This window comes from Amphiura filiformis, chromosome 18, assembly GCF_039555335.1.
Source record: "Amphiura filiformis chromosome 18, Afil_fr2py, whole genome shotgun sequence".
Lineage (NCBI taxonomy): Eukaryota > Metazoa > Echinodermata > Ophiuroidea > Amphilepidida > Amphiuridae > Amphiura > Amphiura filiformis.
This window is the reverse complement of record NC_092645.1, coordinates 35160904-35265960: the sequence shown is the minus strand read 5'-3', so window position 1 is coordinate 35265960 and position 105057 is coordinate 35160904. Positions and strand designations below refer to the sequence as shown.

Here is a 105057-nt window from a genome sequence, read left to right as displayed (position 1 = left end):
GCAGGAAAACCCTCCTATGTGTCATTGGCCCCTGAACATGTGTAAAGCAAAATCACCTATGTAACCCGTTGGCAGTTTTGTTTTAAACATGTTCAGGGGCAAGAAGTTTTTCCTGCCCAACGACGATTAATAATAGTCTTGCAGAGTATATCGACACCCTTGTACAATAATTGCCTAAGTCATTTTTTTGTAATTTTGAGAACAAGTACAAAAAATGGTTAGAGCATGCATTTAAACATATTTGCACAAGAATGATAATGACACATTAAAAGGAATAATGCATTGAACCATATTTTGTACTTGTTCTCAAAATTACAAAAAAAATGACATAGGCAATTAACGTAGCAAGGTGACAATATGTGTATTGCATATTCAGGTAATGTACATTCTAATTATTCACTTTGAATGTAAAACAAAATTAACTAAGCTTCTTGGATGAGAAGATGATAGAGGGCGGGTATTGAACTGAAGGCCTATAGATAATAACATCACTGCTCTTCTCCATCTGACTTATTAGCTCAGTTGGTTGGTGATCCGAAGGTCCCAGGTTCAAATCCTGGATAGTCAGTGAAATTTTTTCACTGGCTGTCATTTATGTATGTGTTGACTTGTGTTAAAAACCTTTCTCATACAAAATTAACTAAGGTTTCAGTGTAATCTGTATTACTTTATTTAGAATGTTGTGTCACCATTATCTTTCCTTCAACAAAACCTTCATTTACCTGTTTTGGATCACATATGATACAGAATGCATTTCTTATGAAAATTGAGAAGACACGACTATACTGTGGATACCAATTAGTTCAAATATCCATGGCACCAAATTAAAAGGAAGACCAATTGTACATAAATAATCATGATTTATAGTACAAAAATGAGGTAGTGTTTCTTGAGATTGCAACTCAGTATGTTGTTTACAAATGACCAACACAGCTATAAAAACATCCATTGAATTTGTGGATGCTGTATCACAAATGCATTTTCACCCCACAAGGCAACTTACCCACTGCGCATAACACAACTTGTCCACAATGATACCTTTACATTACATTCTTATTCAGTGGGTGCGGCTTGTAAAGAATACACATAATTTGATTGGTTTTCGGGTGTGTATATGAGACAATATTAGACACTGATATTTGACAGCATGCAAATTATCACCGAAATGCTTGTTGAGATCAAGTTATTACCGGTACTAAGGGACTACTCCATTTCTACAAAAAAAGTTTCTCTTATTCGGTGTTATGAAAAAATCATAACGATATGAAAAGAAGGGTTGCCCAACTAAGTTGCCAATAGTTGGATTGGATGCCAGAAAAACATAACATCATTTTAGATTGATTGTAACTTACAAGTTAGACCTTTGCAATATTCAATTTCTATTGTGTCCATGGCAATAGCCACCAATAAAGTTGGTTTACAGCACACATGAATTGGTGCCAAGAGTCCTTGATACATTTTTGCTTACAGCATACAATGATATACAGTTGATTGGGAAATCTTCATCATAAACCAAATAATTGCTGATCCACCTGTCTTCTCCTCTCATCACTAGCCTTGAGTTTATTGTGAAGATCTGCCATGCTACAGTGGAGAAAAAACATGAGAACATATATAAGTGATTAAAACTACATCTATAATATTCACATATGATTGTGATGTCAGATTGCAAGCTGATATGAGGATAACTGTGCATCCATTGTTTGAAGATATTGTGACAAATCTCAACATTTTGCCTTGGGAACTGAGGAATATCCCAAGTGACAAAACCCAACTGGCTCACATTACCTTTGTGTAGAAGATAGTCAGAATGCCTGGTCTGTTGTCAATTTAAACCACTATAACTATTACACCAAACCTTGCACAATGGAGAACAGCAATTACATCATACTGAAATGAATTTTGTGTTATTCAGGTAAACAAATTACATTATTCAAGAGCAAATATTGAAATATATGGATTGACACACACCTGATCCTCATTATTCTAACTGAGATAGTATTAATTCCACGCAAATGTGTTGACCCACCTTTGCACACTATTTTTTGTGGATCCAGAGCACATCAAACACACTAAATTGCATTCTGGATACAAGGAATGTCCTTCTGATATCAAATGATTTAGATTTTTTTGAAATTCACAATATAATACAAATTTTATGGCTAATAATTAAAAATGGGCATTGTTGACTTTATACATCTATTGATCTGTACATAAAGTGTATGTAGCTGGGAGGAAAAGCTGACCATCATATGAATATTTTGACCTCTCCTATTGAAGATATATAATACATGAAGTTTAATTCCCAGAAGACCTAAATTTTGATATCATCAGGACATTTCTCGTATTCAAAATGCAATTTGGTGTGTCTGACACGCTCACAGGTCCCACAAAAATACTGTACAAATGTGGATGACCGAACCCTTAAAGATTTTCAATGGCATAGTTTCATTGTGTGTACGCTACAGGTATCAAAATGATTGGACACATACGTTTCCAGCGATTATGGACAAGACTACCTGCATCAATATGCAAGATATTTGTATGTTCTCATTATAAAAAGTCATAAATGATATATTCTGACCATTTCAAGACAACCTAAAACTGCATTTGAAAGAAGCAGGCTTCTCATAAAATATAAAAACTGACTGGTACCAATCAATCTGATATAACCTGTATTTCAATACTAGCTAGTGCCGGGTTTCCCAATTATATTTGCTTGCAGGCCACAGAGTGGCGAATTCATTTCAAAGATTAGTGTTTGAGGGCCAATAAACCTTGCTTTGCTCTGTGTACTGTTTATTTCAGAGCTGATCAATGGCCAACCACACTTGGTCAGCGGGCCAGATTTGGTCCTCGGGCAGCCTAATGAAAACCCCTGATCTAGTGCATGGCTTACCAGTCCAAAGGTTTCAGGTTTTGCTGAGCAGATGCAGCCATCTTGGATCTTTGCTTAGCTAGCTTCTGCTTCAAAGGTGTGGTGTCTTGTGAGGATCCATCACTACCTGCAAGTCAAATAAACAATACGAAAAAATGATGTTTTTTTCTGAGCATTTTAATATGTTGTGCACTCTATGTCAAAAATATATAATTTTAATATTTCTATAGAATTTCCACATTGTACAAACTAATTAAGGGATGAAAACAAGCACTGACATATTTTTCTGAAACTACTTTAACATTTCCTGAAAATGTGTATTTCCCTTTACTTTGTACAGGGAAGTTACAAGCAAAATTTCCTGAAGATTTACATCCCTAACTTAAGACTTGGGCAAGCCTGCTCAATACAGCATGCCCTGGGGTTTAAGTAAAAGGTCAGGGTTAACGGGCACCAGGATTAGGGTTGTGTACGCTGTATCCAGCAGTTGCCTTGAAAATGGAATCAGTAGTTTTGAAGATGAGAACTGTCACAGTAGTCCTTAACAAATTTAAATAAAATATCTGCACACTTGTTTTGGATGTACACCAAAAGATAATTTTCACCAACATCAAGCATGCTTGATTGCATCACTGGTTCTTCTAATACACACAATTTACAAGGTTTAGTTAAAAGGTATTATGTTGTCATAGGCAGACTGTGACAGCTGAAAATTGAATAGACATTGGGAATCATATGCACGGGCTGCAATATGGTAAACACGCTCTTTGCATGACAAACACTCTACGCGCACCCACTTCTAAACTAAACCTTGTAATTGATAAATTAACCTTTGCAATGAATTCTTGGCAGAAATGTTACATCCAACTGTGATCTGAGCAGAGAAACTTTGGCACTAGCCAGTTGTGCAGCTCTTAAAAGGTACCAGTCTGAGAGGAACTTTTTAAACTTTTTAAAAGCTGCCAGGTATACGGGAGTCTTATATTGAACAGGGTAATTTACTACTATAATACTAGCCAGCCGGGTATATAATTTTGCACTTCTACCAGCTTGACAGCACAAAATTTAACAGTCAACTACCTACCTTGTGTAGCCTTCTTCCCAGGTGACACTCTCAGTATCTTAGGCTTCACTGGCGATGATACCAACTCTTGCTTTCTACTTGAAGAACTTCTAGAAACACCCCAGCCAGAAACACTAGAAACACTTTTACTACCCTGAGATCTGCTTGTTGCTAAACTTCCTTTCTTCTTTGGTGATGTCCTCACATTCTTCTTCTGAGGTGGAGTCCTTGCATTCTTTTGTTGCACTTTCACAGGTGTACCTGAAGATGAAGATTTTTGAGGCGTTTGTGGAAGAGGAGCAAAACTTGGACTATCGGGCAGTTGTGAAGTTGGATCTTTGTGACGCTCCTCTTCAGCTATTTTTCTATTCACGTAACTCAGCATATTTTGTAATGAATTCAGATTCTCTCCATCTGTGCTTTCTACTTCATCCATAAATTGGTCTTGTTTTAATCTCTGATGATATAAATTTGACGGGTAATAATCACCTGAAGTTCTCTGTTCACTTTCAACAGTTCTTTGGTTACTATCTTCCAGAGTTCTCAACTCATTAGCATTTGAATCTTGTCGGTGAGAATTCATCCGATTTTGTCCTTTGCTATCTCTATGCCCATTAGTTCTATATGAATCTGGATATATCTGTGCTAGATCACCAGCAGCACTTTCATGACGAGGCACAAATTGGTGGTGATTATTTTCATTTTGATGTATTGACTGACTGAAATACCCTGTATGATGTGCATTATCTGTGTTTGTACGTAACCTTGTATCAGGAGGAAAATCTGGTACCCGGAAAATCCGATCGAATGACTCTCTGTGAGCAAAACTTTCTCCGCTCGTATGTCCATATCCATCTGTGATACTATACCCGAGTAAGGAATCTCTTGAAGCACCTGCTCTTGGTGAGCGAGCATTTGCTCTTGCAAGATGAGCATCAGAGATGCTTCTTCTCATGGAAGTTCTTGGGGTTGTTTCATCAAGGGACGAGTTTCTGAAGGCTGCAGGTGAGTAGTCTGCATCAGAGGGATGTGTCTGATGGGATGGATTGGTTGAATGGGACGGAGTTCCAAAGTTAGCACCAAAAGTGGCTCTTTCGTAACCGGATATTCTTGCGTTGAGACGGGCAACTTCCGCTTCCTGTTGATGGGAAATAAAGACAGAACGAGAGATCAAGAAGGTCCTTATATAAATCTCAAATGCTAAGAAGAGATGTCAACAACTTCCAAAATTGGAAAATAAAAAATAGTCACAAAAGTGGAGGTAAGTTAGATCCAATTGGCTTATCCTCATGTTATATCTTGGAATATGTGCGTACTTAGTATACTGCACCAATAAAGTATCCTTACACTTGAAAAAATAATCACAATTTCAAAACTTAACCATATTGGGGTAATTTTTTTTTTTTAATAGATGCACTATCTAATCCTGCACATTACGACACCACATTGAATCCAATGTTACCTCAAGAAGTAAAGTTACAAGCAACTGAATAGACGAAGGTCCTGTTTTAAAAGTGACAAACTGGCCTATACAAGGCGCAAAAAGATCCAACAAGCGCAACAAAGAGACAACACAGTTTCTTCAATGAAGCTTTACAGCGCTTTGAACACTCCGTGATCTGTGGTAAGGCGCTATATAAATACCGAAATTCATTTATTTAAAACAGTTTTTATTTCAGTTTTTATTTCTCTGTACTTTTCATAACTCTCATTTTATTTGTCAGTTCTTTTGTTTCATTTTTCTTTTGTTCCTTTTGTTTTAAATGAAAGGCACGCATAAATTAGCCATTCACCACTCTCAAACCAGATGTCTAGTCCGGTGGAGTTTTGTATAGATATTTTAGTGCGTATTTTGTATTTTTATGTGAATTGTGGAAATGAATAAATGAATGAATAAATTAGCCATTCACCACTCTCAAACCAGATGTCTTGTCCGGTGGAGTTGTGAATAGTCGCGCAGCAGTGATCATGCAATATAGAATCTCTTACAGGGACATATCTGGAGGAAGTTACCAAAAATTACAAAGCCAAATTAAGAAAAAAAAAAATAGCACTTTTCATGCATGATATGAACATTTAGCATCAACATTTACTTTTAGAATCAATCATCAGTCCTGGTTCATTTTAGGGAACCCTGTTTGTATGATAAATACCTTGATAACGATAGCTTGATTGGCAGCCTCTACGACTTCTTTCCGAGCCAATAGCTCATGCTCCATGTCTGTTATCTTATCTCTCAGCTTCTCAATCTGCTGCTTTAGATTAGATTCACATTCCCTCAGTCTCTTAATCTCCAGTCTGCTGGAAGCTTCCGTTTGATTCACTGATGCCATGAATTCTGCTCGGCTATTCTGCAGTTGAGATATCTATGAGTAAAGGTGGAAAAAAGGAATTTATGGTAAATTTTATTGATGAAGTCAGAGACATATCTAACAAAAACTAAACTGCTCACACATGGACCGGCTATAACGGTACAGTGATAACCGACAACATACTCATAGGAATACCATCACTTGATTTGTTACATCCAATGAAAATTACAAAATTAATGTCTACACCAGTCATTGTGAATACAGACTTCCAATTTGCAAACTAAATTACATTAATTTTCTAGCTAGATAGTTTGCCCCCAAGGTCAAAGAGTGTCAACTAGTACTTCGTTGACAGGAAAATTATACAGCGAGATACAGGGCTTGATGTAAGGTCAATCACACAGGTCCACATGTTTCATCTTAGCCAACACATGAATTTCACAGAAACTTCCCTGATTTTTGCACATGGTCCCTCCTGGTTTCAAAAAAATATTTCCCAGTTTTATCAAAATCATAGCACCATGAGCAATTTTATGAATACTGGTTTGCGTTCACATACCTCTTTCTCTTTTTTCGCCAATTCCTTTTGTTGTGTCTGCTTGATATGAAGTAACTTGTTACTAAATTGTGCTTCATTATCCGCCTCTTGAGCCCTCAGTTGACCAATTTGCTCAACAAGTCTTGCTTTCTCGCCATCTTTTTTATGCAGGAGTTCCATAGCATCTTCCAACTCTCTTGATATTTGATCCTGGAGAAGAAAGCAATAAGACATTATGTACATTACTAAACTGTGCTTCAATATCAGCCTGTTACACCCTTAGTTGACAAGTGTGTTTTCTAAGCATGCGTTCTATGGCATCTTCTTAATCTTTTATTATTTGATCCTGGAGCAATAGAACATAACACAAAACTGCAGCAATATAACATAACATAACATAACATAACATAACATAACATAACATAACATAACAACAAGTATTTATATGCGCCTTTGCCTACGGATTCAAGGCGCAAGAGAAAAGAACACCAACTCAGCATTGTTTAAATTTCCACCTTTTGTTTACTTTGGTGTATAACAGAATTTGAAATCACTTGTTTAATTTCCGTCTGAATCAGTTTGAGTTCTATGCAAAGAAATTAGACCCAACACTTGGCACTTCTCAGTTGGTTCTAGAACCAACTGAGAAGTGCCATGTACTTAAAATGCTATGGCGAATGCACCATATTGGGTTGTCACTCATGGACACCAAAATAGTGTACTGCCAAGTGCCAACATTTATCGGCAATAGCTCTATATCGTACAATAATTTGTGTCTTTATGAGTGTTACAAAAGTCTGCGTGCATAGAATATGTGTTATCAGCAAAAAACAAATAAGCATACACTTCAAATCAAAGTTCATCAACGTATGGTGAAATAATCTGGATGGAGGTATACTATTTTGTCCTCCATGAGTGACACACAAACATGGTTCTATCACAAAGAGATGTAAGTTGTTAGCAAATACATATTGACTTTTCATATATGTGACCGTTCACGGCGAATGAGCCGTAAATTCCTCCCCGGTCAATTTTGTTTTATTTCGTGTTGAGAAAATATACATCATAAGCTTTAAAATGGTGTATCATTTGACTTCAAAAGATATCCAGAAGCGGGGTTATGGTTTGTTAAACTTACTCCTTCAACAAAATTATGGCTTTTTTCGTTTCTACATGTGTCACTTTTTCCACATCGTTGGCAATAAATATTAAACAGTCATAATTGGCGGTCATTTCAAATCATCCCCAAGTCAACGAGGTTTAAGGAAGTTCTCTCATTGTTAATTGTTGGTTATACATACCTATACAAAATACAATGCCTGGAAACCCACCACTTGAACAGGATTTAGCCAAACAAAGCAAACAAAGACCAGAGCTATTAAAATTTCTATAGCCATCTAAGGTAGAAGCATATTATCCACTTCAACAATAGGATTATTGATTGGTGTTTGACTATCAAAATGAGATAGATGTCGCGCCAGCTTAAGTTACTGATGAATACGACCTTCGTACACATTTTACACTGTAACTCAGAATACAATTTAGGGAATTTACGACTCATTTGTGCTGTACGGTCACATATCGGAACTCATTTAATACTCACCCGCTCAGTTTCCATCTGCGTCAATTTGAGTTTTGTTTCTCTCAACTCAGCATGTTGATTCTGCATCTGTTCACATGTTAATCTCAGTGATTGACCCTGCTCTAGCTCCTCTGATTTCTGCTCTTTTACCTGCTGTTGTAAAGTGCTGATTTTCTATATCAATGAAAAGAAAAATATATTGCTGTGTATACATTAGAAAAAATACATTTTATATCAATCAAAATATACCAGGGTAGTCTTTGCAACCCCATGATATGAACTTGTTGTAACCCCAGTGATTCATCCTCGGAGAAAGATTCAACCTCAATCTTCCACTGAGGGAGGGTGAGTTTCAAATGGAGCTGCTAATGTGCTCATTCCATTTGAAATTCATACTCCCCCTGTGAAAGATATTTCCAAAATCTTCAACAGGGGTAGGGTAGTATGGATTTTAAATAGAATAGCCCATTGTTTTAATCTCTTTGTATTCTACAACCTTTTTCCATATCCGAGTCAAATAGAAAAATTCATCTCAACCAGGACAAAAGGAAACAAATTATTTTATATAAAAAGAAGAACCTTTTACCACATTAGGGTTGCACAGCGCATACCATGTCCAAGTCCATGACAATGAGGTGGACCAAATCCATACACCCTCTAAGAGAACATATCCAAGTCTTCCTCTCAGTCCTTGATATATACAAGTCTTAAACAAACACAATTTTTCACCAGGTTTGCCGTCGCAAATAATATAGGAGACAAACAGATAAAGTGATCCCGCCCGGGAATTGAACCCAGGACCTCAGGTTTGTAAACCATTCCCATCAATCATGCCACTGTTTTTCCATGTTATACAAGTCTTACCTCTTCCATCTCATCTATATCTCTTGATTTATTTCTCAGTTCATTGGTTTGTGTCTGTTGTATCTGTTCCAATTGTTGAATCTCTAGTTTCTTTTCCTTCAATAAATCTTGTTGCTGTTGACATTTGTCATCTAGATCACCCATCTGTAAACAACCAAACAAGATTCAAGCGGAAACATATATAAAAGCTCCTGGTATCTGGTTATCTTATATTCATTATCTGGAATAATCTACCACTAACAGTAGTAGAATCACCCTCTGTGGTACAGACAGTTTTCACTTCTTTTACTTTAATTATATTAGACTATTTTAATTATATTAACATTGTCACCACAAGCACAATGATATCAGATCAGGAATTGAGAGAAAGGAGCAGATCATGGTCTGATTTAGACATGGCAGTTACATGTTCTCCATCTTTACTCACTTATTTCCTTAATTTTTGCTGCCATTTTTTTTTGTATTTTTTTGTTTTCCTTTCTCTTGCACCTCGAATCCATAGGTTAAAAAGGCGCATATAAATACTTGTTGTCATGTTATGTTATCCTTGCTCGTCTTTCCTTGACAACTGAGTCTAGCTGGCTCACCTGGGCAGAATGGTTCCCCAGCTTGTTACGACTGGCTAGTAATGACTTGTTAAACTGGGTGAAGTGACTCATGTGTACTCACCTCGCTTGAGCACTGTTGCAGTTCATCCTGACCCTCCCTCAACTCTTCAGTTTGAGAACCATTTTGTTCCTAATAACTCATCAAATTAGGAACTACTTGACTCAAGCTGACTCACCTCTCTTGAGCACTGTTGGAGTTCATACTGACTCTGACTCAATCTCTTCTCCAACTCCTGTATCTGTTTCTCCATCCTTGCTTGTCTTTCCTTCACAGCTGAGTCAGCTGGCTCACCTGGGCAGAACAGTTCTCTAGGTCATTGTGACTTGCTCATAAGAACTCATCAAACTGGGTACTAATTGACTCAAGTTGACTCACCTCTCTTGAGCACTGTTGGAGTTCATACTGATTCTGACTCAATCTCTTCTCCAACTCCTGTATCTGTTTCTCCATCCTTCACAGCCAAATCAAGCTGGCTTACCTGGGCAGAACGGTTCTCCAGCTCATTATGACTTGCTCATAAGAACTCATCAAACTGGGTACTAATTGACTCAAGTTGACTCACCTCTCTTGAGACTGTTGGAGTTCATACTGTCTCTGACTCAATCTCTTCTCCAACTCCTGTATCTGTTTCTCCATCCTTGCTTGTCTTTCCTTTGCAGCCAAATCAAGCTGGCTTACCTGGGCAGAACAGTTCTCTAGCTCATTGTGACTTGCTCATAATAACTCATCAAACTGGGTACTAATTGACTCATGTTGACTCACCTCTCTTGAGCACTGTTGGAGTTCATACTGAATCCAACTCAATCTCTTCTCCAACTCCTGTATCTGTTTCTCCATCCTTCACAGCCAAATCAAGCTGGCTTACCTGGGCAGAACGATTCTCCAGCTCATTATGACTTGCTCATAAGAACTCATCAAACTGGGTACTAATTGACTCAAGTTGACTCACCTCTCTTGAGCACTGTTGGAGTTCATACTGATTCTGACTCAATCTCTTCTCCAACTCCTGTATCTGTTTCTCCATCCTTCACAGCCAAATCAAGCTGGCTTACCTGGGCAGAACGGTTCTCCAGCTCATTGTGACTTGCTCATAAGAACTCATCAAACTGGGTACTAATTGACTCAAGTTGACTCACCTCTCTTGAGCACTGTTGGAGTTCATACTGACTCTGACTCAATCTCTTCTCCAACTCCTGTATCTGTTTCTCCATCCTTGCTTGTCTTTCCTTTGCAGCCAAATCAAGCTGGCTTACCTGGGCAGAACGGTTCTCCAGCTCATTATGACTTGCTCATAATAACTCATCAAACTGGGTACTAATTGACTCATGTTGACTCACCTCTCTTGAGCACTGTTGGAGTTCATACTGAATCCAACTCAATCTCTTCTCCAACTCCTGTATCTGTTTCTCCATCCTTCACAGCCAAATCAAGCTGGCTTACCTGGGCAGAACGGTTCTCCAGCTCATTGTGACTTGCTCATAATAACTCATCAAACTGGGTACTAATTGACTCAGGTTGGCTCACCTCTCTTGAGCACTGTTGGAGTTCATACTGACTCTGACTCAATCTCTTCTCCAACTCCTGTATCTGTTTCTCCATCCTTCCTTGTCTTTCCTTTGCAGCCAAATCAAGCTGGCTTACCTGGGCAGAACGGTTCTCCAGCTCATTATGACTTGCTCATAATAACTCATCAAACTGGGTACTAATTGACTCAAGTTGACTCACCTCTCTTGAGCACTGTTGGAGTTCATACTGACTCTGACTCAATCTCTTCTCCAACTCCTGTATCTGTTTCTCCATCCTTCACAGCCAAATCAAGCTGGCTTACCTGGGCAGAACGGTTCTCCCGCTCATTATGACTTGCTCATAATAACTCATCAAACTACTGGGTACTAATTGACTCAGGTTGGCTCACCTCTCTTGAGCACTGTTGGAGTTCATACTGACTCTGACTCAATCTCTTCTCCAACTCCTGTACCTGTTTCTCCATCCTTGCTTGTCTTTCCTTCACAGCTGAGTCAGCTGGCTTACCTGGGCAGAACGGTTCTCCAGCTCATTATGACTTGCTCATAATAACTCATCAAACTGGGTACTAATTGACTCAGGTTGGCTCACCTCTCTTGAGCACTGTTGGAGTTCATACTGACTCTGACTCAATCTCTTCTCCAACTCCTGTATCTGTTTCTCCATCCTTCCTTGTCTTTCCTTCACAGCCAAATCAAGCTGGCTCACCTGGGCAGAACGGTTCTCCAGCTCATTATGACTTGCTCATAAGAACTCATCAAACTGGGTACTAATTGACTCAGGTTGACTCACCTCTCTTGAGCACTGTTGGAGTTCATACTGACTCTGACTCAATCTCTTCTCCAACTCCTGTATCTGTTTCTCCATCCTTCCTTGTCTTTCCTTCACAGCCAAATCAAGCTGGCTCACCTGGGCAGAACAGTTCTCGTGCTCATAGTAACTTGGTCATAATAACTCATCAAACTGGGTACTAATTGACTCAAATTACTCAACTCTCTTGAGCACTGTTCATTCTGACCTTCCCTAAATTTCCCTCCTAACTCATCAAATTAGGAACTACTGGCTTGACTCAAGTTGACTCACCACTCTTGAGCACTGTTGGAGTTCATACTGACTCTGACTCAATCTCTTCTCCAACTCCTGTATCTGTTTCTCCATCCTTGCTTGTCTTTCCTTCACAGCTGAGTCTAGCTGGCTCACCTGGGCAGAACGGTTCTCCAGCTCATTGTGACTTGCACGTAATGCAGAATCCATTTCGGAGATTTCTTGGTCTCGATTATTGAGTTCCTCTTGGACACCACTGAAGAGAAGAGATATGTTTGAAAAGCAGCATCAGTAAGTCAGAATATAAGGCAAGTTATTTGCACAAAATAAAGGAGAAGAGTCTGCTTTTTTGCCAAGAAACATGATATGGTTACTCAATCAAAAACCAGGTTTCTCCAAAATATGAAAATATATACAATTGCCAGGTTTTTTAAAACTGAGAGACCAGTTTATAAATCAAGAAATTAGGTTTCTAATTGAAATTTGAAAGGTGAACTTTTAGAAAAACAACAGCATCTAAAACATAGATTTACAATTCAAAAACAAGGTTTCTTGTTAGGGAACCTGGTTTATCAAAGATGAATAACTAGGTTTAAAAAAAACACGTTTCATTGAATTTGAAATAGAAAAATTAAATGAAGCTGAATCCTTTTTGGGAAAAACATTAGGTTTTTAGAAATTGGTTTCAAATCATTTTCCCTCCAAAACTGGTTTTAAAATCAAGAACAAGCTGTAAATATGCAGATACCTTAAAAAATGTATGCAAAGCTTTCTTTGTAGTATTGAACAAAGCAAACTCTGGTTAATTCAGGGTTCGTGCACCTTGAAGCCTTTAAAATTCAAGGACATTCAAGGTCCAAAAGCATGATTTTCAAGGACTTACCACAACACGAAAATCATGATGCGGCTCTCCATGCGGCACATATTAACGAAAGTGACAGCTCCTCTCCACTCCTCAAATTTTGTCAAAATTATACTTGAATTTTTTCAAGGACCGTGTGCCAATTTTCAAGGACTTTCAAGGCCTTGAAAAGATGTTTTCAAACTCAAGTACTTTCAAGGACCACAGGAACCCTGTTAATTTCAAAAACTCTACATCATGACTTCATTGTCAAATTTTTATAAATTACCACCTACCTGAGTTTGTCAGTGAGTTCTTGTATTCTTTTATGTCTCTCAGATGACTCAGCTCTGCTTCTTTGTAATAATCTTTGTAACTCTGTCATCTGTGTGGCTGCTGCTCTCAAATCTTCCTGAGCTCTTGTTAGCTCTACATCTTGTGCTGTCATCTGGTCTCTTCCTTCCTCTAACTCTTTATTTGCCTTGGTGAGTTTTTGTTCCAAATCTTTGGCTGGTATAATACAAATGAAAAGTTTATCCAAGAAATGTTATAAAACAATTCCCATTTTTAAGATCTATGTTTGCAAACCTAAGATTCAGGGAATGGTCTAATAAGAGGTATCTAAAGTTTCTGGGACATGCCATCAGAAAGGCCTAGAAGAGCTGTTACTGATGGGATGCATTGAAGGGAAGAGGATCAGAGGCATGCAAAGACAAATAAATACCTTACAGCACTCAGGATGTGTATGTGGATTTTGAACAAATTTAAAGTAACTCCTATTATTAACTTTTGAATTTGATTCATAGCCTGTCCCAAATACGAACCAAATTGCCATTGTGGAACACACACATAATAAATCTAAAAAAAAATCTTTTTAATGAGCTGATCGAGTTACCAAATATTTGAACCAGGGGGCTGTTGTAACAGTAAAAGGACTATGTTTCATTTTGTCTTTCGGATGATTCACATCTACTTAAATTGAGTAGATCAATGACACCTTTCAAAAGATTGGGGTTGAAAATGATTTAGAGAGCAGACAGCATAAACTGGGATTGGTAAAAAATGAAGAGGGTTTTTCCCAAAATTTGGAAAAAAAAATTAAGAGTGCTTTTCAACGGTTTCAAGTTTTAATTCCTATACCGCTCCATCGCTCACCTTTCTCTGTTTTGTTTTGTAATTGTACCCTTGTTTGCATAAGATCCAAATCAAGCTGAGTGATTTTGGCATTATGATCATCAGTAATCTCCTTGGTTTGTCCCAGTTGTCTCTTCACATTTGTTAGCTCACTGTTGGTTTTGGACAGCTCTGTCTTGCATTCACTGAAAAGAGAGATTCAAAAATACATATATAAAAATCAAGACTAAACTCACTCACTCGTATGACATTAAGTCTTCCAAACTACAAACATCTTTTTTCAAGTTTTGTTAAAATTTGATACATCATCAAATTATTATTTATTGGTTCTTCCACCTTACATCAAGTGCTTAGCAATCTAAAGATTCAGCCTTTAAAAAAATACACTACATAAGTCAGGAAAATTTGTGGCTTACAGTCTCTGGCAGAGATGAATGGCACTTCTTCACATTTTGAGAGCATGCACAGCGTAAATTGTGGTAAGTGGGATTCTGATTGGCTGATTCAATCATCTGACAATCACAACAACAAACCGATAACCTGATTAACCCTCAAAGCGTTAGTCGGCGCAGAGCGGGGCTCTTGAAGGGAACACAACCTCCGCGTATGTCGTTCATTAACAGGGCACTCATGTCAATCAGAACAAAACACTGCCATACTGAAAGTTAGTGTAATCATACTCAAATTCAAACCAGAAATATTGCTGATTATATACAGTAAAAAGCAAAACACCCAAATAGATACTGAATCTGATTCAGAGATGCTTACACCAATAGCATTGACATTGTTTTAAATAATTTGTGATGTGTGTGATCAAGTGAAGTCCATTTTTCATTAATTATACGCTTGCCCAATTGATGCAACAATATTATTAGTATATATATATCATTATGAATTTGGCAGACGGCCGAATCCGGATTCGGCTTTTGCTAAATTCATGTTATGCATGCATTATTTTTTAATTAGAGAACAAGGGATCAATGCTTTACCTATAGAGGGCAGTATATAAATGTTTTTAAAGGTTATCATCGTAGACCAAAATCCGATGCACCGTTAGCTAACCCTGCATGCCACCTTCTTTTGATTACTTATTATGCTGTTATTACCTGATCTCTGTTAAAAATTGCTATGCTGCCCTCTATTAGGTAAAGCTTCGATTCCTTGTTCTTTAATTAAAAAATAATGCATGCGTAAGACAAATTTACCAAAAGCGAATCCGGATTCGGCTGTCTGTCAATTCATAATGATGTGCTCAAAGTGCAATCAAAATTGGATCTCTGATTTCCGGTTATGATTATTCTCACATTGTTGCAAACAACAAAATACAGACTAATTAAATATACCTTTTCGTTTTATCCATACCTAAAATCCACAAACAAAATCCCATTTCTTGACATAGACATCATAGGTGTAAATACAGGGGGTGGGGTGGGGATCCATACAATCATTCCCCCAATGTTGATGCCTTTATGTTGGTTTCTGACCAAATTAACTCCCTATTTTAGCTAAAAAGTACTAACTTGTTTTAATTTGTTCCACTTCGGCATCATATTTCACCAGTTTAGCTTCAATATTGCAAATTATTTGCGGGCGAACATACACTTATCTAGTTGCCAAAAGGTGTTGGATTTATTATACTTCAAGAAATAAACTTTTCCAAGCCCATCCCCCCATGTCAAAAAGAAATCTACGCCACTGATAGACATGTATAGAAACCATGGCACAAGTTACTCACTTGAACTTTTTGGCAGCATCTGTTAATTTTGTAGTCCTGTCCTCCAGATCTAAACAAGCTTGATGTAATTTCTTCTCCATGGCTCTTGCATCTTCTTCCGATGACGTCTGGATTTCACTAAGTTGTCTCTCCAATTGGGATACCTTGATACGGGAATCAAATAGGATGTAAAAGTCTTGATTATTCAAACTTTTCATGGTTTACATTTTTTTACATTTTGAGATGTTTACTTTGCCAATTACTAAATTTATCATTTAATTATGTGTTGTGCCCCCATTTTACACTTTACATTACCAAAAACACCTGCTATACAAGCATACAAGATCGAACAAGCTTAAATGTGATAAATATGTAGAAATATCATAAGAACCTAACATCAAAACTTTACATCAACCAAAAACAAAGGCTTCAAACAGAAAGTAACCGATTAAAGAAAGACAAGAATATACATACAAGCAAAAGTAGAAGCAAGACAGCTAGTACAAGATGGTGATCTGCTTTCCAGCGCTATTTCAGTACTGAAGTACTAAATTAATACTGAAGTGTCTGCATGTTATGTTATCAATGTTCTGAGCCATCCAGTAGAAGAAAATGGAAAATCAAATTCTGGACTCACCAGACTTGACTGATGGTTTGGTCATGTGATATTGCTTAAATATATTTCAATTATTATTACCTGTTCTGATAAATGACCTTCCCTATCTTCAAGCTCTGTAATCCTGGTAGTACTCTGTTGTAGCATCTGTTGTCTCTCATGTAATGCTTGTTCTAACTCAAAGATTTCCACCTGTTTCTCTTCACCATCATGATGCACCTGTTGAAACTCTCGCTCTAGTTTAATGATCTAAATCAGATCAAAATTAACAGGAGAATATGTTGGTGAGTAAATGAGCAGGTAATTTGACAGTGTCTATATGCGTCAACAATAAAGTAAATTTCCTAATTGTTCAGAATTCTGGGTATGCGATATTGATCATCAAGAATGTAGAAGAGAGACAAAGTCTCTACCCCTTCTACGTGACGATGACTAATGGGTCAATAGGTCAATGGTCTTGTTGTCATGATTGTTGATCAGCCAATCAGCATAAATGTCAATAATTGGAGCCAGGTATAAAGATACGGTACAATTACCGAATAGGGTGCAATTTGCTAGACTTGTGTCCAGTCCTCGTTTACAGAGTTTAGGGTTAGGGTTTAGGGTTGGGACTGGGCAGTCTTGTAATAAGACTAGTAGAGTTGCACTATAAACACTTATCATAACAATAACATATTCCTAGCCCTAACACTAACCCTAACCTTATCCATACCACTAATCCTAACCTAAAATGCCCTAAACTCTAAATTTAATCCTTTTTGGACTAAACACCATTCAGATTAATGGGCTGTTCCCCAAAAGTCAACAAAGATTGCCAAAGTGGCGAATACATGGCGAGTTCTGCTTTGCATAACATCAATTGACGATGAAATCAACCCCTACCTCTTTATTTTTCCTGTCCATTTCATATTCATGACTGTCCTTTGTCTCTTCCAGCTGTTCTATATACATGGTAAGTTCTTCTTTGCATACCATTAATGCAGCTTCCAGATTGGCTACACGATTGCTTCCTTCTTCAGCTTTCTGCTGCAGACTTCGTAGATGATTAGTGTGGTGTGCAACTTTAGAAACCACTTCCTGAATATAGAAGATATCATTAAGAAATTAAAACAAACAATACATTCAATTAGACATCATATTTCTGGAATGATTCAAAATCATTCTGTTGGTCATGAAATTGTAGCCTATAATCAAATTAAGTAATACTTGGTCAAACTGGAACATGCGCGTTGCGTCCATGTAGTGTACTAAGCGTGTACCTGTACGCAGTGTAAAGCGCATGTATACTTTCTTCTGTACCGCGCTATATTCGTGTGTGTTTATCGCGGAGCCACTAGCGTTCACAGTGTTCCAGTTTGGCCAAGAATTACTTAATTTGATTATAGTCTTTTCACTCTCAAGCTGAATTTATACTCCCTCACTTAGCGACGAGTGATTGGTTTTTAGCCAATGAGGTAGCATGCCTTTTGTTGCATTGGGAAAAGCGCCATCATTGGTCAAAAACCAACTGCTCTTCGCTCAGCGATAGAGTATAAATTCAGCTTCACTTCTCATAACATTTTATAATGTTTAATTGATGTCATGCAAAAATGACATTTCCCTGTAACATCTGTTCTTTTGGCTCTTATGCATGGATATTTGCAGTTTTAATGCTAAAATGGGTCAAAATTAAGATAACTGGCCTAAAACCTGTCCAAAGGAAGATGCACATGACAAGTTTTGGTCAATTTTGTCCAGGTATTTTGAGTCAGGGGGGAAACTTGCTGCCCGCAGGTCATCAGGTACCCTTCTACTCTTCAATTGTATTTGACTACTAACATGTTGTTTTTCTTGCAATGCCTTCTCCATATCAGCAATCTGAGTGTCTTTGACATCTAAGTCTCTTTGTAGCCTCTTCCTTTCCTCTACCACCTGTCCCAACTCTGTCTTTGTCTTGGCATTCTTCTCCTGGAGAAGGTCTATCTGTTGTTGCAGTTCTTGACACTGATTGCTGTGGATGGCTTTCACTTGGCTGAGTTTCTCTGTTACTTCTGCACAAGCTCTATTTTTGTCTTGAAATTCTCCCTGCATACAGAAAATATAGAGATTTGATAATCCAAATACAAGCAAGTGGTATAGTGCTCAACCATAAGGAGTTGATAAAATAAAACAACATTTTAAATAAGCACAGTAAAATAAATAATAATAAGCAGAGTGATTTATAGTGCACTATGCACAGGCACAACACCTAGACGTTGATCCACAAGCCTCAGCACACTTTACAGGTTGTCGCTAACCACTACGGCCCACATCATTTTAAACTGACATGTTGTCTTACAGTACTGTTTCTTTAGGCCTATAGGACCTCACTCATCAGAAACTCAATACAGGATGTCAGTTACTGTCAGACAATGTGTAACATGTAACATCAGCCAAGCTTAAAATATTGTTTTATCTTATAATAATTGGTATCCCAACATTTCAGAGTATGATTGAAGATCCAGATCCAAGGTGCAATGTAGGCTTACTGGTACATGTGATTAGACTACCACTCAAGCATGCCACAAAGAATCATAATTTAATTGAATATAAGGTTTACATTTTGTTTACCTCAATTTGACTGAGTTTTTCCTCTTTACTTAGTAACTCTTCCTTGAGACCAGTCAGGTTGCTGATCAGTTCTGAATGTGTAGCTGATTTCTCCTCTAACTCCTCCTCCAGAGTGGTTATTTGGTTGGTTTTATACTCAAGCTGATGAACAAAAAGATAAAAAGACATCAGGGTTACCAGATACAGCTGTATTTAGAGACATGTCTGTGAAATATTCTAGCAAGATTATGTGATGCATCTGTGTGTGTGTGTGTGTGTGTGTGGGGGGGGTGAGATCAGACTTAAGAGTCCAGACATAGAATAGTTCATGCATAAAGCTATAGTAAACCTGCTATACTGGATTGTGACAATGGTGAATAAAATTGTGGCAAGTACGGTTATCCGTTCTGCTTGAATAATACATTCATCATACCCTAGTACATGATTGATGTAGGTTGAAGCCCAAAGCCCAAAATCAAACAATAATTGGCATCTTTACGCTCAAGTGTTACAAAGGTTTGCTTATATGTTGTGCTTTCCATACATTTTTTGGCAGAATGCAAATATCCATACATTTTAATCAAAATTTGCCGGGTGCACGTCAAAATAATCTTTAGGCACGCTAATTAAATTTTGCACGAGCAAACACACATACATGGCAGAGTCTGAACTCTTTGAAGTCTTATCTTGAGATTTCTCAACTTGAGTGTTTCTATATATTGCCTTACCTGTGTTTCTAGATCTTCCACAGCTCTAGATTTCCCTAATATTTCAGTTTGTAAATCCCTAATCTGCAAGCTACAGTGCCCTACTTGTGATTGTAGCTTAGCACTATGACTCTGCTCGTCTGTCATTTGTTGCTGTGCCTCCATGAGGTGGTACACCTGTTTGCTACGTTCTTCCTCCAGCTGACCGATGATGTTTTCTAGTTCTTGAGCCTTTCTGTCACCTGTGTACAAATGTTATAGGATTGATAATTGCACCAGTGAGCTAAAAATGAAAGCACCTGATACTTTATACTTGATAGTGACTTCCATAAAAGCATTAGCTGTTGTTCCGGAACCATTGTTCATACAAGAAAAGAAAAAAGGAAAAGGCATACGAGAAGGAAATTATTTGTTCGATGTATCCATAAACTGAAGATACAGACTAAGCACAAACAGCCAAAGTCCCAGCATCACCCGATAATGAGGGCCTTTAGTTCCATGAAGTGCAACAGACGACAACTGCTATACACATACCACATATTTTTACGGTCTTTCGCGTATACATGCAATGCTCTATCGTGTATACATGAAGGCACGCAATGCTGGCGTAATTGTTAGACATGCACGATCGGCCCTCATGAATATGCAAGAATTCACGGCATACAAAGCACAGGAACTTTTATTGTTGGTGAATAGTTTGTTATCTCTGGCTGTAGTGTAACACACTCACAAAACAAGATGAAAAGAATGTGCTTGTTTACATTTTTTATTGATGAAAAAAGGAGCAAAGGAGAAAAGGAAGGAGAGAAGAAAGAAAGAATGCCACTTTTGTGGGAAATATGGCATAGCTTTTATGCCTGTCTTTCAGTACATTGTTATCAGCCTTGCTTGTATCTCTCGAGCTAACAATTTCATGACAGGAGGAAAAACAAACAATTTGAAGAATATTTCTTTACCTATCTTATTTTTCTCTACAATGGCTGTGAGTTCTGATCTGAGTCCTTTCAGTACACTATTTCCCTCATCAACCTTGGCTGTATCCCTCTGTCTAGCAGCGTCCATCTTATGTATCTCGGCTTCCTTTAGAGCAAGCTTCATTCTAAAGAGAAGTATTAAATAAGCATATATTATAACCAAATGTAATCAGAATATTGGTGATGTAATTTCTTTATTAACCCCATAACACGCCTGAATACTACTTGATATATGCGCTGTTCGTGCGTGCGTCATCACACCATGTGGGCGCCCTAAGTGATATATAGGCACGGTTTAGCTGGCAAACGAAGCCCAAGACACGTGGCAAAGTGTCGCCGACCCAGTGCTTGGCTTGCGAGGGGTCTCGGTTCGAATCCCACCCAGAGCAAACAACCTCTTTCTTTGTTTTTTCTCTTTATTCCTTTCTTCTTTCCCTTCCCGTCGTCAAAAAGCTCCTGGCGGGTTAGGGTTAATGAGGAAATGACATGCTCTTGCATCATTTTAACTTCTAAGAATCACTATCATATTACACTGGGCATATAAACGTGTTTTTAAAGAAAGGTCATACTTTTCAATTAATGATGGCTAATAGTTTCATGAAGTGCAAGAGACTAAAATGCTGCGCCAAAGTTGCGCTCATTATGGTATTTGGTAAGCGCAGTCTTGATATCTTTTGTATAAATGCAAAGGCATGCAATGCCATGCATGATTGGTTGGAATTAAGGTGATAGAACGATCAAATCTCAAGAATATGTGAGAATTTTTATTGCAACCGAAGCACATGGATTTTGCCTGTTGGGGTGTCTCTGACTCTGTTTCTCTCTCATCTACATGTATGTACAATCTAAGCAAGATGCACTGTATATGGGCTACTGTGACACACATTCTGGGTGTACCCTTTGCAGAATAAAGCTGTACAATCCTTCAATAAAGATTTCTGTGCTTGACTAATTCCGTCAAGTTTTACATGAAGGTTAATCCCATTTTTCCTTCTAATATCCAAACAGCTGGGAATTCCCCTTGGCTACAAGTTGGTGATTTTGTCCGGGGCAATCAAGGGGTCTAATGTTCGAATCCCGGGGGTGCCAAGTAACTTCTTTGTTCATCTTCTCTCCTTTATCGTTCCTTCTTTTCTTTCCAACAGCCAAAAACTATGTTTAGGGTTAGGGTTAATAACACTGTATTCATCTTGTTATGTCATATATCTCACAATTTAGCCTGCCAACATTTTACTAGTTATGTCACAAGTGCTCATTTTGAAGTTTGGGCAAGCATGATAAATTGCATCACATACCTCAATTCTGCAATAACAGCCCTACTGTTACTATTATCACTCCCAGTACAGTAGTCAGAATCTTCAGACCAACTCCTAGTATTACCATTCACAGCTCCATTGTTATGGGGACTACTTGCATGTAGAGGCTTTCCTATACCATGCTGATGAGATTGAGGACTTCTGGTGCTTTGGCTAGTACTGGAGTAAGATTTCTACACACATAAAAAGGGTGGGTTTAAATCAAGATAAAAGGTTATATATTGGCAAGGGCTTAGGCAGCCAGCCATGTAGGGAGTGTTTTACACACCCAAATGTGTAAGTTACACACCCACTTTTTACCAACATGGCCTATACTTTGTACACAAATCATTAAATTTACACACCCAGGTTTTTGAATTTACACACCCAAACTTTCAAATCCTGCCTAAGACCTTGTATAATGGGGATGAAATTTTTCAAATTTAACTTGTCAAGACAACATGAATTTATATACATTTTTATTTTCCACATCTTGAGCATATGACTTAATATATCAATGCAGCAAAAGCCAACAGAGCTGCATACTTGTATCATGCACTTCAAAAACTCTTGGATAGTACAGGAGCCATCATATGAGTCTATCTGCAACTAAAAGAAATTCTCTGCTAGGTCCATTCTTACTTGCTAAAAAAATACATAAACATCCTGTTTATCACATAAAATCATGTATAGCAGGCCACACAATGCTACGTAGCGTGTTCAATGGCCTGTGGAAGATTTCTGAAATATCTTCCACAGTGGGAGTATTAATTTCAAAAAGAATAAGCACATTAACTAATTCTAATTGAATTCAAAACTTTTTCCACATCTGAAATCGCTCATAATAACACACTCTGGAGCGTAGCCATGGGGATAAATAAATAAAGCATATAAATTTAGGTCCACTTTTTGGAAATTCCACACCCCCGAAACTAAATCCTGTGTACGCCCCTGAACATAAAATATTGTGAATACTGACCAATTTAGCTTGTAATTTTTCTGCCAATTCTTCCAGTCTTCTCAGCTCATTCTGATTCTTCTCCATATCACCTTGACACTCCCCTAATCTCTCATTCTGTATCTCCGTCAATTCACTCAGTTCCCTATTCTCTCTCGTCTTACTTTCCAACTCGTCCCTCAATCTCTCCGCCTGTTGTTTCTGCGCATCAAGCGCCCTCTTAAGTCCATCAATTTCACTCGTCTTTGACTCGAATTCCTGCTCGAGTTGGATAAGTTGATGCTGATATTCAGACATTGACGCACTCAGTTCTTCATTTTCTCTAGTTTTGGTGCGGATTTCATCTTGAAGTCCTTCATTTTCTTTAGTTTTGTTACGGATTTGGTCTTCAAGTTGTCTCAAGTCTTGCTGGTGTTTCTTTAAGGAGGATTGGAGTGTATGTGTTGTTGCTTGCAAGGTGGAGTTGGTATACGATAATTCTTCAAGCTTCCTGAATACAATGAGTAGACAATGTGATATATAATATAGCAGAGGTGTGATTAAAAGCTTGTGAAATATCCTAAAAGTAGTACAAAATCCTGAAAAACAGTGTGAAATTGGGCTAAAATACCCACAAACGGGCTGAAAATCAATCAAATTGAGTAAATTTTGGCCACAAAAAATCCTACAGGAAAAATCCTGAAGAATCACACACATGTTTATAGGGGGTACTGTGCTGGTCATTATTTTACATTCTTATAATTTCAGTGTGTATGGTGTAGTCTGTAAACAAAAAATCTGACTTGACAATTGCATAATTTCGAATGTCGTCTATCAGGCCATAGACAAACCTACATCATCATAAGTAATTTGACCAAAACATAGGGCCTACTAGAGAGTGATTTGAAAGCTCGCCTGGCATCATGCAAGCAAGTGATTGACCACTTGCCTATCGAGGCGCGCGCACTGTACAGAGCATTAGGCAACCACAATCGCAGTATGCACAACTGACGTTGTAAACAAGTTCCGTTCGTTTTAGAAAAAAAAGTTGTTAGTTTTCATCATCCAACCACCATAATTTAACTACTTACTAAAGTCTGTGTACCTTTCTCAAAAACTGTTAATTTTGCAGTAATCAGTTATGCTAGTTGGATTCCTTCCTTGGATTTCCTTTCTGAAAATATATACTTTTATATACTTCTCATCATTACATTATGACATTTAGAGGTATAGTACGAAACAATATCTAAATTACTGACTCGAGAAAGGTATACAGACTATAAATCATCTGACCAACAAACCTTTAAAAGGAGTAGGCACTCCAGTGTGAGAGAAAAGCTTAAAGGGGAATTGACACATCTGTCAACAGGAGTAACATTTTACTGCCTGTTAATAGATGTACTTAATTATGGTATGTATTGAGGTCATGCAGTCATGTTTTCATCTTCTAGAAATGCTTCAAACTTTTGTCCTTCAGTTGTCAATTCCTGTTGGCATTGTTTATATTTTGTAATAGGTGGTATAATGATATGACACATTAACATGCATGACCCTGGTGGATTTAATTCTTCAGCCTGTCTAACTTATTTTCCCCTTTAAGGCCAGAGTAAGGGGAGACACATTCGTCCACATCCGAATTTGAGATTTCTTGATATTTATCAACACTAAGATGTATTCTTTCACTTGAAACTGATAAAATACAACTTCCTAATATTTACTTGTATTTTTGCTTGATTTATTTCACTCTTTTCAACTCTAAAAAGTCACATGGCTCAAGACAGCTTAGTAAATTGGCGGAAATAATGAGTCGGCAATGCGAATGCGAAATATTGTGATTACGTGCGTGATTCGCGTCGCGTGACGTGGCGCAACTCTGCGCGTATGTCCAACGCAGTCAAGGCGCATTCGGTATGTTGTTAACGCCAGCAAATGTGATGTAAACAAAACAAAAATTTGCAGTGAAAAAGTCACTTAGATTTTTTAATTATTTTGGATTTAGGCGCACAAAAAACAGACATTTATAGATTCATTGGTGCAAAAAGATGCATATTTAGACCATGCACCAGATACAGCTTTTACAAGCGTGAAAGTCTTGCCGTTTTAAAATATAAGGACGTTTTGTGCATAATTTTGACATTTTTTTACTAAAACACTGATTTCTCAGAGTTCACTTTTGACAATATTGTACGATTTTTGTGACAAGATAACTCGAAAAATATGCAAGCAAAAGGTAAACCTTTTCACTATCGTTTAGAGCACATCAAAGTCTAGGGAAGGTTTTCTCATTTTTTCAAAATATTTGTTTTGAACAAAAATATACACCATTATGTGCAATTTTTAGCTTAATACGCTGGCGAAGTTACGTAATAAATCGGATTAACTACCATAGCAATAGGTGAAAACAATTTTGGATATACCGCGCCGCACTACAAGCAGGTTGCACTCATCACCTGTGTATGTCTGCAATCATAGATTGAATACGATACCGGTCTTTTCGAAGATACTAATCTTACAGGTGCAAGTGATCATCATGATATGGTTCAATGCAGAGGTATCGCGCAACGTATCAGTGCAGCGCGGTATATTCAAAAATTGTTTTCACCTATTGCTATGGTAGTTAATCCGATTATTACGTAACTTCGCCAGCGTATAGAGTGACAAAATTGCTTTTTTCACATGTTTTTTTGCAATTTTTATAAAAATAAGACGAATTTCAAAAAAATAAAAAAACCTTCCCTAAGTTCATGTCTCTTCTCCATGAAAAACTAACTATTTTTTTTTACTCGAACTGATTTTTTTAAAAGTTGCCACAAAAAAATTGGGGTAAAAAAGTGCATTTTTGTGATTTTTTCAAAAACTCGAGATTTTTGAACAAATCTGACATCACCATGGGATTCCTTGACTCATTTCCTTTCCAAAAATGTATAGTTTTATATACTTTGGACATATAATTCAAAAATAATGATGCTCGGAAAGGTCCATGTTCTCTCCCATTACTATGGCAAGCTGCTCTTACCTGACATGTTGTTTTGTGTCCTGTAGTTCCCCTTCTAATGATGTGTTTTTCTCCAATAATTCCTCCCTTTCTTTATCACAATGAAGTAAACTGTCTCTGAGATGGTCTTCTACATCTTGATGCTGAAAAAATATAATTGTGCATTAAACAGTCGTCTTAGGGTATTTAAATAAAGGCAGTTAATTCAATGCCCACGTGACCAGATGGGCGCTGACATTGTAGTCTCTAGACGGAATATCTGGAAAAGTGACCTTTGGCACAGCGGGTGGTCTTCCTATGTATTTCAATTGGAAATGCGGGATGCGTGTCCAAATTTTCTAGCAAATTTGTCATTTTCTTGCAACTTTGTAGTATTATTGTAAGAGTTTCCGTCAATAACTTTTTTTTTTCCGTTGGTAAAAACTTCCAAAATTGAGTTCTTGAAAACATACTAAAAAGTATAATCCCCAATGTGTAATTAAGTTGCCTTATATATTTTCAGCAATTTTGATGATATTTGTCTGAAAAAATTCCTATCTTTTAGCATTGTAGCACATCTATTGATCACTAGGTGGTTTTGGTATGGCGGCGCCCATGGGTCACGTGGGCATTAAATTTAGTGCCTTTTATTAAATGGCCTATGGTGACTGTTAAATAATTGCAATCATGTTAGTTGTTTGTTTGTTTTTAAATATTGTCTGGCAAGATATTTTCACAGGGTTTACATTTGTGACACGATTTTTTGAAAACTGAGTTACTATAATTATTACCTCGTACAAACATTAGATTCTTTTACCTTTTTCAATCTGTCCTTTGTTTTTGATCTGAACTCCGTCAAGTGGTCATTCAAGTCTTCAAGATTTCTAAGTGCCTTGTCTCTCTGACTTTCCATTCTATAAAAACAAATAAATAAACAAATCAAACAAAAAAATAATCAGAACATTGTTATGTTAGTACAGTGGAAACTCATCATAACGAAGTTGTCAGGGACAGAGAAATTAGTTCTTTATATCCAAATTTTGTTATATCAGAGTTGTAAAAACAATATAGGCTATAACAAAAGAATTTTGTATCTCGGTTCTGGAAAAATACTTCTTTATAACAGGGTTTTTCTTGTATCAGATTTCGTTATAATGAGGTTTTACTGTACAAGAAAGTTGGTCATGTTTGTGAAATCCCAGAGAATGACCCAAAAGAATGAATCAAAGACATTCAAAATAAACCATTCACATCCAATAACATGAAATAACCTAGAATAGACCCTATCAAATAAACCAACCGGAACGGTATAACAGTTGAAATGACAGCCATGTTGGTGAACAGTGTGTCAGAGGGACAGGTTTCTAGCTCAATTCATACCTATCACCTGTTTTATTGGATTTTCATGTGAATTGCCCCATGGAGGCCTCTTAGTGGACAGTATTTAATGAGGATAAGTGAGGTAGTATTCGATAGGCTCTATAAAGTACGAATCTGTCACAAAAAATGGACCAGTTTGACACAGTATGAAAGCTAAAAATTTGTCATCTTATTTCATATGAATTTCAATGCCAGGGACAGTTGAGCATCAACTTTGGCATACACTCAAAATTCTTATTTCCAAAAGGACTACAGTTTGGTGTATGACTCTGCACAGACTTCCGCCTTTGAATGGCGAAACTATTAGCAAAATATAGCTGATAGATTGTGTACTGGAACAAATTCCCAAATGTCCAATCTCCACTGCATGTAATTCTGAACTTCCAACAGAGAACCATTATGCCTACATGTTAGAATGAATATTTTAAACAGTCTCTCAACAAAATAGTGACTTACTTTAATATTTCATCACCACATCCGTGGGACTTCATCAGAATTGTGACAGGAGTGGTAAAGCTAATCATGTGACTCACAGGAAAACCAGAGTCACACGACTTGATGACCGACAGTTTGCTATTATTCCTACAGTTTGCTAATCAACTATACTCAATGGCTGTGAAGCATCCAAATTCAGTAAATCAAATTCAAATGAACATCATTTTAAATACTTTACCTTTGTCTACATTGAATCTCATGCATAAGATCAGCTTTACAATTCCTGAGTTCTTCTCTGCGTTTCTTCACCTGTGAGTCTTTCTTTGTGACTTGTACCTGACATTCTTCTAGTCTGTCTTCTGCAGCTCTGCAATAAATAGTGTAGACAAAAGATTCTATTACCCAGGGTACATATTCAAATGTGCATTGTGGATTGGTCTAGGTGGCAGCAGCCCAGCTAAATAGGGAAAGAAGCTAACTAACCATCATCGCCGACACGTACAAGGACAGAAAAACAAACAAATGGATCAGGGAGCAGACCCAAGCTCAAGACATCCTGGCCACCATTAAAAGCAGGCAAGGCGCAAGTCTCGTCGGCTTATGCACCGCCGGCTTTCGCATTGACTCCAGGTACTTTTGGTAAAAGAAAAACAAATTGGGATGGCGGTCCCAAATAAGTCTTCCGAAGATCATATGGGTAGTGAACATACACCATGCACAGACCTGCCAACCTAAGACTACCGAAATCAGAATGAGGGACATTGAGACCAAAACCTTGTACATGTACACAAACCAGATACCGACAAATTCAAAGACTTGAGGTGTGCAATACTTTCAGAATAATACATAGAAGGTTTTGCAGGTCTGAATTAATCACAATAGACTAAAGAGAATGCTATAGCAAATTTCAAAGTGATATTTTCATCATTTTCTGCTGTTCTTACATTTAAATTTGCCATCACTGAAATTTTCAGAAAACAGGACTGTCCCTCATTTTCACTTTGGTAAACCCCAAATGAGGGACAGTTGGTAGGTCTGCATGCATAGTAAAACAAAAATGGACCTGGGCTGGTTACATCAGCCGCAGACAAAACAATTGTTGCAGTTGCAGCTCAATGCTCATGAGGAAATGAAACACGAGAACGCCAACGGAAGGGATGGAGGGACGAGCTGCAACATTACTGGGGAGAAGTGAACTGGCACCAACAAGCACAAAACATCATCCTGCAGAGGATCTACAATGGCTCAAAAACTGAAACTGATACTAGGTGGTGCATTATTTACAATACAATTAAGCCCTTATAGGGTCCATACCTTAGATTTTCATCCTGGGCGGATACTTCTGATTCAAGGTTAGCTAATTTCTCTCTCAGTACTAGTGGGCTCCTTTGACCAGATTCTAATTCATGACTTAAAGAATGGATCTGCGAAGGGGAAAAAAGAAAAAACAACAACATAAGAACATCAACAATTAATCGAGCCATAAGCTACCGATGTATGAACAATTCTGAATGTATTGCATCAAGATCACAGTATTGCTATTCACTTCCTCAATCTGGGAACACCCTACTCTCTAGACCTAGACATGGGACAGATGGTTTAACTCTTCCAAGTTTTCACTATTCAAAATATGCAAACTCTAAGTTTTCACTATTAAGGTTATACGAAGAAACGTATAAAAAACGTATAAAAGACGTATAAAGTTGTTCTTTAAAACCGCGTTTTCTCAGCAATCAAATATCGCAGTGAGTCAAATGTTGGTGCATGGATGTATCTTAACATTATTTTTGTGTGTTTATACAATTTTTTAGAATCCGTTTGAAAACCCTTCGTTTAAATCATTTTTACGCACCATGTTCACAAGATCAAAAACACGTTCCATGCAGTTTTTTTCAAATATTCGCTCCGTATAAAACCACGCAGAGTGATTGTTTTCTCCTTTTTGTATTGTCCTACAAATCGACCAAAGAAATAATGTTGCCATGGGGAAGAACCAAATACAGTACCGATTAAATTTTATTAGCCCGTTTTTGGGAACAATTTTCGATAATCTTGTACCACAAAACACTGTTATGTTACATTATCGATATCTGGATTGTGGAACGTTAATTTTGATTTCTAACTGCCTACATTATTTCTCAAAAGTATGTCGATTCCTTTACCATTTGAATTTCACTCCAAATTTAAGCTACTTTTGCAAAAATCGAGGTTTTTCGCCATCGATACCTCCGACATTTACAGCGGTGATGAGATTGTTTATCATAAGAGCCTGGTATGCACTATTCCATAATAGTCAGTTTGAGATCAATCGATTTCACAGGTCACTCAGTAGCTCAATCGGTTAGCGCGCCGATAATACTATAGTTTTGAGCTGGAAAACTTTGGTACGTGTTCGAGTCCCTATGTGGTCCATTCCATCTATTTTATTTTATTTTTCTCTCACTTTTTTCTTTTTTTTTCTTGTTCGTTTCTTTAAGTTTCTGACTGCAGCGATTGATTGTTTGTTCCGGGTTTTTTTTCAGTCGGGGCTATATTATTCAGGAATTTTTAGGCTAGACTAGTCTGATAGGCGCCGCCTATGAATATATTTTTACAAATTAGATTAACAAAATATTGGTTATTGGCTTTGTTACTGTTGTTGTAGTTATTGTTGTAGGCCTATATATTGCATAATCAGGGTATAAATAAGCATACTAGGCCTATTATAGCCTATAGAAGCATTGATTTATTTCACGACAGATATCATCCAGGAAAATTTTAAAAATTGAAAATTTAGAAAATCCAAAGGAAAATTGCCAAAACGGCTGCCCACAATCACCCCCATCAACCCATATGGTCCTATCATATGGTCTCCCCTTCCCTATCCCTGCAACATATAGGATGACTCACGAGCCGCGGTTTGTCCGTGGCCCCAGTTCAGATTGATACATTGTACGCGTGAGTTCATTCTTTTCTGCATGGCTGTTTCCATTATTAACTTACGCCCCTCTGGAATCAAGCCTTGAAAATCAATTGTATTTAACCTTAAAGTGTGGACTGACTGTCAACCTCCCTAACTGCAGTCGTTATTTACAATGCATTTTTATGCTGATTTCAATCTACTACCCTATCCAGAACCAGGGGCATCCGTTTCCTGTGTATCCGCTCTTGCACACATATTTCATGTCTTTGTTTGCAGTTGTCTACAAAAGCCCACCCTCCCCACACACCTGCGACCATGGGCCCTTGGATACTACACCCGAGGCCTGACATTTTACACCCAAATGTGCACCATGTACATGGCATCAGGCCTTCATTTTTGCCAATTACAGGAGCTCTGTTCTATCACTCTCCTGAGTTTACTAAGGTGCTCAACAAGGAGCTCAATCTTATAATATCAGTATTAAAACATAGGGATTCAAGAAGTGAGGAGCTCAGTAAATCATACTCCTGGAAGGAGCTCTGGTGCAATCGAGCTCCTCAAAAATGAAGGTCTGTGGCATATATCTCGAGAGGTGTGCAGTGTAGATTAATTTCATACAAGAGTCTACGGTTGTGGGTGAAAACAGATGCACACCCCCACCCCACACACACACATTTTTTACCTGTTTTTTAGCTGCTTTCAGTTGGTACTCGGTGCTTTCCATCTTACTTTGCAGTCTATGTTTATCATTCCTGAGTGAAGCATTGTCATCTTGTACAGCTTGCAGCTTCTTTCTCATTGATTCAAGGCCACCTTCTGATTTGGAACTTCTCTGGAAATAGTGAAATCAGGTTTATTATGGTAAAATATGATGATTTTTTTCTCTCAAAAATTATAGCGCATTCGTGACAGGTAAGATATGTATATTATTGGGGCAAAGACTACAACTACTGCACTGAAAATTCAGCAACTCAAGGCAAGTAGTTATTGATTTATTGATCAAATATTGGGTTTCCCTCATTTTTGACTGTAACTCCACAATTGTTGTCTGTGCTGAAATAAAATTTCCAGTGCAGTAGTTGCAGTCCTTGCCCCTATATATATTACTTGCCACCAATGCGCTATAATTTTTGAGAAAAATGCAAAAATAGGCACAAAATTAGGCAGGGTTGTAGTACCCCCTTAATGTTACATCACTTTATTATCGAAATATATAAAAAATGGACTATGGGTACTTGACCTTCGAAATCAAAAAGTCCCATATGAAAAGTGGGTCCTACTTTCAAAACATCGTACACTGTAAGTGCAACACTGAATTTTACTACTATCAAAACTGTCTGCAACTAAATATCTCAATGTATGGTCAATATTCTGATGCAAATTTTGACATCAGCAAAGTGTCTTATATTAAGTTCATGTCTTGAATTGCTAATACATGAACATATAGGCTGTTTAGTCGTTGGACCATATTTTGCTAATACATGCAGGACGTTTTGAAACTGGAACCCACTTTAACTTTTCACAGGTTTGATTTCAAAGGTCAACAGGGTTGTAACCAGATAGCACGGTGGCCGAGCGGAACGGGCCCGGACTCATAATCGGAAGGTTGCGGGTTCAAGCCCCGGTGACGCCATCGTGTTGTGCCCTTGAGTAAGGCACTTTATCTCGATTACAAATGTACTCCTCTCCACCCAGGTGTATAAATGGGTACCGGCATTCTTAAATGCTGGGAAGGTAACAGACTCGCTGTAGAGTCTGGTCCAATCGCCAATGAAAGAGAGATGGGCACTACGATCACTGTTTATGCAGGGTCGTCTACTTTACCTTTTTTTAACCAGAGGTTTCCAAAACCAAAGGTAATAAATTAATGTTCAATGACCATTCAGTGGTCGAACTATTGAACTTATGAAAATTTATAACTGTAAATTACAATTTTTGTTGAAATGTATTGCTTAAAAACCTGTTTCTGGCATGAAACCTGTAAAATTTTAGTGATATACACATGTTTTAGGAATATGTTAAGTGGTGGGTGCCAACGCTATAATCTAGAGTGGCAAGTTTTCCGTGTCACAGAAAAACAAACAAACTCACGGAATTTAAGAAAAAAAGGAAAACACAAAAATTCGCGGAAAACACATTTTTTTTCCCTGAGAAAAATAAAAATGAAGAAAAAATAATGAGATGTGAGGTAGAAATATGAAAATGAAGTCCATTTTCAAAGATATCAGGCTTAAAACAACTAAAAAGATAATGCAAGTAACTACTTTTTACCTCGAATGTGAACACGGAATTGAAATTAAATCACGGAATTTAGTATCTAAAACCACGCACGGAAAATCGTGGAATTCGGTGTTTTAAATCACGGAAAACTTGCCACTCTCCTATAATCACTGTGGAGTGGTGGTGGCATTAGTGAGTGCCATGCTGAATCTTCAACTGCTCCCATTACAGCCACAGCCCTGTATATTAATTTTATACTTCACAGTGATGAAAATAATGTGTCACTTACAGATGCACTGCATGAAGGTTTAGAATAGCTTTGATATCCTCTAGAACTGGGAAGTGTTCCTTGATGGCTTCTCTCAGGTCCATTAGAATCTGTGGAAACATCGTCGGTAGGGTCAAGGGTCAACTCATCCAAGGTCAAAGGTTGTATGGAATCATTTATTTCATCGGGATCAACATCTGGATTTGTGTAATACCTGTGTTAAATGTAAACAGTTTAAGAATGTGTAAGTGGCAAATTATTTCTTTAAAATGATTGAACAAATTTCCAAATTGTTCACAAATGTGACCGTACACCACGAATGAGCGTAAATGTCCTCAATTGTATTCTGAGTTACAGTGTAAAATGGGCATGAAGGTCGTATTCATAGGTACCTCAATTTGGTGCTACGTGTACCTCATTTAATGAGATACACGTAGCACCAAATTGAAATACCTATGAATATGACCTTCATGCCCATTTTACACTGTAACTCAGAATACAATTGAGGACATTTACGGCTCATTCGTGGTGTACGGTCACAAATAATAATACTGTCAAAGTAGAAATTTTTGAGGTTTTGATTTTCTTGAGTGAACATAAAATCGCTGAAAATAAAAACTCGCTAAAATAACCTATTTTCTAGTTTCTATTGTATCAATATCAAAACCACGAAATTTAATTCTCGCGCAATTGACAAAATGTTCAAATCGCTAAAATATCTTCTCGTGAAAATATTGACTTTTACAGTAGGCCTACGGTATTGTGACATAAATAACAAAACTGCCCAGCCAATATGCAACAGTTGAGAAAATTGGGCTAATTGCAGTTGAAATCCATACACACTCTATGGAAGACTTGCCCTTAAACTCCCACACAGGGAGTGTGAATTCCATTTGGAACCACCGACTCATTCAGGTGACTCCATCTGAAATTCACACTCCTTGTGTGGAAGATAAAGGCCATATATTCCATAGAGGGTGTATGGATTTCAACTGGAATAGCCCAATGTCAAACAGGGTTGCTAAAATGCATCTACAGCAAAGCTTATACAGGAAGCCACATCTGGCCAGTTCTCCACAGAAGAACTGACAATACACCCGTGTTACTTTGATGACAGATGGAACAAAATTTACATGGATACATTTTAACCTTGATTAATTCCCCAAGGAACTTGAACCAAAAGTGGGGCTTTCACTTTAAACAAGAGCAGGTTGCCTAAAACAAATAGGCTACATTGTACTTTCAATAGTGGTGGATCAGGGGAAGGGGTGTGCCATTAGCATTGTCCTCAAATAAATCTTGACATTTCGGATAATTATAGCCTGTCAGACCCCCCCCCCTCCAAATTTTTAAATCCTGGACCCACCCAAGCTTGCCGCAATGGCCTTACTCCACAGAAAAGAATAATTGTGCATTTCTTTTTTAAAAATACTGTATACAAATGGCAAGTATCAACATCCAGTTGGCTTTTTAGTACCGGTATATAATTTCCCTATTTTGTAAAATTTCAAAAGCTTGTAATCTCCAAATGCGTTTAATAAGCACCACCCTAACCACCAACCACCATGACATAGTATGTGCTTGCACTGACTTCTATTATACGGTCCTTGCACCGACTTTTAAAGTTCAAAGAATTGTGGCTAAAAAAATCTTCTAAATTCAAGAATTATTGTCAAGGAGTCACACACATTTTGATTTACATCACCTCACCTTGAGTAAGCAGATTTCCCTCTGTTCACATGGCTACCAGATGAGGATTTAGGTTTTGGTGACTGTAGAAGTTGTAGACTTCTCTCAGTCTGTAGTAGTCTCCTCTTTAGATCGTTCACATTCCTCAGTAATAGCTCATCCTCTGATGATTCAGCCGACATCTTGAATCAAATACTGAAAATGAAGAGAAGAGATTAATTTATTATCTCATTCCTGAAGTCAAATCTCATCATCATCCAATTCAAACGGAATATATAAGATTTAAATCCTGAAACATACTCAGCAATCCACGCTTTTTAATGCATGCCGGTTCGAAATTCTAAAAATTGGTAAATGCGTGGGGGTTTAACAGGGTCTTAGGCAGGATTTGAAGGTTTGAGTGTGTAAATTCAAAAAACTGGGTGTGTAAATTTAAGATTTAAGTACAAAGTATACAAAGTATTACAAAAACACTCCCTACACGGCTGACTGCCTAAGCCCTTGGGGTTTAAACTTATTGGGTAAAAAGCGTGGAATGGTATAAAGCGTGGTATTAAAATAAAAAGCGTGGGGCTTATTTCAACTTAAGGGATGGGTTTATATGTGTGTAAATGGAGGAGAAATGGGAGGATTTTGGCATGTTTGCTGTGATTGTTTGCCTAGCAATATTGATCACAAGTACACAATTGATGGTGCATATCAAGGACCAAACTCTATAGTTTTATATTTGAGCACGATCACTTCTGTAAGGTCATGTGAAATTATGTAAATCGGCTTTTATATTTGATGTTGCATATCGGCTCACACACTTTTTTTTTTGTACCCAGTATTTCACAAAGTCCCTGTACTCTGATGACCCTATGACTTTTTGCTGGTATGTTGAGCACTTTAAACAAGTAATTATAGTACTTACCTCCTACTTTAGGAACATGCATATGCCTTAATGTATGTCGACCATGTCAACAACCCAGTGTAGTTTTACATGGTTGGAAAAGTCTATTTTCTTTCGCTATTTTGCCAATCATAATTCATAAATTGTCCAACTTTTTTGACAAAAAAGAGTTTTGCAACTATTCCGCCAGCAAGGAAACACAAATTTATGTGTATCCAGTGCGCCCTTTACGCTTAAATAGTTCAGTTTATTGTCAAGTTGTGCCTCTATACGCCATATTTACGGAATTGATGATACGAGCTGATACGGAATTTTGAACCCAAATTTCTTGAAATATACATTACCTTTTTAACTTCTCGCCACGAAATTGGATTCATAAGAAGGTCAAATACAAGCCTTCCATTATGGCTGGTATCATCATCTCGATTGGTGTCTTGTGTTAGTACTATTCCATATTTTGCTGGTAGAAGTTCAATGAAACCCTCCATAATTCACGACTTCTGTCACTTGTGTTATAAACTCGATGTGTTTACTATATTGTCGCTCGGGTCCGCGACTAATCGCAGGGACCGGTCTATCATTAGCTATTCTATACACTTTTCAATAGCCTTATTGTGATGTGTGGGAGTTTTAAAAGCCGAGCCATGAACAAAATATAATGCGAGCACCCGGGGGGGGTGGGCATCAACTTTAGAGGTGACGGTATGTGCCTGTCAATATATGCCCCTCTTTTCAAGCCGACTATACCCGATGACCAGGCACCTTCAGTTTTCAAAATATTATACCCAATGACCCCTTTTTCATTTTGATTGTACATAATGACCTTTTTTTTAAATAAAAACCCCCAACGTTTTGTATTGATATGCGCCTACTTCAGCGACGCTTGTAGGCACATATATACCCATCAATTCTAAAGTTGAGTGCCCGGGGCGATGATACTGCGGGCCAATGAACAATGAGATAGTGGCTTTTCTGATATAGCTTTGAGGAACTGTTGAAGTATAAATCAGCCAACGAGTAGGTGTGTCCAAATTGCACATCTTGAATTGAGACCAAGACATGCTGTTATTTCAATTGTTATAGCGTTCCGGTTGGTTTATTACCTACCATTGCCTACGAGATGCAGTTCTAAGGTGACAGAGGGACAGGTCTGCAATTCGATTCCACAACCCTTCATGCCTTTCATCTGTTTTATTGTATTATCGTATGCGAATTGTTCGTGGTACCTTACGGGTACCTGAATTTTATTTGAATGAAGGTGACTCTGTCATGCTCGACGTCATATTGCATAATTTCTATACAGTATATGCAATAAACCAACCAGAACAGTATAACAAGGGAATGAATATTTAGTCGCCATCAGCAAAAATCTAGTCGCCAATGCGCCTAAAATGGTCGCACCGTACAGCACTGGCTGTGAGCCGATTGAGCTGGGTTATCGCACAATGACGATCTATAATGATATTTTCTATTTCTTGGATTGGATTTTTCCGGGTCCAAGCACAGCCTACTGGATGATGATAACCTTAGGAAATATAATCAACATCTACATGATCTACAAATATATTATTCCAAAATTGTCTTTGGAGAGTAAAGAGCAGAAAACGAGAAGGTCAAAAGGTAAGCTTACATTACAATACACATTGGTTAAACCTGGTGGCTAAGACTAGGTAAGCTTAAAATTCCATTTTACCGCATAGCAATGCCAAAAGCCTGATATAAATAATAATAATACAGTGATACAAGAATATATTGCACTAGATACAGTAATAAAATATTGCACTCGCCTTCGACTCGTATAATATATTTCTTGTGCAATAATATTCTTGTATCACACTCAAAAAGCCATTCAATCAATATTATATAAATTACGCGCTCGTCAAAGGTTTACTGCCAGCTTAGTTCGCAAGGCAAACTTAAAAAAACCAGGCAAAACAGACGTGTCATTTATCGGTATGACATTTTCGTTATTGATGGTGCCCTATTTTAAGTTTGCACAGAAGAGGCATGAGGCATCTCAGTTTTAGTGCGTCGATTGTCAGTAAATTGCACACATATACTCACTCTAAATTGTTCATCAAACTAATCCTGCGTTCCTTATGAAAAGAACCATATGCAGCATTGTAATCACCAAAAAAGATGAAAAACGCATCTAAAAAATTTGGTACGTGCAAGCTTACGGCACTAAAAATCAAAGTCATAAAGCAGCTAAACAGAGTGACGTCATCGCCTTGCCACAGAGCTGAATGTAACATGTGACACCTGATCATGTGATATTTCATATTTACGGCACTAAAAGTTGAAGTTGCATAGGAATTGTGTGCTCTGGAAAACTTATTTTTTCTTTGGATTCATAATGGAGTATTAATTACAATTTCAAACATGAACGTTTAGGTAAGAAGTACAACAACCCGTGTAATTAATATTATGACAAACATGCAGATATTTAAGCTTCTGGAGCCTTGTATGTTTTCGTACAAGCTCTAATTGAAATTACGTTGCGTTAGCTTTCTGCATGTACAGATCCTCCCATACCGTACTAGCAGAGCTAAGTAGGGGAGATTGGGGTTAGTTGAAACATTTTTCACAAAATTGTCTTTTTAACGCAAACCGATTACTTTCAAGAAACACTAACCATATCAGTATAAACATATACATACATGCTACAAATACAGCCTTAAACTTTATTGGACCTGCTTATGATTATTCATATAATCCAATTTGAAAATTTGGGGTAGTTTCAACTAACCCCACCCCTGGGGTAAGTTGAAACATAGGGTGGGGTTAGTTGAAACCTGGCTTGTAAAAATTTCCAAATAATTATTATTGTGTTGTTAGGGTTATACTTCCCTTGAAGGCACCCTTTTTACATACAATCAGTGTGAAAAAATGAATTAATAAATATGTGGGAGCGCTGGTCAATACTTTGGACACAAGGTGACGAGTGTCACCATGGACAAAAATATGAGAAGCCTAAAATATTATAAAATGTACTTTCTGTGTGCACTTTTTGCTTGTATTATTGCTTTTTAACCATATTAAAGCAATATTGAAGAAATGGTAAACATGTTACAAATTTTTAAAAAGTCAAATTTTTAACCATATTTTTCTATACGATTTTCATGTGTCAACTAACCCCACCTCAAAAGTTTCAACTAACCCCGATGCCTATTTTTACATTTCAAAGTTCATTACACACAATAAGAAATACAATAAAACTTTTATTTAACATTATTCTGGGACTTACTACTAGTGCTTATGATACTCAAAAAATAATCCCCTGAATCTTCAAACAACATGGAGATAACGATCTTTTCTGAGGGGTATAAAATTAGTCAGCAAGTCAAAAAACAGATATTCCTTTCCCAAGTCAACACTGGTGGGGCATCAGTGCTGTTGCTAATTTGGTGGATGACCCTTACTAATACCTATTACTAGGTGCCAGTATTTTACCAAATTAATTTTTTGTGTCAGAAAAAAATACAATGTTTCAACTTACCCAGTGTTCCAACTAACCCCAATCTCCCCTACGGTATGGGTTCCTCGTACTACTGCCAGCTGTCATGACTGCATTTGCATGTTTGATTAATATAGTGAACTGAAACGTTCCAGGTGAGCGAAAAATAGTGTAGTGTTGAAGTTGAACTCTTTAATCAATTTTAGATGAATTTATTAAATTTCAAAATTTTATGAACATATGCCTATAAATTAAATGCGCCAGTATGCAGTAAACGTAAAACAGGGCTCGAAATAAGGAGGGTCCAAGGGCCCTCGGCCCCTGAAAATCAGTGAGGGCCCACAAAAGACACATCCGGCGGTAGCCCGAAACATCATGGCCCTGTTCCTTTATATCCAGGCTGGACACATCACACTACCGTGTGATGTGTCCAGTTCGTCGCCGAACTTACATATAACATGGAGAGCTTAGCATAACGGCCTGCCTATTTACGCTTCCTGAAAACACTCTTGCACATAACATACAAAACCACAAATTCACTAACTTCAACTTGCACTACCGACACCATGAAAAATATTTTAATTATTACCGATCCTTCAGAATACTTGCAAATATTGGCAGTTTCATAAAATCCTGCTGCTGAAAATCGTAAATTCCACAATCTTCTGTCAGATCCAGGTCAGTAATCACAGGTGGGCGAATCTACCAGCGTGACAAGACCAGAGATAATAAGGATGAGAGGCCACGCCGCACAAATAGCTAGCCTGATTGGCAAGCGTCGCTGGCCAGATCTTTCTGATCGTGTATGATGAGTAGAGACCATAGAGCCCTATATAGGGCTCTGTGGAAGAAACGGTTTCTAATTTTGAAGCCATGGATAATATATTCATTTATACGAGAACCATATTTTTGTACCAATCACAGAACAGAATTTCACTTACTCACAGCTGTCAATCATTCTTGTGAAACGTAAGGTCCGCCTAGTATCAAGGTCTTCTTCTGCGCATTGGTTGTGCGCATTAACTAGCCTCCAGCACAAATCCTGTGCACACGATCAGGTTGGATGGGCGGTTTACGCCTGGTTTACACAACAGGAACTGCGATGCATCCTAAACTGGATCGTTTCCGTGTATTCGCATTGCATGGTGGGTAATCGCTTGCCAATTTGCGTAGCTCCACGTTCACAACAGTTTAAAATCAACACAGGTAAATCCATATAAAAATTAACATGGACACAAAATTCACATAGCTTATGTAATTCAAATAATAAAATGTAATATTATCATGATAGATGCACGTTAGGGTGGTTCTTAATTTTCAAAAGTCTGAAATACCTTGCTCCCACCCCTTCAAATGGTGATCCTGGATGAAAAACTTATTCTCTGAAATTTTCAGAAATATTGAATAAGATTTAGAGGTAGCTCAAGAGCCCTCAATGTGGCGCGATTTGGCGAAATTTTAGTCACGGACATTTTTTAGCAAGTTTGCAAGGGTCTATTTTCAAAATCATGTGTTTCTTGATACTCAGTCTTTGTAATTGCATTAACAATAACTAGTTTAACATACCAATAGCAAAAGATGTCTTGTATTTACTTCCATTGTGATTATAAACCAGACCAAAAATCGCATTTCATGCCACGCAATGCTAAAATACTGCTCGTCAGCCTTTTTGGGCAATTTTGAGGGCCACTAGTTTAAAAATAGAGAATATCATGATGCTCAAAACTTTGTAATTGCATTAACATTAACTACTTAAACATATAAATAACATAAAATATCTTGTATTGTCATTCATTATTGTTTTAAACTTAACCAAATATAGTACTTGTGACATGAATACCCGAAAATACTGTGTATCGCCATTTTGGGCAATTTTATAAGGGTCTATTTTCAAAACACAGTGTCTCTTGGTACTGAATCTTGGTTATTGCATTAACATTAAGTAGTTTAACACATATATAGCATTAGATACCTTGTTTTTACTTCCATTATTGTTTTAAAATCAACCAAATATGGTACATTGTACCATTTGACCCCGAAATACTGCGTGTCAATCGGCCATTTCGAGCAATTTTACAAGGGTCTACTTTCAAAACACAGTCTCTCCTGATACTAAATCTTTGTATTTGAATTTACAGTAACTAGTAACACATATTATAGTACTAGATGTCTTGTATTTACTTCCATTATTGCTTTAAGATCAACCAAATATGATTTTTTTGTGCCATGGCCCAAAAACTGTTTGTCAGTAATAGCCGGCCATTTTGAGCTTTACATAATGGGGCCTATTTTCAAAACAGAGTGTCTCTTGATAATAAATCTTTGTAATTGCATTAGCAGCAACTTGTTCAACATATTTATAACAAAAGATTCCCTTAGTTGCTTTCATTAAACTAAGAATCTGCCAAGGTTGACTAGCAAACTGGTGCCAATGCTCAGATACAACTTGAAGCAGGAACTGCAGCTGGACTTCATTGTCAGATTGTGTGCTATGTGTTTGTAAAAACATGATGGTTGTCTTCATAAGCCTGCAATTAGCTGGATATCATTATGTGGAGCACAGGCTGCTAGGGGTGCAGTGAACCATGCTTAGAGCCACAGAAAATAGGAAAAACTCCTGAATGCCTTTCTCCTCATACATGTCATAGTGTGTCAGTTTGAATGTTTGCCCTTGGAACATAATGAGCAGTCAACATTAATGGGTATGTTTTCACGGGAAAATTTTCTGGACACGTGACCAATGCGTATCAATGTGAGTATGACCTCGAGACTGATTTCTGACCCCCGGCGGTGACCTCGCTATTCAAGTCTTAGTAATTTTGAATTCGAAAAGTATTCTTGGCTGCAATTTCGATAGAAATTCGTGTATTGCAAATTTATTGAATATCATGCGATCTTAATTTCTTCACAATATCATCAAAAAGTAATTTCAAAAGTATCTACCTACGGAAAAAAATATTTATCTACGGAAACTCTTACTATAATATTTAAACTTGCAACAAGTTACTTATTTTGCATCAAAGGAGGAATTCTTCCTATTCAAATACATTGGTATACCACCCGCTGTGCTCGGGGTCACATTCCATAATGAAAATATGTCTGCGCCCATGGGTGTCACGTGGTCCAGAAAATTTTCCGTGAAAATTTACCTATTAATTCTGACTGAATGAGTAAAATGATCTTGGCCATCGAATGTGCGTGATTCAAGGGACCCGGTTTCATGAAGTGGGTATCATGAGGGGGAAAGCCTCCAAGGAAGATAATAGAGAGCTCAAGTAACTCGCAGTGATGAGGGGTAATAACCTTTGTAAGCATGGTAAGAGGGGAATGACAATAAAAAAGCTTTCCAGTGCCTAGAACTATACCTGTAAACATACATTTACAACCTATCTATCGCAACGACCACAACAATTAAAAAATTTAGAATTAGAATAAAAAAGCAATGGCAGTCAATACAACTTTACAAGGCATATTTTGTTAAAAAATATGTGGAACTGTTTCTCTCAATGCAATTACAAACATTTAATATCAAGAGACACTCTGTTATGAAAATAGGCCCATGATGCATTGTAAAATTGCTCAAAATGGCCAACTGACACGCAATGTCACAAAGTACATGTACCACATTTGAAAACAATAATGGAAGTAAATACAAGACATCTATAATATGTGTTCAACTGGTTAGTGTAAATGCAAAAACAAAGATTTAGTATCAGGAGACACTGTGTTTTGGAAATAAACCCTTGTAAAATTGCACAAAATGGCCGACTGAGCTGACACACATTATTTCGGGGTCAAATGGCACAAAGTACCATATTTGGTTTATCTTAAAACAATAGTGGAAGTAATAACAAGAGCTATATAATGTGTAAAACTACTTATTGTTAATGCAATTACAAAGATTCGGTACCAAGAGACACTGCGTTTTGAAAATAGACCCTTGTAAAATTGCCCGAAATGGCCGATACATAGTATTTTTGGGGTATTCATGTCACAAAGTACTATATTTGGTTGAGTTTAAAACAATAATGAATGACAATACAAGATATTTTTTGTTATTTATATGTTTAAGTAGTTAATGTTAATGCAATTACAAAGTTTTGAGCATCATGATATTCTCCTTTTTAAAACTAGTGGCCCTCAAAATTGCCCAAAAAGGCTGACGGGCAGTATTTTAGCATTGCGTGGCATGAAATGCGATTTTTGGTCTGGTTTATAATCACAATGGATGTAAATGCAAGACATCTTTTGCTATTGGTATGTTAAACTAGTTATTGTTAATGCAATTACAAAGACTGGGTATCAAGAAACACTTTATTTTGAAAATAGACCCTTGTAAACTTGCTCAAAAATGTCCGACAACTAAAATTCGGCTAAGTCGCGGCCACATTGAGGGCTCTTGAGCTACCTCTGAATCTTATTTAATATTTCTGAAAATTTCAGAGAATAAGTTTTTCATCCAGGATCACCATTTGAAGGGGTGGGAGCAAGGTATTTCAGACTTTTGAAAATTAAGAACCACCCTAATGCACGTTTTATTAAAACTTGAAAAGATTATTAAGTCCAATAATTTGTTTGTGTTTATAGCTTGCACGAGTCACAAAATGGCGACCCATCACGCATTTTCTGCATGTGCCGACATTAGTAACTCATAGTGACTGTCCTCAAACTAGCGCCAGTGTGTCTCAGGCCTGTAAACGACCCCAGGTAATTTTATGCAGAAAGTTTTCTTGCGAACAGCTGCAAGTGACAATTAAACAATGAACACGGCTTGTTTATGTACATGCGTGGGGAGGCTTGTACGTCAGCTGACGTGTTTTGGACATGTTCGCGTAAAAAGTGTTGTTTTTCTTCATGAAAAATACCAGCGATGACCAGTTTTTGTGGGCTATTTGATTTACAGGTATGTCGGTTCGTCATAGGGTAGAAATGATAGCTGTACAATTTGTATAACATACAGTTTAACATAGGCCTAAACATTTATGGGCACAAATCGACCTTCCGTATTATGCACAAGTATGTGGAAGTGGCAGGCATACTGTTCCTTCCTCACTAGGGCCATGAATGCCTTAGGTACGTACGTAAAAACGGGGCACCGTGAAATCACGTCGCGGTGATGACGTCACACTGACAGCATCTATTTATAGGAAGAATTCAAAACATGGCGACGATAACAGTCACAAGTCTGGTCTTTTACATCCTCAAATGTGCTCAAAATTTACCAACATGCACCAAATATGTTTTGTTTAAACATAAATAAAAACTTAAATAAGTCTCATCTTCACGTGAGGAATGGTTGGAAGTGGTATTTATGAGAAAAAGTGATATTTTATGTGTACTGGCCTGGAGTGACCAGATATGCTCAGGAGTCTCAGACCTTCGTACGGAGAAGGACAGTGGAAATCGTAGTGATGGAGGTGTGAGTACCTGGTTAATCCAAGGGCCCAATGGCCCGCAAAATTTGTGGCAATTTTTCTCACTTTTTAAGTTTTGTGGGGTTCGTAGGACGGTAGGTTAAAACCAATGCAATGGCCCAAATTCGGGCCCACAAACATTTGTGAGGGCCCTCAAACATTTAAGATCAAGGGCCCAAATCCAAATGGCCCTCAGAAATTCTGGCTTATTTCGAGGCCTGCGACTGCGTAAAATAAAAAATCTAAACTGATGTCGGACAAATTTTTAAAAGCGCAACACTCTTGTCAAAGGTCCCCTCCCTTCAGTCAGTGGTATGCCAATATTAAATTAAAAACCCTTGCAGGCTTGTAACCGTCAAAGGAATTTTATTTGGGATTTTAAGCTTATGTTGCATTTTTGGTTTGCTGTGTTGTTATATGGTCATGGCTGTCGAATTTGGCTACCGTAAACAAAACACAATCACGATAGGAGATTTTGACATTTAATTCCTCCTGAAAATTCTTATAGAATCTGTACAAAGACGGCTAAACTGTAAAATTAACAAGTTATCTGATCTATAACCAAAAAATTATCAAACTTACTCATTTATGGTTTCTTAATTTACTAAAAACGTTATTTTCGTCTGCTTCAATCTTCCTTCGTATCAGTCGCCATTTTTTCCTACTTCGTCTCTGATTGGTGGACGATGACGTGTCAGCAGGCTCGCCCAAATTATACGTAGTTTATTAATTATTTTTTGTTTACAAAAATAAATAAAAAAATAATTTAGTTCAAACTTTTTGTAATATATTTCTAAAATGATAAATTGTAGTTAAATAATATAATACTTACTTTAATTTTTAAAATTTCAAGCTCTCTTCCAGTTCTGCGCATGTCAACTATGGCTCCTCCTTTCCCAATCTGGTCAACCTCTAGCCGAAGCTACCTGCAGCGGACCCGAAATTCGGGCATTATTTTGCCAAAATGGTGAGATGTTGCAAAAAAAATAAAATATAAGATATATAATATAGATATCAAAGATTGTCCTCACAGTCTTAGAATTTACGTACCCTTTTTAGATTAGAAAGATAAAGTGGATATAAAAATGTTCTCGAAGAGGAGTTGCTATTCATTTATTTACGCATACCACGATACGCAGTTTCACGCCACATGTTTCATGGTTTGGTCTGGGGTTGACTGTCGCAGTCAAAGATGTTTATATTATTATTTGTCTTAAAGCTGTTTGTAAGCGTACTTAACATGAATCTGCATGTGTCAAATCAAGCCACTCGTGATTGAAATAAATGATGATGAACCTTGACGGCGCGGTGCTGGCAATGCATATTTGTGTGACTGGATTTTGGAAAGTGCAGCCAGAGCCCAGACATGCCAGACGTAATTTTTGAAATTTAATAGACGTGAAGCCTTTACCAAAATTCTGTCGGTCCATCTTCTGGGCCAATCACGACGCGTGGCTCATGGTTTGTAATCAACGACAGAAACCGGCTGTGAAGGAGACTATTGATGACGATCATGCGATGTTGTCACTCCAGTCCAAAATTCAATTTCAGAAAAACCAACACTCGACAATGGAATTTAAATTTTAATTGTCGGTTTGATGAATCAAGTAAAGTAACTTCCACTCTGAAAACTTGTTCGATTCCACTGCTATTTGCGATCGAAATAAACACAACACAAATGACAGAAATCGTCAACAAATAATCGAACTAAAACTTGTTTTCATTCAAATTTGAGTCACATCATCAACCGGAAGTGACGTGTCATGGACCGACAGAATACAGCATTTTGCAAGATCTTTCGCACTGCCTGATTGGCGCAGTTTATGGTGTATCGATTCTGGGATAATCATAAGCGCTCGATAGGGGTGACCTCAATGACTGAACAGGGCAACAATCTATCGCGATATATTATTTATTAGCCCCCATTTCACAAAAGCATTACGTTCTACACAAAATATTTCTTTGCCAATTTGCACTAAATGCACAGTATGTTTCCTGTAAGTAATTTCAACCCTATAAACCGAACTAAGTCTCACTAAACACTATGACGCAATCAGCCTGAAGTCATGTGACATCAAAAATTGTAAATATTCAAAATGCACTATAACTGAATTTTAGAATTTACTAGTGTAGGCAACCTACAGTTGTAAATTATGAAAATTTAAAAAGATATCTTTTGTGATCCAAATTTGATACAGCACATCAAAAGTGGGACTTTTTAGGTGAAGTCAATTTCCGTATTTCTGCTTCAAATGAAAGCATTTTGCAAGCTTTAAAATTAAAATGACCCTGCACTTGCTAAAATTGATCCAAGCATCCCAAATTCTTACTATTTTGCTTTAAAAATATATATCTTGAATTTTAGCACTTTACCACAAAGTCCCCCTTTTTGATCTGCTGATCTACCAAGAAACAATATTACGGACTCTAGCTTGGAATGCGAAACTGTCGGATGCAAATTTGAAGCGCGGGTTCTTGAGTAAGATGAATACTCATTTGATGAGTCAACTATCTTTGGAGCAAAGGTTGCCTATTGAATTTTTTATGCATCCGCTGTGAACGGTTAATGATAACTGAAAGTAAAACTTGACTTCAAATTGCTAAACATGCATCAGCAATGTCTACTACATTGCGATAACAGTGGACTCTTGCCTCGAATATGACGTTATCGGTAAGCAAATTCGTAGCCAGACCAGCCCTCGAATTAAGGATCTGAAGGGGCACGGCAACTTTTTTAGGGCAGTTGAAAATTGCCTTGGATTTTCACTGAAAAGGCAAGGCATCACGGCAGTTTGTAATATTTCAAGAGGGCATCATGGCAACTGTAGGAAATTTGAGAAGGGCACCAAGGCAATTTCTGAAAAGTGAAGAAAACCCACACAAACATAGATAGATGATCTTATAATGAAAGGACAGGGCTGGGGCACCGCCGGCAACTTCATTAGAGGACACGGCAAGTGACTGCCTTGGGTAAAGGACATATTTTTAGGGCATTACGGCAGTGGGGATGGGCACCCACGGCAAAATGCCATGGGTGCTGTGGGTTAATTCGAGGGCTGAGCCAGACTTCAAGAGCAAGATAAGCGCTTCAGCAAGATTTTCATAATTAAAAAAAAATTATGACAAAATTTGAATTTGACAAAAATATAATTTGCAAACTAAGATCGTTCTTTATGATGATAACAATTGCACACAACAAGCTGGAATTACCGGATGAACTAAGTGTGATATGAAAGTGGCATCTGACCGAGATCGATCTTTAAGTTTTAAAACTTAAAAATCAAGGACTTTACAATTTCATGTACACGTGTAGAGGACCGTGTTAATATTTGAACCAGAGATTGTTTCTCTACCCTTTCAAGGGACATTGAAATAAAACAATATCATCGCACTCCGTAAAGTTAAAATGTATTATCATTTTTTTTATCTTTCTTCCCACATCTTCGTGTACAGGGGTTCGTCAAGGTTGTCAAAAATAAAGCTTACTTCAAGCGATACCAAGTGAAATTCAAGCGTCGCCGCCAAGGCAAGACTGACTACCATGCCCGTCGTTACTTGGTTGTGCAAGACAAGAACAAGTACAATACCTCCATTTTTGTTAACATTAAAGAGGAAATATAAACCCTTACCCTACCTGTATAATCTGTGTTATATTACCAATTGATGGGACAGGGCACTGATTGAGGAATTCATTTATTTTACATACAGTAGACCACTTGTTCTTGATACCACAGTTCCGCGTTAAAATTTGTCCTCTCCAGAACTGAAGTTAATTACTAATTGTTGAAATAAGAAGGATTATATCATAGAATGTGAAATTTGTAGAGGAAGAGTGGTCTTCCTTCTACCAAGGTGGCACATGATTTGGTATTTGTTGCATTTTGCAAGCCTGTATCCACGATTCTGTTTGCAATTTAACAAATGTCCTCTCCAGCACAATTATGTCATTTCCATGAATTGGTAAACAAACTAAAAAATAAAAATTTCAAAGAGCCAAACCCACAAGAAATTTTTGCATTTTATTGCAAATTATGCTTACAAACCACTTTAGTGTTCAAATTATTGTCCAGTTGTTGAGAACACATATGATATTATTCTGCATTGAACTTCGGTTAGCTAAAAATTGCAATATTCCTAATTTAACCAGAATATTAACCCTGTTTGTAGTGGATTTTAAATGCTGGGGATCTTTTATGCAATAATAATGATGCAATAATATTGATGCAGCTATTTCTAAAGTTAAAGTATGCTTTATTATGTGTTAAAAAATGTGTCCTATCCAGAACAAATGACACAGGAGGGGTCTTTTATTTTAGGTTTTCCATGACTAGTACAACAGATTGACGAGAATACTCACTTATGCATCAGTGTAGCTATTGGGCAGGACAAAATGACTATTTCATGAATTTTTCATGTGAAGATAAAGTTTATCCTTAAAATATGTAGTAATTTTGCACCATTTATCTGGATTAGTATCAATTTACTAATTGTTTTATATTGAAACTGGCATATTTAAGACACTGAAGTGTAAAGGAACATACAACAATTATTACAGACTAAATATGAATAAGTATGAACCCAATGTTGGTTACATATACTCTTTCAAAGTTGTGTATTAAATTGTTTAAAAAATGTCCCTCCAGACGGCAGCTATGTTTTACACAGCAAAAATTCAATTTAATTTTTTTAATGGTTCCTGAGGGTTTGACGCCTAATATTTTGAGAATTATTGACACACCATCTGAACTTTGAAATGATAATGAATTTGCATGAAATAAATGAGTTTGAATTTTGACCCCTTTTGGGACTCAATGTTGTCATTTATAATGAAATAGCCCCCAAGTCATGTGACATCAAAAATTGTAAATATTCAAAATGCACTATAACTGAATTTTAGAATTTACTAGTGTAGGCAACCTAAAGTTGTAAATTATGAAAATTTAAAAAGATATCTTTTGTGATCCAAATTTGATACAGCACATCAAAAGTGGGACTTTTTAGGTGAAGTCAATTTCCGTATTTCTGCTTCAAATGAAAGCATTTTGCAAGCTTTAAAATTAAAATGACCCTGCACTTGCTAAAATTGATCCAAGCATCCCAAATTCTTACTATTTTGCTTTAAAAATATATATCTTGAATTTTAGCACTTTACCACAAAGTCCCCTTTTGATCTGCTGATCTACCAAGAAACAATATTACGGACTCTAGCTTGGAATGCTAAACTGTCGGATGCAAATTTGAAGCGCGGGTTCTTGAGTAAGATGAATACTCATTTGATGAGTCAACTATCTTTGGAGCAAAGGTTGCCTATTGAATTTTTTATGCATCCGCTGTGAACGGTTAATGATAACTGAAAGTAAAACTTGACTTCAAATTGCTAAACATGCATCAGCAATGTCTACTACATTGCGATAACAGTGGACTCTTGCCTCGAATATGACGTTATCGGTAAGCAAATTCGTAGCCAGACCAGCCCTCGAATTAAGGATCTGAAGGGCACGGCAACTTTTTAGGGCAAGTTGAAAATTGCCTTGGATTTTCACTGAAAAGGCAAGGCATCACGGCAGTTTGTAATATTTCAAGAGGGCATCATGGCAACTGTAGGAAATTTGAGAAGGGCACCAAGGCAATTTCTGAAAAGTGAAGAAAACCCACACAAACATAGATAGATGATCTTATAATGAAAGGACAGGGCTGGGGCACCGACGGCAACTTCATTAGAGGACACGGCAAGTGACTGCCTTGGGTAAAGGACATATTTTTAGGGCATTACGGCAGTGGGGATGGGCACCCACGGCAAAATGCCATGGGTGCTGTGGGTTAATTCGAGGGCTGCGCCAGACTTCAAGAGCAAGATAAAAGCGCTTCAGCAAGATTTTCATAATTAAAAAAAATTATGACAAAATTTGAATTTGACAAAATATAATTTGCAAACTAAGATCGTTCTTTATGATGATAACAATTGCACACAACAAGCTGGAATTACCGGATGAACTAAGTGTGATATGAAAGTGGCATCTGACCGAGATCGATCTTTAAGTTTTAAAACTTAAAAATCAAGGACTTTACAATTTCATGTACACGTGTAGAGGACCGTGTTAATATTTGAACCAGAGATTGTTTCTCTACCCTTTCAAGGGACATTGAAATAAAACAATATCATCGCACTCCGTAAAGTTAAAATGTATTATCATTTTTTTTTTATCTTTCTTCCCACATCTTCGTGTACAGGGGTTCGTCAAGGTTGTCAAAAATAAAGCTTACTTCAAGCGATACCAAGTGAAATTCAAGCGTCGCCGCCAAGGCAAGACTGACTACCATGCCCGTCGTTACTTGGTTGTGCAAGACAAGAACAAGTACAATACCCCTAAGTATCGTATGATTGTCCGCATCACTAACAAGGATATTATATGCCAGGTGAGTTCAGTACCTCGAATTGGTTGTGGATAGGGCTGTGGTCGACATGCCTTATGTCGACATAATGTCGACGTCGGCACGTATGCCGACATGTCGACATCAAAAAAAAATTCTAAAAAACAACCATTTTTACATTTTGATGACCTTTGCTTCTATTGAACAGTCAGGGACACATTAAATTAGTATGCATTGCTAGCTGTTCAATAGAAACAAAAGTAATTAAAATGTACAACTTTTTCCAACTTGGTAAAAAAAAATGGCGTCATTTTGGGCCTATAACTTGATTTTCTGGCCAAAAATATTTTTTGAAAATTAAAATTTTTTTTTTTTTTTTATGTCGACACACTGTCGATGTCGTTATACGAATTATATCGACATGTCGACAATAAAAAACGGTGCCGACCACAGCCCTAGTTGTGGATGCTAATTATGTAATCTTATAACATGCTGGTTTAGTCCTAGTTTGCTTCACAGGCGCTCACCTTGCTTGAATCGGAATTGCCCACAAACTCATTTGGCAAATTGAAAAAAACTTTGAAATGATTCTTGCACTGTTTTAGGGTATTACCCGATAATTCATTGCTCCCCGGAAGATATAGAATCGGAGGAGTCATTTAAATTTACCGTACCTTAAGTTTATGTTTCGTTCTTGATGATGATAACATTTGCACACAACAAGCTGGAATTACCGGATGAGCTAAGTGTGATATGAAAGTGGCATCTGAACGAGATCGAGGAACTGTTGCGATACTTGACCAAGGATAGATTAAATTAATATGATGGGAAAACAAGATTTGAGAGTACGGTATCAAATATTATTATTCACATAGACAACATGTTAACAATTTACACATTTTAAACATATTTCAGGGGAGGATTCTGGTTCAAAAGTGGCAAGTAATATTTATGGGAGGTGGCCCATTTTTATTTCCCTTTTATATTTAACTAGAGTTTACCATTTTCTTGTCTGTTTTGTACTTTTCAGATAGCGTACGCCAGGATAGAGGGAGACATGATCATCTGCGCTGCATATGCCCATGAGCTTCCTCGCTATGGCGTCAAGGTCGGGTTGACTAACTACTCTGCAGCTTACTGCACTGGACTTCTGCTTGCACGCAGGGTGAGTACATGTCATAGAACTTGGATAATCGAGGACTGAAATTAAAAAGACCAAGTTTGCATGCATGATTGGATAGCTGCCACATATAATCTTCACTTACCGTAACCACTCGGGTATTTAAGCCCACCCACCCCTAGAACATGGATAATCAAAATTTAAAAAAAGTCTAAGTTTGCGTGCATGATTGGAAAGCTGCCACATAGAATCTTCAGTTTTATTACTGTGAGAATGTGAGTTTGCTTTGCACGAGATGTAGATAGATCATGTAGTTAACTTTGCTTACTATGATGATAACACTAGCACACAACTAGCTGGAATTACCGGATGAACTTAGTGTGATATGAAAGTGGCATCTGAGTGAGAAGCAATAGTTGGCGTTTTCATGACAGGGTTCTTGAATCCCGCATGATGTGTGATCAGTGACTTACATTAGATGTTGCCGTACTGTCAGGAAAATTTAAAAAAATACGGCCAATAAAGTTACCTTTTGTTTAGGTAGTACTACATAAATAAATCATTAATTAAGTGTATTTACAGCGGTGATATTTATTTTCACCTTGCAAGAATCCATAAAATTTGGATTTTGGCAAGCGCATTTGACAAGTGGAGACTAAAAAATTCTACAAGAATCGCTTTAGATTCATACAAATCAGTTGAGAATCTCTGCTAGAATAGATCCTTGCCAAAGAATCTGTGTTGATTCATGCAGATTTGATTATTGGTTCATGGATTAGCACCACCAACTTTCTAATCTTGTTTTCATTCCGTGCAGATTCTCAAGAAATTCAATCTCGACACCGTCTACGAAGGTCAGACCGAGGTGAACGGTGACGAGTACCACGTGGAGTCGGAGGAAGGCAAACACGGCGCCTTCAGGGCTTACCTTGACGTTGGTCTTGCCAGGACAACGACAGGTGCCCGTCTGTTTGGTTGTCTCAAAGGAGCTGTCGATGGTGGCATGGATGTACCACACAGGTGAGGCACAGTTGGATTATTTTACCAAGTCGCTGTCGCAGTGCATGTTAATAACCATTGGTTAACTGGATCAAGCCTGGGCTCATACTCCTGTTCGAAATTATTCTAACGTGCACTACACTAGCGATTATAATGAAAGATAGAGATAAAAAGACTAGTTCGTGTCTGAAATTCTGACAACTAGACAGAAAATGCGGTACTGCGCTGGTCGGCAACCAATCACGGTGTGCCTTTGCCCTGACGTCAGACGCGAACTAGTCTTTTTATCTCTGTCTTTTATTAGGCAAAAAAAGGGTTTGTCTCAAAGCTTGCGCACGCGTTTGTAAAATCGCACGATTTGACAAAAAAGAAATGCGGAAATTCTTTTTATATCAAAAAAACCCATTTTTTTATAGTTTTTCCAGAAAAACTCGGCGAAAATCAGACTTTTTTTTCATGAAAAAGTTGTGAATTAAAAAAAAAATCACATTTCGCATTTGTTTTTAAATTTCTCGTGAGTTTTGAGACAAACCTTTTTTTGTGCCTATAAATAGCTGCTGTTTATATTTTAACTAAAGGCTGTAGTTTACACATGAGTCCAGTGTTCGATTTTCATCTATTTTATTGTGTAGCAAAAATTGCTACTCACTTTCAGATTTGAGTAGCAATTCCAAAATTTTGAGTAGCAGTTTTATTTCACCATATTTTATCAATTTTTTTGGTATTTTCTTGTCTCACAGATTACTCAATCCCGGTACTCAATGTTAAAAAAAATAGACAAAAATCAAACACTGCATGGATACCATCTTTAGGCCCCTATTGGAAAAGAGAAATGCCTCACCTTCTGGGAAAATCCATTTTATTGTCTCGCCTGAATGTTCAGGGAGAGACTTAGTAATCACTATGGTGTGTGTGTGTCCGTGTGTGGGCGTGCGTGTGTGCGTGTGTGTGTTCGGAAAAAGCTTGTGAACGCGTTATCTTGAGAACCGTAAGTGCTATGATGATGAAACTTTATAGGGGTAGCATGACCAGAGGGGTCGACCTGATTAGATTTTGAGCGCAAAATATGGTAATTAAGTACCTAATTTGCATAATTTATGCGTAATAAGGATAATACAAGATGAACAGATTATCTGGAGATCCGTATGGGGGGTACAGTGGACGTAACTTGGTGGGGAGAAGCGTGGCCAGATGTTCTCGACCTGATTAGATTTTCAGCGCAAAATATGCTAATTAAGTACCTAATTTGCATAATTTATGCGTATTTGATGCGTATCAAGCAAAAAAAAACCTTGTGAACAGCTTATCTGGAGATCCGTATGGGGTACAGTGACGTAACTTGGTGGGGAGTAGCGTGGCCAGATGTTCTCGACCTGATTAGATTTTCAGCGCAAAATATGCAAATTAAGTACCTAATTTGCATAATTTATGCGTATTTGATGCGTATCAAGCAAAAACCCTTGTGAACAGCTTATCTGGAGATCCGTATGGGGTACAGTGACGTAACTTGGTGAGGAGTAGCAGGGCCAGAGGTTCTCGACCTGATTAGATTTTGAGCGTAAAATATGGTAATTAAGTACCTAATTTGCATAATATATGCGTAATAAGCAAAATACCTTGTGAACAGATTATCTGGAGATCCGTATGGGGTACAGTGACGTAACTTGGTGGGGAGTTGCGTGGCCAGAGGTACTCGACCTGATTAGATTTTCACGAGGTCAAAGGTCACATACAAGGTCAAAGGTCAACTGAGGTCACCAAATCTTTTAATAATTAATTTTCAACTGTGCATCACATATCCCAATAACAGCTTGATCGGTCATGTAATTAAGGAAATATGACGACTTTAAGATAGTCGCTTTCTTTGTAAAGTATAGCAAAGTAGCACTTTCAATGAGTGATAACTCGTAAAGGAAGCATCTTTCTGTTTTGATTTATTTGATGAAATAGTTCTTTGGTATTGCCAAATTTGATTTTTCAGCGCAACATACTTTTTCCAATTTCGTGAGGTCAAAGGTCACATACAAGGTCAAAGGTCAACGGAGGTCACCAAATCTTAATAATTAATTTTCAACTGTGCATCACATATCCCAATAACAGCTTGATCGGTCATGTAATTAAGGAAATATGACGACTTTAAGATAGTCGCTTTCCATGTAAAGTATAGCAAAGTAGCACTTTCAATGAGTGATAACTCGTAAAGGAAGCATCTTTCTGTTTTGATTTATTACTTTGATGAAATAGTTCTTTGGTTTTGCCAAATTTTTGGAAGGTCATTACGGGGTCATCCGAGGTCACTCAGGGGTCATCTGAGGTCAAGTTATTAAAAACTCGTATGGGCATGAAACTTGGTGGGTACAGTCATCATTTAAAGCCAAATTTTTGGAAGGTCATTTTGGGGTCACCAGGGTCATCTGAGGTCAAATTAGTAAAACTGTCGTATGGACATGGAACTTGGTGGGTACAGTCAACATTTAAAGCCAAATTTTTGGAAGGTCATTTCGAGGCCACCAGGGGTCATCTGGGGCATGAAACTTAGCACGAGGGTTACAGTCAACATTTAGAGCCAAAATTTTAGAAGGTCATTTCAGGGCCACCAGGGTCATCTGAGGTCATATTAGTAAAAACTGTTGCATGGGCATGAAACTTGGTGGGTACAGTTACCATCGGCCAGATAATCGTGCCCAGCCGATAACCGCCAAATTCATTTACCTCTCTACCAACAGTTATCGCAAAAGCAGGAGGTCACAAAAGCAGGCGAGACTCGTGGTTCGAGAACCGCCTTGTTCTAGTTACATTGCCCTTCCCATCCATGCATCTGATAGCTGATCATGTTTTGAAATTGCAACAATAATTACCACATACCCCACCCACGCATGGAAAACTGTAACATTTGTTAAAAGCTTAATATTACTGGGTTATTTTGTCATTTGGAAGGAAATTTACTAGATGTGAAACTTCACCATATGCGCCGGTTAACATAGTATTAAAAGAGGCAACGTCCCGGGGCAACGTTATGCAATTGCAGTGTTGCAGACTGAGTGTGGTTCAAAATTCGGCACCTAAACTTTCTAAGCTAAAGAGGATTATCATGTGCCTTTTCTAAACGCAAATTTTCCTTCAGTAATCAAGAGAAGTCCTACATTTTTGAGTAGAGGAAACTCACTTATTTACTAGCTGAAGCATTAAAATAATGTGAGAAATCTATGAAAGCCTAAAAATCTTGTGTTATTTTGGAAGATTGTCACCAAGAACACACGATATTTTCGTCTCACCACTGAACTATACACCCATATAAACATTGCTACTTCTATGACGTCATAAATGAATATGCATGTTTTTTGTTATCTGGTAATACATGGAAGTATGTAACACAACACGTCATGAAAATGAAATTTGCATATAAGGGAGGATAGGGGAGATTGGGGTTAGTTGGAACGCGGGGTAAGTTGAAACATTGTATTTTTTCTGACACAAAAAATTAATTTGGTAAAATACTGGCACCTAGTAATAGGTATTAGTAAGGGTCATCCACCAAATTAGCAACAGCACTGATGCCCCACCAGTGTTGGCTTGGGAAAGGAATATCTGTTTTTTGACTTGCTGACTAATTTTTATACCCCTCAGAAAAGATGCGTTATCTCCATGTTGTTTGAAGATTCAAGGGATTATTTTTTGAGTATCATAAGCACTAGTAGTAAGTCCCAGAATAATGTTGTAATGAACTTTGAAATGTAAAAATAGGCATCGGGGTTAGTTGAAACTTTTGAGGTGGGGTTAGTTGAAACGTGAAAATCGCATAGAAAAATATGGTTAAAAATTTGACTTTTTAAAAATTTGTAACATGTTTACCATTTCTTCAATATTGCTTTAATATGGTTAAAAGCAATAATACAAGCAAAAAGTGCACACAGAAAGTACATTTTATAATATTTTAGGCTTCTCATATTTTTGTCCATGGTGACACTCGTCACCTTGTGTCCAAAGTATTGACCCGCGCTCCCACATATTTATTTATTCATTTTTTCACACTGATTGTATGTTAAAGGGTGCCTTCAAGGGAAGTATATAACCCTAACAACACAATAATAATTATTTTGAAATTTTTACAAGCCATGTTTCAACTAACATCACTCTATGTTTCAACTTACCTTAGGGGTTGGGTTAGTTGAAAAACTTTTTTTCAAATTTTCAAATTGGATTATATGAATAATCATAAGCAGGTCCAATAAAGTTTAAGGCTGTATTTGTAGCATGTTGTATATGTTTATACTGATATGGTTAGTGTTTCTTGAAAGTAATCGGTTTGCGTTAAAAAGACGATTTTGTGAAAAATGTTTCAACTAACCCCAATCTCCCCTACTGTATTTAGTTTAATGGTGTAAAATATCACGATTTGGGGACTTTTGGGTCATATTTTTGTGGATGATTTTCTGGGAAATGGAATTTATGGAAGCATTTTTGACTTTGACAAATGGTAACTTGCAAATGATGGTATATCAGCGTGGTTCACGGTCGCAACCAAGCCTTGAAATAAGGATTTCGGAACCAGGAGCAATTGTACTATAATTTAACAATAAATTGCTCCTGGTCTATGTCTTTGTGTGTAATTTTCCAACAGAAGCAGGAGCATTTTGCCAATCACCAGGCGCAAATTTGCTCTTTTGCGCCCCTTATTTCAAGGCCTGGTCGCAACTAGGCATTTCCCGAATTTTTTGGATCGCGTTTTTTGCTACTGGTCTGTGTAGTTGAGTAGCAGTTTGTAAAAAATTACTCGCATTTTGCGATGCGAATCCAGGTAAATCGAACACTGCATGAGTCGCCTGAGGAATGGTTTCTTTTTCTATGATGATAACACTGCACACACAAGCTGGAATTACCGGATGAACTTAGTGTGATATGAAAGTGGCATCTGAGAGAAAACATCAAAATAATCGGAATGGAATTACATGAACATTTTTGGGCATTAATAAAAGGCACTTAGACTGTTTGTAGTTTTTGGTAGTTCTCAAAAGCCTTGGCATATATTTAACACTGAATATTGCCAATGCCATTGTTAATGTATTCTCAGTTTAATATGATAAGGCTTTGGGCAAATAAAAATTAAGCCGAAAAAGGGAGTATTTATACGTGGATACCGTACTGGATTTCTCTACCAGAAGTTAGTTTTGTACTGAAATTTCCTTTCCACACGTATAGATAATTCATCTTCTTTGGTATTGCAATATTCATATTGTATTGTTGGAAGGAATTGCGGTCAAATTGACTTCCCGGAGGACAAGCCCAGGATCCATTCCATGTTATGAAATGTCTAATATGAGAGACATTTTGTTGGTTTTATGCATTTCCTCTTAACCCCTCCCCAACCCCTCCCCCCCCCACCCCACATACCATTTCCAACAATGGCTTGCTCTTTTGCGAGATATTTGGAATAATAAGTCATATTGTACCCATGAAAAATGCTTCCCAGGCTATGATAGCAAGTTTTACTTCCCATCAGATTAGTGCCAGAATCTTACAGCAGGCTTTGACATTTGAAGCTATAGGCAAAATATCTAATTCTCGATCATGAGAGCCAACTTGGGTATGCACAGATATTTGCGCCGAATATATTACGCAAAGACTACACGCTTACTTAGCAAGCACAGCTTGAATACGGTCGTCGCTTGGCAAGGTCGAGGTTCGATCATGCAGGTTGCACGATTGTGTTATTGTACTTCAAATTTGCACTTCAATTGGAGGGCATGTGCCTCGACCTAGTTTTCTCACTCCTTATGATAGTGCGCCACTCTTTCTCATGTATATACCGAAACTCCACAAGCAATACACAATATTTTCTATGATGATAACACTGCACACACAAGCTGGAATTACCGGATGAGCTTAAGTGTGATATGAAAGTGGCATCTGAGAAAGAATGGAATGCATGATGAACAAAAAAAATAATTCATAATCGCCATGAATGGGAAAGCACTTTTTTATACACACTAACTGACATGCTTTCATTTTTCAACTTAATTTAGGAGACAGTTTTCAGGCCCTAACTCTATTTCCCCTTACCATTTCCATGGTTTTCCAAAAACCTTGTTCTTTTGCAAGATGCGTAGAAAAGTAATTCATAACCAATGTAATGTTGTACCCATTCACCCATTGAAATGCTTCCCAGAGTGCCCAGACTATGATAGCAAGTTGGCTCTTCCCATGTGATTGGTGACGGAATCTTACAGCAGGCTTTAACATTTGAAGCTAGTGAGAAAGAGCACTCATCTACAACTCTCCTGTACTAAGTCAGGGAAGTGATGTTTAGCTTATCTGAAATTGAATGCTCTTCTGATAGATCTTCTAAACAGTGTAAGGAGAGTGGTTTATCTTTGTTCAAGTGGCATTACTTGCCAGAGACTTATAATTAATAATCCCAATTGGCAGGAAGGCTTAATTAAAGAGTGCATCAATTGGATTCTTCAAACTTTCACTTCAATAGGAGAGCCTGTGCCTCAACCCAGTTTTCTCACTCCTTATGATACTGCACCACTCTTTGTCATCAGAATTTTTTTCCCTTCTGGTAAATATATAAATTCAACAAGATGCAAGTTAAGTTTTCAGAATTACTGCAACTCCACAAGCAATACTCAAATTTTCTATGATGATAACACTGCACACACAAGCTGGAATTACCGGATGAGCTTAAGTGTGATATGAAAGTGGCATCTGAGAAAACATGGGTTATAGTTGATCAGAATGGAATACATGATTGAAAGAAAAATGGACAGTCATTAATTCAAAATCATGAATGGGGAAAGCGCTTTTTTGTAGTACATACAAATTGACAGGTTTAGGGGTTAATTTGACAGTTTTCAGGCCCTTCCTCTATTTCCCCACACCATTTCCATGTTTTCCGAAAAACCTTGTTCTTTTGCAAGATTTGTAAAAAAATAATTCAAAACCCATGTTGTACCCATTCACCCATCGGCTGCAAATGCTTCCCAGGCTATGATAGCAAGATTTTAAGTTCCCATGTGATTGGTGACGGAATCTTACAGCAGGCTTTAACATTTGAAGCTAGTGAGAAAGAGCACTCATCTACAACTCTCCTGTACTAAGTCAGGGAAGTGATGTTTAGCTTATCTGAAATTGAATTGCTCTTCTGATAGCTCTTCTAAACAGTCTAAGGAGAGTGGTTTATCTTTGTTCAAGTGGCATTACTTGCCAGAGACTTATAATTAATAATCCCAATTGGCAGGAAGGCTTAATTAAAGAGTGCATCAATTGGATTCTTCAAATTTTCACTTCAATAGGAGAGCCTGTGCCTCAACCCAGTTTTCTCACTCCTTATGATACTGCACCACTCTTTGTCATCAGAATTTTTTTCCCTTCTGGTAAATATATAAATTCAACAAGATGCAAGTTAAGTTTTCAGAATTACTGCAACTCCACAAGCAATACTCAAATTTTCTATGATGATAACACTGCACACACAAGCTGGAATTACCGGATGAGCTTAAGTGTGATATGAAAGTGGCATCTGAGAAAACATGGGTTATAGTTGATCAGAATGGAATACATGATTGAAAGAAAAATGGACAGTCATTAATTCAAAATCATCATGAATGGGGAAAGCGCTTTTTTGTAGTACATACAAATTGACAGGTTTAGGGGTTAATTTGACAGTTTTCAGGCCCTTCCTCTATTTCCCCACACCATTTCCATGTTTTCCGAAAAACCTTGTTCTTTTGCAAGATTTGTAAAAAAATAATTCAAAACCCATGTTGTACCCATTCACCCATCGGCTGCAAATGCTTCCCAGGCTATGATAGCAAGATTTTAAGTTCCCATGTGATTGGTGACGGAATCTTACAGCAGGCTTTAACATTTGAAGCTAGTGAGAAAGCACTCATCTACAACTCTCCTGTACTAAGTCGGGGAAGTGATGTTTAGCTCATCTGAAATTGAATTGCTCCTCTGATAGCTCTGCTAAACAGTCTAAGGAGAGTGGTTTAATCTTTCTTCAAGTGGCATTACAGTTACTTACCAGAGACTTCAAATTAATTATTCCCAATTGACGGGAAGGCTTAATTGAAAAGTGCATCAGTTGGATTCTTCAAATTCGCACTTCAATTGGAGGGCATGTGCCTCAACCCAGTTTTCTCACTCCTTATGATACTGCACCACTCTTTGTCATCAGAATTACTGCAACTCCACAAGCAATACTCAAATTTTCTATGATGATAACACTGCACACACAAGCTGGAATTACCGGATGAGCTTAAGTGTGATATGAAAGTGGCATCTGAGAAAGAATGGAATGCATGATGAACAAAAAAAATAATTCATAATCGCCATGAATGGGAAAGCACTTTTTTATACACACTAACTGACATGCTTTCATTTTTCAACTTAATTTAGGAGACAGTTTTCAGGCCCTTCCTCTATTTCCCCACACCATCCCATGGTTTTCCAAAAACCTTGTTCTTTTGCAAGATGCGTAGAAAAGTAATTCATAACCAATGTTGTAGTACCCATTGAAATATTAGCTACAAATGCTTCCCAGACTATGAAAGCAAGTTTTCACTTCCCATGTGATTTGGTAACAGTCACAGAATCTCACAACAGGCTTTGACATTCGAAGCTACTGAAAGTGAGCACTTTATTAAAACTCTCCTTTTAAAACTTGATGATGCACTCATCTAAAACTCTTCTGTACTTAGGAGAGTAATGTTTAGCTCACCTAAAACTCAATGATGCTTAATTGAATTGCTCTACTGATAGCTCTTCTAATCTAAACAGACTAATCTTTGTTCAAGAATCAAGAAGCATTACTTGCCAGAGACTTGAAATTAGTCCCAATTGTCAGGAATGCTTATTTGAAGAGTGCATCAATTGGATTCTTCAAATTTGCACTTTAATAGGAGGGCCTGTGCCTCAACCCAGGTTTCTCACTCCTTATGATACTGCGCCACTCTTTGTCATCAGAATTGTTTTTTCCTTCTGGGAAATATAAATTCAACAAGATGCGATCAATCAAGTTAAGTTTTCATCATATTACCGCAGCTCCACAAGCAATACTCAAATTTTCTATGATGATAACACTGCACACACACGCTGGAATTACCGGGTGAGCTTAAGTGTGATATGAAAGTGGCATCTGAGAAAATATGGGTTGTTGATCAGAATGGAATACATGATTAGAAGAAAAATGGGCAGTCATTCATAATCATCATGAATGGGGAAAGCCCTTTTGTTTTAGAAATTGACAGGTTTCCATTTTTCAACCCAATTTAGGAGACAATTTGACAGTTTTCAGGCCCTTCCTCTATTTCCCCACACCATTTTCATGGTTTCCAAAAACATTGTGATTGGTAACACCTTAGATTATTAATACACAGATTGGAATTTTTCATGCCTGTGCCTTCTAAGCGTACTCGAATTCAGCTGACGCCGGTACAGCGTACAGACCTGGCGACATCGCTTACCTTACGCGCATAAAGTTTCTTTTTAGGTACGCTTTCGCGCTGTTTGCGCTTATTTTTGAGTTTGCTCACGCGGTACCTGACTTAGCGTCGATCCCCTGAGGCAACATGCCATGTTTCCGCGGTATGGGTAACACTGACAGTCACAGAATCTTACAGCAGGCTTTGTCATTTGAAGCCAATGAGAGTGAGCACTCCTCTTAAACTCTCCTGTACTTGGTCAGGAGAGTATGTTTAGCTCACCTCCTGCTTTTTTAAAACTTGATGCTCAATTGAATCACTCTCCTGACAGCTTTCCTAAACGTTATTCAGGGGGTGCTTTGTAGCTCAAGTCTAAGCCGTCGCAAATATACCATAAAATTACCTGTTGATCACAGCAAGTTATATTTCTTGCCAGAGACTTTATGGAATTCATCCAAGTGCCGTGGCAGGGAAAGGAGTGGGTTCAGCGGAATTGGAATGTGCTTGAATGAACCCAGTTCCAATCTCTACTATTCTCGTTTGAATTCCCTCTAGACTAGAACTTTTTAAACATTTGATAAGATATGACGGTCAAGTTCTGTTTTCATATATTGTACATCTAGGCATATTATCACAAGGATTTATCTGTATTATTTTTTGTTTCTATGATGATAACACTGCACACACAAGCTGGAATTACCGGATGAACTTAGTGTGATATGAAAGTGGCATCTGAGAAAGCGTCGGTTTAATCAGAATGGATTTATACATTTTTAACAATTTGAGGCATTAATTTATATTCATTTTGAATCTAGGAAAGCACTTGAGTAATCCAAATAGACCATTTTGTCCGAATTGCCAAAAGTCTCAATTTTAACCGAGAAAGGACGTATTCTCTGATAAAATTTGCAAAGGCTTTTGGGATGTACCAGAAAGGGGAATTGACCAGGTCTGGAAAAAATGAAAATCTCCCTTTAAAATGATCAAAATTTCCCTTCAAAAAGACAAATTTTCCTCCAAATGCTCATGTATTTCTTTGTTTAAGGACCTTGATTTCCCTCCAAACTTCCAAATCTCCTGGGAAAGGAGCTTCCCACTTTCCACATTTTTTCCAGGCCTGGAATTGACATGCCTTCATTTTTCAAACCAATTGAGGAAAAAATTCAACTGTTCGTAATGGAATTCATCCAAGTGCCGTGGCAGGGAAAGGAGTGGGTTCAGCGGAATTGGAATGCGCCTGAATGAACCCAGTTCCAATCTCTACTATTCTCGTTGGAATTCCCTCTAGACTAGAACTTTATTTTAAACATTTAATTAAGATATGACGGTCAAGTTCCGTTTTCATATATTGTACATCTAGGCATATTATCACAAGGATTTATCTGTATTATTTTTTTTTTCTATGATGATAACACTGCACACACAAGCTGGAATTACCGGATGAACTTAGTGTGATATGAAAGTGGCATCTGAGAAAGCATCAGTTTAATAATCAGAATGGATTTATACATTTTAACAATTTGAGGCATTAATTTATATTCATTTTGAATAGAAAAGCACTTGAGTAATCCAAATAGACCATTTTGCCTGTAATTGCTGTATTCTCTGATAAAATTTGCAAAGGCTTTTGGGATGTACCAGAAAGGGGAATTGACTAGGGCTGGATAAAATGAAAATCTCCCTGGAAAATGATCGAAATTTCCCTTCAAAAAGACAAATTTTCCTCCAAATTCTGATGTATTTCTCTGTTTAAGGACCTTGATTTCCCTCCAAACTTCAAAATCTCCTGGGAAGGAGCTTCCCACTTTCCAGATTTTTCAAGAGTGCCCCATCTTTCCACCAATATTTCCACAGATTCGGAACAGCTTGTTTTCCGCAAACTAATAGTAATTTGTATTTTTTTGTTGAAATTTCAGCTGCAAACGCTTCCCAGGCTACGACAATGAGAGCAAGGAATTTGATGCTGAGACACATCGTAAGCACATCCTGGGCGGACACGTATCCGACTACATGAAATCCCTAGAGGAGGATGATGAAGATGCCTACAAGCGCCAGTTCTCTCAATACATCAAGCTCGGAGTAGCAGCTGATGGTGTAAGTAGAGGACTCCCGGATTACACTAAAAATTTCTGCCTAATTAATTTGTCAAATAATGAAGGAGGCGGAAATTAATGATGCAAGCCCGAGAAATTGTAATTTGAATGATGTTTTTTTTGGGGGGGGGCTCAAGCAAACTGATCTACTTGGTGTCGTGTTACCAAAAAAGAGCATCTTATTCTCTGTGATGATAACTTGCACACAAGCTGGAATTACCGGATGAGCTTAACTGTGATATGAAAGTGGCATCTGAGAGAAATTGACCCATGTGCATTGGGTACATGTAGGCCTGCATCTTACAAAAATCCTGAAATAACTCTATTCCAGATCCATAGACCTCTCAGGGGGCTTTTAAGAAATAATTTGGTCCAACAGCTGTAAAGAAAATTGGCACTTGTATTGGAAAAATTTGATGTAGACATCTGTTATATAAATATAATGTACTTAAACATTATCGATGCTGCTGATTTTGTTCTTTGCAGGTTGAAGAAATGTACAAGAAATGCCACGCCGCTATCAGAGAAGACCCAGAGGCGAAACCTAAACCATCAAGAGAAGGCACACCAAAGAGGTAAGGCTGTGAAAAAAAAATTAGCGAAAACTATGGTCAGTCTGTTGCAAAAAGCCTCATTGAATGGAACAGTCCATATTTCATTTTTACCTTGTGAATCGTAATACATGTTACAGTGGAAACTCATTATAACGAAGTCAGGGACAGAGAAATTAGTTCTTTATATCCAAATTTTGTTATATCAGGGTTGTACTGTACTATGAACCATCCCTTTGACCCCAATGTGCTTGCATTGTATGGTTTAATTCTTGTGCACAGCTGTTAAGGCCGGCGTCGACAGGTCCTCTGTCAGAATCCTGTTGTCAAAGTGAATTATGTCAACATATCGACAGAACTCCGTCCATGGCGACATAGTGCAAAGGCAATGGCCCAGTAAAACTTCATCAGGCAAGCTCATTTTCACTCAAAATATTGGCCGTTTCCAATGTATTTTCAACAAAATGCAATGCCAAATCTGATCTTTTGCCTACTATTTCGCCAATTTTTCATGTTATTTGCCTTCATAATTTTGGCAGTATTTTGCCTTGTTTTCCGGTGTAAATTGTACACATGCTCGCTATGAAGATGGCTATCTTGGAAATTGCTGGTGGTGTTTCTAGATATTTTTAGGTTAAAATTGTTTAAATATTCCTAAAATCATCAAAAAAATCCTGGTATTTTTTCGGAACCCAAATGTATGGTCGACACACTGTCGACGTCAAGATACAAAATATGTCAACATCAAAAAACGGTGCCGACGCCAGCCCTAACAGCTGTACATATGTGGTGTCCTCCTGTCAATGCGTGCCGCTGTGTGCTAACTGCGCAGAAGCTCCGACCTTAGTGACTGGATCTGAGTAACAACATTGCGTAGTATTAATATCATTCGATATCAAGGACATATTAGCATAATATGTGGCCCTCCCGGACTTGGCGAAGCGCATATTGCAAGGCATATTAAAGCAACAGCCAAAAAGTAGAGCAAACACATGGGATGAACTCATTACTTTCAACTGAAATTAATCCAAGAGGCAGGGAAACAGTGAGTGTGGTGCGCATGGAGCCTAATAGTTAAGACTGTTTTCAGAATGTGAAATACAGCAAGCAACATTCTAAATTTTCTATGATGATAACACTGCACACACAAGCTGGAATTACCGGATGAGCTGAAGTGTGATATGAAAGTGGCATCTGAGAGAAAACATGGGTTTTATAAAGTAATCAGGGTGGAAATAGATGAACAATTTTGGGCATTCAGAATCATTTTGAATAGGAATGTACATGTGTTTTCCGGTATTATTTTGAGACCCAGCCATGTATTTATTGCCCAATAGAACACGGAAGATATCATTATCATGCAAGCATACCATATTATGCGCAATGCACACAACGGCACAGTTCAATTGTAAATTATTTTCTTGCATAACACAGGCAGTGAAATCAGTGAAATTTAAGGAAAAACAGCAACTGTTTAGGACTCAGGGATGTGAGAGTTCCTCTTTTCAGCTGATTACCTCTTTTTTTGTTGCCAAAATTTATGTGTTTTTCTTTTATTTTCGGCCCATATTTGGGTTTTTTACCCTGATTTTACACTGTTTTTAGTGATTTTCCTCGTTTTTGGTCTGTGGCCTCTCACACCCCTGAGGAATGAAGATTGCCGAACTTACCCCATTGCTAACTTGACCATTTCTTTCCTATTTTGTTTCCACATTACAGGTGGACCCGCAAGAAGTTGTCGCTGGCACAACGCCAAGACCGTGTACGACAGAAGAAGGAATCCTTCCTCAGAGCCAACAAGCAGGAATAACTAATTATGAAGAGTACCAGACCAGTAATATAACGCCTACACCATCACGCTGTCAACAAATACATCAACCAAAAAACTATATTATTAACTGTAACCTTGTAGAACCATCATGGTATATTCGTACAGCTTTGTTTTACTTCAAGTTGATGTGACATCCATGCAACGTTTACCGATTTTAAACTTGCACCTCTATGTAGCAAGATCACCTCGTGATTTTTCTCAAAATGGGCTTGACCCTATTGGAAGTCACTTGAATTTGAATAAAAACAAAGTGTATTATTAGCTTTGCAGTTAAATATGCAGCTTTGATACGGGAATAGGTGATGGTTCTACATGAAATCAAGAATATCAGCGAAACGTCTTAGAGGAAACAAAAAATTGAACTGAAAATAAATGACCAGGATATTTACTGACAGTAATTGCATTGTCTTGTCCTTTTTATTTGTTGATGGTTTAGAGATCATGTGTGTAAGATTGTTGTTAAATGGTCCAAGTTGTAAGTCCCCCTACAAAGGCTTTGTAATTAAAAGATTATAAAATTGGTCTCTTCTGGTCCAATGTACAACAATGTCAAATATCGTTGTGTTCAGTCACAATGGTTCATTATGTAAGAAATGATGCACTTTCGGACATTCAGCTCTCAAACAATGCAGTCAGTAGACCTTGCATACTGTAGATAACATTTTGCAGTTGAATGGACCAAAACTGCAACTTCATTATGAGCCATTTTCACCGAAAGCATAGAATGTATGACATTGCAATTCAGTTGCTTCTTTCAAATATGCAAATTAGGGGTGTGATTTTCGGGTAATTTTGTGCCCGGGTACCCGGCGCATTTTTCGGGTACCCGAAATTGCAAAAAAACAAACAAATTCAATGCATTTTGATATCATTAATAGAGTATGAGTATGACATGAAAACTATGTATAAATTTTCATATTAAAAACACAAAACAGTGTGCAAAATTCAATTTTTTTTTAGGTCAACCATGAATGATCCTAGCATTTAAAAATTTTTTAATTTCGGGTACCTGGGCAGGGAATTTCCTGCCGGGTAATAGGATTATCGAGGCGGGACTCAATTCCGGGACTCACTCACACCCTTAATGCAAATGAGATAAATTGATCCAAACCCTATACAACCATGATATGTCAGATTCCTTAGGGCTCAAGCTTATTTGATGCAGGATGATCTGAGCATTTTGACACCATTTTCATTGAAATAGGCCAAAAATGAGGTGCCGCCAAAAAACTTATTAGGACAGGGGGTCTGAAAATTGATTATTCAATACCTTTATTGATATGGGTGTTTTATGTTATTGGTGCCAAAGCATCCATTTTTGAAAGTTGCATAAGATTTAGGGCATCCGTATTCTTGGAAACTGCTGTTTTATGTCAAAATTAGTGTATGAGGGCGCTTTGCTCTTAGCACGCACAAGCTCTTTCAACTGTAAAATTTAGTGTCGTAACTATGAAATGTACAGGGGTCAATGCACTTTCATACCGTGTACATGTCAATGGAGGGCTTCCTGAAATTACAAAAAAAGTGCCACAGTCAAGCGAAAAAAAAGTTAAACCCCAAATTTCTTGTGGTGGTTCCACCTATGATTATCTTCATATTTCAATTGGAAGAGCGAATTTGAATTTAATTCAAAGCGCCCTCATACCCTAATTTTGACATAAAATGGCCGTTTCCAAGAACATGGATGCTCTTGCAACTTAAGAAAATGGATTCTTTGGCACCAATAATAAATAAAACAACACCAATATCAATAAAATAAGGCATAGAAAATTTTCAGGAGATCATCCTGCATCAAATAAGCTTGAGCCCTAAGGAATCTGAAACATCGCCCTTTTTTTACCCCTCTTTAACCGACCCCTACTAGCATTCATTTGCATATTAGGGACTATACTTGAATGAAGCATCAGAATCGGGTGTGTAAAACAAAATAGACGACCAATAATTAAACTTTGCAATCCCAATCCCAAAGTTCCTAAACTTAAATTCTGGTAGGATTGTGTGGTGCGGAGCACCAAACTTTGATAACCGACTTTCAGATAGCATAGGCTTGACCGCTTCTGAACTGAAAAAATAAGGGGAGGAGGTCAGGAGGTCTTTTGGACTAAAATTAGGCCAAATTATAGGCTGCGGAGCTAAAAAAAATCCAAATTTGATCCAAAGAAGCTACAATTGTACCAGTTTCTCAAAATGGCTACTTTGTACAATGTACGAGGGGGTATCAAAAAGTTTTAGAAATCGCCCAGAAGTGAAAGAGCTATATCAGTGAAATTTTGTCAGTGCAATCACTGGTCCTTATGTACACTATGGTGCAAAAATGGTCTCATAAAATGGAGAAAATTGAGGCACGTAGCATGATTAAGTTCCATTTTAAGGGTTACAGTGCCCAAAAAATCTGTGATGAAATAAAAATTCATTTTCCAAAAAGCAACAGTGACAATATCACAATCACCACCGAAGATAACTTTCATTTCATCATCGATTTTCTAGGCACTGCAACCCTTCAAATGCAGGATCTTAATACGCGCTGCTTGCCTCAATTTTCTCAATCTTGCAGTTTATGCGCAGTAACTGGGGCAGCAGGTTATTAGCATCTAGCGTCGCCTGTAAAAAAAGTAAGCATACTTATGAGACCATTTTTGCACCATAGTGTATATAAGGACCAGTGACTGCACTGACAAAATTTCATTGATATAGCTCTTTCACTTCTGGGCGATTTCTAAAACTTTTGATACCCCTCGTAGTTGCTATATTGTGGCACGGAGCTTCAGTTTTATTCAGAACATAGAAAAATAGAAAATACACGTACACATGAAATAGTGACAATGAAGTACGCAAAACATTGTTACTGTTATTTTATTAGATCAATATAATCTTCAGCATCATTTAATTACCTTTTCAATAATCACTGCTTTGGAGAATTCTAAAACGTTTGCAGTGTTAGGCCAAATAAATCTCATATTGACGATTTTTAATCTGTACCAGAAATGGTTAAAATTGCAAAGAAATTATGAAGTATATCCGCTTACAGGGTTTGGGTGACCTCAAAATTTTATTTTACCAATTTGGAAAATTTAGCCAAGATATTATCATAGTGAACAAGTACATTGGTTTCGTATAAATAATTTTGATATTAAACTCCAAAAATTGCACAATTTTTTACAAATTAATCTGCTGGGAAAATCCTATCTTTACATATCCTTGAACTAACATTTGTACATACATAATATAAGTTACTATCATTTAAGGGTATACGATGTATTGTTGGTCGAAGCAGCAACAAAAAAATGTAGTTCACAGCATCTTGCGAATGGTAGTGAGCTTTAGCAAAAATTGCATTGCTCAATTCATAGCGAGCGTGTAGAAGAATTCAAATATCACAGATATACTTTTGCAGCTCCTGTGGTTCTTGAGTTAGGTTGTAAAGAGGGCTGAAACAACAAAACTTTCGTAAAACGTACATAACTCATTTAAAACAACAATAAATTAAGCAGGTTTTCAAAGTATATGATTTGTAGAATGAACTTTTGCAAAACACCAAAGTGTTATTTTTCAATAATATATTGATTCAGATAATGAAAATCTATTTTTTTTTTTTTTCTTCGACCAACAATACCTCGTATAACCTTAAATAAATCTTCAACCCAATTCTTCAATTTGCACCAAAATTGTTTCAGAAGATCAAAAGCAGTTTTAAAATTTCTTATTTTTTGGTAACACTAGAGTACCTGCAGCTGTGAGGGCACTGTAGCTGTATGTGAGAGCACCACCAGCATCAGATAGTGATGCTGTTTGACCCCACATGACCTCTGACCCTAGATGACCTTGGCTTGATCCCTTTGACCTTTGATGACCTGTTTTATTTGATACATCCATTTGAAATTTAGAAATCATTTTCAGCTATGAATGCTGGGAAGACATTGCAGTCCTCGCAGGGAGTGGTGAAATCTTCCTGTTCCTGCCTGTCATATTGAGAATTCGTTATACCATGTTTAAGCCCTCGTATCAAGGATTCCACCCACCAAGTCTGTGCCCGATCGGACAAAGTTTGAAATTTGACCCCCTCCGTAATGACCTTTGACCTCGGTTGACCTCAACATGTATTCCCCTCGTATCAAGGATTCCACCCACCAAGTTTGGGCCCGATCGGACGTTTGAAATTTGACCTCTCCGTAATGACCTTTGACCTCTCTTTTATTTCGGACATATATTCCCCTCGTATCAAGGATTCCACCCACCAAATTTGAGCCCGATCAGACAAAGTTTGAAATTTGACCCCTCCATAATGCCCATAAACGTGGAATGCCCGTTTTATTTTATTAGTATAGATGAGTAACTCTCCTGTAAGTTTTAATATTAGAAGTTAATGCCATAATAATCCAGCTACAAATTATTGGGTTTTTTTCAGGTTAGATGGTTTTGCCAATTTTCTTCGCTGATTATAATTCTATAGGTGGTGCAAAATGAGATATGGGGGGGGGGTGGAATTGTCATCCCTGGGCTTTTAAGATTTCCAAGGTCAAAGTTTATACAGGGGTCAGAATTTTTTTTAAACCCATTCCAAAATGTTCCTCTGATCATCAAGATTAAAAAAATATATAGTTTGAGTTATTAGCCAAAGGTTAAATTTGAAGGGCCACAGGAGTGGAAAGAGATAAAATGCTCCAATTTTGATGAAAATGGTATCAAATTGTTGGCATTGTTTTCTCAATCTAATAAAGAATAGTTATAACCAACAGCTAGCGACTTGATAGGTAACCATTTAGGGAAGTACCAGAAGATCATCACCATTAGGACTCAATTGGCAATGACATATTTTGCTGTGTTACCTAGACAAGTCATTTTAGGTGGTTCAAGCTATTCTTCAGAGGTTTTTGTCACAGAGAGAACCATTTGAGACCATTTTCATCAAAACTGGAGCATTTCTATTTTCACCACTGTGTAGTTCTTTATTTAACCTTCAACCTTTTTGCTCACAACAATATTAAGTTGAAGATGTTGTTAATTTTTACCCCTGTATAAACTTTGACCTTGGATATGTCGAATTGCCCAGGGGTGATAATTTTACACTCCAAGGAATCTCAGTGATTTTGTACCACCAATAGAACAATATTAATCAATGAACAAAAACACTCTAAACTGGCAAAACCAACATATCTTGGTATGCCACTGGACTATATAATGTACGATCTTTTAAAATGAGTTTGGTCAACAATTTTTTTCCGAACTTCACCTTGAGACTGTGTTTATGTGCAAGATACAGTAATTATTGTGCTTTGAAAAGGTTAAATTTGGGGGTTCATTCATATATTTTCATGACTAAACGGTTGTTTATGCAAGCGGCCCCGAGGGCATATAAACAACCGTTTAGTCATGAAAATATATGAATGAACCCCGTTCATATATACCAGTACGTTTTGTGATTCTTATTTCATCAAAATAATAACAAAAAATTACAAATAAAATTATTAAAAATAATGATTTTCCTTCATTTTCTCTACCCGACGATCTCACATCTAGGACACCGGGCAAAAACGCTGTTTATGCCCGGCTCTCGACCAATCACGCACGCTGTTATATAGCGTGTATGTATGAACACATGTTTAACATATGCAGGTTAAACATGGCAATAATTTGTCTCACATATATACTTCCATTGAACATTTGGGCCCTAGTTGTCGATAAAACACGTCTTTACAAATTTGACAACTATTCTGTTCTCGCATCTTTGGCCCGGTGTTAATTTGCAAGCCCTTACACAATGAAATATAGGAACAAGGTTGCATATTAAATCACTACACCAATGATGTGACCACCTGTAAAATGCAATACACCACTTCTGCCATACACCTCTTATTATTTTTAGAATGGTGCACACTCTCGCGGAATAAACCCAACTTGTGAGTGGCATACCTTATTGTACAACCTAGCCCAATGATGTTACAAAACATTACAAGCTCAATTTTCACCTTTTTTATACAGTGGAAACTTGTTAACACAAAATTCCTGATAGCGCAAAAGTTTCTGTAGTTCTGGAGTCAAAAGTATTTTCCTTAACACAGTATATTGACCTGATAAACACATTATATAACACGAATGTTTTAATGTTATTGCATCAATTAGCACCTGTCAAATGCACAGATAACCTCGTCACTGATTAATTTGATAACCAGGCAGGTTTGGTTCACCTCAGAAGAACTACTCTGGTTGGGCTTCCTCTTTATCACAAACTAAAATCTTTGGCCCTGACAACTTTGTGTTGACGAAGTTCCGCTGTAACAGTGCATTTAGTAAATTATTGGTTGTTTAATCAGGCATTCACATTTGGCACACACTTTAGTGTAACTCACACGATAACACCAGCACCAACACAATAATTAATCGAAAGACGATTCATTAAACACATGGAAAGCAATTTTGAATATGTAACAAATCTCATGTTAGGAGAAACAAATATATTCATACTAGAAACTTGAACAAAGAATTAATTTGGATGTTTCAAATCTGTAACTCTATGGCGTGGCATATTTCTGATGATTACCGCATTGTATTTAGGGACCGTTCACTTGTTGGGGGGCCTGATGCAAAAAGGGGGCCCTGAAAATTTTTGGTCCGCCTAAGGGGGGGGCCCCGGAAAAAAATGACAATTTTTCCTGGGAAAATTGAGTTATATGCTTTTCTATGGGGTTGACCGATAATTTTCATGTTGAAAAAGGGGGGCCCTGAAATTTTCGAGGTCTGTAAAGGGGGGCCCCAAAAAAAATGTTGCGCTAATTTTTTTTTGCATCAGGCCCCCCTTACAAGTGTTTGTGAACGGTCCCTTAGAGGTTTTTAAACCTCTAAATAAATAACTTTAAAAGTTGCTCGATTGGGTGAAAAGATTGCTATCACGGCATGGCGTTTTACAAGACATTCTGAAATCAAGTTATGATTTATTTTTTTGCACTTTACCAAATTTTAAGTTCTTCAGTTGCTATATTAAATTTGAAACTTCCTTAAAATGAACTATACACAAAAGGATTTATATTTGCACATTTTTATTTCTGTGGTAGCTGCATTGTACGCCAAAATAAAAAATTCCAATTTTACACTCATTGCCACAAGCTGGCCAGTGCTGATGAATTCCTACACCACACTTACTCATTACAGGGAAAGAAAGACAAAATTACATGAAACACAATGATCATTTTTTTCAAATTATATAAAAATATACCATCCCACAAACTGATGTGCATAACAAATCAAATTTTAACATTACTTTAAAAGATATTGTGATATACAGTAAGCCAAAAAATTATGGTACCAGTTACGTTCACCCCCTGTATATCCTAAACAAAGGCAGATATGTAATAATTGGAACCAACAGCCAATAGCTTCATCTTTTAGCTTGAATTTAAGACCTCATTCGTTGACATTGTTTAAAAAATAAAGACACAACGATCCAAAAACCCAAGGAAGATGCTAACTTAAAAGTTGCAGTTTGCCACATTACATGCCCTATTGATTTGTACACAAAGCGTTCGCGAACAAGATAACTAGTGCTGTGCTTTCATTGATTAGCATGAAAAACTAGCGTCGTGCTTTCATTGATTAGAACACAAAAGTGCAACTTTTTATTTCGCATCTTCATCAGGTTTTAGACTACCGTTTCTTTAATTCTCAACCAATTTCAACAAATAAGGTCTTGAATCAGAGCTAAATAGTACAGGCATCAGCATCTTGTTTTAATTTTGGCACATTTGTCTTTATTTAGGATATACGGGGGTGAACACAACTGGTACCTTAATTTTTTGGCTTACTGTATGTTATAATGTTACATATATTCAAAGGAGAACTGTTTAAAACCGGGTGGGGGAGGCGCTCTCACTGAAAATGGGTGATGGAAATGTGCACTGTGCAGCCACATTGACCAACTTTATTAACCCCATGAGCACTACCTGCCAATCTAACATTCTCTCTGATTGGTCAATTACATGATATCTTCATTTTAATCACCAATCAGAATGGAGCTTTGCAAATAATTCGCCCCAATTTTATTGTGGTGAAATTATTCTAACAATGTTGCTGATTGGTCCAATTGATAATGAAAACTTCTTTTTGACCAATAGGCAGGTAGTTCTCATGGGGTGAAACTCCCTCAACCAATTATCTCCCTTTTTAGATAAGCTCTCACCAAATGGCCCTTTTTTTCTCTAAAATTTTTTTTCCCACATATTAAAAAAAATATACTACATTTATATGCTAGTTGTGACATTTTGTTTAAAAATATGCCCAGGTTTAACTGAATGAACCCATTTATCAGGGACTTCTCTTCTAATGATGCCCCTTTCTTGACATAAAATCTCTTACTGAAAGACCCCTCGAGTAGTTGCTTGCATACCCCATCACTTCAAAAATTTGAGCATGTGTCAGAATGCCCCTGTGTCAGAAAATTTTATAGCTTCAGTCGCGTAACTAGACTTTCATATTTTGAGGTGGCAGCCTGGGAAAATCTCTGAGGGTCCAAATGGGGGTCAAAAAAGTGATCCTCCATTGAAGCATATATAAAGTGTCAAGTTCACTCATTTGGGGGCAAGGGTTCCCATCAGGGAGGGTGCATCTTCCCTGGGAGGGGCTCCCTCCTCTCATCCTCCCTAGTTATGCCACTGATTAGTTTAACGAAGAATACATTTTGCAAGCTCAAAAGAAACATGAGGGTGAATTTTTTAAAAGTTATTAATTTCCCATAGATTATCATTACAAAACATTTGGCAAAGAAATTGTGTCCAATATAAACCCAAAGAATACCGGAATAACAACACACATAACACATCAAAAAAGGTATAAAAGCAAACAAATCGGGCCGCAAGATCTTTGCATATAGTAGCCCATGTGTAACGCTACAGGAAACTCCATACATTTGATCTTCACTGATGGGGAACAAAAACAATTTTCCCTTGAAAATGAACTTCTGTATAAATGGGTTATTCCATTTAAAATCCACACTACCCCTGTAGAAGATTTTGGAAATATCTCCCACAGAGGGAGCATAAATTTCAAATGGAGGGAGGGTGAGTTTCAAATATAGCTGCTAATGTGCTCATTCCATTTGAAATTCATACTCCCCCTGTGGAAGATATTTCCAAAATCTTCCACAGGGGTAGTGTGGATTTTAAATGGAATAGCCAAATTTGTCTCTCTAATGCATCTCAGTCCATACAAATGGGCTATTCCAGTTGAAATCTATACACCCCCTATGAAAGACATGACCTTAATCTCCCACACAGGGGGTGTGGATTTCAAATGGAGACATCCATTCAAGTTACTCCATTTGAAATTCACACTCCCTGTGCAGAAGATTAAGGTCATGTCTTCCACAGGGGAGTATGAATTTCAATTGGAATAGCCCGATCGAATCAAAGAGATTAGAACCAAGGAGTTCCAACTCCGCTATGTTTGTGTGATGCTCACGGAGGGCAATATAATGAGCCTCTGGATTACTTCACCATGCTGCCAGTAAACTTCAATTGCCATGCTCCCGGTAAAGTTCTGTATGCGCAAACCTATAGTTTGATCAGCTCGTAATAGGCGGGAAATGTTAGGTTTTTATCACTACGCCGAAAAGTAGACCCACATTAAGAGTGGTATTAGTTGACCTGTCTGGTCAATATTTTGTGTGTTCAAGTAAGTAGACAAAGTATAGGATTTGAATTAATAATGTGATGCTTCTGGCGAGATGTCACAAGAAAAATCTGATAATAGAATATTTTAATATTAATCCGCGATGTTATAAGGCCTGCCGATTACGAGCTGATCAAAGTATATGTAACACTTAAGCTATTATTATCAAATTGATTTTATGGAGCAGTTATGCCAGGGAGTACATATAAGACTGGGATAACGACAGCTAAACCCAGCCATCGCATATTTGTGATATTACTGACTGGGTAAAAGCACACAACGGACTTGCACTCAGATGCCTCTTCAGCGTACATGGATGTTTCTTCAGCATACAATGGTGACCCCCACCATGGTACCAGGGCACTGGAGTGGAGCCAAAACAACAGCAGGAATCGTTTGGTAAAATCAAAAGGGAAAAGTTGGCACATATAACTTAGTTCAGGGGTGTGAGTGACCACAGATAAAAAAATCTGAAAAAGTCTGAAATTTGGAAAGCTCCTATACTTTTGTACAGAGGAAATGCAGAAAAAGAGATAAAAATCAAGATCAAAAAATCTGAATTCAAATTTTAATCTGAACTCTCACCCCTGTTAGTTCACCGGCTATATTTGTACAATATATCTCTGCATGTTCCTTTAAGACAATCTTGCAAGAATCTATTCACAGATAGGACTATTCCTGTTGAAATCCACACAGCCACCTTTGGAAGAGATGATCTAATAACCTAAGGGAATGTGAATATCAGATGTGGCTACCTGAATGGGTGACTCCATTTGAAAAATACACCCACTGTGTGGTCAATTACGGTCATGTTTTCCACAGAGGCATGGGGTATATGGATGTCAACTGGACTAGACTATTTGCTGCTTATGAATAGATCATGATGATTACAATATATACAGCCAATATAATCTGATGTAAAATATACTTTATAAACATTTATGCTCGATATTGTTGTCAACTGTCCTCTTCGATGTCCCAGTTGAAGTCGTCATCCTCACCCCAACCATCGTCGTTTCCTTCCTGAAATTGGGGGAAAAAAAGAAGAAAAAACGAAAAAGATTATTAACATGAGAAAGGCAATATAATGTGATACTTTGATTTGTCCAAATACAACACATGTGAGCACACCCTCTTGCACTGTGTGTCAATTGGGGACACTTGCCCAAAACTGCCAAAAGAAGACACACAATTCTCATGGAAGTCTTAAATCGTGCTAACACTTCCGTTTTTGTGTGTTTTCTTTTTCCTCACAATATATTCCCTACTCTTGGGGGGGGGGGGGTGAACATCAGAAGAATAGACACCCTTGGATTGTAACCACCAGAAACACAATTTGAGTTATTATCACCTTATCATGCACATACACCCCCACCCCGACAGACAAACACATACTCCAATACTATAAAAGTATGAGTGCATGAAAATTTCACAAAAGTGACATGTCATGGACAGCAAAAATGTCATGCTTGCCAATATTTCTTTTTCCTATAGGCCTTTAAAACAATGTATGAAATTTTTTGCCACACGGGTGTGTGGATTTCAAGGTATTGGAATAGCTCATTTTGGAGTAGATGACACTAAATGGGTTGACTACATTTGAAATATATGCCCTGCCAGTGTGGGAGATTAAGGTTATGTCTTCCACAGGGGGGTGTGTGGATTTTAAATGAAATTACCCAACAACAATACTAACCGTTACTGTTATGTCCTCTACTGCGAATGATAGAGATTCTGTTGAATCCAGTGCCACCAATTTACTGTCTTCGCTCTTCGTTGTCCCCAATTTGCTGCTTGAATCATTCTTTGACGTTTCAGACGCTGATGACTTCCCTCCTTTAAAGCTGACCGTTGGTTCCATATCGGCAAAAAAGTCTGGCTCCGGACTTAGCACTGCCGTAATGTCAGGCATATCATATTCTTTGCCTAATTCTGGAGTTTTTTTGATTTCTCGTTTAAGAGTTGTGGATTTCTGAGCTGTTTTTACACCAGTTTTTTTGCCCGTTTTTGCTCCTAAATCAGGCTGAGACTCAATTTTAGTTTTGTCAACTTCTTGTTTCTTTTTCGCACTTAATTTTAATTGCAAAGCACTTGTTTTCTTTTTACTGCCAGTTTTTGTATCCAACCAATCACTTCCACTATCATTCCAATTGTCATCAGCCGTGGACCAATCAGAAATCTCCTTACTTGCACTACTAGTCCTTGATTGGTCAACACGGACAGTTCCAGTCTCTAACCTCATTTCTGATTGGCTAGGTGTTACTAAGTGGTGAATACTGCTTGATTCTTCTTTCCCATGATCCATATCTTCCCAGTCGGACCAATCGGGTTTATCGCTGTCGCTATCCTCCTCCCAAGATGCTTGACTTGTCGCTTGACTCGAGATTGACACTTGAGAAGCTGCCCGACTTTCTTCTGATGGACTTGATAAAGACACTGGTGGTGGTGCGGTGGTGGGTAAATGATATTGTGACGAAGCTGCTGAATTCTGCTCTTCGGCATGTTCTTTTGCAAGATTAGCTAAGGTTACTGCAAGGAAAAGTGAAAATATGAACAAATCTAATACCAAGTACAACTTATAGGCATATTCTGGGGGTGGGGGGCAAGACTTCTTACAGACAATACTTGTTTGGGGTTCGTTTTAAAAGTCCATGCATGAACATGATATCCACCATTGAATACAAGTGCCACCCCTGAAATATACATACAAGCGGGAAAGCCAGAGATGGATTTTTCAGCACTGAAATGATTACCAAAGAGGGGTAAGGGAACCGTTCACAAACACTTGTTAGGGGGCCTGATGCAAAAAAATTTCATCATGAAAATTTTGTGGCCCCCCCTTTTCAGATCTCAAAAATTTCAGGGCCCCTGTTTTGGCATGAAAATTATGGGTCAACCCCATAGAAAAGCATATAAATGCAATTTTCCCAGGAAAATTTGTGGTCAATTTTTTCAGGCCCCCTCCCTTAGGAGGGTCAAAACTTTTAAGGGCCCCATTTTGTATCAGGCCCCCCAAATGGTACTGGAATGGTAAAATTTGCCAACATTGGCCTGAAAAGAATCAAATTTACATTATACTGTATAGTGAGATATTTTTTCCAAGATTTCAACTTTCTGAACAGTTTACAGGTTCTTTTATCCACGGCTTCAAACAGCTATGGGTCAAAACTATTTTCACTGGCTTTTAAATTCGCAGTCCTGGTATTAACTGTGAAAAGCACAGAACTAAAACTTCCCAAAAATGAATGTGCTATTCCAGTTGAAATCCATTCACCCCCCATGGAAGACATGACCTTAATCTTCCACACAGGGAGTGTGAATTTCAAATGGGGTTACCTAAATAGGTGATTCCATTTGAAATCTACACCCCCTGTGTGAGAGATCAAGGTCATATCTTCCATAGGGTCAATATGGATTTCAACTGGAATATCCCAATACTTACATGTCCCCATCTGTAAAGCTCTCTTCCTTTCCCTCTCACGTTTCCTCTCCTCGTTCTTTATTCTCATCTCCTCTCTTCTTTGTTCCCTCTCTTCCTTTATTCTTTCTCTTTCCTCCTTCTGTCTCTCCCTCTCTTGTTTCCTAAACTCCGAGCTCACATCTCCGTTATTATCGACAACACCTGATGTCATGACTTCTGAACCAGTGATCTCTGACCCCTTGACCTCTGACACTTTGGTAAGTGGTAGTGACGGAGGCAATGGTGATTTGTCCATCATGGGTATGGTGATGACGCCGCTGACTGCCATCACTGATGACACATGGCCGGCTTTGTGTAGTGGACTTTCTTGTTGCTTGGGAAACTGAAAATAAAGTCAGGTTATTATTAGAACATTGTAACCAAGAAAACATGATGGGTTTCAAACTTACATTTTTTTAAATACCAAAGAATGTAAAGAAGCTACAGCGAATCCGGACTCTGTATACATGTAGCAGCATTCTTAACGCTGATGTAACTCGCCCATATTTCCAAAATAGTGTGCCTTTTAAGGCGATTTAATACCCCGATTTTCATCAGTACCCATCTTCTTTTTTTTGTTGCAAATTTATAAAGTATATAAATATGTTCATCATCTCATGTCCTGAACTTATAAAATATCTCTACATAAAAAGTGGTTTTAAACCATTTTAGAAAATCATTTTAGCCCTATATATTTTTTTGTTTACTGTATCCTGGTAACTGAGATGTGTGTTTCATAACAAACTATAATTTATTCTATTGAACATGTTCAAGTAGAATACATGAATATAATACATTAAAGCCTTTGTTATACTATCTATAGAAATATACTCACTGATTATAACAGGCCACGCGTTTTGAACTCGCCACCCAAAAATGGTGGTTTTGTTACGCTTTTCCAAATCGAGACTCGTTCAAATTGTTATATCTCTGCTTAAACAAAAGGTATTGTAGTGTGTTTGGTGTAATTTTGTAGCTAATTGAGTGCCCTAACAGACCTCCAAAGGAGAATTGTTTATCAGCTAAGATAGTGGAGTTATAGTTATTTGAGTTCAGAATGGCCGAGGTGGTTGTTGAGGCGGTGGCGGTTGAGGCGGTGGCGGTATGTGCAAAGTCTATGGGAAATAAAGATTTTGTGTGTGCACATTGAATCAACTGATCATATCTTTGCATCCATATGGGCTACAGACATGGTTAAGAGCTCTTTTGAAAGATTATTAATTCTGCTAATTGTTTTTAATCATTTTGAACACTATGATTGGTTTAGTCTATAAAATACAAACTTTTATGTACAAAACTACTCGTTTTCATATTAAACACTGTAGTAAGTGATGCGGATATCTTCAAAATCTAAAAGTTGCTGTAAATTTTTAATTACTTACCCTATCATAGTCAAAATATACATTTTCTGAGAGGAAATTCGATGAGGAATCTAAATATGGACTTACTTTTTCTGTATGGGTTAGGGGTAAAATGTTTCAGTTCAAAATATGTTGAATTGTAAAAAAAATTGAACATATTTTGGGACACCCTGTATTCCGAGATTACCAAACAGCTGTGATTTTTTTTTTCCGAAGTCAGTAGGCTCCCCCTAATCTCTAACCAAATCAATGTTTTTTACTTTCAGTTTATAACTGCAAGTTAGTAATAAGCAATGCATTAAGTGACCCATTTTTTATTTGGAATTATTTTATTCCACCCTGTATAACTTCAAGGTCACCCTGTACAATGAGTTGAAATGTGTATATTTAAATTGCCTTTGCCTTCAGCTTTCTAAAAATGTATACTTTTGCTAGTTTAGGGTTGATAGTTGTGGAGATATTCTAATTTGAAACTTGATTGGTGTAAAAATTCATAATATTTGTGATGTAACGCTAAGGGTGGCGAGTTCAAAACACACAGCCAACACTGAATAAATTAAATAGGCCTAAATAATCTCTTCCACATAGACAATTTAATACCACACCATGTATGTATCTTCTATAATATGTTGTTAGGAAAAGAGATTAAAAAAGGCTATAAGGTCATCAAAGGTCAGGTTATAGGTCAATTGGTTCAGGTCAAATTCAGGCATCAATTTTGAATACATGTGATAATCTGTGATATCATACATGTCATAATGAGGCATCAATTTTGATATTTTGTCTGTTACTGGATATATAATGGAAATGTGTGAGGTGGATATACTAAAATACCTTGGGATGTAAATGGTGAGTACAATTAAGATTGCCTAGTTGAGTTGGATTGGGCAAATAAATATAAAATAGTTACCAAAATCACAAAAATGAAGCTTACGGAAAACTACCTAATATGGTGGTATAGGTGACAAAAAATACAATCTTTTTCAACATTGCTGTAGTGTGGTTGTGGTAACCTGTTACCTATGGCTTAATTAAGTTTCAGTGACATAGTGTTGCAAGTTCAAAATACAAAATATAGCTCGACATTGAAAAATAGAAGCATTTTAACGGTTCATTTTTGATAGTTGTGGAGCACCAAGTTCATGAAGTCATAAAAGAAATCAGGGACCACTTATTCCCATTTTACATATCAACATTATTTCCCTAATGTGTTAGCAACACATATCCAAAATTTTAACGAAATCCGTTGATAGTAAGCTTTCCAAAATGAAGTGAATTTAAATCATCAGTGATGTACCTCCTTTTGGCTTCTATCTTCAAAAGCATGTAAGCTACATTGATACCGATGCCACCAATAAAGCGAGAAGATTTGCCCTTCATTTTGCATACCACTTTGTCCAATTTTTTTTGTAATTTCTTCACAAAATGCAAAAAAAAATCAATGGGTGTAGTACCCCCTTAAGTGAAGGAGCAAAATCAAATGACAATTGGCATTTGGAAAGTTACAGTATACATGCAGTGTGCCTTCAATTTGAAGTAATCCCATGTGGGTGTCGAATGCACACAAGCTTCAAATTTTGTTTCACAAATTCAAATATTTCACATATATGTAAATTTTCCTGATTATATTTGGAATCAGCATGAAATACGCATTATAATGAGTACACACAAGCCCAGTATTGGTTCAGTGCTTCTTGAGACAGCTCTTGATATTTTGAGAAATTATCTCAAAACTTGAGACTTTTTATGTTGAATGTTTACCATTTAAAATCCACACTCCCTCTGTGGAAGATTTTGGAAATATTTGAATAATATATCAATATATATTTGATTTTCAAATGGAATTAACACATTAGCAGCTCCAGTTCAATTCCATACACCTCTACAAAAGATTCAAACTGAATCTTCTACAGAGGGAGAATGAGTTTCAAATGGAGCTGCCTAAAGTGTTCATTCCATTTGAGATTCCTCTCCCCTGTGGAAGATATTTCCAAAATCTTCCACAGGGGAGTGTGGATTTATATACAATAGCCCAATGACACACAGACACACACCCCAGCATACGCACAAACCAACATACCTTTGGTCTACCTTCAATGAAGTACCGTATTCGCTCACCGCCAACGACAGTACTGGCTCCTAGGATGGGGACTAAATCGGCTAGCGCCCTCAAACTAGCGGTCACTATGTCATCGTTGCCGTCTTTTAACCCAAGAAGCAGCTGCAAAAATGATTAATACATTAATGTTAACTATGGGGTGAAATAACTAAACTGAATCAGTACAATACGTATCCAGCAAACACAAAGCGTTTTACAGAAAATGTTTACATGTCGGGTTATATATCGTCACCCTACTACGATAATTGCCCAAGTCATTTTTGTGTAAATGTGAGTACAAAGTACAAAATATGGTTCAAGCATGCATTTAAACATATTCGCCAATATTTGCACAAGAACACATGATAATGAGATACAGGAAAGGAACAATCAGAAATAATTATTATTAACCATATTTACTACTTTGTTCTCAAAATTACAAAAAATGACTTGGGGAAATAATCGTAGTAGGGCGATGATGTAAGAGTATAAAACGTTTTAACAACATGGAGAAAACATTTTTGAAAAACTTGATGAAAAATATTCTAACATAATTTTATAAAGTGTTGACAAAATATTTTGCGGATTTTGCAAAACTGTTTGCCAACAAATATTTTGCAATAACATTTTGACACCATTTTAAAAATGTTATTGTAGTCAATTTTTGGAATTATTATGTTACACCCTACACAGCATACACCATGTGTGCCATTTATATCTTAGTTACAACACGGTATCACACCACCCTTATGATTCAGTGCGAAGTGTATTCCGTAATCGTAGCTAACAAATAATAATAATAATAATTTTGACCTGTGTATATTTGTAATAACTAACACAAATCCTATGGGTTCGGTGGGACCGTCAATATTGGTGTCATCATCAGACCAGATCAGAGAGAGACAAAATAAAGTTTTTAGATCTGAACTATCTCAAATAAAATATACCAAGATCTATTTGATGGCATCATAAAAGTTTGGAGGAAAGAAGTGATGAGTATTGATAATATAAACCATTTGCATAGATAACAAATGTAGCGGGCAAATAAAGGAAAGTTTCCTAAAGAAAAAGAAACCAAAAATTAAGGCATTAAAAATAAAATCCCTGCCATGGGTGCAACATGGCCAAAATGTGGTTGACCCACGGAATTAAAACCAGAGAACCAGGACTCGACCGCCATCTTGATACAGGCATGGAGCAAAAATTGGGGGTATTCGGTTTCCCTCGGAATGCGCTCGAGGCATTCGTTGTCATGCAAGCGACATGGATGATGGGCGCATTTGAGAGACGCACTTGATGCGACAGGCACCTTGAGTACCAAGACGCTTCAGACGAGGCGCAGAATATTTTCGTTCGTCTCCGCAAGCACCGTCGGCAAGGACCCAAATACCCCCAATTTTCTCCCCATAGCTGACGGCTCGATTGTACGTGGCGGTATAGGGAGTCCCGGTTCTCCAAAACCAAGAGATCAGATTATGGGATCAGATTACTAGCTGATAGAGGGCAGGAATCAATGCCAGAGGACAGTGCCTGCCAGGGTCAGACATTGGTTAAGTGAAAATGACCAATTTTACTACATGTATACATCTCCTACCTGTGGTAAAATGACTTTCTTTAGTTTCTCCTCATTAAAAAGATCGGCATAGTATGTAAACTGTTGTAGCAGGACGTTGCGTACGTGTAGCTCACGAGACGGGAAGACTTTACCTAGCACCGGGATAACGTGTCGCTTGAAGAGCTCCAATGGGATAAGAGGATTCACCTGGTCTGGTAGGAACTCTTGGTGGCGCTTGTGACTAAGATCTGAAAATGATTTTTGCGAAATATAATTTTATTGACAATTTGGAATAGCTGCTGATTATCCACTATGCCTCAGTGGTAGTAGATTTTTATACTTTTTTCTCATGTTCAGTGGCGGCACCATGGGGTGGCGGCACCATGGAGGGGGAGAACTCTTGCCCCCCTTGTTCCCCCCCTAGTAAAACCGAAAATTACAAAAATGTCCACTTTTTCGGCAATTTTGCGCAAATTTTTTTGATTGTGCCCCCCCCCTGAAATTCACTTTGCCCCCTCAATGCCCCCTGAAAAAAATTCCTGGTGCCGCCACTGCTCATGTTATAGACCAACTGAATTAATAAAGCTAGTGTCTTGAGACAGTTTGACTTCAGCACAACTTTCAATGTGCCCATGTCTTCGGATCACACACTGAATGTTCCAAATAACAAACACATGTCAAAACAGGTTAGCATGGACACAACTGCACAAAATCATTCCACCAGATTCTGGTTCCCGAGTCCGACACAAAATTTGCCCTGGAGTTTCTCAGACGTCACAGAGAACATTGACAACTGAGACAGTCTGTATAGCCCCAAGCCACTTCTCATCATAATCATGGTTGTTTGATGTAATATAAAACTGTGTCATTTTTAAGTAAAGTTGAACAATGATGGCGCTATTTATCTTAAATCTTGTTTGCATCTTTACAAGGGGTAGACACCCGTATACTGGTATTAGAACATCAGAAACAATACTTCCAAAGGCAAGGAAGTTTTCAAAAAACTTTCATGAAATGTAAGGAATAAGTCATATCATTTGGCTAATTTAAATTTAAATATGTGTAAATAGCGCTCTCAATTTGCGCACAAATTTACAATTCATAGAATAAAAATTTAAATAAAACAGCAGAAAAAGATGAATAATTTGATAAAGAAACGAAAATCTATTTTTAAAATTGCTTTTTTTTAGAAAAATCAATAAATGATCACATCAAATGACCGTGAATCTTACCCAAGGCTAAATCTTACCTCTACATGGTACTAACAGATGTGGAAATAAATGACTAACAGCCATGGGCTCTGCCATCACAAAACTATTGAGTAGTAAAGGAGCCAGGCGAGATGCCACAAGTAGCTTTGGTAGTCTGTGAAGTCGAGACGCCAACCCTTCAAAGAAGGCATTCTTCTGAGACTCCGACTTTAGAGTTAGGTTTTTCGTAAAGTTGGTGATCTCCAGGAAGTCATTTCTGTGAATTGGAAGATAGTGAGTTTCAAATGTTTGTTTCTAAAATGATCAACATTTTCCACATAAATACCCTTCTTTAAAATGATTGTCAGGGGAGCACGGTGGCCAAGCGGAACAGTCATTCATAATCAGAAGGTTGCGGTTCGAGCCCGGCGATGCAATCGTAATTTGCCCTTAAGGCACTTTATCTTCATTGCTATTCCCACCCAGGTGTATAAATGGGTACCAACATTCTGAAATGCTGAGAAGGTAACAGACTCGCTGTGGAGGAGATGTTGCAATTCCCCCATAGCAACATTTCACTGTGGAGTCTGGCCTAATTGCTAACGAAAGAGAGAAAGTTAGGCTCCTTTACCATTTTTTAAAATGATTTATTGATAACATTAAAATTACATATACTGGGTGTCCCAAAAAAAGGTTACATGTAGATTTTTGAAAATAATCTAAGTTAATGTTAACAAATATAAATGTCCTTCATCTATGTACGGTCTATTAGTACCCCTATGAATGTCAAGTTCACAACATACTTAGTCCGCATTCCACACATTCCTGAGCAAGCTCTTTACATGACATTATGCATCAAGGCTCATTATACCACCGTCACAGATACCGTGCATTTGGCGGGGCACTTGAGTAGGCCCAGTGGATAGTTTCACAATACTTCAGGGGTCATATTTTTGCAAACAAAAGTCTTAAGCTTCCCTGATTTAACCGAGTTATTGAAAGTTGAAGTGAGGAATTTTGTGTACATTCAGTTCTATAATGGTACCATAAAGGATAATGGGATACTCCCTTCAGCTGCTGTGGGAATAGCCCATTTTGGAGCAGACAACACTGATTGGGTGGCTCCATTTGAAATTCACACCCCTGTGTGGAAGATTAAGGTCATGTCTTCCATAGGGGGTGTATGGATTACAACTGGAATAACCCATTGTGGAGCAGACAACACATACTGAATGGATGGCTCCATTTGAAATTCACACCCCTGTGTGGAAGGTTAAGGTCATGTCTTTCATAGAGGGTGTATGGATTGCAACTGGAATAACCCATTGTGGAGCAGACAACACTGATTGGGTGTGGCTCCATTTGAAATTCACACCCCCTATATAGACAAGGCGGTTCTCGAACCACGAGTCTCGCCTGCTTTTGCAACCGCATGCTTTTGATTACTTTCAGTAGAAGTAAATGAATTTCATAACCGCCTGCTTTGTGATTACTTTTGATAGAAGTAAATGAACCTGCAACAACCCATGGTGAACCGAAATGACCTTCCAAAATTTGGCTCTAAATGTTGCCCACAAAGTTTCATGGCAATAGGACAGTTTTGACTCATTTGACCTCAGATGACCCCTGGTGATCCCGAAATGATCTCCCAAAAATTTGGCTTTAAATGTTGCCTGTACCCACCAAGTTTCATGCCCATACGACAGTTTTTACTAATTTGACCTCAGATGACCCCTGGTGACCCCGAAATGATCTTCAAAAATGTGGCTTGAAATGTTGACTGTACCCACCAAGTTTCATGCCCATACGACAGTTTTTACTAATTTGACCTCGGATGACCCCTGAAACCCCCGCAATAAAGATTCAAAACGGTAGCGCGTCGTGTCATGCCCATATGACAGTTATTACTAATTTGACCTCAGATCGCCCCCTGGTGACCCCGAAATGATCTTCCAAAAATTTGGCTTTAATTGTTGACTGTACACACCAAGTTTCATGCCTATACAACAGTTATTACTAATTTGACCTCTGGTGACCTCGAAATGACCTTCCAAAAATTTGGCTTTAAATGTTGACTGTACCCACCAAGTTTCATGCCCATACGACAGTTTTGACTAATTTGACCTCAGATGACCTCTGGTGACCTCGAAATGACCCTCCAAAAATTTGGCTTTAAATGTTGACTGTACCCACCAAGTTTCATGCCCATACGACAATTTTTACTAATTTGACCTCAGATGACCCCTGGTGACCTCAAAATGACCTTCCAAAAATTTGGCTTTAAATGTTGACTGTACCCACCAAGTTTCATGCCCATACAACAGTTTTACTAATTTGACCTCGGATGACCTCTGGTGACCTCGAAATGACCTTCCAAAAATTTGGCTTTAAATGTTGACTGTACCCACCAAGTTTCATGCCCATACGACAGTTTTTACTAATTTGACCTCAGATGACCTCTGGTGACCTCGAAATGACCTTCCAAAAATTTGGCTTTAAATGTTGACTGTATCCACCAGGTTTCATACCCATACGACAGTTTTACTAATTTGACCTAAGATGACCCCTGGATGACCTCAGTGACCTTGAACCACTAACCAATACAAACTGGTTCTGTCTCGGGTCAAGGTGCACCCACCCACCAAGTTTGAGGAATGTGCGACTCCTAGTCTCCGAGAAAATAGGCGGAAGGCAAACTTTAACCAAAACACACACACACACGCACGCACCCCCACACATACATACACACATACGGAAAAGTGATTATATAGTCTCCTGCCTTATCAGGCGAGACAAAAATGAATGTCATGTCTTCCATAGGGGGTGTTTGGATTTCAACTGGAATAACCCATTTTGGAGCAGACGACACTGATTGGGTGGCTCTATTTGAAATTCACACCCCCTGAGTGGAAGATTAAGGTCATGCCTTCCATAGGGGGTGTATGGATTGCAACTGGAATAGCCCAACTTGTACTAAAGGGCAAGTTAATCAAAAGTTAAACATGAGCCCTGTTTACTTACTTGAACAGTTTATCTGCCATAAGTATGCTAAGCTTTGGCCTCCTGGTAGGATCAGGGTCAACAAACTCTTCAATGCTCACTTCAAATGTATCTGTCATCTCACCTACGATAGGAAACACAAATAAATGCACAATAAAAATATACACCACAAGATGTTCCATGTTTGACATTAATATAGTCATGTTTATGCTTCAAGACAAAATATATGACCCAATCTGATCAATTCAGGCCAAAGTCAGAAATTTTGAAAATTCAGTTACTACTATTACTAACTTGCTCAATATTTACAATTACTGATGGTGAATCCCCAGGTCTCTTCTATTTTCTTATGTTATTGTTATTGGTTTTTCTCCTCAATTGTTTGTTTATATCTCAGTTTCATTATTCGAATCCCTGCCTGCTACGCCACACAACCTTGGACAAGGCACTTTACCTCACCTCACTGATATTATGAGAGACGCTGCGTCACAGTTGCACCCAGTAGGCAGCTGAAAAAATTGTTGCAAGTGCGCTGCACGAAGTACATGTTTTAACATCACAAAAATGTATTTTTATTTTTGTACCATTTTTATCTGTCACTTAAGATACCTGGGGCCACTTGTATTTTAAGTTGTATATCACCTGCTTACAAAGACTGTCAAGAAGTACCCAAAGCAAGTATTTTTCATTTGTGTAAAATCAGGCCGCGACAAATCGCCTGTCCGATAGCCCGGGGCAATCACATTTTTTGTCGGGCAATTAAAACTCTGAAGAGCTGTGCCCGATCGGGCAAGTCTGAATTTAAACCAATTAAAGCTTGATGATTTAAAATAGAATATTTCTGTCCAACTTGGCGTGTTCACAGAAGTAAAAAAACAGTCAAAACAAAGTAGAAAACTTCTTGAAACGGAACTCAAATTTCGCTAGGCACTCGTATCCCACACCAGACTTGCAAACATATATGCTAATGAACATCATGGCATTATGTGACGTATTAGAAGTTTGGCCAATTATAGAACCTGTTTCGTGCAAATATCATGACGTCAATGATGTCAGCTGGCCATGTATTTGCATATGAGTGAGATTGAGATTAGTGGTTGGCGAAATACGTAAATTGCTGTGACTTTACTGACAAAATTTCACATAAAATACACATTAGAAACAAACAGTTAGTGAAATAAATGAATAAAATGTTAATTTTTTATAGTGCATATTTCATGAATACTCATTTATTTATCAACTTAACTGAGAAAAATATCGGATTTCCGTAAGAATGAAACTGCCAAATTCGGCACACTTACGGTACTATGCACTGCACTGCATGATGAGTACGGTATGTAACTTTGTTGACAATTGTTGCCGGGAATATGGGTTAATTTCGGGCAATTTCGGGCAACCAATTTTTGAATATTGCCTGCCCGATCGGGCAAGCTAAAAAATAAAAATTGTCGCGGCCTGTGTAAAATGGACCCAAAGCAAGTACTATGCGATTGTTTTCCTACCCAAAGCAAGTTTCTTACTGTTATGAGTCACAATGAACACACAGAAAACCGTGGTAGCGATCAGTCAAAAGGCCTGAAGAAAGACCAATGAAAAAGCACATGTTCTGAGGAGTATTTGAGTACAATTTCACGAAATATTTTACTTTCATTTCAACTGATTTTTTGTTGGCATCTTGGTGCTGACTTCAGCTACCTTTTTCAAGTAACATCTGTGCAATTTACGTACCCTTTTTACCATTTTGATACCCTAAACAAGATACATGTACTCACGATCGCGCCCGGCTTTAGTGAAAAGAACCCTGTTTCACTTGTATTTGTCTGTGGGTGATATACAATTTGAAATACAAGTGCCCTCCCCCTGGTTAAGTTATTATGCTTAATTACTTACCAAGATCACTGAGATACTCTAGCATATTTTGTGCCAGCACTCCAAATGCGTATCGTCCCTAGCATGGCCATAGGAGGCGCTGTTGACGTTAAACTCTCCTCTTTCTCCTCTGGTGGTATGCATTGGGCATTGCGTAGTGGTTTGCTCTGCTTAAGGAACTGAGGAAAAAATTATACAAATTCCTACTGTTTCAAAGTTTTGGATACAGTATAAGGGGAAATGTTTGTGGTTTAATTTTAGTGCAATATGTAGTATTTTATAACTGGGAATAGAATTAGAAAAGAAACCACAAAACTGTTCAGAAGAAGTTAAAATCACACACAAAAAAATAACCCAGCGAAAATAAATTGTTTTACAATAGATAACATGGAAATCTGTGTCACTGATAAACTTCTGCACATTAACATGAAAGGCATGTGGCTATATTTGATATGATTTTTGTGAGTCATTCTAAATATGAAAATTTTGATTTCTGTTTACAAGATTGGAGCAGAATACCTTCCAATAATCACTGAAACTGTGACTGAGAGCATTCACACATCATGAAAATGTACAATGTATTATACTTTATTAACCTTGTTATAGAGGGCAAATTATTACTTGCTTCTGTTGTTGTTGTGGTCAACAACAAACAATTCAGTTATTTTTACAGGGCTTGAAAAATGTTTTAACATTAAAATTAAAATTCCCTGGGAAGCAAGCTAAATTTCACACAATTTATAGCATGTTTTACAGTACAAAAAGACACATTTTCCCTCCAAATACCAGAATTTCCCTCCAAACACCAACATTTCTTGTGAAGGAGCTTCCCAAATTCCCCACTTTTACAAGCGATGATTCAGTATTTAATTCCTTTTTTATAAATTCACAGCCATCACTACTGTAGTCATGATATGCAAGGCAGACACAGCAAAGTGTTGGTGCTGAACCATACAGCGTGTTTATGCCATTCTAAATAGGTACATCAATCAAAGATGTTCTCTGTCTTCACTATAAGTTGATCCATTCCTTAATTTCCTTTACAGCTAATGGGCTATTCCAGTTGAAATCCATGATACACCCCTATGGGAGACATGACCTTAACCTCTCACACTGGGAGTGTAGATTTCAAATAAAGTCACCCGTTCCAATAAACCCATTTGAAATTCACGCTCTGCGTGGGAGATTAAGGTCAAAATTTCAACTGGAATAGCCAAGTCAAGACTATAGCACTGTTCATACAACATCAGAAAGAGGATTTTTGAGGCTAGTGATCTTGAGAACACATAGGATCTTACTTGGACTGTTGCATCTTCAAATTTACAGAGATGCTCCATCCCACCAAGTCTCCACCCTCCATCTTGACTGCTGACATAGATGGATGACATACATACATTGTTGTGAGATGCTCCACCCTAAAAGAGAACAAAAACATAAAACATTGAGTACATACATAACAGAGATCTCCCATGCCACCGAGTCGCCATCCTCCATCTTGATTGCAAACAGAAGGAAGAAATTTGATTATGATAGTCAAATGTGATGGCTAATGGCTGTGATCACAGATTCTATAGTCCACTGCTTTTTTTTCAAACATGACAGCTGATGAGCTGATGTAGCTTTGTAAGATATGTGATTCAGAAAGTAAAAACCTTCGTCCAGGGCCTAGATTTCGACGAGAATCACAGAATCGATTCTCGTAAGATTCAGTTGCGAGAATCAACTTCTCTTGTTGTATCATACAGTAAGTGCAGTGACTATGATGGATTTTGATTCTCGCAAACCAAGATGAAATCTAGGCCATGATTGCAGCCTTGAAATAAGAAAAAACATCCCAGGACCCTTGTCTTTGAAATTTGAAAACCCGAGTTGAAAACGTGATTGGAAACTAAAATGAAAGTGTACTCAGGGAGCTGGACGTGTTATGTAATGTATGTCATATATGTGAACCAGATTTTCCAGTGGCGCAACAAAACTAGGATTTTCTGCTTTTGCTTGGTTCAATTTTTATGGGTCATGCGGAACCGTATCTTAGGAAATTTGTGGGTCCACCACACATACTTTCACAGGTATCTGACGCAAGGACCCGTCTTAATTCGAACGCTGCTCAGACAGTGAAGTAAGTGACTTATAAAATAAGTTACCTGTATCTGTTACAAGTTTTACTGTTTTTAGATGCCAACTTCGACTGAACCAAGTACCACACTTGACTTTAAACTGGTCCCCCTGCCCCCACCCCCACTGGCTACTGAAGGGTATATGAAGGGAAAATGACAAATAGGGTGTATTCTTTTTTTAGATGTATTTTGAACTACTAGCTACATTACAATTAGAGATTTATCTGGACTTAGTGGCCCCTGCTTCACTCAAAATCTTGGTGAACCAGGGGCCACATTTTTGCCAAAGTTCCCCTGGTTCAAGCTCTCTTATTTTTACCCTTGATCTGGAGGCGAGGCATAGCATAACATCAAACACTGACTACAGTTCATTTATTTGTAATCTTTTAATATCAATCTTATCTTACCCTTTCATGTAAGAAGCTGAGTGCTTCAACTACATTGTATAAACCAGCGCAAATTTCTTCAGGCGTGAGATTGTCTATCACCAGATCCAATGGTTTGACTTGCTCTGTGATAAGGAACGTCCCATCTACATTCTCACAAGAGGCGAAGAATTTCAGAATGGTTGGATGCCGTAAGATCTTCAGTTGCTGTAGAGTAAAGAAACAAAACCTAGTTAATAAAAAAATTATAAAAAAATAAATGTAGATATTCATATATACAGTACATGTAGCGCTTTATGCCGTAAACAGCCTCAAAGCGCTTTACATTTATTCCGCCGTCATTAGAATATGTCGGAACCATGTTTGCAGCCTACAAGTGGCGCAGGGTCCTTCAGTACAACGACTGTGATTACCCCTAACAGCTTTCCATTGCACCTGGGTGGGGTGAGGCAAGCGAGGCAAAGCGCCTTGCCCAAAGGCGCAACACGGTGGTGGGACGGGGAATCGACCCCACGCACGTCGAGCAAGCTTACACCCATCGAATGTGTGTCATCAGCCCTCAGATCGCCCTCAGACACACACATACAGGCATAGAGTTCTGCAGTACATAGCATGTTTTGTTGACATTTTGTGTAATGTTTACATCCATGACAGTTCTAATACCATCATCAGACAACTCAAATTCAAAGGATGTCAGTTGGCAATCTTAAGGGGTACTACACCCCTGTGGTAAATTTGTGACTATTTTTGCATTTTTCTCAAAAATAATAACACACTGGTAACAAAAGTTATGTATATTATTGGGGCAAGGAATCCAATTACTACACTGAATTTTCAGTGACTCAAGACAAGCGGTTCAGTATAATATGATAGGAAATGAGGTACATCCTAGCTGTACCTTATTTCTTATCATAAGTAACGAACCGCTTATCTTGGGTCACTGAAATTCCAGTGTAGTAATTGGATTCCTTGCGCCTCTAATATACCTAACTTTTGTTACCACTGTGTTATTAGTTTTTGAGAAAAATGCAAAAATAGACACAAATTTATCGAGGAGTGTAGTACCCCTTAATGTTATGCAATCAAGTTTACAACACTATCACTCTTACAATGAGCAAAAAGTCACTCAGGTATGCAATTCAAGGACCAATATTGATTACCTGAAGTGGCCTACTGCAAATGACCAGATATAACCTTTCACATTTTCATGTTATTTTGCAATAACAAAACCATGTTTTCCTTGATTTTGGTATGAAATTGAGCAAATAGAATTAATTGTCATGTCAATTTGGAGTTATTAGGGGCAACTAAAACTGATATAAGGTAAGTTTTATATGTTTGGAATCTGTATTGCCTTGCCTATTCTGAAGGAATTATTGCCATGTAAACAAACCATCCCTTGGCCAGGCAATATGGACATGGTGTACAGCTATTCAGTACACTGTTTTCCATGGGTGACTGTAGGAACCCATGGATTCGATCCATGTAGAGCAAGCTCTCGGATTATGAGTCCAAGGCCGTAACCTTAAGGTAATACACAATTTTAAAGTGTTGCGATTTGGTAGTTCACAACATCTTGCGAATGGTAGTGAGTTTCGCAAAATTGCATTGCCCATTTCCTTGCGGCGTGTAGAAGAATTCAAATATCACAGAAATGCTTTTATAGGTCCTGTGGTTCTTGAGTTATGTTGTAAAGAGGGCTAAAACAACAACACTTTTGTAAAATGTACATAACTCATTAACAACAATAAATTAAGCAAGTTTTCAAAGTATATGATTTGGAGGATGAAGTTTTGCAAAACATCAAAGTGTTATTTTTCACTAATATATTGATTTAGACAATAAAAATCGATTTTTTGGCTGCTTCGACCAACAATACCCTGTCTACCCTTAATGTAAACATATTCAATGCGAGTGCTTTAATTGCTATGGTTTTTCGGTCGGACAGCGGTGCAATTTTTTGCACCGGGGGTATGTTGAAATTTGGATGAAAGTTATTTTGATGAGTTAACTGTATCTTTTGAGCAAGATTTGCCTATTTTGGACAGTCTAAAATTTAGCTGCAGTGTAATTTTAGCAACATTTTTGATGCAATCGCCTAATGTGATCGGCTGTGTTTACATTTGAACTTCTAATATTGCTTTACACTGTGTCATGCTTCAGCAAATCCGACTAGATTTTGAATGCATTGGTCTCTAGCCTAGAATGTGAAGCTATCGGTGAGCATATTCTTGGCTAGACCTCTCGAGCAAAACAGCCCTACCTAGTACCTACACATATGTAGGGGAGATTGGGGTAAGTTGGAACGCGGGGTAAGTTGAAACATTGTATTTTTTTCTGACACAAAAAATTAATTTGGTAAAATACTGGCACCTTGTAATAGGTATTAGTAAAGGTCATCCATCAAATTAGCAACAGCACTAGATGCCCCACCAGTGTTGGCTTGGGAAAGGAATATCTGTTTTTTGACTTACTGACTAATTTTTATACCCCTCAGAAAAGATGTGTTATCTCCATGTTGTTTGAAGATTCAGGGATTATTTTTGAGTGTCATAAGCACTAGTAGTAAGTCCCAGAATAATGTTAAATAAAAGTTTTATTGTATTTCTTATTTTGTGTAATGAACTTTGAAATGTAAAAATAGGCATCGGGGTTAGTTGAAACTTTTGAGGTGGGGTTAGTTGAGACATGAAAATCGCATAGAAAAATATGGTTAAAAATTGGACTTTTTAAAAATTTGTAACATTGTTCACCATTGCTTCAATATTGTGTTAATATGGTTAAAAAGCAATAATACAATCAAAAAGTGCACACAGAAAGTAAATTTTATAATATTTTAGGCTTCTCATATTTTGGTCCATGGTGACACTCGTCACCTTGTGTCCAAAGTATTGACCCGCACTCCCACATATTTATTTATTCATTTTTTTACACTGATTGTATGTTAAAGGGTGCCTTCAAGGGAAGTATAACCCTAACAACAAAATAATAATTATTTTGAAATTTTTACAAGCCGTGTTTCAACTAACCCCACCCTATGACATGTTTCAACTTACCCCAGGGGTGGGGTTAGTTGAAACACTTTTTTTCAAATTTTCAAATTGGATTATATGAATAATCATAAGCAGGTCCAATAAAGTTTAGGGCTGTATTTGTAGCATGTATGTATATGTTTAAATACTGATATGGTTAGTGTTTCTTGAAAGTAATCGGTTTTGCGTTAAAAGACGATTTTGTGAAAAATGTTTCAACTAACCCCAATCTCCCTACTGAAATGATCAAGGGCAGTGGCAGTGCAGGGGAATATTGTCACATGTTCATGATGTTGGCAATTTTCAAATAGAAGTTTTTTTAAATCATTTTCTGGCAGTTTACAAATGCTCCATTTTGATGCAAATGGTCAACCGGCAACCCCATCAAATTCAAAATCAGACAACTGGTTACCAAATTATGAGCAATTTATCAATGGCTACAAACAACAAGTATTGAAATTATTAGTTTCCCGTCACCCGCCCGTACCACCTTTTCAATTTGACCAAAACTTTCATCATTTTTGATTTTGATGCAAACTTTATTTTATTTGTAATTTTTTTTTGTATCAAACAAAAAGAAAACTAATTAGCAAAAGACAAGGTGGTTGGCAGTTTTGGGAGTAGGCGTCCGCAACAGACAGAGGTGTTGGTCACTACCTTTGCTCACCATTTCCTCACACTTACCCGAGCCGCATTTTCCAGATGGTATTCTTTGCGAGTTTGAGCTGCTTCCTGTTCATGCTGTTTTTTGTGTACAAAAACTGACACTCGCGATCCGTCCTTTCGCTGAGCCGGATGAATCGTCCAATCTTTTTGGGACGGAGTCGGGAGTGGATCTTCTAACTTACACCCTTGTAGGACGCTGGTCTCTGCGCCCATATCTTGGCTTGTTTTTCACAGTTGTGATGATGTTTTGTTGATTAAATACGCGTCAATTTGTACACACCTACACAGATTTATGATGAGGTCATGTAAATCGCCATTTTGAACTGCCGGTCGGGTGATGTATTTTCCCACGTTAGCAGAGGAGCACCAAAGAGCTCACCAAAGATAAAGTGCAGGATAGGACAGGAGCTTTGCTGGAGCATGGCTGGAGAGGGCAATCCCTAATTAACAAATATTATTAACCAAAGATAAAGTGCAGGATAGGACAAGAGCTTTGCTGGAGAGGGCAATCCGTAATTAGCAAATATTATTAACCATGTGCCGCATTCTTATTAAAATTGGCCATTGTGTTATTAATTCACATTCATTATTCATATGTTATGGGTAGCACTTTACAAAATAGTCAAAATTGCCCTGTGCACTGTTACCATGGTTACTTTTTAGCCCCAGCCCCCAAATACCATGTTTTGGAGCTTTTTGGACCAAAATATGGTAATTGCAAAATTTGGTGCGCTTCGCGCGCACTGGCCATTTGCATAGCCAAATTTACCTTCATTTTGGGCTGATGATATAGGGCCTAATCTGAAATTGAAAATTCTTCGCGCGCAAATGTGAGGTCGGAACAAAATAATTATGCTCGTCACCTCTAACCGCCGCCACTATTGATCTTATATAGTTGGCGATGGCCCCTATTTTGTAAACCCAAACATGGCCAATATTTTGCACATGCCTTCCTCATGGTGAGTTTGGGGCCTCCTAGTTTTGGCCTGGCCCAGGGCCCAAAAAAACTTCCGGCCCTGACTTTACACCACCACGCGTATAGGGCAAGTCAAACTTATAGTCTTTAAAAAAATAGTAGGCAGAGGTGGGAATCGAAACTCGGTACCTCAGTAAAGCAAGTTGTACCACGAAAGTAAGTATCTGCTGTGAACGAAATTCAAATTTCACGATATCTTAACGAATTAATCTGCAAGAAATTTTTTGTAGGCCTACATAAAGCATTTTGTACCCAGAGGTTTCCAGTGATAAAATCTCAACTTTTCTGAGAAAAAGTGGGAGGACGATGCTGTTGATCATAGGCTAATAATATTATCATGATTATTAGAATAATATTAGACCATCTAACTTCAAAATGGCAATTTGTTTCAGAAAAGTTATTTCACCCCCCCCCCCCATGTCTAGAAATCTATCCGTCACCACTGCTCTATTCTATAATGACAGATAAATCATAAATTCAGTCATCACCCATCTCACATGTGATCAGTAGGCCTATATATCATTCAACCAATGAACTCCCTCCTCTCATGGAAGAAAGAGATAAGAAGGAACCACAACGACTTCGATCGGCAGTTTTAATCCGCTTATCTATTGACGCATGAAAAGAAAAGCTATCAATGGTACTTCCTTTCATGTATGATCCATTTACCGCGATCGATGCTTGGCGAAATCATTACTGGAAAAAACTATAACAAACCCACCCACGAACAAACAAACGCTACTCGGGAGTAAGATTCTGGAATTTCACTGATGCTCTGAACATGTATAGTAGCTTTGTTTTAGGATCTACAGTCAAACTGTTTTCTTGATCGTGTTGTGTAGAAAATGTCCTTTAACACATCGAAAAGGTCATCAAAATCGGCCGTTTTTTTGCCGAGTTTCATCTTTATCAAATAATGTAAGATTTTGGTGACTTTTTCGATGAAAAATAGAAACCTGTTTAATTTAATAGCTTATATGTGTATAATCGTAACTAGCTAACTCGTTTCAGTGCCAAAGATTGCCAACTCTGAGAAAAAAGTCATCAAAGTTCGGGAAAATTGGGCAAAATGGAAGAAAGAGATGTAGGCCATCAATGACCGATGATCACGTCACCAGAGAAAATCCTATAGGGTGCTTGCACGGAAGGTCATTAGTTCAAATCACGCTTCAGAAGATATGCAAATACATGGAGTACAATACCAATCACCTATTTAACGCAGGGTATTGATCAAAGTAAATCCTCATGAATAACAATGTCAATGAAATGTCGGTAAAGGGAGTGGACAAAGTGAATGCGTTCGTTGTGGTTCCTTCTTATCTCTTTCTTCCATGCTCCTCTCAAGCACACTTGCCGATTCACTCATTTACCTCTTATACCTTCAAACTTCATTCGATCGATCGATCAATCAATCAATCAATCAATCAATCAATCAATCAATCAATCAATCAATCAATCAATCAATCATGAATTCTTGAGTATTTCCTAGTAAAGTACTATGTCATTGATAGTATTTACCAATAATACCAATTTTTTCCACCCGGTTAGTTGTGCCACACACACAATATTAGCATTCCAAGGTGACTTGTCAATGCAATTTTGTTAAACATGATCTTCATCCATGGCGTTGTCTTTTTAAAGGCAGTTCTTGTTTGGTAAAGATTAGGGGCGTATCCAGTAGTACTTAAGGAGCCTGGGGATCCCCAAAGACATTTTTCATAAAATGGGGACGGCAAAAAGCAGACTACATATATTGGCATTTTTGCTTGACAAAACCAAGTGAATTTTTACTCACTATCACTACAATATTTTGTCCATAGGCGTAGATCCGGGGGGGGGTGATCGCGCGCAATTATACCATAAACTTATTTTGTCGCCAAAAGGTGCTGGATTGACTATACTTTTTTCCAACTCCACCCCCCTCAATGTCAAAAAAAATCTACGCCACTGATTTTGTCCTTCACATCGGAGGACTTCATTAGGGCCTATGACTGATATTCATCTGATCCACTTTCCCGATCAGAAATTTTAGATATCAGTTGATGAAGTAACCGGTTTCCGGTGCTATATTAGTCTCCTGTTTAGCGGATCGAATATATTCGTGGCTATATTACGATGTAAATGACGAAATACATATTAGTGAGTTAATTTAAATTTACTTGACTTACTGTCACCCGGTCAAGCACAAAAAATGACAATTTGCAGTGGCGTAACTTACGCCCCCCGATTTGAACCCTTTCCCCTGCTTCACCCCCCAATGAATGAAAAAGGTATTAGGCCTACTTCTGAGAGTTATTATTATTATTTGGTCATTTTAACCTGAAAACCATTTTGTGCGAGCTTTGCGCGCATTTAGTCCACTTTTGTACCATATGTCACCAGCTTAGAAGACAATTTTTCCAACCCCATCCCCCCAATGTCAAAAAGAAATCTACACCACTGTTCCGGGGGGAGACACATTCCAAGCAGCGGACTCCTCAGACCACCCACCCACCCGGGTTATTGCCCCGTGTCGCCCAGTGCGACGAGGGTGTTGACGCGCGCGCTTACAAACCCAAACAGCATGAATGATGCCTGCCCTCATTTATTATGTTTGCCCCGCTTGCCCCCACCCCACCCCGCAAATGAAAATGTCTAGTTACGCCATTGACAATTTGTAATTGTTTATTTATTTAGCAAACTTGAGGAACATAATTATCCTGAGTTTGTCGTGCTATAGACGAATCCATTTTCACGCATTCCTATACCTCAACGGCAGCCATAGCTGGGTCCCCCCTTAGGTCTATTCCACCTAAAATGTGAAATTATGTGGCCTTGGCGGGGATATTAAACTGTATAGAGGCCTTGCATCTGACGTATCACCCCGTAAATATGGCGGACTACTCAACGGCATTCAACAAAAGCATGGTTGCAATCTACCGTGACAGTTCGACTCACACACATAACCCTGCACTACGATCAAATAGGTTGATGACAACTTTTGATTGAATGGACTGCACTCCGCCATAACTACGGTGAAGGACACCGGTTCAAATTACACCACATTTCGCCATACTGCATTCTAGAAACGCTTGCTGTTAGAATAAGAAAAATTTTAATGCTAATTTATTGCCCATTCTAGGGAAGCGTGGTAACCTTTTTAAAATAACCGAGTGAGAGGGTTTTCAAAAAAATATTTTTCCTGTCAAAACTGAAGCATCCTCTGTATAAAAGAAAATATGAATATTAACTGCACATCATATTATAACGATTCGTGATACCCAATTGTAGCACAATTGATGTCGTTTAAGAGGCAGAGAATTTTATTTCAATTTTATATACGCCAAAATATTTTTTGAATTGAGCAAGAATAAGGATAGAAAAAACGTTGAAAATTCTATGTGAATATTACATTAGACCCAACCAAAGATTACTGTTTCGTTTTTATGGTAATCTAATCTTTTATTTCCTGAAAAAACATTAAGGGTCTAATGTCGATTATTCACATACTTGATCAAAACATCGAACGTTTATACAAGAAAAATGGTAGGTTCCTCTATAGTATTTTACTGACCATGGAAATGTACTGACACACGAGCACGTGTCAAAATCGATATAATGTATTGTCCATATAGACGCCCATTCATCATGTTTATTGTTGGATTTTTTTGTATAGGCCTATAGAACACGCATCAGTTAACAACAATTGTGCGGCGCTAATAATACACATTAATGTTATAGGTAAATAAAATTCCAAAATATGGTACGTTTTCTGCCTTTGCTTGTCACGTGGTATATGTTGAAGTTGCGATTATATCAAATAAGTTTCAAATGGATTGCAACAAGACAAGTGGCCGAGTGGTCTAAGGCGCTGGGTTCATAGTGTGTCCGAAGTAGTGCGCCGTGAGTTCGAACCCCGCCTCCGCCAAACTTTAATGAAGTAAAATTAAAATTAAAATTTTACTTTAAAAAAATTTCATATTGGGGAAACGTGACTGGCAGAATTTATGTATGGCGTGGAGTGGTGTGGGTTCAAACCATTTGTTTGGAGCTAATCGAAAAAAGAATGCAGGGCCTCTATTCCATCACCCGTGTTACACGTAGACAAAAGAATGATGAAAGTTTACAACAACACATTCTTAAACACTTGAGAATATTCCTGCAATCTTATTGGTTCTTACCCGTGTGATATGACACGATATCACACGGGTCAGCGGGTATGCATCGACGCGATACGAGTACTCGCTATTTGAACCAATCGGAGGCGCATAGCAACAATGGGACTGATCGATTTTAAGCCATGTATAATTCCTTGCAAAATGTAGGATTTAATTTGATTAAAATTTGTAATACTTATGATATTTTTTATTTGCATTGAAGTGTTTAAGAATGAGAATAAAGGTATTGTTTTTAGCCGATGTCGTGCATCTATCGTCTCATGTATATAACACGGGCGACATCATTATTTTTGCCGTAAAACAACTCGGCTTCGCCTCGTTGTTTTACTTAAAATAATGATGTCGCCCGTGTTATATATATGAGACGATAGATGCACTGGCACTCCAGCGGTTAAAAACAATACCTCTATTCTCTAAATACAATTCAACATCGATTTTAAGCGGATTTAATTCACCTAAATTATTGGGCAGTAACAACACCAGTTTGGTGCAGACGGGACCCAGTAATGGTCGACTGAATTCTGACCATCATTGGCTCGTTGGATATCAAACAAGCTCGACAGAATCTCGCACACCGTCATCATCCCTATATCTATATCTTCGTGTTAAAAATTGCCGTGATAGTACGATGAATCCTCACGTTTTTCAACAACTACGCATGGTGAATTTGTTCGAGATAGCCCGTGCGACTCAGGCTAAGCATACAATTTGAGATTTTGAGAGCCGGCCACACTGTTTCTATTCTATGTTTTACGATTTTCGCATGATCAATATATGGCTGGCCGTAACCGCCACAACGTGGAGCTGCTACGCGTAGCTTACTTTTCGCTTCGCGGAGCTAAATTGACCAATCATGTTAGATCTTTTCATTATACGTGGAGCCAGTGGATGCATCCTCGTTCCAGAGAGAGAAAACTCTTGCCAAAATTAATGTTTACTATGGGGATTTTAAATGAATCGATTGTAAATAAACCACGACCAGTTGTACAGGATCAATACCATTGTTTGATTAGTGTATAGTCAATGTTACCTTGCATGCATGTGTCATGTGTGTGGCGTGTTTGTTTGTTTGTTTGTCTACTGTGTCAGGCCAGGATCACTGACACCCACGGTACTGATACTCTTATACTATCACGGTGATCATATTGTTGAATGTTGTTGACTTTAAAATAATCATGATGCAGTCATGTCTACAGTAGAACTCACCACGACCTTTGAAGGACTTAAACCCTATTAAAAGCTATTAAACCAAGATAACACTCAATGAAAACAGCTCAACTATGTTACATCAGATCTTCTCTGGTTAAATACACACTGCACTTGTGTCTGTTTTACCTGTGCAATGAGCAATGAGCTGGTATTATAGTTTCAGTTGGGTGAACGATTATAAAGCGAACGCAAGGTAACAATACTGTGGGCTTTTGTTTACGAAATGAGACAATAGTCTGCTTATTGTTAACCAGCGTTCTTGAAAATGAGCAGCTTAATGACTTAACACGGTTTAGAAATAATTTCTTCATATTATTTGGTGTTATCTGTCGTTTACATATCCTTCCTAAAACACTAAAGTACCAATATTTCCAAACACCTAAATTAGCTAAAATTTAGGACATGTTACAAAACTATATTTTCTAGAATTTCAGAGAATACTTTAAATATTGGCCGGTTATTTTTTACACAGTGACGTCAACTAGGCAATGGCCTATACTTCTAACATACACTATTTGTAGAGGTCACGCGTCAATGGTGAGCGCACTGAGTATTGTGTATAGGAAAACGGACAGTAACTACAGTATGTATATGGCCTACTACTAGTATATAAAGTAAATCCGAACTGGTTTGCAGTTTGCTCAAGGTCGAATTCCGCAGGGACACCGCGCAAGTTATACAAATTAGCTCCCGGCGATACACTGCAGATCGCAGAACTGTGTGCATAGTTTACCACCACTCTGCCTAGCTATATAGTTATGTACAATACTGTATGAGTTTCTTATGAGTGCATGTCCATCTTAATAATAAGTCAGTTCGTACTTTTCATAAACTACTTTTTGAATCATAACTTTCGTGACCGAGGATATCTTGCAACTAGGCCTACGTGACGCTCGTCTGGCAAATTCTTAATGAATAAATTCGCTTCACGTAATGAGTAAGTCGTACTTAATTAGTCAGTTTTACCTCCGAGTAATGAAAAACTCTAACATGATCATGATTGGTCAATTTGGCTCCACGGAGCAAAAAGTCAGCTACGCGTAGCAGCTCCACGTTGTGGCGGTTGCGGCCTACCATATCAGTATCCCATATGATATTT

General features: G+C 37.7%; 3 protein-coding genes and 1 long non-coding RNA gene across 4 annotated transcripts; 2 read left to right on the top strand and 2 right to left on the bottom strand.

Annotated features, from left to right (window-relative positions):
- Positions 1-533: 533 nt before the first annotated feature.
- On the bottom strand, positions 534-45493 carry LOC140139110 (uncharacterized). The gene is made up of 33 exons (XM_072160892.1): positions 45414-45493; positions 35090-35263; positions 33401-33593; positions 31574-31723; positions 29304-29413; positions 28228-28356; positions 26992-27088; positions 26217-26338; positions 23243-23711; positions 22264-22457; positions 20951-21093; positions 20016-20236; positions 19309-19449; positions 18538-18783; positions 17602-17796; positions 16801-16968; positions 16125-16267; positions 14411-14574; positions 13552-13765; positions 12454-12670; positions 12163-12279; positions 11962-12078; positions 11371-11487; positions 10983-11099; positions 10409-10524; positions 10022-10154; positions 9238-9381; positions 8395-8547; positions 6813-7001; positions 6095-6307; positions 3963-5079; positions 2900-3005; positions 534-1584 (listed from the first exon to the last, which is right to left on the bottom strand). Exons 2-33 carry the CDS (start codon positions 35248-35250, stop codon positions 1506-1508), a joined length of 6195 nt encoding a protein of 2064 aa, XP_072016993.1. The 5' UTR covers positions 35251-35263; positions 45414-45493; the 3' UTR covers positions 534-1505.
- A 197-nt stretch (positions 45494-45690) lies between these two features.
- Positions 45691-48367, top strand: LOC140140158 (uncharacterized). The gene is made up of 2 exons (XR_011857220.1): positions 45691-45798; positions 48285-48367. It is a non-coding gene; the product is annotated as an uncharacterized lncRNA (long non-coding RNA).
- Positions 48368-50267: 1900 nt separating this feature from the next.
- On the top strand, positions 50268-67623 carry LOC140139109 (large ribosomal subunit protein uL18-like). Its single transcript, XM_072160891.1, has 7 exons — positions 50268-50279; positions 51063-51248; positions 52234-52368; positions 53141-53343; positions 64667-64844; positions 65330-65418; positions 67114-67623. Exons 1-7 carry the CDS (start codon positions 50268-50270, stop codon positions 67202-67204), a joined length of 894 nt encoding a protein of 297 aa, XP_072016992.1. The 3' UTR covers positions 67205-67623.
- Positions 67624-77486: 9863 nt separating this feature from the next.
- LOC140140157 (protein-associating with the carboxyl-terminal domain of ezrin-like) lies at positions 77487-97939 on the bottom strand. Its single transcript, XM_072162016.1, is given in 13 exon segments — positions 77487-77905; positions 78579-79411; positions 80325-80685; positions 83784-83924; positions 85396-85604; positions 86606-86823; positions 89568-89670; positions 91437-91490; positions 91493-91507; positions 91510-91594; positions 92714-92830; positions 93940-94125; positions 97635-97939. Coding segments are annotated over 13 exon segments (2583 nt in total). The 5' UTR covers positions 97830-97939; the 3' UTR covers positions 77487-77839.
- Between the last annotated feature and the right edge of the window lie 7118 nt (positions 97940-105057).

Excerpts from the sequence above, each read along its gene's own strand:
- LOC140139110 (XM_072160892.1), bottom strand. The coding sequence starts at position 35,250 with ATGTCGGCTGAATCATCAGAGGATGAGCTATTACTGAGGAATGTGAAC. Across the intron at positions 19,450-20,015 it reads TGGAAGATCTAGAAACACAG|CTTGAGTATAAAACCAACCA; the intron begins GTAAGGCAATAT and ends TTTGTTCATCAG. Across the intron at positions 10,155-10,408 it reads CTCCAACAGTCTCAAGAGAG|AGAACTGTTCTGCCCAGGTG; the intron begins GTGAGTCAACTT and ends ACAATGACCTAG.
- LOC140139109 (XM_072160891.1), top strand. Across the intron at positions 52,369-53,140 it reads GACTTCTGCTTGCACGCAGG|ATTCTCAAGAAATTCAATCT; the intron begins GTGAGTACATGT and ends CATTCCGTGCAG. Across the intron at positions 65,419-67,113 it reads AGAGAAGGCACACCAAAGAG|GTGGACCCGCAAGAAGTTGT; the intron begins GTAAGGCTGTGA and ends TCCACATTACAG.